The following is a 144,179-nucleotide window of genomic DNA, read 5'->3' as shown; positions in this document are numbered from 1 at the left end:
AGCCAATGCACAAAGTTCTGCAACAACAGTCCTTCAGGAAATCTTACAAATAATGATAGAACAAATTTTAATTCCATACATTTTTTCAGCCTTGGGTATATTGTATCACTTTAATAGATTTCTCTCTCATAAATGTTTTACTTTTTTATGATGAACACCACCATAGATATATGTGAGGTAATGTCCATGTGTAAGGTGAGAGTAGTTATTTTTGCTTCAAGGCTTTTCAGGTGGTCTTAGATGGCTCTTTGCAGCTCACATGAGCTGAATTATTTTAAGACTTTTTCTTGCAGGGGGGCTGTGAGTTGTGGATTCATGCAGCGAATTCAGGGTAGGCCTTAGAAGAGTTATCAGCTCCAAATGGGTTAGTCTGTAACCTCAATGCAGTGCAGATATATTACCAGGACAATTAAGCAGAGCCAGAGGTCAAAGCATCCTCTTTGCTATACCATCATTAACATAATTTAATGAGTGGTTTTTGCACATGGATGGTATTGTGGTGACTCTCAGCTGAGAACATGAGTTAAATGTAGTGAAAAAATACCCTAACACATCAGTCAGCTCCTACGCTTATTGATATGACAGACATGCACTCTCTAACAAGCTAGCCAACACTTGTAAAGAGCATGGTTTTCAACAAGGTACTCTGTGGTGAAACAACCAAGGGTGAGGTTTCAGTTAGCATTCAGATGTATATGTTGCACACCAATGTAACTTTCAAGTAGCCTTTTAAGAAGTAAAGGCCCTTTTAGTAGGGCCTGTAGCAGTAGGACAAGGGGTACTAGTTTTAAGCTAAAAGAAGGTAGATTCAGTCTAGATGCAAGGAAGAAATTTTTTATGATGAGGGTGGTGAAACACTGGAACAGGTTGCCCAGAGAGGCTGTAGATGCCCCATCCCTGGAAGCATTCAAGGTCAGGCTAGACAGGGCTTTGAGCAACCTGATCTGGTGGAAGGTGTCCCTGCTCACTGCAGGGGGGTTGGACTAGATGACCTTTAAAGGTCCCTTCCAATCCAAACCATTCTATGATTCTATGATTCTATGAAAATTTGAAGGAACTTTCTCTGTTACCACATCCAGTCCATTGATAACTGGCAACCACATTATAGAATCTTTTATGAGCTGACTGAAGTCTGCCAAAAAACCCAGTTGAATTCTTGTCCTTGCATTTCCAACTGAAAGTCATCCCAGACCCCACTGTTCTAATTTCCAGACTAAACTTCAGATCAGTTGATATCTGGTTTTGTGCCTGTGTTGTTTTTCACTTTTAAAATGGAGACCTCTTTTTTTGCTAAGCCAACCCCTTCTAAGGTTACCTGCTTACTTAGTGTAGAGGCATACACAATCATTTTAAGTATATTAGCTCACGTACCTCAACTGTGACAGAAAAAAAATCACAGAATAATGCGCTTTTCCTCCTGAGACAGGGAATGCCACATTCCTGTATCTATGGTCCCTGGAAGCTTAACTGTACTGCACCATTGCAGGTGATACTGGACTTGACAAATTACAGCAAGAACAGCAGAGATTGCTTCCATAGCCCAAGGTGCAACTTTTCAAAATAATCTTCCTGTTGAATACAGTTCATTTATCCAGCATTGATTAAGATTCATGGGCCAAAAAAAGGCTGATATTTCTACTTCTGCCAAACACAAGCATAAATGGGGAGAGGAGTGCTGCAGAAAGGGATCTGGGGGTGCTGGTCTGCAGCCGGCTCACTGTGAGTCAGCAGTGTGCCCTGGCAGCCAAGAGGGCAAACCGCACCCTGGGGTGCATCAAACACAGCATAACCAGCCGGTCAAAAGAGGTGGTTATCCCGCTGTGTTCAGCGTTGGTGCAGCCTCACCTTGAATATTGTGTGCAGTTCCGGGCCCCACAATTTAAGAAGGATGTGAAGGTCCTGGAATGCATCCAGAGGAGGGCAACAAAGCTGGTGAAAGGGCTGGAAGGAATGTCCTATGAGGAGCAGCCAAGGACTCTGGGTTTGTCTAGTTTGGAGAAAAGGAGGCTGAGGGGTGACCTCATTGCTCTCTACAGCTTCCTGAGGAGGGGAAGTGGAGAGGAAGGTGCTGAGCTCTTCTCCCTGGTACCCAGTGATAGGACCCATGGGAACGGTTCAAAGCTGCGCCAGGGGAGGTTTAGACTGGACATTAGGAAACATTTCTTTACCAAGAGGGTGGTCAAACACTGCAACAGGCTTCCTAGAGAGGTGGTTGGTGCCCCAAGTCTGTCAGTGTTTAAGAGGCATTTTGACAATGCCCTTAATAACATGGTTTAGCTTTTGGTCAGCCCTGGAGGGGTCAGGCAGTTGAACTGGCTGATTGTTGTAGGTCCCTTCCGACTGAACTAGTCTGTTCTGTTCTGTTCCGTTCTGTTCTATTTTATTCTATTCTACCCAGCTGCACAGCAGAGCAATCCTTCATTTGTATCTACCTAAACGCTCTCTGTCATGTAAGTTTTCCCAGAAAGAGAGTCATGTTACCCTGAAAAAACAGTCTACAGACAACTTCAGAGCGGCCTCAGTTGCTATGCAGAGGAAAATAACAAAAGAGTTGCTCTGCCACTCCTTGTTTCATACACATAAAAGACAGTATTTCATGCTGTCAGACAGTAACAAAACGCCTGTGTTCAGGGCAAGGATCTGGTTTGGCTTTTTTACAGCTCCGCCAATCCCACAGCTCACGGCTCACAGGCGTTCTCATTTCTACAGCTGCAGCTGGCACCTGGAAAGTTAAACAACCTGGCCGCACCGGAAAAGAAAAACCAGGCAAGCAGCAAACAGGAGAGTGGATATAGAGGAAAGAGCTGAACAGAGAAAGATAAGGAGAAAGCAGCTGAGTGAGAGAGAGGAGGTAAAGCAAAAGAAAGGGGGGGGTTATTCCTGGCGGTTATAAGGGACTAAACAGCGTGCATTTGTTTAAGGAGCGTGACAGGAGGCACGGAGAATCAAAAACACAGTTAACACACATGGTAAAAACAATTACTCCGTTCTGAGAGTGCCAACTGTTTACTTACAGTATCAAACCCTGTCGCTAATGTACTTCTCTCCTCAGTCCGTCCATTTCCCACCCGCCCAAGGGCCCTGGTCCTGCAAGCACTTCAGGGCTGGTAACTGTACCTAATGCAACCACTCTGGTCCCAAGAGCTGTCTCCGGGGGTTAGGAACCCTCTCTGTGATATGCATATTTTTTCACTAAATATGCATTAAACATTCTACATTTTGAATAACTAAATGTAATTTTTATATATTCATGTGCAGCCTCGATACACAGCTTTCTACTGGGATCTTTTCCCAAAAAACCAAGTGGCAGCTGGGGCCACGGTGCAGTAAAGAACCTTTAAACGATGCAGAAAAGATTAATGACATCTTTTCAAACAATGTGAAGTATTTGCATAATAGCTTCATATGAATCATAAATGAATTTCAACATTTCATTACTAAGAATATACACTGGATTTGCCATCTTAACACCATTTGCTAAATACTACTCTTGACTCATTTGATTGAATTGCTTGTCTAAAAGACGAAACTCTACTTTTCTAGAAAAAAAAACAAAAAACACAGTAAGGTTACCTTAGCTTTTGCAAGAAGCAGAGGTGGGCTCTGCTGGTCTGACCTAAAGCATGTCCTTATCCTCCATCCCAGGGAAGCCAGCAGTCGCCCAGCACTGCTGTAAAGCATTACTCAGCATGAGGAGGGAGTGGCAGGCAGAGCTGGGGCAAGGCAAGGTTTTGGGGGAGTCACCAAAGGCCCGCCACTGTCCCTTACGCCGAGGCCATTTGGCGCAATTCTAACTCTCTAGAATACTTGTGCTTACAACTATTATCCCTGAAAGCAAGCACTCTCCCTCCCGAGAAAAGTTAGGTTGTTCTAGATGATGATTTATTTGCTGTTAAAAGCTTACCAAGAGAACTTAGACAGATGTTTGTACTTTGTGAAAAGAGCGACCTGGTGCACACCTCACACCTTGGAAAGCCCCTTTCTTCACCAGGCACTGAAGGGCTCAGCTGCTTTTACGGTTTGAAAAGCGAAGATGAACTTCCTCTTTGTTATGCAGTGCCGGTGAACTCTGAACTGCCGCTGTCTCCGGGAGGGAAGACAAAGATCTAATGCATCATGGATCCTCCCATGCAAGCTGATTTTAGGGGCAGAACTGCAGCTTGGTTGTGGGAGGATGAGTGTTTAGCAGCTTCCAGATTAAAGTGGAGGAAAGGGAGAAAGAAATTCAACTTCAGTGGTCGGCAACACAGTTACTAGCTGTGTTAGAAACAAATTGATACTGTTTGACCTTTATTTCATAACATCAAGCAAATTATTTCTGTAAAATATGAATAATAGAAGTTTTCCATACAAGGGAACTAAGTAAAAAAAAAGCCCCACACTTTTTTATGATGACTGAGGGTGTTGTAGGATGTGCAGGACATGTAGCTGACCCATGGGAAGGTTATAAACAACATAAGAACAGACGTCTAAACTCTGGCAAAATAATTTGTCTCTCTGTGGCTATTGAGGTCTGTGAAGAAGAGACAATTCTACTCATTCCTCCCATAAACACATAGGTAACTTCAAAAGGAAATCAGTGCTAAGGATTTTTCAAAGGAAATTAAATTAGCTTTTTACTCTATCATGTCAGCATTAAAAAATTGGCAAATAGTTGTAAATATAAGTATTTACTAACACCTCATTAACAGTGTGTTGGATAGGCAACCAAAACCTTTTTCAGAATTCCAGGAGGCTTAGTTACAGATTAAGAAGCAAGTTGCAAATCAAGGTTCTTCTCTTGCAGCCTTTTGATGTAAAGAAATACTTTCAAGTTATGTTTAACCATCAGGCTAGGAAATGTAATATACAGCTAGAATCAGAATCTACTTCTAAATCACCATATTGAAGACAGTGTAATATGAAGCCTCTCCAAGACATGCTCTGCCTCACTTATCTCAAACAGGAATTACTAAAAGAGAATTTCACACTGCTTTTACTGACAGTAGCTGCATTAGCTACATCGGCTGTTAAAACAGTACCAAAGGACACCCCTGCCCTTGGGACCCTGAAGAAGATCCTCGGGGGATCTCAGGGTGTATTCTTGTGCAAACATTGCTGTTCGAACATTACTGTTCGGTTACAAAGTGATCAGTCCAGCACAGTGACTCAGTGACAGAACCAAGACAGAATATGGAAACCCTTAATACTGTACATTTCGTGTGCATTGGTTTCTTTGTTTCTGCCTTTTTTTTCTTCATTAAATTAAAAAAATTATATTAATGCAAGGGTATCAGCAAACTCCTGAACTTGTGCTATTCTAAGTAAATGATACAAATAGATACACATAACTTCAGAATAAAATATGAGGTAAAACAGTTTCTCTTGTGATCCCCATATAATTATAATTGTTGCAACTAATATCACACGCAATGTGGAATTATTTATTGTACACTGTTACAACAGTAATAAGGGGACATAATGTAATTGGAAAGACTCCTATAAGGCCGGTTCCCTCGCCGAACCCTAATAGTACCACACATAGTATCACAACCAGCCGCTTCAGAAATTATTTACGACAATGGAGTGTGATCTTAGACAGATTAATGAGGTAAGTAAGTGCCTCAGAGAAGACAGGATGTACGAGAAGTATATTTAATTGTTTCGCCATCATGAAAAATCAGCAATGCCTTCGTAAGCACCAATTAATCAGGTGTATCCAGGAAAGATTTCTGCCGGATGAGTGTAGGAAAGATATGGCTCGGAGCGTATTAAAAAGAAGACTACAGGGAAGGTTATGCTAAAACAACTCACATTTTTATTTTCCCACGAGAAGCATTTCCCCCTATCAATTGCTCGTTAGCTTAAGGTTTTGTTGTCACAGTCGCTCTTCATGCCTCCTACACGCTCCAGCTCGCTTTTCTTGGCGGACGGGGGGGAATAAAAATGAAACTTTGAAAGCTCCAGGGGAATGGCGCCCGCCCGCCCGCCCGACGGGCTGCGCCGGCGGCACCGCCGCGCCCCTCAGCAGCCCCCGCGGCCTCCCGCGGGCAGAGCCCGGCGGGGCGGCGCACGGGGCTCCCCGCCGCCGGCCGGACGCCCCGAGGGCGGGCCGGGCCGGGCCGGGCCGGGCGGGGCTGGGGCACGCCGGGCACCGCCTGCCTCTTCCCGGCGCGGCGCGGCTGCCCCCTCGGCACACTCCGCCCACCCGCGGGTACTTGTGCGCCCCTGGAGGGGCCACCCCCATTTGCCTTCGCGGGCGGCCCGAGGCGGTGGCGCTGTCCCGGGCAGAGCGCGGAGGAGACGGCGGCCATGTCGCGGGGCCCCGCCGCGGCGGTGCGGCTGCTGGCGCTGCTGGTGAGTCCGGGCCCCGAGGGGGCGCGCCTGGCTGCGGGGGTCCCCCGGTACCGGGGCGGGGGTAAGGCGCCGCTTTGCCGCGGGCAGGCGGGGGGTGTTACGCGGAGTTGCGCGGAGCCGTGCGGGAGGGAGGCGCGGATGCGCCCCGCGGGCGCTGCGCGGGGAGCGGCGGCGGCGGCACCGCCCGGCCCCGGCGCCGCGGGGGGCTCGTGTGCGGCCGCGGGGAAGAGCCCTCCCGCCGCTGGCTGCCTGTGACTGAGAGCGGCTTTTCTCGCTTTGTTTGGAAAGTGGATAAAAGCAATCGCTGTTTGCTGTCCGAAAGCAGGTGAAGGTAGAAAATCCCGATAAGAACGGTATCTCGAATGGGTGGGGTTTTTTGAGACGCCAGGAGGAACGGGAACACAGTGAAGAGTTCATATTGTTGCCGTCTTCATGTTCAACATGTTATCTGTATTAATAAATGGCATTACCTTTTTGAAGATTAGCACCAGGAGGGAAAATGGATCATAAAGTATGATTTAATGGAAGTTTGTATTGCATTAGGGAAATTATACCAAGTTCTTAACAATCCAAGACACTTCAGGCTTTCTCCTTCCCTGCCCTCACTCTTTTTTAGCCATCAGCCTTTAGACCTTCCATCCTATGAAATACTTTTTCAGGCTAAAAGCAAGGAGTATTTCATAACAAACTGAGACCAAAACTCCTGGTTTATTCAATTTTCATTTGGACCGATGCTTTCTATCTGTTTCTAGATGGTTTACAGGAAGCTCTCCTTCATATCTGCAGCATTTTTCTCTAGCTCTTCACCTTTCCAGGCTGGCAAAATGCCTGCGGAAGTCGGGCCACCGTGGCACCGGCAAAGGTGAGGATGGAGGCTGAGCCATGGGCTGCGCTGGGGAGCTGCCAGGGAGCTGGGCAGGGTTCAGTAGTGGCTTGTTGCATGGTCAGACTGGCAGGTGCCGTAGCTCGGGACCTTGCTCCCTGAGCTTGAGATCCTGCAAAATCAGATTTGTTAGCTGGAGACCTGTTGCTTGATAACTTTAATGTAGACTTGTGGTTGGCCACAAGTCGGCCAGCAACAGTTAACCCGGTTCTTTGCAGCAAGCTGGAAGTTATGGTTTGGCTGGAAAATGTTTTATCTTCATTTTGCCCAAAAGAGCAGGGGGAAACATGCAGAGTTTTCACCGATTCTTTCTGTAATACCTGAAGCCACACTGTCATCTGTTTTGGTAGGCTTGTACTGGCTCAGGATGCTGTTGGTTTTGCCTGAAGAAAAGAGGAAAATTATTTTTCTCGATCCTCATCATCCTCAATCTCAGCTAAAGCTGGGGCGGGGTACAGTATACTAAGAGTGAACTCAGTTTGATGCCTAAATGCCTCACTGTCGGATAGAATATTAGAACAAATAAAGCTGCCTTAGTTGGTTGATCTCAGGAGAGAGAGAGGCACTGCTGGGTTTTGCCTTTTTTGTTTATTTTGGGTTTTGCGGTTTTTTCCCTAATCTGGACAAAGCTATTCATGTGGCCGAAGGTCTAGTTTCTTGTTTGAGAGCATCAGATTACGGTCATTTATGTCTTATGACATGTAAAGATGGCACTGATAACTTCAAAATCTTAAGAAACTACTGAAAACCACAACCAGTCTAAAAGTAGTGTATTCCCAAAGCATCTTCTACCTTAGAACCTTAGAAGCATCGAGAACTCTAAGTTCTTCCTCTCCCTGTTTTTCCTGGAAGTATCTCATGGTCATCTGCACTCCCTCCCTGCCTGCGGGCTTCATCCCTGGATCTTCATCCCTGGGTACCACACAGAGGTCACGGCAGCTTCCTCCATGTCCTTGCCTCTGACCCTTTTCCAGGGATGTCCTGGCACATCGGCCAGTAGTGCACCTGTAGGCTTGGGCTTGACTTGGCATGTGTTCAGGGCACACACCCAGAGACATGGGCCTGCCAGACAGACACAGCTATCGAGGATTATTAGACTGGGAGGTTTCTCGGTCATTTCTGAAGGGTGTGGACATCACATCTCCAAGAGAGGGAATCTTAGAACACTTCTCACATTTCAATAAAGGAAGAGTTGACAGATGTATGAATCTTACTACGCGAGTAGCAAAACTTATTTTTTCTCTGAACGTCTTTTCAGATTGTACTTCCTTGGTATCTGGGATGTTAGACTTAGGCTGGATATGATGAAATTCAGTCCAGAATACATTAGATCACTATTGTAATGTCAGAGCCAGCAGCAATTACTTTTCAAAATTAATAGAAATTAGTTGAATTAAAAAAAAAAAACCCCACAACATGACGCTTAGTTTTAGAAAGAGCAAAGGTGAGACAATTAAAAGCAGCCTAGCTTTTATCGCCAGTAACATGTTGAAACATGGTAAAAACACTTACAAGCATCTGTGCATTGATTCAACAGCTTACTATTGTTCCAAAAAGGGGGGAAAAAACAGCACTATGGTGAGATACGAAAGCAGGTGAGAAATACATGAGATTTAGTATTTTATCCATCCCATTGAACTAAACTGGTGTATTATTTTGGACACCAGACTTCAGAATAAAGTTATTCCACCCAGAAGAGACTAAAGGAAAGCAAAAAATGCAATCTAAATTCAGGAAATCCTGTTTTATGATTCTTGGAGAGAGAGAGTGAGATTAAAGAACTGGGAACTGAGCAAATAAAGTGGATAAGATGCACGGTAAGTTTTCAGATATATGAAGGGTAATTGTGAAGAAAAAGGAATTACACTGTTTGAGAGCATTATCAGCATGGCAAAGAGGGAGATTCAGTTTGAGATTAAGACATCTCAATACAAGTGTTTGAGTTTCTGTTATGGTAAATGGAGATGCAGTGGATGCAGAGTGCATGTATTTGGTTGGATCGAATTGTGCTTTCGAAGCAAATCTCCAGAGTGTGTGAATCTGATCCTTCCTGGGTGAAACCGCGTTGGGTGATACATCCATCTGCTCGTGGGTGTTTGGTCTGTGGGACCAGGCTAATTCTAGTCTGAAGTAACAACCACAAAATGTGGGTTGTGTAGTGTTGGGTTCTGAGCAGCAACTGCTTTGCTCTACAAATCCTCTCATACGGAGTTTACAAAGTAGACATAGCTAAAGTCAGTGGACTCCAGAGAGAAATAGCAGATGTGGGCTGGCTTTGGGGCGAATTGAACTGCTCTCTGATGTCCTTGTCTGTATTGGCTATATTTCTGTGGAGTATAACAGAAGTTTAGGCACTTAGCGTTCATTTAGACATGTAAATTTGTGTGCCTTAATCTGAAACTGAATCTCATCCAAGCAGCAATATGAGCAACTTGCAAAGAGCTAAAAATTAGGATACTGAAATTAGGATAAAAATTAACAGAGACTTTTCCATCTGTAAGGTTAGTTAGGCATTGCCTTAGGTTAGCTAGTGAGGCTGTGGGACCTCCATCACTCTTTTTTAAGAACAGGTTAAACAGTTGTCAGGAAGCACTTGGTGTAGTTTGTCTTGCTCCAGGGCCAGGAGATGGACTAGCAGATAATCTTGGATGGTCTCTTCAGCCTGCTTCTGTGGAAGATCTCCTCTTGCCCATTGTCTTCAACACCAAACTGACTTACAGGAGGTGCGAGATCCAAATCTCCGGACACACGGCATACGTGAAAGACCACATTTCTAGGACTTACTGTTTCATAGTGTAGCAAATACAGACACATACCTACTTGCTTGCTCACTCTGCATCTTTGCATTGTAAAACTAAGCTGTGCATTCAAAATCTGTCCTTTAGTCACTTCCTGACTATACAGGAACACGGATTTGGGCAAGAGCAGCCTTGCACTCCCTATACACAGCAGTCACTCCCTTCTTTCCCCTGCCCTTTCGTCTACTCCTGCTGCTTTCCTGTAGTATTTCATTCCATTTCTATTACTTCAGGCCTCAGGTTTTGCACCTCGTTTTCTGTAACCATCCACTTTTCTTCTGACAATGCCTTCTCAGCTCTGTGTCATCAAGAGATGTCATCAGTAGATGTCTATTTTTTGTCCCAAGACTATGATCCATATCAAATGACAGGCAGGGCTTTCCTACTCTTACTAAGCCATTTAATAGAAGGCAGCTCTAGAATATTTTAAAAAAGGGAAATTCAGAATTCAACACCTGTTGGATATGTGACTTTTCACTTTTGGTTGAAGAAAATGTCACTGAAAAGTGCGTTTCCCCTTTTTAAAATTTTTGGAACCTTTAAAAATTTTCAATAAAAATGAAGGATCTCTTTATATATTTGCTCCACATGTATTTATGCATCTCGTAAATAAAATTGCTATTCTTAAACACCTTTTGTAGATATCTTAGAAGTCCTTTATGAGATTACCTGTGGACTATAGATTGAAAAGTACAAGAGCAAAAGTATTTTTTACTGTCTTAGCAATAAAGCAGAATGTTTTGAGGCTGCTTTGCTACTAAGCAAACAAATTGATTATTACTTTTAGTTATCTTAATGAAAGACTTTCTGTTTATAATGACTAATGGGATTTTCTCCACTTTCTTGGTATGCATCTCAGTGTAAGACCTGCTTATTCTTGAACTTCAGACACTTTTGTTTATACTGTGGTTCTCAGGTTTCCAATACAAGGACATGTCTCACCTTGTGCCTCATCTCCATTCAGTATCGAGACAGAAACACTTTTCTCTTCAATTTACCAGTAAGAACAAACAAGGATGTTCACGATGACATCCTGACAGCTCTTCACCTTCCCAGAGAGTTGCAGCTTCCGTTGGAAAAACTTGACTATAAATCAAAATTCTCCTGTCACTGTTGCTGGTACAATCTCATTAATCGTAAAAACAAATTTTAAAAATCCATATAACTAATAAACAAAAATAAGATTAAGAATATTCATAAAAGCAACTTGGTCTAAGGTGGAAGATCCTGTAGCCCTCACAATGAATATCCGTTAGGGAACTTAGTGCTTGCTGATTTTTTGTCTTCAGAATATATACATTGTGAAAATCACCATTTGAAAACCAGTTTTGTTGTGCAAGTCGAAACAGCAGTCTGCTACATTGCTCAACACCGTCCACTCCTTGCTGCATTGTGTGGGAAAGAGATAACATCTTTTTTAAAAAAAAAAAAGCTGTCATCGATAAGCAATCCAGGCTGAGTCAGAGGGATGAATAGGGAGAGCCCAGTCAACAGTCTAGAAACCAGTCAAAGAGAATATAAAGAAATACTCTCTGACTTATTTCAGTAGGGAATCACCTTTTCTGTGCCTGCTTTGCCTTAGGCATTAGTATTAAAAAAAAAAAAATCACCTAAGATGCAAAATGTAAGTAGATGTAATAGTTCTGAGAACAATAACAGTATTCTCTTCTCTGCCTATACAAAGCTCAAAAACTGTATTTGTTGGTTTCACATGTTGTAATAACCTACTTTCTGTTGTTGTTTCCCAATGCCTACATTTTTGCTCTCTTTGAGGGTTTTTGTTACTGGCAGAGTCTTTGGTGTGTGGAGAGTGGACATAAACGCAGGGTCTCTAGTAATTTGGCCGATGGCTCCAGTTCCTTCTGTCTAGCATGGTGTTTAAAGGCATGCATAGCTGTCCTGGACTATCCTGGTGCATGAAGAGATGGGCAGTCCCAATACTGGATGTTGGCATATAAGGTTTTGTCAGAACAAGCATGATTTGCTTGCTAGCATGCACATGTCTCTGCCTTGTTTAAGTAAGGGGTGTACGCATGCCATTTCTCCTCCCAGCAAGGCACTAAGTAGAGAGCTGCTTCTGTCGTTTACACTCCAGCAGATGTTTTGATTAGTCCTTGCTTTTAAACATTACCTAACCTGTGTTGTTCTCTTGTGTGGTTGGTAACCCACCACAGCCTGTATAATCCATGATTTGCCCGGAAGAGGGAGCTTCTCCAGGGCGCTGCTGGCAACCAATGCTTACTTCAATCAATGGCAAATCCCCATCGTTTTGGAATACTGAAGTATTATTCAGCACTGAAACATGGTTGTTTAAAAACGACAATGAAGTCAGCATTTATTTAAAAAGAAAGATTAATTGCTTCTTATCTGTTTCCTGCTGGGAGAAAAGTGCAAAACTTAATAATTATATAATTATAGTGTATGTTTTTAATGTGAATGGATATGGGTAAATTTTTCAGAAGCTATTATGGATAAATAGTAAATATTAACTGACAGAGGTCAGATGCCCTCTTCCTTATGGATTTGCTGTTCTTATGAGGTAGGTTATGTCAGTTAAGTTTCAGCACTGCTAAAGTGACATAGAATTAATAATGATTATCACAACTTCCATTGCAGGTCTGTTTGAATTATGGAAATGGACTCTATGTGAAGGTAGGAAGTAATGGAAAACTGCTTTTCTTTATCAGTGTCTGAAGAAGGGCTCTCTGAGCAAAGAGCAAGTGTCAAAGGCATGCTTTACTTCAGTTGATAAATATCTTGATTTTTACCATTTTCTGAAACATGAAAGCTGTGTAATGAATAATGAAATGAAAGCCAAAATGTAAGTGAATAGATTCCTACATCCATCAAACTGAGTGGTGTTCAACTTTGAGAAACTTCCTCTAAAATATTAAATTTGTAGTTATCTTTTTTAACTCTCTGTAAATGAAATAAACTTATTTTATGGAAGATGTTAATTGTGGAAACATTTCCAGTTGTTAATCTGGAAGCCAACAGATGCAGTAGGGACTAAGCTGGACAGAAGGATGAAGGGTGTCATGAGGAGTGAGAAGGAGGGGTAGTTGAGTAAGAATAGCAGAGACAGTGGATGGGTTGAATAGTGGCCTGCTGTTTCATGTATTCTGTTTCAGAGAGAAGGTTGAGTACGAAGCAGCATTGGTGGGATGGCTAACAGGGTAAATAAAGCAGAAGTGGTGGTTTAAAACAGTCTTAGTGCCAAACTTCTTCCCACATCTGATGACAAGAACTTAAATCTCCCAGAACAGGTGTATTTTCACCAACTCCTGGTCATAGGAACTTGCTCATGTATTTGAAGCCTGTCTTACCTAATTCTGTCTTGATGAAAAGACTAGTGTAGTTTTCCACTTCAATCAACTTGAGGAACATACAGCTCTTACATTGTGGCTTGGAAGACTAGTGTTGCTCCATGATTTCGAAGTTACTAGGTATTGAAAGAGTAAAAGCTATTCAGAATTCTGGGCTACAGCAGCAATAAAGCATTCATCTGAAATGGCTAAATGTAATGCTGACATTCAACCTTGTTTTTTCACAGGTTTATAATCGAAATGTCAGGAGTGGCGTGTTGTCTCACCCCAACAGCCTAGTCAGACAGAAGCGAGAATGGACAGTCCCTCCGGCTTTCATACGGGAAGAAGAGGACAATTCCTATAAGAATCCAATTGCTAGAGTAAGCCCAGAAAAGAGATAAATACAGAATACACATAAAAACAGATATGAAAATGTAAAATAAGGGTGTGGCTGCCCTAAACACATGCACAAATATTTCTTGAATTTTAAAGGGCTGTTGAGTGTCAGTTGAAGATTGTCACATTTCCTTCTGTTTCCTTCCTTCAGCAGATGAGTTGCTCTTGCAGCCTAATTTGGCTCAGTCTCTCATCTTTTCCCAGCCACCAGTTTTCATAAAACTTTTGGGAATGCAATATTTTTGAGGTTTTTCACTCCACCACCCCTACTCAGCTGTGGTTGAACTTGGCAAGTGGGTCTCCAAACTGCTGGTGGTGATTGGGCAGAAGGGTGTGCATGGAGCATGATGCATGCCTATTTTTTTAGGAAACAGAGCTAAAAATAACCAAGATGTTATCCTTTGTGCAAGAGTGATATGCATTTCGTTGAGCACCAGTGTTGAAACCTGAATTCACCACACCTGTCACTTCAGTATATAAAGTAACTGCAGATGGTAGCAGGCTGTTACCCTCTGCTTAGGCTGCCCCTTGATGGTGATGCTGGCACAATGCACACATGCTTTTCCAGTAGTTTCAGATATTCGCTGACAGCAGAGGAAGGGTATAATCTCTAGTCTATGCAGCCTCTTCTACCTGTTCCTCTTCAGGTCTGACCTTTCTTCCTCCACCCTATCGCTTCCTCAGTCCTGGTCACACTCACTAGCTTAGGTCTAATCTCCCTTAGAAAGCTGTCATATTTTGTTTCCAGGCTTTGTTCAAGTAACTTTAATCTCCCCTGCTCAACTCATTGTTCCAGACTCTTTTTTTTTTTTTCCCTTGGTCTTTCTCCATATTTTATTTGCCCCCATCCGTTTGATCAGCCAATTTCCTTCTTCTTCCCTCACTCCAGCTCTTCACCTTATCATGGTGGTTTTCCAGCCTTTCATTGCAGTTGTGTCCTATCCCACTCTCTTTGTCCAAGCAGTCCCAGTTTTCTTCTCCCACAGACCTCTCCACTCTGCAGTTCCCAACTGTTGCGCTGCCCATCATGTTCCTCATCTCCCTGCACAAGATCCTCAGACAGAACATGTATCTCTTCCTGCATTCATCTCAACATCTCCACACTCAAAGGAGTGCAGGAAAATGTGTTTAATATTTATTTTTGTTTTTTCATTACAAAAGTAGCAAAAATATTTTATTTGCATTTTAAAATGTGCTTTTATTTACCAAACCCTATTTAATCTGTTATATTCCTGCTAGATACATTCTGATCTTGAAGATACAGGGGTGGTGGTGACTTATACTATATCTGGTCAAGGAGTAACAGAACCCCCTTATGGATTATTTGTTATCAATGGAAAGACTGGAGACCTGAACATAACAGGAAGGGTTGACAGAGAAAAGACTCCAATGCTGCTTGTAAGTTGAATAGTAACTTTTTCCTTATAGGTGCCCTTCTATTTATTTATTTATTTTGTTCAAATGTGTTTACTTCAATTAGTTTTAATCCAGGTTCTGGGTATTTGTGTGTGTATGGATGCTTATATTTATAAGCATATTATATATACTTATATATGCTAATATTTTGTTATATATATGTTTCTATATATGTCTATTTTACATATGTATTTATATATATATTACAGTCACTTACTGTATTTGCTTATTGTTTCTGTCTGTATTATTTCAGCTCAGAGGTCATGCACTGGATAAGACTGGAGCAAAACTGGAAGATCCAATAGACCTCCCAATTAAAATAGTGGATATAAATGACAATTTTCCAGTGTTTTCACATGAAGTTTTTGTTGGTTCAATTGAAGAATTAAGTGAAACAGGTAACATTATTTGTAAAAATGTTTCTTTCATTTAGCTTTTCCCAACACATGCAAGGGCACAAGAGAATATACTCTTTGCAGCAGCATATCTGCGGTAACAAGGATGCATTCCCTTGCTTGTGTAGGCCAGGTTATCCACATGTGAATACAAGTTTTTACCCAGGGCTAACCTGTGTGGTGTGATGACAGGAAAGTATCCACATAAAGGCAACAGAGAACAACACTTCCTCTTATGGCATCTTTGGTTTGGTGTCAAAGCTACCACAAATCCAGGGACCAGAGTCCTTCAGCAGGAATTGCAGGGGACATGCAGTCTACCTTCTGGCCTAGCAATCCCAGCCATGCCCATCCACTCTGCCATGCTCATGAAAAGCCCTGCTTTGTCTATGGGCTGGAGTGGTTCTTCACTGTTAAGCGCATGTGGCTGTGACCTAGCCCTCAAAGAACAAGTTAGTGTCAGTTTTCCTACTGATGTCAGTAAACGTAAGAGCAACAGATTATTTCCCAGAAGATAAGAAAAGCTGGAGTAAAACAACCTAATAAATACCTGACATTGTGTCCCCTTCAATGCCACAATAATCTGAAGAAACAAATTACTGACCATCCGTTTGGGTAAGGTATCGAGTTCTCTCAGCTCTTTTCAGGTCAGTAGCAGCCATATGGTAATTGCTGCTTTGCCTGAATTCCAGCTAATGTTCAAACTCAGGCACTGGATGCTGAGGCACACCCTTTCCCAGAGGACAAAATCCTGTGCCATGAGTTACAAGGGGATTGCACCATGGGGACCGCTGTGTATTTTGAGTGAAGCTGTTGGAGGACATCAGTACAGAGCCATTTTTTTAGTAACGTTCAGGTAGAGGAGTTAGTGCTCCCTTTAGAATAATGTGTGAGGGAAATGCAGCTTGGTGTTCAAAATCTTTTTCTTTCTTCTCTGCGTGATATCTACAGCTTTCTGTCAGAATTTTTGAGAGAATTCAACCTGTTCTGTGAATCTAGTGCATTGAATTCTATGAGTTACAGACATGTGGATACAATCTTTTTGCTTGCTAGAGCGTACACTGTTAACATGTAGTATTTGGATTTTAGGAACGCTTCTTCAGCTGTATTCATTAAATAAATAAAGCCAAGAGCATCAGAAAATTGTGCAGTGCATCTGACAACAGTCTCTTAATCTGTGACATTACAGCAAAAATACTTGGCAGTGCATGGCAATGCAAACATACTGTATTTTGTTTGCTTTTTTCCAGGTACATTTGTAATGAGGATAAATGCAACAGATGCAGATGAACCAAATAACCTAAATTCCAAAATCGCTTTCAGGATCATTTCCCAAAGCCCTAGTGCTGCATTCAGTATGAATAAGGATACTGGCGAGGTTCGAGTAGCAAAAATAAACCTTGACAGAGAGGTAAAAAAACCCCTCCCATTTTTTATCTGTTAGCAGTGGTCTTCTGATGCCTGTTGTGTCACCTTCAGCTCCGCCTGCCGGGTTGGAGAGCGGACCTTATTACCTTCCTTCATCTCCCTTAGGATTAAAGGCTTGTCTGGATGATGCAAGTTTTTCAGGAACTGGGAGGGGGGCGGCGTGATGGGATCGCGGTTGTATTCCCCCTGTCACCCCTCTAGCACAGCACCAGCTTGATGGCTGTTGCTTTCTGTCCCTCTCACACAACCAGGCCAGCCATTATATGAAGCAAGGAGTCATTTCTCTGTGCTGGAGAGCATATGGCAAAAACAACCCAGATCACCATCTGCAAAGCTGCTGACTGCATCTAGATTTTTGTAGCCTGCTATGCAAATCACAGTGCAAAGAGTTAGGTTAGGTGCTGCTGTGAAACAACATTGAAAGCCACATATTACCAGCAATTTTACTTGTGCTTGCATGAATTTTCACTGGCCAGCAGATGGTGATCTGGATGTTAGCTCTGCGGCTGAGGGCAACATCTCTGCCTCTAGCCCTGTCCTGATATGCAGGTATCACTGGTCCTGTCCATGTTTATGGCCACTGAAATTTTTTAATTTGCCATATAAGTACAGTCTAATTCTTTGTGGGGGAGATGCTAAAGTCCCAAATCCTTTTCAAAGCCTCAGTTCTACTCCAGCAGAGCCTGTCAATGTAGTTGTGAGATTTACTACTAAAGAGAGAGAAAAGGGGTTATAACTGGCCACAAGAGGCCACAAATGTAATATTACACAAAATGTAATAGAGATAATATAGCAAAGGAAAAATTTTTAGCCTGGTTTAAACACTTCTTTCTTATCGTGGCAGACACAGAATAGCTATTCATTGGTGGTGGAAGCAAAAGACCGTGGTGGTGAATTAGGTGGGAATGCTGCAACATGTTCTTTAGAAATCAAGATTTTGGATGTCAATGACAATCTGCCTGTAGTCGAAAGTCGTACAGTAAGTACATTTATCACAATATTTGGCGTGTTCCTCCACCTGCTGCTATCCCAAGTGCTTAATACGAGGTTGTACAAACTTTCTTGCACTAGTGAAATAAGGTAAATCATGACATCTTTTTAAAGAAGGGTGTTTTTTGATTGCAGTTTGAAGGAAGCATTGAAGAAAACAGAGCAAATGTGGAAATCATGCGAATAAAAGTATTTGACAAAGATGAAGAGTTTTCTGATAACTGGCTGGCGAACTTTTCATTTGTTTCTGGTAATGAAGGTGGCTTTTTTCGTATAGTAACAGATACTCAAACAAATGAAGGAATTTTGACTCTTGTGAAGGTTAGTGTATTCTTTAGAGAGTCTTCTTTAAATATTAGAGTAATTTATTCCCTTTAAGTTGACATACAAATTATTTCTATTCAGTCAGTATGTAAACTGTAAATTTATACGGTAGTCTCCTCCTTTGGCATATCCTTGTTGGTTTATTCAATAATTCTGTGCAAAATAGTAATTTTGTCCAGGTTTACCATTTACATTCTGTGTGATCTCAATTGTATCTAGTGGAGCAGAAGTCCTCAAACATTCCTTGTTGTTGGGCAACAGTGGTAATGCATATGCTGTAAACTGTCCCGTATTCTTGCTCTCCTTGCTGGTCTCAGTTTAACTTTCTTTATTTCCCATGGCCACAGATAACGTTGCAGGCAACACCTACTCCATGAGCCATGGGCTACAGACTTATTTTATGAATTTCCATAAATTAAAATTATGAAAATGTTTTCCATAAATCAAAATTTCTGTTTTATGAATTTCATTCTCCTTTAGTCCACAAGAACTGAAGATACATGGTGCCCTAAGTACCTTTTTTATTTTTTTTTTCTTCTGCTCTGGTTTCCTTATCTGAAAACTGATAATTGTAAAAAATTGGTAAGCATTATGAAGTAAATTAATAGGTTAAAAAAAAAATTGGAAGAGCCAAGTAATATTGAGCACTGATTCGCTGAAAGTAAAGACAGAATATATGGGTAGAACTGATTGCACCTACCTTAAATGAGTTTAAATTCGATAATACAAAGACATACCTACGGTGCCATCAATTAAAAATAAGAAGAGTAGTCTACCTTACGTACTTTTAAAGAGTTGAAGCATTATGTATTGAGTGTAACATGTTAACCAACAGTTCTTCTTTGCACTGTAGCATCCTTATTATTTTAGTAAGGATGCTACTGTATTTTTTAAGTAGTATTATTTAAATATTAAATGAATGAATGTTGTCTAGATACCAGATTCTGTCAAATTCTGAGTGTTTTGTTCGTTTGTCTGTTTTTTTCTCTAGGAACTGGATTATGAAAAAATGAAAAGCCTAAACTTGGGCATTGTTGTTACAAACAAAGCAGAGTTCCACAAGTCAATTAAACACAGTTATAAAGCACAAACAATTCCAATCAAAATTAATGTGATTAATGTGCGGGAAGGCCCTATATTCCCTGGTGGCACAAAAATTATTGAAGCAAGTGAGAAACTGCAGATAAGACAGGTTATTGGACAGTATCAAGCCTATGATGAAGACACCGGAAAAATAGCAGGGCACATTAAGTAAGAATCTTTTTATAACTATCATAACTGAGGATGTCAGAAATCACATCTTACTGTAAAAAGGTGTATATTGAACTGAAATAATTTCAGAGGCAATCATTTTCTACTAATAATTCACACCTAAAACAACATCATCATCTTCAATATTATGCGGAAAATAGCTGTCTTGAAAATCCTACTTCTTTGGTCATATATGGTGAGACATGAGTGTTTGTGCTGAAATTGTCCATGCTTGCATGCTATTTGCCATGCCTGTCTACTTTTGAGAGTAGATTTACTGGTCTGACTTCATAGTCTACAGAAACATTAGGAAGAAATGTACAAAAACATCTAGCAATTGGACAGAAAAGGGTGTAAAGTAGATAAGCCTGCATGTACATGTGTGTTTTGAGATTTTGAATCATAGCTCTTCAGCTAAAATGTTGTTGGTCCACCACCGTGGCTTTTACAAATGGTGCAGACCAGCAGAAGTGTATACCCGATGGTGTACCCCTCTCCCCCACACCTGTAATACAGTCTCTCCCGGGTGGTTGCTGGTCAGCTTTTGTTGGAAGCCTGGATGGAGGGGAAGATGACGATGACCAGCAGCGCAGCTCCCTCTCCTGCTCCAGTCTCGCTCCCTGAGTCTACTTTTTATAATGCCGCCACACCTAAATCCTGGCTCTAGAGGGAAAAGCAGGTTTCAACATTCAGGGTAGGTTTATAGTTTAAACCAATTCCAGTGGCAGGAGCATCAGACCTCAGACCAAAGGATTTGGTGTCTGCTTTAAATGAAGAGTAAACATACTGTGAAGCTGCTTTTTCCGCTGATGGTTGTTCTCCTCATTATAAATGTGTACATCTTTATATGCAATTTTAATCAGATACATGAAAGGAAGAGATACAGCAAACTGGATCACAATAGACTCAGTCACAGGTGAAATACGACTGGCCAAAGAACTCGATTACGAATCGTCTCATGTAGTAAATGGTACCTACACTATCACCATGTTGGGTGTAACTACTGGTAAGTTGAGAGGGTTTTGTTTTCACACTAATTGTTTTGTTTAGGGTTTAGTTTGCCTTTCTACAGCTGTAGTTGGTTTAACCTCCCTGTCTTTAACTGCCTAAAAGTTAGGCACCTAGTGCAGTTTCCCGTAGGCTCTGTATTTGGAGGAGAGACACAGGCAACTCATTGAAATAGGATGAACCTTGGAATGGGTTCCCAAGGTGCCTGTTTCTCTTCTTTGACTAGATGGAGGTAAACTTTTACAAGAAGTTTTGCAAAGACCAAGTCTGATAGGAACATCCCTTGTCGAAGTGGAAATTGGCAGGATGTTAATCGGCAGACTTCAAAGTCCTAAGTTTTCTTGAATTCTAAGCAAGAAAGACTCCCTGAACTTCTTGTGTGTCTAATTAGAATTCTCCTTTTATAATCTGCGTGTTACTGTGTAACCATACACAGGAAATATATTTTTTTTTTAAAGCTAAAATAGTAAAACAGCTTGCATTCAGAAGAACTTTGTCAATATGTTTGTTAATATTAGGAATTAAATACTGCTCCCGTAAGCTCCAGGGAGAGCTCTTTCAACTTATTTCAGCAATGTTTGTGTTTTGGAAAATACTAAGTTTTTTTCTTTTAAGATGAAATTTTTGCACTTTTCAAATCAATTTAATTTTTTATATTTTAAAATCTTAGATTTTCCTAAGAAAACAGTCACCGGCACAGTCATGATTCAAGTTAAAGATGAGAATGATAACTGCCCAGTTATTGTGAACCCTGTGCAGACTGTGTGTTCAGATGCAAAATTAGTTGATGTTACAGCAAATGATTTGGATGGTTACCCAAACAGTGATCCCTTCAGCTTTACTGTCATTGATGAGCCAGAAGGGACAGCAAAAAAATGGATAATTGCATCCACAAATGGTAAGAAAATACATTTTTAATTACTTTCAGTTCTTTGGAGTCCTAGTGTTGTAATTTGTTAATTCCAGTCAAACTCACAGTTTGGCTGATCCAGACCAAAAAAACCCATATATGTGGAGTCAGGCATGAAGGCACATCACTCGCATTCTGCTCCCTTCTCTCTAATGGATGTAAAAGCACAGTCATGTCTTCTGGGGCCTGTCGCCTTCCCTCAGTTGGACTATCTCTGCCTAGCTTGATGACCCATATGTGGTGACCAGGATTTTGTAATGTGGGGATCAAGCCATTTCCATCTGCCCACAAAAAGTATGCAGTGATGGAGGATGCAGTTTGTTAAAACTGAGCTTGGAGATATGGTTGTGTTACTGGCTGCAGTTGCTCTAACTTAGAACTGAATAAATAAATCTGTCTGTACAGTGGGCCTTAAAAAGGGGAAATACAGTGTAACCTGTCTGGGATTGTCCAGCACGGTAGGAACAAAAATAAGTCAGAAATCATAAATAATGAGTATTTTGAAATTAGATGAGCATTTTCTTCTTACATTTCCATTCATGTAAGCCTGGGAAATGCTTGAAGGAAGTGCTTCAGGTAGATTGAAGGCACCAGAAAACACTTTTTTCTTCTCAGACTTGTTATTCTGTCCTCTGTAATCCTATAGCGTAACACTGCAAAGCAATCAGCAGAGTCATCCTAATGGCCAGGTTTAGGACCACAAAGGAATCTTTTTAGCTTTCCTCACCCCACTTGCGGCTAGACTAGCAGTAATTGTAGGGATCACAGCTTTTCCAAATAGGGTGGCATTCCCCAGCTGGGAACATCATCTGGGCATCTCTTGCCTAGTTGTGTCCTTGACGTGACACGGCCACAGGAGCAGGTGGTATGTTGGCTCCCAGGTCTCTGCCTGTGGCCTACAACAGATTAATCCCCTAAAGACTGAAGCTGTTTTTTTGTGAATTCAGCCTTTAGCTGTCCGGATGATGTGAAGGTTAACGCTATATAGGCGGTTGGGCTGCATCTTCCATGATAAGTCTCTGCTGGTGAGAAACCAGTCACAACTATCTGAGACTGCAAGTAAGCATGGCTGCTTTGTTACCAGCATGAATTACTTGATAAAAATAAGAGCACATACACTGTAGCAGCAGCTAATTAAACTTAATTCCATTGCATTGGCTGGCCTTAACTGGAGGGGGCTTGTTGGGAGGCTGTAAAAGTTTTATTTCCCTTAGTTTACAGGAGTCAACCTTCTCTCCACTCATTTCTTGTTTGTCTTGTCTTTTTCTTTAAACCCCCTTCTGCCTTAGGCACCAGCATGCAGCTGGTACCACAAAACCTGAAGCCGGGCAGAACTCAAGTTCCCATCCTAGTAAAGGATTTCCAAGGGTTCAGCTGTGCTCAGGCACAGTCTCTGCAGCTGACTGTTTGTAAGTGTGCGGATGATGGCGTATGCAAAGACAAAGTTACTGGCGCTAAGTTGGTGGGTCTGGGACCAGGAGCGGTTGTGCTGATCATCTTGGCGTTTTTACTTTTGCTGCGTAAGTGATTGTTTTGTATAATCTCAGAAGCACTGCAAATGTGGTCTGCAAGGCATCAGGAAAGAAACAGTCTGGCTCCCAGCTTTTATCATTGTGATATATGCTGTGTAAACTCTTAGTCTATGTGAAGTCATGGCAAATCCCCAACTAATTTTGGTAATACCAACATTTTACCCTCAAAGGATTTCAAGCTGTGCATTTTAAAATTAATGTGTAGAGCTTTAATATTTGTTTATGGTGTTGTAAATAATGGGTGGGGAAGCAGTAAGGAATCCTTTCAGTGTTTCCTACACCTCCCCATGTCAACCCTAACTCTTCCCACTCAAACCACAGTGCTCTCTCCGCTCTCTTCTCCCTCAATGCAGACCCAGCTTTGGTGCCTTGCTCTGAGCAGCACATGATGTTGTTCTTTGGTAAGACAAAATAGAAGCTCAAAAATAAGAGAAGAATGCTTGTAGTCAGGGTGTGGCCACGTGTACCAGTGCTGCATTTAAAATGGCAATAGTTCATTGCTTGTACTAGTAGCAATCTAGCTGTGGCAAAACAAAATTCATGCCATGTGAATACACTCTGCTCCTGAAACTGGATTGTTTTGAGTTCGCCAGGCAACGCTCTAGACCTGCCACAGGAGTGGTGAGGTGGAATTTACATGATGCCATGTCATTATCTAGTAGTAAAAGAACAGGAGTTAGAAATGCTGAGGTTGTACAGTGGTATTTAGGGCTTGGTTTTGGTATATGAGATCTTCGATAGAAGTATAGCTATATATATACGTGGTCATCTGCAGGATTGAGGCCCTGACAGGTTAATTGTCAGTTTACTATCTAGGAAACCATCGTGGCATATGTTTCTAGGAAATACCTTGAATATTTGGGAATGTGTCTTCAGTTTGTATCAGCCCTCATACTGATCACCAGCTCACTAAAGATACGTTTCGGTACGAGAGCTGACCAAACTTCGGTACTGACTGTTAGCGTGCTTTCACCCTAATCACCACATAGTTAATGGCAAACTTCTATTTCTCCGTAGTTATTCCACTGTTACTGCTGCTGTGTCCCTGTGGCTCGGGAGCGAAGGGATTTGCTGCGATACCAGACTACAGTGAAGCGATGTTGCGTCAGTGGAACAGCGAAGGGGCAGCTCCTGAGGAGAAGGCATGTATCCCTAATAGCATTTCTCTTTGATTTCTATCCAAGTGTTCAGTTTGGCACTTGGCGTCTCTTGCCCGTTATGGGCTGATGTTTCAGGGCTGTACAGCAGATTTTAACTGCACATGAACATTAGTTAAAATTAACCGTGTGAGGCTCAGTGAAGGATGCATGGAAGATGAATTCCACCAGCAGCTCTAGAAACACCAGCCATGGTGTTTAAATCCCAAAGTAAATGGAAAGCAATCAAGCAAATGTTGATGGTATCTGAGTAGGAGATAGAAGTGTGGGAAAAGCATTGATGCTGTAAAGAGTGAAGCATTTGCATTTGCAAACCTGGAATGTTCTGTGCCCCTTTGGGAGCATGGTAAAGCAGCGAAAGAATAGGTTATAAAGTTTCAGGTTGCATTTTAAATGACTTCCCTGTGTATTTGCTGCCTTAAACAGTAAATTCTTAAAACAAAAAAAAAAAGAAAAAAGGCAGAAAAAAGTGCAAATCTGCAGAGGGAACAGTGAATGACAAGAGAAGTTTGCCCTTTCTTGTTAGGCTACAAAACCCAGTTTTCAAAAAAAAGGGCATAACACTGGCATGCTTTTGCACCATAACAAAGAAACAGAAGTAAGGTAAAAGACTTTGATTTAGGGCCAATGCTCACACCAAATTCTTGATAAAAGACAATTAACAGGGAAGCCAAACTGCTAGAAGAGAAGAAAGGGCCAGGCAGCAGGCAATGCACACTGCCCCACTTTGTGTCTGGGGAAAGCTGGGCAGAGTCTGTCTTGGAACAGCTGAGCTCCCTGGAGTTTTGCCAGCCTTTTTTGGTGGGGTTTTTTTTTCCCCCCATTTTCACTCCTAACCCTTTGAGTTTCAAGAAAACAATGATCTATAGAAACATTTCCATGATCCTCCTTGGGAACGCAGTTGTGGAAGCTGCACCCTATTTCAGGAGGTCCTTTACTCTTTGCAGCAACATGTGTAAGTGCGAATTCGAACAAGTCGTAAGACAGCACCCTCCCAGGTCCCACCCAGCCCTACTGCTGGTTTGGTGAGTTCCATGTGCTAGACAGTGCAGCTTTCATGTCATATTCTAATTTGTGTTACTTATGTAGCCAGTGCTAAGCCTCATCCCACCCACTGCACTGGGGAACGCCAGAGGAGCAACCAGTGGAGGAGCAACCAGCGGAGCAGCAACAGCAGCGGCAGCAGCAGCAGGAATGAGTGGAGAGGAAACTGCAGCAGGAGGAGGCAGCTCTGCCTCTGGTGTAAGAGAGCATCGCAACACTATTACCAAGGAAAGATGGGAAGAGCAAAGACATCTCCTTTCTGGTACTGAATATGGAGCCATGGCAGCTGGAGCGGCTGAAAGCACTGGAGGTGTAGAAGGCAAGACAGTGGTGACTGCAGGAGGAGTTGTGGTGGGAGCGGCAGGAGCCATGAATGAAGAATTTTTAAGAGACTACTTCAATGATGTAAGCATACGACACGCGAATAGCAGTATTTTGATATTTACACGTAGTGTGGTGAAATGCTGTTCATGTTATTACAAACACAGATGAGTAGGTATGTATATATAAACAGTCCTGATGCAATGGGCAGCATTGTGTGCATGTGGAGTTAGGGGCATTAAGGATTTTTGCATTAGGCTCACATGTGGGACTTGGAGCACGACAATGCTCGGTCTTATAGCACTGGGTGCTTACAAGGTCTCCCACAACGAGACCCTTCCCTTGAGGGAGGTACTTGGGAATGGGATCCAGAATACTCAACAATGACCAAGGAGCCCCTTGCCCAGGAAGAAGCCATGAGAAAGACTATGCAATATAAATCTCAGGGACTTAAGCACATTAAACTGGCCTGTAGGGAGGTACCTATGACTCATTGTGAGTCACAGCTACAAACTTTGTGATGGAGCAGGTTTTTGAAAGATAAGCCATAGATGTCAAATGGTAGAGGGTGGGTCTGCATTTTCAAAATAGCTGACGAAGTAAGTGGTGCTGGACTTGTCTCTTTGCCCAGTAGCCTGGGTAAAGGGCCGTTCATCAGAAGTGTATGAGGCACATGTAGCAATCCCCTTTCTGACTTCTTTTATTGTGACTTAGCCAGTGACCAATAGGCTATTCCTACTCATTGCAGCTATTCCTCTTTGTGTTATGCACATCATTAGTTCTTAGGCTGGTGAGCTCCTTATAGTGGAAGTTTCTCTTCCATATGCTAGGGAGTGTACAGATTGTCCATCATCTGTGCAAATAAAACATCTTCATACCATACAGCTGGCTGATGATGGGGAGTAGGTGTGCAGCTTTGAACACCACCTCAGGCCAGGGAGGGATTTGAGCTTAAGAAGTTTGTATGTCTCCTAAGTGCTCTAGCTACTCATCTTCTGGTTGAAAATTCTGCTTTCCTTCTGCTCTTTGCACTTCCTAATATTAAGACATACTTTAAGCATAGCTGCCTGCTGAAGTCCTGCAGGAGGGCTTTGTAACGGTCATTACTAGAGTAACCTTTACAACTTCTACAACAAAATATCTCAGATTACTGGAAAGAAGAAAAAAAAAAAAAAACCAACCCCAGACAAGTTACCAAACCAGATAGTTTCAGATGTATGCTGATTTTTGTAGAGGCATCTCGGGTAATGTGCCTACTTCCAGGATCACAGAATCACTATGGTTGGAAAAGACCTGTAAGATCATCAAGTCCAACCATCAACCAATACCACCAAACTGTAATCAAATGCTTTTCATGTACAAAAATAAATATACAGATTGGTTTCAAGTGAATTAGGTAATAAATTTTTCCCAGGTTTAGTGAGAGCAAGATCAGAGGAAAGCTTAGATGTGAATTTAAAATGTTTTTACTGAGTGCTGTACTGCTCTACACCAGAAAATCCAGAGATGGCACCGACTGAATAGTGCAGATATTGGTCAGCTGTTAGAAAACTTCCTCAGGATGGGAAAAGTGTTCTGGACTGAAAAACTTCTGGTGCTGAGCTTTAGACTTGTTGCACAACAACAGCAGATAAACATAGAGAGTCACTTCGGGTCTCGATATATACCCCATTACACAGATGCCTGAGCTAATATGCACTCCAGGACTTCAAATGTGGCAGAAAAGTGGTTCTGAGCATAAGCCAGCAACCGTATTAGGTAAAGCTGGTTCAGCAGGCCCAGAGGATTTAGCTGTCTTCACTCCTGGAACTGGAGCTGGTGCAAGCATGTACATGGGTGTTTGTGCTAGCACTGGCAGCAACTCCATTGCAGACGCTGAGCTGGCCCTGGAAGCACTATAATCAGAACCCATGAGGCCTCCTTGTTGCAAAGTGGCCTGCATAGAGCCTAAAAATTTATATGCTGGACTATGTTGCCATACTTACCAAGCCATTTAACTTTGTGATTTGTTTGCTATTGGGCTCCTTGGGTGTGATCCTGCAGGCTATGCTAGTGAAAAGCGCCATGGCAGGTGATGACATGTCAGCAGGTACTCATTAAACATATGTTTAAATGTTAGGATACTCTCAGGCATGGTTTTGGCACTCTCCCATCAACACCTACTTACAGGTGAAGTTCATTCACTGAACCAAAATAAAAGCAATCTGTTCGTGAGGATGGAGCAGTATCACAAATGGCACAATTGCTGGTAGGAATAGTACCAGGTGATGGTAGTACCCAAGGTTTTCAATTTAATTTCAGATTTTTCTTCTCATCAGGTGTACTGTCAAGTTCAGACTAACTTCAAAAAAGCAAAAAGCACTTTTAGGTACTGCCCTTGGTTGGTTGACGGTTTCTGTGGGTTCCGTTAAATTTTCTTATTTTAACCTTTTTGACTAAACATTCCGATTTTCAGATTTATTAAGTTTAGAGCTGACATTAATGAAATTTTTCTTGCTTTTGTTTTCTGTCTGTAGAAAGCTGTCTCTTTTGCGGATGAAGATGAAGCCCAAGCTGCAAACGACTGTCTCCTGGTCTATTCCCAGGGAGAGTCAGGCTCCCCCCACGGCTCCATCGGCTGCTGCAGCTTTATTGAGGGTGATCTTGACGACCACTTTCTTGATGATTTAGGAGACAAATTTAAGACTCTAGCAGAAATATGCATAGGCAGACACATCAACATGAAAGACAGTAGCTCCAGGAATGAATCAGGTTTCGGTCTTAATGACACAAAGCCGCAGTTCTTAGATCAGCAAAATGCTTCCAGCTCCAAACAAGCCTTTGCCTCGGGCAGCTGCTTTCAGCCCGCCCCACCAGTGCAGGTGGGCGGTGGCACAGGAGAAGACAGCATGTCCGAGGGGGTGGTCACCGAAACAACCTTTGCATCCCACTCTGTGCAGCACGATGCCCAGCCCCTTCCCACAGCCCACGCAGAGACCAATTTCACCATGACAGAAACGTCCTACTCTGCAGGGGCTCCTTCCCGCTCATCTGCTGCCTTTCTAGATCCCCAGTTTAAGGAGAATGTAGTGGTGACAGAGAGAGTACTGGCACCTGCATCAAGCTTGCAGGGTATGGTGGAAATCCCCAACTTGCCACATGGAAGTAATGTGGTGGTTACGGAGAGGATGGTGAACTCGGAGGGTGCCAGGCCAGGAGCCCTGATAGTTCAGGATCTCCCTGAGTCCCAGTATGTTGTGGTGAGGGAGCGGGAGAGGGTGCTTGTGCCTGCTGCAGAGCAGGGTTCGCTCAGCTTCCCCGCTTTGGCAGAGGGGCACACTGTGGTGGTGAACGAAAGGGTGGTGACAGCCTCAGGGATGCAGAGCAGAGCTGAACAGGCGGCGGGTGCCGGCTCAGGAAGGCAAGAGCATGTGTTGATCACAGACTCCGTGCTTAACCAGGTGGGCTCCAATTTAGAGGGGCCGCCTCCTGCCAGCGCCACGTTGAGCAAGTCTTCCAGGGTCACCAAATACAGCACAGTGCAGTACACTCGCTCGTAGCCTGTCCCCTTGCAGGGGTGGCAGTGTCCGGCACCCTTGTGTCACCTCGGGCTTTTTCTTGAGACCTGAATTGACTGGAGCTTTCAGAATGACATGGACTCAATTGCGGTAGTTTGTATAAATAAGGGTCATGACCAAGAAGCTAGTAAGGAAATCTGCTGTTGTTGGGCAACATTGGCAGCGATGCTTTTGAAGTGGAAAGGTGGGGGAAATATATTTTTTTCCTTGTTTGCTATTTTTGTAAATGCTTGTTATTACTCAGTTAGTGTAATAATACCACATAACCACAGCTGCGTAATTATGGGAAAGCAGAAAAAAAAATTCTAAAATCTAGTGATCAGTAGCATGCAAAGCGTAAGTTAGGTTTCTGAACTGTTGGTTAGTGTATCTGCTGAAGCCACCCCCTAAGGGGCATCAGTTTCTCATTGCATGTTTGCCATCTATTACCTTGTGGGCCAAAGCAGCTCCTCCTGAGCTGCACCTTGGTGAATGGCAAAGAAATCTCTCCTTCCTGAGAAGCCCAGCCCACCAAAGTCCTCAGGGCAGTGGTGTGTTGATCTCCTGGAGAGATGTCACAACTTTGGGTTATCAGCGTTGGTACCTTAAGCAATCAATACTTGCATATTAGCCCAGGGGTTAAAGAGACCAAGTAGCAAAAAAGCTGAGAACTGCAATTTTTTTTGGTACCTCGATGTAAAAATTCCATTATTTGGTATGGGTCTAGGCTGACATGGACAAGTAAGTATTTGCATTGGATAGATTTTTCACTGGCTCCTAATTGGTCCTTTAATAATGTATGAGAAACAGCCAAACCTTACCTTAGCTTTAGAGCCAGAGATTCAGTCAGTGACTTTGCTAGCAAAGTTTATGGCCCTTAGACATCTCTAGGATCTGATTTACAGGTACAATTAGCTAAGTGATTTTAATTGTCTGTGAACTCACAGATATAAGCACAAAAATGCAGCCTCGTGTGTGTGTGTGTGTGAGGCTCTTCTGGCTCCAGTACCAGAGCTCAGGTGGCCTATGTAATGCCATATAATGGCAGCTTTCCTTAGCTCTGACAAGACAAGAGAAAGGTCCCTGTAATTCTGCAATACTTAAAATTACTTTTCTTTCCATGAAGTTTATGTGGTAAAAGCAGAAGAGAGTACTGCATACTGTTTGGCACTATGTATATATGCACATGTAAATATTTATTTGTATGCAGTTTGAAACATTTTAAAGTGAATTTATAGCCATACACTCCATATGTTTTGTCAGAGTAGGAAGAAGTATTTTAGATTAGGTTTTGGTACTGTGTTTATCTCATAGCTGTAAAATCAGCAAAGCTGGTCATATGGTAACGCAAAGCCTGTGCACCTGCAGAGCTTTCTGGTTGCCTCCATCTTTCCTGGAGTTTTCCTGCAGCTGCAGTGTTACGTTTTCCACTGATATGTTTTGCCTTTGACTAGAAATGCTTTCAGTGTATTTGATTTTACTGGTAAGGATGTAGAAGTTGATTCAAAAAGATAAACATAAAAAGTAGGAACTATGCCTATGCTCAACAGGGTGCATCTTGACAGATGGGCCATTACGTTAAGTGGAAGAGTACTTCCAAGCACATCAAACTACCTGCTTGCTTGGACCTGTTAGTTATTTATCTCTTAAACTTCTTTTTTAAAGTACATATATTTACTTTTAAGCAAGCATGCAGTTTTAAGTGGTCACCACTTTTTCCTGCAGTTAGAGGGAGTGAACTTATTTCTGACTTTTTAATGGAGTATTTCTGTGGGTTTATGCAATCTTAAAATAAAAAAACTCTACTGCATTTTTTTTCCTTTCAGTTTTAAGACAGATACCCTGTGAAAACACTGACATTCCTACTACAAATAAGAAATTTAAAGATAGAGTGAGGATTAGGATTTCCCAAACAGCCTGAAGGAATGTCTGAAAGACACAGATGTAATAAAAGTTCATGTCCTGCTAACTCACAGATTCTGAAAAAAGTGTGAATTCTGCCTGCCGTTTAAGTGCACCAAATTCTGTAAGAACTTGATGCAAGACAACAGCATCCCATCCGTAGATCTACTGGGCTTTGAGTTAAACTCTGCTAATCAGTTTATATTTCCAAACAACATGGCATAAAATACCATTTCAGTTTTATAGTTGTTAAAACATACAGTTGTTAACATCCAGAAGAGAATGTAAGAGTCAGGACTGTGTCACAGAAATCCTGACTTCCCTGTGTATTGTTTATATATAAATTTTTATCACAGATTTGCTAGTGCTGTAAGGAGTATTTGAATAGATTCATTAAGGGTGAATCTCCATTATTTGGCTTAGTCTTGTACCAAGACTTAAGATGCTATCAGCATGTGCTAATGCTGGCAGAACATCCATCAGATTAAATGTCACTTCTAACGGAGCTGTGTTTTGTAAATGACGGAGCTGTGTGGAGCTGTGTTTTGTAAATGACGGTGTCTGGTGGGAGGAATGTACAGACCCAAACTAATGGAAATGCCTGGTTAGCATACGACCATTAGATAACCCTGAGACCGGGACTAGCCCTACACACTTTATCTTTGCGAAAGATGCCTCATTCTGACTTCAAAAGTAAAAATGAAGTCTGTAATTTTCTTATCTAAAAGTAACAGAGCACGGTTATGCTGAAATACCAGCGTGACAGGGACTGTATCCGTGCTGTTCTTCCGTGATTTGTTTTTCCTGCAGATCCTCACTAAGTGTGTCAGACTCCACGAGTATGAACCATCATGCCACAACAAGGGTGCAGCCCTCCCCAGCAGGAGGGCAAGTGAAGCGCCTGTCCTGAGCGCCCATGAGAAAGTATTTCCTGCGTTGGGCCTTGGTATATACTCAGAGCCAGGCTAGACTTCGCAAGACAGAACGATCTCTTCCAGGCTCTGTTCTTTCCTGGGAATTTGACCGTTGTCCACCACCAAAGGCTTAAAGCTTGTCGGGGTTATCAGCAGTAAATCAGTTTTTAAAAAGTTAAATAAATCAGCTGCTCTCCTGAGGAGAGTGACGGTAAGTGTTTATGGCCTTGAGGCATCCCAAAAATGCATCACTCCCTCTGCTTGCGCTGTGGTAGCAGAGCTGCTGGCTCTGGCTGTCTCCTGCACTGGTCACTTCTCCCTCCTGGTGACCCTTGAGCTCAAAAGGCAGTGACAATCCTCTGCTGCTCTTGCCTTGTGGGTAGGAAAGCTGGCCTCTGCCTGGCACCAGCACAGGCTTTTGAACATACTTCTCCAGGTTGACCAACCTGGGTGAAAATTGGGAAGGGGGGGGAAAAAAAAAAAGAAAATCAGTGTCAAACACCTTTTGCATGTGAGGCTGGGCTGAACAGGGCTCAGAGTGCATGTCGGGTGCAGTTTGTGAGCCCATCTTGAAGCACGCAAGCTAGGAAGGTCAGCTCCTAGGTGCCTGAGGTCCTGTAGGTGCCCGGTGCATCATGCAAAATTTGCCAGTGCATGCCGAGCTGCAGGGCAGGCTCCCCACGGGACCTGTTTTGTTGGCACGACAAGAAAGGCTCCTGTTCACCTGGGCCTGTGTAGGCTTTGGCCCAAGGGCTTGCAGCTTGCAGGGCTTGTATCCCAGCCCTGCCTGCACTGACCTGGGCTGGAGCCCAGGGGTGGGGTGGCACAGCCCCGTGGGTCATAGCTGAGGGTGCTGGGGGGCAGAGCATGGCCAAGGACTCAGGATTTTTGGCCTTGCCTTGAGGGATTTGAATCTACTGCTCTCCCAGCCTGGGATGCTCCATGTGGGAATAGGCACATCTCTGCCCCTCAGTCCACACCTGTAGCTGAAGCACATGCTCTGTTACAAAAGCTGCTGTGATTGGCAAAGTTTGCGTGGATTCAAGGCACTAGTGCGTGGAAAAGCAAGCCACTGAGGGTTACTGAATACACAGAAAGGGCTTCCAGCGCTGGAGAAAGCTGAGAGTCCTGGTGGGAAGACCCTCTTTCCTAGGCATTGCCTGGTGGTGACTGCTGATAATGGGATACTGGACGAGAAGGATTCTCGGCATGATCCAGGAGAGTCTTGATGTCAAGGGAGAACAGGACAGCAGTCACCTGAGGCAAATGGACAGTAGATTAGGGAGGTGAGTGGATGAGGAGAAATGAGGCATTTTGCTCTCCCTGCAGAGGGAGCAATCACTGAATAAAAAACTAACCCGGGGCAGGAACCTGATTGCCAGATAAGCCATGCCCAGTGCCCCAACCCTCCAGTGAGAGTCTGCCAAGAAACAACAGCACAAACGTAGCTGTTGTGACCCTTGAACTGCACAAAGAGGTTGCAGTCTCCAGCTCCCAGTTTCTCTGGGTGGCCTCGCCTCAGGAGCTGGTACTGCAGGTGGTTAAGTCTCTCCCCAGCACATCCTATTGCTCAGCACCTTGGCAGCTGAAAATCAAACTCGGGATCTGCTGCCGCCCCCCCCCCCCCCCCCCCCCCCCCCCGCTCAAGAACAGGTTAGATGGCATTACAGTCTATGCAGAACAGATGCTGAAAGCTGCTCCCAAAATGAGCACATTATTAAACTTCAGGTGCTGCCGCAGAGAGCATCGCCACGTCCGCAGCTCTCTGCGGACTGCCTGCCACAAAGGACAACTCCCCCGGCAATACCGAGTGCTGGAGGGTCTCGGATTTTACAGTCCCAGGATACGGACAAAATAAGCTGTACCAGTATTTGCTACCAGTGGCCCATGCCATCCTCCTCACTGTGCAGCATCTTTATTTCCACAGCCGGGAAAAACACCAAAGTAGGCAAGGGTGCAGATGTAATTTTGAGGCCAAGCAGGGCTGGGTACCTGCTCCCCTATTGCATGGCAGGGGAGGTTATCCTCATTTTTACAGCTCAACATTCATGCAGCCACTGAGGTTGTAATGAAAGGGGGCATGAGGGTAGGGGCCACAGCTGAAAATTGTATTTTTGTTTAATACTAAGCAAATTTTCTTGAATTGCCAACTGCTGAGGGAAACTTCCATCATTACTTGTATTAGCTGGGGAAGCCCAGGCAGAGAGGGATTCGCACCGTGCAGCTGTTTCCTCTAGTTACTTCATTATTTTCTTTTAGTGACTGAAATATGTGTACAAAGTGATAGCACTGGTTTTAAAATTGCTTTGAAACTCATTTCCTTGAAATACATAACAGAAAGTGTCTTCAGCCGATTGGTGGGAATGCCTCCAGAAGGGGCTGCGGGTGCACTGGGGGAAAATCTTGCGGCAAACAGTTTGTTCTGCAGGGTGCTGGGGCAGGAGGGTTTATAGCCCTCCTGCCTCAGCTCCAAGCTGGTTTCTGACCTACGATTCAAACATTTCATCAGAATATTTCTCTTAGACCTGTTATCTCTAGCAAATAAAGCTCAGAGATGAGATGTCACCTCCCAGTGATTAAGCAACAAACTGGATTGATTTCCTGGCTAATGATTATCCAAGATCTTTGGAGCGTGGCTAAAGTTTAAACCGTGAGGGAGTGCAGGAGTTTGAGAGGAGTGCTGGTACCAACTGATGGGTCTCCCTCAGGCCTGGAATCCAGCTTCCTGAAGCACCTGACTACCTTTCTCCTGCTGGGGACCAGGTATCTAGGAGCAGCTGTGGAACAGAGGATGGTTGTGGATGCTGAGCCACTGGGATAGCTCAGTGGCAGTGACATGGCACTGGGCAGCAGCAGTGCCCTGGGCTGGCTACCAGGGGCAGGGCTGTGATAGCCTCCCTGGGCGACCTCCAGCCTGGCTGGTTGCCTTCGCCTCCTTCACCTGCCACCCACGCTGGTCAAGCTGGTGCCTTCCTTCCTTCCCTTGATTTCTTCCCCTTGTGAAAAACTCCTCTCTAATTTAAGGCAGAGTTATTATGTTTTTTAGTCTGCAAACATTACCAATTACTCCTTTCATCCTTTCTTGAAAAGAAAACTAAAAGCAGAGCTTCCAAGTAGAAAGAATTATGTACTTACGGCATCAGCTTTTAGATGGAGCCAAATCACATCTCCCAGATGATGCATTGCACCTGATGTAACTCACATCTGACAACACAACTAGTGATGGCAGGGAGAGACTTGCTCTGTGCACAGGGGCACTCACCATTTTGCCATTTATCATCCTGTGATACACCTAACACTTTTGTCCTGTAGCCAGCAAGCCTGACTTTTGCAACAGCAGGAAAGACAAAGCCTCTCATGCTCCTTTTGAATTGGGACCCCAGAGAGGTACTGTCAAAATAACAGATCTGTTAAAGTAAAGCTTTTTTGTCATCCATCCTGCCTTTGTTTTGTTCCTGTAAGCAAGATGTGGGAGAGCTGAAATACAGATCCATACAAATATGCAATTTTCCATAGTCCGGGTAACTTGGAGAGAGACTATTCACAGAATCACAGAATCACAGAATCACTAAGGTTGGAAAAGACCTGTAAGATCACCAAGTCCAACCATCAACCAAAAAAAACCAAAAAAAAAAAAAAACCCACACCACACAGCACCATGCCCATCAAGCCACATCCCACAATGCCACATCCACACACTCCTTGAATACCTCCAGAGAGGGTGACTCCACCACCTCCCTGGGCAGTCTATTCCAGTGTGTCACCACTCTCTCAGTGAAGAAATTTTTCCTAATATCCAGTCTAAATCTGCCCTGGCGCAACTTGAGGCCATTTCCTCTTGTCCTGTCACTCATCACTTGGGAGAAGAGACCAACACCCACCTCTCTGCAACCCCCTTTCAGGTAGTTGTAGAGAGCGATGAGGTCTCCCCTCAGCCTCCTCTTCTCCAGACTGAACAACCCCAGTTCCCTCAGCCGCTCCTCATAAGACTTGTGCTCCAGACCCCTCACCAGCTTTGTCGCCCTTCTCTGGACACACTCCAGCACCTCAATGTCCTTCTTGTAGCGAGGGGCCCAAAACTGAACACAGTATTCGAGGTGCGGCCTCACCAGCACCGAGTACAGGGGCACGATCACCTCCCTACTCCTGCTGGCCACACTATTTCTGATACAGGCCAGGATGCCGTTGGCCTTCTTGGCCACCTGGGCACACTGCTGGCTCATCTTCAGCCGGCTGTCAATCAACACCCCCAGGTCCTTTTCTGCAGGGCAGCTTTCCAGCCACTCGTCCCCAAGCCTGTAGCGTTGCATGGGGTTGTTGTGACCCAAGTGCAGGACCCAGCACTTGGTCTTGTTGAACCTCATACAATTGGCCTGGGCCCATCGATCCAGCCTGTCCAGATCCCTCTGCAGAGCCTTCCTACCCTTGAGCAGACCAACACTCCCTCCCAACTTGGTGTCATCTGCAAACTTGCTGAGGGAGCACTCAATCCCCTCATCCAGATCATCGATAAATATGTTAAACAAGACCGGTCCCAAAACTGAGCCCTGGGGGATTCCGCTTGTGACTGGCCACCAGCTGGATTTGACTCCATTCCTCCTCCCTACACTCTGCCTCACTGGAATAAAATATTTTTCCCCTAACACAAACAAAACATATCTATTCAGAGTTCTGTGTGAGGTTTTTCAGACATCTCTTAAAACAAACAAGCAAATTAGACTTAGTGTCAGATGGGTAAAAGTATGGTTGCCCCCTAAATGCCCCAAATACCCTTTTCCAGGTTAGATACCATCCTAATGGGTGGTGCTAGTGGCATTAGTAGTTGAGCTTACTGCACTTCAGATAAATGGCTGTCAGCGGGGGCAGATGAAGCCCGTACTACAGCAGGTAAACAGCTAGAGCGGATCTCAAGGATGTGTCCTGAACAAGGGGTCGAGGATCATTCTTACACCCCTGTTCTTCAAATTAATGAGCATTTAAATATTTGATACCATGTGAAACAAGTCCAAGCAGAGTGACCTTACAGCATCCTTGAAGCTGTTAGTTAGGATGCTCTTATCAAAGAAAGGGAAGATAGGATGGAACTTAACACAGGTCTTTTCTCACATGAAAATTTCCCTTACAAATTGAACAGAGGCAATCACCATTATAAATTCTGCTAATTTTTCTGGCTCGCTCTACTCATGTTACTTCATAGGATTAGTTCAAAATACTTGTGAGACATTCAGAATCAAATTTTTTTGAAACATACAGTTATAAAAAAAAAATTTTAGCTGCCTTTAAAACCTCACTTCTTCCTGTTGTGTTCTCCTCCTTTCAAATCCAAGAAAATTCCTGCAAACTGGTTTAAAATTAAAAGAAGACATAAGTACCTTGCACCTGTTGAGCATAACACAGTATTAGGAGCTGGGAAAGCAATCACAGTAAAATTGGACTTGTAACTTAATCCAGGTCAGTATAGAAGTATAGTATAGTTAGTTAGCTGTTCAAGGATTAAGGAAGTCTTTTAAAGGAGCAAATGTTCTTAAGCAAACATTCTGCTAAAAAATCCTGAGCATTCAAGGCCCTCACTAACCCACTTATGAGACACTTCAGTGTATAATTTACGAAAGATCTCACCATTTTATTGTGATCCCCTTCCTACAAATCCCACTGGTAATTTCTAGTGAGTCTGACATCCCACTGCACTGGTTTTGGCTGGGATAGAGTTAATTTTCTTCATAGTTGCTCCTATGGTGCTACGTTTTGGATTTGTGACCGAAGCAGTGTTGATAACACAGGGATGCATTAGTTATCGCTGAGCAGTGCTTGCACAGCGTCAAGGCCTTGTCTGCTTCTCACACTGCCCTGCCAGCAAGTAGGCTGGGGGTGGGCAAGAAGTTGGGAGGAGACACAGCCGGGACACTACAGCCACAGTGCAAAATCCAAAAGGAAGGGCAGAACATGGTGCTGTCCCAGCATGTCTTCACTTATTTTTCAGATATCCTGTTCAGGTTTTTCACTGAGGAGTATTCTGCCCTATGACAAAACAAAAAAAAAAAAGAATACTTCTGAAGCACGTGAATGGAACAGAAACGTTCTTGATGTGATCTGGTGTGAGAAGGAAGAAAATAACTTGAGGTAGAAAGCTCCAGAGGAATGAGGTTCTGCTGTAAACATAACTTTAAGCTCCTGAATGCTGATTTATTGTGTCTGCTGAAGTTTGGGATTAGCAGAAAAGGATGATGTGACACAATATGTGATGGAGTGGAAGAAGGAAAGAAGCTGTTATTTTTAAAATTGTTTCTGGAAGAGAATGTGCTGAACATACCGCTTAGTCTGAGCTTACAAAATTATCTGCTGTGTGTTAGAGAGAAATAATCTGTGAGGAAGGTCTGTGGCACTGGAAGGAATTTGTACCACAAATAATTTAGCAGTTAGTACCACCAGGGTTCATTGGAGAGAGAGCCTCCTTTGAAAAGCCCTGCCCCTCAGATAACCCCTTTGTTTCTCTCCCACATCTGCCTTTTCCTGCTGTGCCCTATAGCCAGAGTAAGGGATCAACAGTAATCGAAATACTCCACTGTGCCGCCCACTCGTCCAGCAGACTCGGTGCTTTTTTGTGCAGAGGAGTTGGAGTTTGACAGTGACCGACCTATCTGAGTGCATTAAGTTTGCTTGCGGAGCATTAGGAAAGAAATCCAGGCTTTCAAAGGGAAGGGAAATCTGCCTTCAGCGGGTTCTTTTTCTTTATTTATTTACCTTGGTGACGGAATGATTTTTAGGTCCTTGTATGGCTGGCTCTGTCTGCCACAACAGATGAGCTTCTGAATCACAGTGAGCATTTTTGTCTGGTGTCGCTGAAAAGAGAATTGCTTTGTTATCTTTATTGCCAAAGGATGACCAGCTACTTCCCTAGAGGCTCCGCGGGTGTAACGCATTTCGTGAACCAGAACCATTAAGTCTTTCCCTCTGTATATGGAAGCGTGACGCTCGCTTCCCTGCCTGCCTCCTGCCTGCCTGCCTCCTGCCTGCAGCGGCGCGGCCCGGCCCTGCCGACGCCCCGGCACCTCCCGCCCCACCGCCTCGGGAAAACAGGCGCTGCCCGGAGCCGGATGAAAAAGCCGGGGGGGAGGTGGCGGCCTGCGGGTGCCTGAGGCCGCCAGGGGGCAGCCTGCGGTCGCGCGTGTCCCCTGCCCGCCAGCGCGCAAAAATCCCCAGCGACATTAGGGATGCTGAGAGAGGCTCAGCCAAGCCGGGGGTATGCGCCGGCTCACACGGCGGTAGGCGAAAACGCGGTGTTACCGACGCCTCTGCGAGGGATGGGCAGCAGAGCGGCTGGCAAAAACGCCTTCGCACCCAGCAGCGCCACGCGACAGCCAGGGAGGCTCTTCCAGCGTCGTTGCATCTGGAAGATTTTTGGTTTGGTTCGAAAAAAATCCTTATTGGCATTAAAATGTAACCAGCTGTGCTCAGTAAAGCCCGTGGGAATAAAGAACAAGGTCCTGGATTGCAATACAGCCTCTCTTTTCTAGTGTTTCCTTTTGTGTAGGTACCAAATCCCTTCCAAAGACTAATGATTTTTTCCAGCTTTGACACTGATGTCTTAAATAAGATGTTCTCTGGCAACATACCAACACTTTCCTCTTCTCAAAGGACAAATCCCTTAGGAAGCACTTACGGCATTTTTTCTTTCCGAAGTTTTGACACATTTTGTAATGAAAAGAAAAACAATACTCAACCTGATTAATAGAACTGCAGCTAACAAAAGGGTCCCTGGGGAAGCGGTAAGTTTCCTTATTGGTCTTATCATTGAGTAATGTCAGAGCAAAGTCTCTAGCAGCATCTGTCCATCCCCCTTTCCTTCACTCTTCTTCCTCTCAACTTCACATGATTTTAACCTGAGGCAGCTCTACCAGTGTGCTGGGCTTATACAGGTGATGAGTCAAGCTACGGGGCAGAGGGGGGGGGAAGATATCGCATCATCCCTGTTCACTGTGAGGGGTTTCTGTATGACTGTCATCCTAAGTCAAAAGAAACAACTGATCAGTGACACCTTTAGAAAAGAGTCACAAAATCACGGAATCACTAAGGTTGGAAAAGACCTGTAAGATCACAAAGTCCAACCATCAACCCAACACCACCATGCCCACTAAACCATGTCCCACAATGCCACGTCCACACATTCCTTGAACACCTCCAGTGACGGTGACTCTACCACTTCCCTGGGCAGCCTGTTCCAATGCTTCACCACTCTCTCAGTAAAGAAATTTTTCCTCATATCCAGCCTGAACCTCCCCTGGCGCAACTTGAGGCCATTTCCTCTTGTCCTGTCACTCATCACTTGGGAGAAGAGACCAACACCCACCTCTCTGCAACCCCCTTTCAGGTAATTGTAGAGAGCAATAAGGTCTCCCCTCAGCCTCCTCTTCTCCAGACTGAACAACCCCAGCTCCCGCAGCCGCTCCTCATAAGACTTGTGCTCCAGACCCCTCACCAGCTTCGTTGCCCTTCTCTGGACACACTCCAGCACCTCAATGTCCTTCTTGTAGTGAGGGGCCCAAAACTGAACACAGTATTCGAGTTGCGGCCTCACCAGCGCCGAGTACAGGGGCACGATCACCTCCCTGCTCCTGCTGGCCACACTGTTTCTGATACAGGCCAGGATGCCGTTGGCCTTCTTGGCCACCTGGGCACACTGCTGGCTCATCTTCAGCCGGCTGTCAACCAGCACCCCCAGGCCCTTTTCTGCAGGGCAGCTTTCCAGCCACTCATCCCCAAGCCTGTAGCATTGCATGGGGTTGTTGTGACCCAAGTGCAGGACCCGGCACTTGGCCTTGTTGAACCTCATCCAATTGGCCTGGGCCCATCGATCCAGCCTGTCCAGGTCCCTCTGCAGAGCCTTCCTACCCTTGAGCAGATCAACGCTCCTGCTCAACTTGATGTCCTCTGCAAACTTGCTGAGGGAGCATTCAATCCCCTCATCCAGATCATCGATAAATATATGAAACAAGACCGGTCCCAAAACTGAGCCCTGGGGGACTCCACCTGTGACCGGCCGCCAACTGGATTTCACTGCATTCACCACGACTCTCTGTGCTCGGCCATCCAGCCAGTTTTTTACCCGGCGAAGAGTGTACCTGTCTAACCACGATTCGCCAGCTTCTCCAGGAGAATACTGTGGGAGACAGTGTCAAAGGCTTTACTAAAGTCCAGGTAGACAACATCGACAGCCTTTCCCTCATCCACTAGGCGGGTCACCTGGTCATAGAGGGAGATCAGGCTGGTCAAGAGAGACCTATTATGGATGTATTTTTTTTTAAGAGCAAAAATTAAGAAGGGACCAAGAAAAAAATTTACACAAAACAACAAATTGCACAAAATTACCCTGCCTCAGAAAGCTAACAGTCTTGTTATGTACTATGCAACACAGTACGTTTTTCACCCCTTTTCTCTCTCCTTGCTTCATAGGTTTTCCACAGAAACTTGTTTTTTTTTTCTATCCATGCTTCTTTCTTTCATGGTCTATCCTTTCCATCCCAATATGCTGGAAGAGTCATAAGAGGAGACTAGACTTGACCTAGGGTCAAGACTAGACCCTGTTTGCCATGCAGGCACTATTATGTTTGCGTATCAGGGTTCACTTGGTAGTTTCCTCAGCACCTAGGCAAGGGCACCATGAGAGGGTCCAGCAATTCTTTTTCCTTCTGAGCAGAGCTCAGCCTGGGACGAGAGGCAAGTGTTATTCTAATGGGAGTTGCCGTGTTAATAACAGCAGTCATATAGGGAAACGTATGTAATTACAAGGTCAGGGACAAATTAGTCACCCTGTCATAACTGGGTATTCTGACAAATAGCAAGGCTGCCATAGTCTTAGTAATTTAGTTTTCATGGGTGAAAGGAATTTATTTTTTTATAACCCTGGTCAAAGATGGAGTTTAGACCACAGATCACTAATCACAAAAACAGTAGGATGTCTGTAGGAGTGAAAAGAGAATGCTCTCTTTTTTTGAAGGGTGTTTTTCTTCCTTCCAGAATGACTTCAGATGAAGGGCCCTACCTGATCTTAGGCAAAACCTTTTTTTTCCAAAAGCAGACTCCTCATGGAGGCAACAATCAAAAGCAGAGGCTGTGCGTACCACTGCTCAGAAGTACATGCTGGTCCTGCTGCCTGCTTGTTTCTCTGCTTTCCACCATCTCCACATGGCAAGCTCTCCCAGGCCCTTACTTCTGGAGCGGTCCCTGGGCACTGCCGTGATGAAGTCAATGATACCCGTTTAGACTGAAATCCCAAAAACCTGTGTCTCAGAGCTGAAGATCCGAATGGATTCAGATGGGAAGGAAAGAAAGGGAGCAACCTCCTGTCATCCAGGGTGCTGTGCCAAAACAAAAGAACCACAAGGGCAGCAAACACCTCCTGCAGCTTGCTGCTAAGGATGAAGAGAAATCAAAACCGATTGTCTTGTTCAAGTCTGAAGGAGACCCATAACATACATGGGAAAAAATCTGTTCTGGGGTAGGCACTGCAAAGTACGTTTGCCTTGTGTTTGATCAGCTGAATTAGCACATCCCAGCAAGAAGAGTTCCATTTTTGGACCCACTCTACTAGTCACTAGCTTCCCTGGTGTGGCCACTGAGCTAAAACCAAACTTAGCAAACACAGTGTCCTGTTTGAAAATAGCACAGTTACCTCCGAAGAGAAATTACATGCAAAGCTAAGGCAGAGTGGGATGACAGGAGAATTACACAAGCTCTTCAGAGAAAAGGACAATGCATATTCATTCCTTCTAAAATTTGAAATCAAAAACCCCCAATGTCTCCTTTGCAAGGGGCTCTGTAAAGCAGGATGTCCATCAAACAGAAGGCCTTGTGTAGGCACATGGGCAGTCCATGTTTAATGTCAGTTACAGTTTAAAACACAGAGTCTGCCCCAGAAATTATTATTTCAGCCTTGCTTTTTCTTGAGTTACTGCTTCCCTGGGAGACTCAAACATAAAACACATTGAAAATATCAGTCCCCTGGGAAGATGGTATATTGAACCGCCCACAGAATTGCTCTTCTGTACATTACTACTTTCTGTTTCTGTGTTTTGTTTGCATGATGATCTGTTTCTATCACCTCCTGAAAGTGTATCCTTTTGTTTAAATCTCTCCCTCCACACATCCTTCCCTTCTGTTGTTTTTGCAGCTCTTGTTTCTCACCATTCCTTCATGCCAATCCTACCTTTTGCTTCCATTTTAGCTAGGCAATTGTTCTCCTCACCTTCCCTGCTCTTATTAAATGCTCAGCTCATGTTCCTTCTTCCCCCTCAGTCCCAGGGACCAGTCCCCAAGGAGCTCTGCCCTTCTTTCTGTCTCCTCTTCCTCGCATGGCTGTCCTCAGTGCAGCTTTTCTACTTAAAATAATGTAAACTGCGTTCCTACGTGAGGAGGCCTTTGCTCCTCATGCTTCTGTGAATGCACATACTGTGCATGACCATCCCCTCCTCGCAACTGACAAATTACACCTCCTTCCCAGACTCACTTTCTGTCTGCATCCCCGACACCGGCCAGCTGTGCTGTTTCCTGATTTTTCCGTGCCCTTTTCACTGGTTCCCTCTCAAACCCCACTCTAAGCAATTTCTGCCAGAGGTTCACCCTTAACATTTAATAATTACCTTGGCCACTCGGGCTTGTTTCTTCCTCCACTTTCTGAAGCTGCTTGACCACTTTTGCTTGAGAGAGTGGATTTAGATTGGCTGGGAAAAGAGAAATAGAAACAGGGAATTTCTCGATGAAGGAAGCCAATGGGCGACCTCTGAAAGATCTGAACTCTCTAAACCATTTTATACACTCATTCCGGCTTTCTCCCAAGACAAACCATTCAGAAGGACTAAGGTAGGACTTTAGTTTCTGACACCCTCCAAAGAGCAGGGACCCTCAGGGTACCCTAGTAGGCAGAGCCAGCCTGGGGCGCGGAGGCTGAGTGTGGCAAGGAAGGGCTAGCTGTTCAGGATCCTGACCAGACCCTGAGGATAAAAGATCTATGGAGGGGTGAGGGTGGGGTAGGAGCATGGCAGCTAAAAATCAGTTCTCAAATAAGTAACTGAAATGTATAATTACACAAGAGCACTGAATAGAGCTTTCTGATAATCTATGATCTGATAATCTTCTTTCATTGCCACTTAGCAACAGAACTACAAACTGAGGACGGAAAGCCAGGGTGACTTAAAATTCCTCTCTTTGCTGAGCAGAGAGGAGAAAAGGTCCCTCTCTGGGCAGGCACAGCAGGTTTTCCAGGTACTGGTTGTATTGTGCCTTTCAGCACAAGTTGCCCAAAGTCCAGCTCAGCTGGGCAAATAAAATTGTTTATAAGAATTAGCAAACTTTACTTACAGAAACACAGGAATAATCCAAACAAACACATCCACGGACTGCATTAGGATCGTACATCATAAGCAGGAGGAATATGGAAGAAGGGACCAGTGGGCCAAAGCTGCTGCACTGGAAATTATTCATAACCAGTGGATAAAAACCAACAGTAATCACACCTTTTTGGGGATCCGCAGTGTTACAGAGGTGCTCAGAGAGTGGTGCAGGAGGGTGTTATCCTACTGCAACAATCCCTACCCAGAGCCACTGGCCTTCATCGTCCTGTCTTTGAGAGACACTCTGCACACGACAGAGTGCCAGCCTACCTCAGCCCTCTCCATGAACATCATGAAAAGTGTTAGATTTAGGTGCCTACCGCCATGCTCTTTACATCTCAGCCTCTTTTTTCCATCTCCTTACCTTTTTTTCCTTCTTCTTCTTCTTACCTTTTTTCCTTCTCCTGTGCTTTTTAACTAAAAAGACTGGAGCAGCCAGACAAGCCATCACCTTTTGCAATATTGCTGTGAATCTGGGGGCAGAGAGGCAGTTAAAAGACATGCTATAAGCTGCTTGACAGCCAGGCTCAGCTGCATCTCGGAGCAGCTGGTAAGACTGCACGCCGTGCTTGTCATTCAGCAGATTCTCCCCCACAGTCCAGCTCGGATGCCTTTTTCTTTGCATGTGTCGTGATCCCCAGAGACAAGACTCCAGCGATGACAGCTTCCTCCCACCTTGAGCAATTTGTTCCCCATACTGCAGAAGGGATGGGTACCCATCAGCAGCAGAGGAGAGGGGAGGTATTCCAGCCAAAGGGCAACAGACCCAAGGGTGCTGTTAAAATGAAAGTTCAATTTAATATTTACATTTTAAAAGGATTAACTTTGCTCTGACAGGTTTGTTTGTCTTCAGCCAAGGACATGGCTTTTTTTGATTTTTATAGTGATGTTTTGCTCTGAAACTGAGCAGCCAAGACCTGCCTATGCAAGACCCATGAAACCTGTTTAACAGAGTCACTTTGTATCACGATGTGACTCTGCTCCAGGTTACTGGAGCCGTTTATTCCCGGGCCAAACCAACTGTGGTGGCATGGGTCTGGCCAAGGGGGCTGCAGAGCTCCGCAATCGCTGGGTGCCCTGCCAGGGGCCACGGGGCAGGGTCCCCTCAGGAAGGAGCTGACAAGCTGGTGAACAGGAAGGGCAGAACAGGGCACTCTGCTACCTCTCCTCTCCTTTTTTGGTTGTTGGCTGGAAGGAACAGCTGGAGGACTTCTGGCTTTCAAAAGAGCCCAGGGGGTGGTTTCTCAAAGCAATTACACCTGTGTTGGTGGATGTTACTAGAGTACTTATGGACCTCTGCAGGAAATAAACCCCCCATCCACAAGCCAGTTGCATGTATGTAGCATGCAGTCATGCATGCCACTTCAGGCAGAGGGGGGAAGAAGTCTCATAAGCCATGTATAGCTCAGTGCTTTCATGTACTGAGTTTTTCCCAACTTCTGCATGCCGACCCTGGGTTTAAAAAAAAAAAAGGGCAAATTGCTCAACAGAAAGGAGTGTGACTAGCAACTACATACCTTTGCTGCTATTTACAGCCTTCCTCACATAACGGTATAAAGAAGGAGCAAAATTAGTATGTGTTCCTCTTTTTATGTGACTTTTCATACTTTGCGGAGGAACTTGAATAGACTCATCAAGCTGATACTAACAAAAGATCTACAATTCTGTCTACAGTCAAAGATTCCCCAGATAATAGTCGTGGGCTGGACTTATTTGCTGGTTTTGCCCATCTCAGGCTATGCTTCTTTCATCATTTTTCGAAGACTAAAAGCACCTACTTGCTGAGTATCATCTTTAAAGAAAAAGCTAAAATTTACTTTTTCCCTGTCACCAGGAGCCCAATAGCTAACGCTGTCAAGTTCATGGGAAAACATCAGAACAAAGTAGTAGCCGATAGTGTAGTAGTGTCTAATATTGAGGACAGAAGGAATCTTTTAAATTGCGTGAAGAAAAACAGAATAAAGAAAATCATCCAGAGTCCATAAGTCTGTTGTCCTCTGTTGGGGGAGAATGTTAATTAGCAAAGGTGGAAAAGGATTTTGATCTGACATTTCAAAGCATTTTGAGGGATCCAAGCGATCCTAAGGACTTGTCTATTTGGCCACACTTGAGAGTTAGTTAAGGCAGTATGTGAACATAAAGCGTGGTAACTATTCTGCCCGGTGTGGACAAGATGCTAGCCTTGGTGCCTTCTCGGGCCTACATGAAAGGGGATTAAAATTCCTTTGAAACACACTTAGAGGGGAAAATCACAGAGATGAAGGGAGTTAAATGAGTTTAGTTTACCAGTATGTATTTCCCTAAGCTGGTTTCCAGTGGCTCCAATACTATGGGATGTGATGCAGTTTCAGGAAGACATGGGATGCTGTGCTCTGCATCATGTAGTAGCAATGGGACTGTAGTGCTGCCCTACAAACAGGGAGGGCACTACCGGGCAGATGCCTTTGAGCAGGAGGCCTTGTGCAGCCCCCAGATCAGCCCTGCATGAGCGCTGGGGTGATGAGGAGCCGGAGTGGTCCATGAGCTCTGGTCTGGGAACTGCTGTTAGAAGGGCCAGTATGACAATCACAGTTTATACTACAAGGACTCCAGATTTTCTTGGATTACTTTAGTCAAGCAACATTGAATTCCTCAGAGATTTGAAAAACCCAAACTCAACCTCTGGAGGCAAAAAATGTCCCAAAAGGTAAAACATAACCTAGGCATGTTTTACTGGTACATTCTACAGCATAATCTGCATTATAGAATTTATAGATTTTTATAGCCAAGCAAGGAGAAGCGTTTAGACTCATTGCCTGAATATGAAAGACCTGTAGGCTTATATTGAAGTTAAGTCATTGATATACAGCATTAAGCAGACAAACATCCAGCATCAAGGGATCCTTTGGACAGCTCTGCTACTAGCTTGAATTGCTGTGAGCAAAGAAAATGAGGCTTCATAGAAAGTTGCTTGAGACCTCCACATTCCATGACAGTGAGCAGTGGGAAAAATTCCCCAATAGCTCCATGCTCATCCAGCGCTGTGGGTCACCCCACTTGCATGGTGGTTTTTTACACAATATGTAAAATCACTGTGTGGATTCCAGGTTTGTAAAACAAGCTGTTGGAGTCAGGAACTCAAACTTCCTACCTCTCTGACTTGAGTACAGCCATACAACTTTTTTCCTAACTATAGCAGAGATCTGCCTGGCTGCTGTAAGCCAGCTACTATTTCACCCCCTGGACACTACATGCTGCATGACATATAGAGGGTCTCCTGGATAAGGTGGTTGTTGTTCTGCTTGGGTTTGTCCTAACCACACAGTAGGCCCCTGCTTCAATATTGTTATTGATAAAGCATCCCTGGATGCAGAACAAGTCCTGAACAGTCCTGTGACTGAACAGTTTCTCAGCAATGGTATGTGGTGGGCCCATATACTATACAGACCAAGAAAAAGAAATTATATGCTCCCCAGGAAGAACATACATAGACACAGGGCAGGGATAAAATGCATACCCTGACTGCAAAAAGCAGATTTTATAACAGCTGTGATTGTATATCTAGAACAGTGGCACAACGGCCATACATAGAGCTAAGTTGTAGCCTCAGCTGATATATATTTTATTTTTGTACTACAAGAGGTGTTCTGAACATCGTTCAGAGGCAATGAGCAAAGAAACTGCTATTTTTATCCTCAGCAGGTGTTGCACTGAACTATTCACAAGCTTGTACTCTATAAACCTAAGCATGTACCTGTTACATGATTAGCATTCAGTCTCCTGGACTGGCTGGCAGTAGGTAAAGGGGGTTATAACCACAGAGGCTTAATCAGGGAAGAGTATACACATGTTGCCTTTGTTCATCCATTTAAAGCAGCAATCTGTGTTTGCAATTATGTAAGGCAGACAGCACTTCATACAGAATGCATACTGGAGAGTTTGTGTATTTACATATGAAAATATACACAAGCTAGGTTTTCCCTTGCAATATACCAAGTCATGACTGCCAGTTAATCTCCTGTTGACTCATGTAGCCCACAGCATTTCGAAGTGTACAAATTATTTTTGTCCCACATAGTACAAAACTAGCTCAATTTACTGGCAATGTGGTGAGAAGCACTAGGAATCTCAGAGCTACTCATTTTTTTCATAGTATGCCTTCACCACGTATTTCCTGCCTTGCTCACAGAGTTAGCTTTCACATCTACTACGGGTATAACCAGCCACAGCTTTTGGCACAGATAAGCTAGTCTAAGAGCAGTGACTGGTCTGCAAGACTTATTAACTCTTTTCTTTTGCTTATGCATTGCACTGTTTGCTGCTTCTGCGGTGGAGAAGTGTCTAGCCCTTCTTCAACAGTTTTTCTCCTTAAAATGTTGTAGTATACTTTATTCTTGTTCTTAAAAGTTGAGGAAGAGCAAAAAGACAAAAAAAGGAAATGCAGATCTTATTACTGTATTGTACAAAAGGGTCATAACCTGCCCTGTTCCCTGCCCTTTTGAGATACCTTTTTCTTTCTATCCCTCAAGAGATACAAGGTTGTTTCCTCTCAGATCCATTTTCATGCAGTACATGTTTGTTTTTGCCAGACCAGTGACACTGGAAAATGTACTTGGAAGCTGATACAAAAGTTTAGTGAAGACCATGGTAGATACAGGAACACTGTTTATGAGATAAAATTATTAGTACAGCATTTCCTCAGAGCTTTTGGCAGGAAGCAGGCACCGGTTTAATTAATAAAGAGAAAGGCATAGATTTGTGCCTGGCATAGATTTGTGCCTGTCACTGTAACTTGGTAGCTTCCTGCTCAACAGCATGCCCAGTGGATTTTATACCAGGGCAGATCACAGAATCATAGAATCATTTAGGTTTGGAAAAGACCTTTAAGATCATCAAGTACAACCGTAAACCTAACCCTGCTAAGTCCACCACTAAACCATCTCCCTAAGCGCCTCATCCACACGTCTTTTAAATACCTCCAGGGATGGTGACCCAACCACCTCCCTGTTCCAAAGTCTGACAACCCTTTCAGTGAAGAATTTTTCCCTAATATCCAGTCTAAACCTCCCCTGGCGCAACTTGTGGCCATATCCTCTTGTCCTGTCACTTGTCACTTGGGGAGAAGAGACCAGCACCCACTTCTCTACAACCCCCTTTCAGGTAATTGTAGAGAGCGATAAGGTCTCCCCTCAGCCTGCTCTTCTCCAGACTGAACAACCCCAGTTCCCTCAGCCGCTCCTCATAAGACTTGTGCTCCAGACCCCTCACCAGCTTTGTCGCCCTTCCCTGGACACGCGCCATGATGCTATTGGTCTTCCTGGCCACCTGGGCACACTGCTGGCTCATATTCAGCTAGCTGTCAATCAACACTCCCAGGACCTTTTCCGCCAGGCAGCTTTCCAGCAACTCGTCCCCAAGCCTGTAGCGTTCCATGGCATTGTTGTGACCCAAGTGTAGAGCTCGGCACTTGACCTTGTTGAACCTCATACAATTGGCCTGGGCCCATCGATCCAGCCTGTCCAGATCCCTCTGCAGAGCCTTCCTACCCCTAAGCAGATCAACACACCCACCCAACTTGGTGTCATCTGAAAACTTACTCAGGGTGCTCTCAATCCCCTCGTCCAGATCATTGATAAAGGTATTAAACAAAACTGTCCCCAATACTGAGCCCTGGGGGACTCTGCTTGTGACCGGCCGCCAACTGGATTTGACTCCATTCACCACAACCCTCTGGGCCCGGCCATCCAGCCAGTTTTTTACCCAGCGAAGAGTGCACCCGTCCAAGCCATGAGCAGTCAGTTTCTCCAGGAAAATGCTGTGGGAAATGGTGTCAAAGGCTTTACTAAAGTCTAGGTAGACTGTATCCACAGCCTTTCCCTCGTCCACTAAGCGGGTCGTTTTGTCATAGAAGAAGATCAGGTTAGTCAAGCAGGACCTGCCTTTCACAAACCCGTGCTGACTGGGCCTGATCGCCTGGTTGTCCCGTACATGCCGCATGATGGCACTCAAGATGATCTGCTCTATAATCTTCCCCAGCACCGAGGTCATACTGACAGACCTGTAGTTCCCCAGATCCTCCTTCCGTCCCTTCTTGAAGATGGGCATCACATTTGCAAACCACTGGAGGTCCACTGGGACCTCCCTGGTTAGCCGTGGGGATCTTACTCCAAGGTGGGGCAGATCAGCAGGAGGGATACAGGGGCTGGGCAGCCCAGAACACATGACAGAGTCTAAAGGTACTCACAGAGACTCCAGCAACAGTTCACATCCAAGCTGCATCCAGATGAGTCCATGTGGTGATCTACATATATTGATCTCCACTAAAGAAAGACTTGAGTAATTTAAATGACATTATAGGATGATAAGCCATTAACCAATGGCTAATTTGGCCCTGTGCAAATTTAAAGAAGCTTTTGAAGAGACTACCCAGGTGGCCTTGCATGCTGGAAAAACAGGCATTTCCACACACCTATTTGTATTCAGGTACCAGAATGAAGTGCCTTAGACTCAGCATTTTACAATCTTGAACATCAAGATGCTGAGCAAAGTACATAGCTGCAATAGCTTTAGCAAATATATATATAAGCTAAGAAAAGATTATAATTTAACCCTACAGAATCTTTTTAATGGTGATAATAGCTAGGGGAAGATTTTCATTGTCATGGCTGATCTAATTATTCATTTGACAGCTGCAGTCCACTGAGAATAAATTGAGAATTTATGGAGATTCCCTTAAAAAAATGTCATACACTCCCAAAAGAGCCCAGCCAAGACCCTGTGGAAATAGTGGCCTCTGTTAATGGTTTTTGCTGTATCCGAAACATTTGCATCATGTAGATTTACTGTGTATTTCTAACCGTAAGAAAGGGACAAAAAATAAATTTATAACCTAAACCATCTAATCATTTTGCTAACAAAGAAATTGACGTTTAAAAACATTGATGTCATGGCAAGTTCCAAGCATATTTCAGCAATAGGAAAGGTTAAGGCATCAGGGCTTGCACAAGGTTATTCAGTTAGCTTTGTGTATAAATTGATTCAGGGTTTTTTTGCAATCACTTGTCTAGACTGATGGATTAGTATGTAGGCATGAATACATATTGAAGAACAGAAGTTTGTATTAGAGGTATCACAGGGACTATAGGGGTAGCTAATGAAGTAGTACCTCGGAGTGATCAATGCCCAGTGACTTTGGAGTTTAAACACTTCAGAGCAAAAACATGCTGAGATGAGCAGGTGCTAGATGAATTCACACATTACAAATGCCCCAAAGCAACAATCATCTATTTAGATGTTTCTTTTTTTGCACTTTGGGCCATGTCCCAGGATGCTCCTTGTACATAACCTTGAAATGATCAAAAACTGTGATTCTATACCTGAAGCCCAACACAACGTATCTGTCTTCTAAATTGTTTGTTAACAGTTTACACCTCCTCATTTTCAAATTAACTGGATTTGATACAGGATTCAAGATAAGGATGATTTTCTTAGTTTTCTGTTTAAGATCAGTAGTGTTTCCTTACTTCCCGTTAAAATAGCCAGTGTTAGTCCTATGAACAAAGAAATTTGAGAATGATCATTAAAACTCTAACTACAGACATCATCCTCATAGAAAATCAAAATGGTCAGCAAGCTGAAAAACATGCATACACCACACACACCTGAAATGCCACTATTTTTTAATGCAATTCTTTACAAATTGAAATTCAAGCTCAAACATGAACCTCCCTGAGCACATTTTTTAATTAGGAAAGTATTATCCCTGGCTTTGCAGAGAGGGAAAATGTTACGTAATTAGCAAATATTGAAATCAACAGAAAATCTCTCACTGGCTTCAGCAGTTACTGCATTGAGCACTTGCAGACGTGCCAGAGCTCTGCCACAGCAACTCAGTGGCAGACACCTGGAGTAAAACTCAAAGAGTTCTTGACCCTAGTTCAGAAAATTCAGGCAAACTTCTTTGAGAGGTAAATCTCAGGTCTTTTCCTATAAGTCCCTATGGAATGTTACTCAGAAAAGTGAAAGGTGTCACATTGAGGTCTCTACAGTATAGAAAGGATTTTTTCAGAGCTCAAGAATTTATTAATTCTTTGGAAAGTGCTAGGGATATCTATCCAGATTACTGAATGGTTTAGCATCTATCAGCCCCTTTCACTCCAATGTCACAGGAGAAGCTGACAGGTTTTTATGGTCAAAGTCAGATATTCCAGCCTGTCTGAGCATTTTGTCATGTAGAAGCAGTTGGCTTTCTGAATAAAATCAAATAGAAGGGAATGGAACAGAGAATAAGGAGCTTATCTATGTAAAACAAGAGTAAGTGTGTGAGACTACATGGAAGAGAGAGAAAAATACTGTAGTGCAGTTGGAAAAATCCTTGACATAAACAAGAGTATTAGAGGGACATGTTTGTTCTTGAACTGAACACTGTAATGCTTCCAAGCAGGGAACATGCTTTCATTAAAAATAGGCATTAATTCTAATTCTTCAGAGATGAACTTCAACTGATTTGGAATTCAGATAAGCCTTAAAGCAGTTACATATTTGAGGATTATCTAAATTTTTTCGTAAGGGGGGGCCTCATACTTCTTGGCTTCCATAAGGCTGAAGTTACTGCGCACACCGGGGAGTCTTTGCCATTCTCTTCTCTGGATCCCCAGTCACCCTGTATGCTGGGTGATCATCTCTTCTTCCGGGTTTTGTGTGTCCCCTAGCCCCCAAATAGCGTTATGCTATCTCTGTATCCACACCAGGATTCCTAAATATTTCCTTCTGAGGAGTTTTCAAAGACTGTTTACTCTTTTCTTACAGTAGGGCTTTTATGCTATTGCTCTGTGCTAAGGCTCTGTGTTGCATCGCTTTCCTTGTGGCATGTATCCTGTTAGCAGTCTCAGGGAGCTGCCCTGTTTCCTGCTCTTCATGGCAGCTTCCCTGCTCCTTCAGATGGCCTAGAGTTTCCCAGCCCCACTTACTCCTCAAAGCTCAGCCCCTTGTCATTTCATGTTCCCATATTTTTTTATTCGGGATAAGTTATTCAGTTTATAAGCTTCAGACTTCCATTGCACAGAAAAGGTTTAACATCAATAGACAGACCACAGTCAATCAGTACTTGTTGGATGCTCAGCAGTTACCCATCATCCTCTTTCTCCTTTTCCTTCCCACAATCACATGTTTTGATTCTCCACCAAGGGAGAATCATTCTTCTCAGCCAGCTATTCCAAATTCCTGAGCCCTCCCATACACTTTATGGAAAGCATTAGCATATTGTGCCAATAGATTGAGGCTGACAATGGAAGGAGGAAGATCTACCTAGCATTGGTTTTACTGGGCTATAGTAATTTTAAATTAGGTTCACATGGGATTTTAATAGAATTCTGTATAAATTCTAGACACTCCATGGCCTTCCAGATCAGAGAAATAATAAAGACTTTTTTTTTTAACCTTCTCACTGAGTCCACTTGTATCTTAGAGCTTACAAAAATAATCTAGTTATTTGCAAAATGTCTGAATGAATGGAGATTCACAAAGACACAAAGTCTAATTTCACTTCAGAATGGTGCCCCTGCTAATAGACAAAGGATCCCTATCTAGGCTATGTATGGGATGACAAGAGTTGAAAAAAACAGCAAATGAAGGACAAGAAAAAAAAAAAATCATGTTTGGGGTTAGAATTTTCCACGCTCTTTATTCACTTCAAAAACCAGCTACCAAAAGGTCAATGTTATAAAAGAGGAAAGTAAAATAGATAATATGGACAGTTCAAATGTACTATCCCTGTAGAGTTGATTTTTCAGAAACTGCTACCTTGCAGGAAAACCTAGGAAAAATATTTTTTGAAGTCATTCTCCCATAGGAGAGCAATTTCACATGTCAATATCATTAGCTCCTTGGCATTATTTCCTTGCAGAACAGCAGATAGCAAATGACAGGACAGTCTACTTGCACTAGAATACAGATTGTTTCTCTTCCTAGCATACAAAGCTTTACTGCTTCAGAGAAATATTTACAAACAATGAGAGCAAAACAATGAAGTAAAGTGTCGATGCACAGATCTAAGAGCAGTATTTACCTTTCCAAGGTTTGAATACAACCCACAAGCACTAGATTGCAGCATGATTTGTTACTGCTGGGCTTGCTTGCATTGACTTTTACATGCGTGCAAAGTGAGTGTAGAATGCTACCTACGTATCAGCCTGCTTTGCTGTAAGTACAAAGGGCACTTTGATCCCAGTTCAGGAGATTACTGTAATATAGATTTTTTCAAAAACCAACTTTGCCTGAAGAGAACAACTGCATAAAGCAGCCTGAAGGCATGAAAGCCACTGGAGAATACCATCCATGACTTCTCTCTAAGACCTTCGTCATAATCCTATTCAAGTTAAGAGGCAAAATTGCTTTTTGTTAGAATACTGTGAAATCAGTGAAAACAAAGTGTGCCAGCTCCTGAGAACAGAAGTGTAGACTCAGGGTTTTTCAGGACATGGGGAGAAGGAAATGTCAAACAGGGCCGTTTCTTTGTCTTTCAACTAGCACGGGGTACAGTATGGACAATTTTTATGTCATGCAGCTGGAGAAACCCAGCTACACCATGCCTACTCCCCCAGCTGACATCTTCTCCCAACTTAGGTTGGGGCTGAGCTCACCCCTGAAAAACCTCTTACCTAATTGCACATTTCAGAGCCTAAGAATAACACTTCCAGCATAATAAGAGTTCGGCAACTAGAACGTTAGCTAGATGGTAACATAAGCTACCAGTCTATGCTAGTTGCCTTGGCTCCTTCTGGGGTACATGGAGCAAGAGAGGACTCGTTTCACTTTTCTGAGACCTTTATCTTCCCAAGGGGACAGATCTCTCCAGGTCTTTTCCCAGTGACTAAGAGGAAACCTCAATGTCTACTTGAAGATTAGGCAAGATGAATCCTTAGGAAATTCTGGTGAGAGGCAGAAGTTGTCAGATCCTGTCTAAATTATATTTCAGAAAGAAACATTGCTCCTTTTCAACAAGCAGGGGAACTGCTTGGGAATCTGTCTCCCAGCATGGACCATTAGCACTGCTTGAGCCAGACAATGAACAAACACCATCACTCATATACTGAGTCTGCATCTATATCTGGGAACAGGTCTTCAGAAAGCACTGAATAAATTGAGAAGAAACATGGAACAAGTGCATTGGGGCATTGGGGCATTATCGTGCACAACCTGAAGGCAAGGTAAAGAAGATCTCCTAGAACTGATTGGATTTCTGGGCAAACAAAGGTCATTTGCATTATTTTGTGGAGGGCTTTCTACGAGTCTAATCTCCCGAGGCAAGGGTCATGTTTGTGTCCATTACTTATTCTCTTTGCTCTAGTGATCCTGCAGTCCTTCCATTGACTGCAATGGCAGTGCTATTCATGGACTGCCTCTAGGATTGGACTGTTTACTAAGCAAATAATCAGAATCAGCAGATTTGGAGTCATATGGGCACCCAATAAGCAGCCTGTTTTGTTGTTGGATTGGCTATAAAATCCCAAATCCCCTCAGCTCCTAGCTGCTGGCACCAAGGCTCACTAACAGCAAACAGAATGGCCTTTCACTCTGTGCTCTTTGTTTTCTTAGCTGGACTGGTATTTTTCTCTGAAGCTGCACCACTGGTGAGTCTCTTTTTATTCAAACTCAATCATTACAAGAATGATAATCTAGATTTTCTAAATGACTAGCATCTTCTTCATCCATGAAATTCTGTAACCATTAGGCTTTGCTAGAGTGTTATTTTACTACCATTTTTTAAGTAGCTTCTTCAGAATTCTTAAAACTTTTTTTTTTTGCCATTTACCCATCTGTTTTAGGATATTATGAAAGGGTCAGGGATCTAGGAGGTGTGACCTTTTATTTCTGTCTGTTTCTGTCAGTTCGTGACTCACATCCCGTATCTTCTTCTTCACCAAACAAGTGCTTCGCTAAAGCACTAAAAACATATTTTTGAAGTATGACTAAGGATTTCTTAGAGTATAATGAAGCTTAAGAAACAAATATTCTTTCAGTCCTAGGTATGTCATAAGTATTTCTTTGTTGGTTTCCTAGGGTAACATATTCCGCCTGCACTTTTAATAATTCACTATTTTCTTATTTATGACCTCATTAAAAAGGTATACTTTATGACATTTTCCCAGGGCCATATGCAACACTAAATATTTATCAAGCAATCTGTTTGTGTGTGTGTGTGTATGTAATAAAGTTATCAGTATAAAGTTCTAAGATACTCTGCTTTAAGAAACAGATGTTTGCAAACTAGCTTTGAATACCATTTGGCAAAGAACTTGCTTTTAAGTCAATGTTAATTCTGCAATAAGAATCCATCTTTTCTTTGAAAGAAGGTTTTTGCAGGGCTGGTGAACAGTTCCTATAAACCTCTACTGCTTTCCCCAAGGTCTCCCATGGCTCTGTTGATTCCAAATGCCCTCTCATGGTGAAAGTGCTGGATGCAGTCAGAGGAAGTCCTGCAGCTAATGTAGCTGTTAAAGTCTTTAAAAAGGCTGCAGATGGAAGCTGGCAGGACTTTGCTACTGGGTAAGTTACGTGGTCTTACGGAGCCATTTTCAAGGTGCCCTGGGCAAACAATTGAGAAATAAAGGGAATGGAGCTCTGATCAAAAAAGCAATATGTCTTCTAGCACACATGTCACACTATCACTGTTAACAGCACGTGAATTCTGGTCTAAAATCAATCAGATTCAAGTGGAACTTATCCATGACTGAAATACATGCTCATTGCAAAAATATGTTGAGACGCTCATCTTATCTTAGTAAGGGAATAGGTTTAATAATTAATTTTTCTCCTAGCTTCAGTACTATCTTTTCTTTCTATAAAAAGCAAAAAAAATTAAAAGCCTGTTTACCAGCATTTTGTAGGTAATCCAGACTAACCTACTATCTTCATATGCCATGGATATAGAGCTTTATTTGCAGCAGTCACATACAAAATCCTCTCTGTAAGCTTTGTTTGTACACATGAAAATAGTAAGTGCATTAGTCATCTTCTGTGTAACAAACGTGCTGGTTGGAAGACACTCCTTGGCCAGAAAGTTTTAAAGAGTCCCCTTGTAACACAAGACAGAGGCACAATCTCAGCATTCGTGGTCATTTCTATAGATCTTCATGGCTTTTGCTAGAATGACAGCTTAATACGTACAAAGCATCCTCAGATCTTCACTGAGGGGAAGGAAATATTAATATTATCTTCAGTCTATGGGAAAAGTATGGGCAACAGAGGAATATAGTTTACTAAAATTCAAATAGGTGAGGTATTCAGGCATTTAAGTTTCATTGTAACAACACATTGAAACAGATTTTTAAATAAGTCAAGAGAAATCTCTTATAACAGCAGGATATTCAAGCACAGAATGATAAGCACAAGCATGTAGAGGAGCCACCAGAGCATCCAACTGTCTTTTACTAGGATTTTTATAGCATGATTTACATAAAAGCTGCAGAAAAAAACAGAGGAGAAGACTACAAGGAGAGAGATATCTTTCTCTCCATCTGAAGGGTTTCTTTTTGTAAAACTCAAAACAAAAAATACTTTTCCTCATTGAAAAGGAAAAAGAAAGGTTAGTAGATTGAAGGAGAAACACCTCCACTCCCAAATGCTGAGTGTTAATCTAGGAACAAATGACTCTCAGAATGCATTTATATACTTTAACAAACAGAGAAACCCTGTGAAAAAATGACACGTTGTTTTCAAGGAAAGCGGAACAAGGATAGTGTCTTGTCTTTAATAAGTATTTCTGCCGTTATTAAGGAACCCAGATTATTTCAAATGTTTCATCAAGTGCTCTTGAACATGTAATACAAAAAATAATTTACAGAGGAATAAGGTAAATGCAACATCAGTATTAAATGCCCACACTTTTTGGGCATAACAGTGTTTTCTTGTTCAGTTTGCAATGCTGCTCTCAATAAGCCCAAGGAGACAAATCCAGCAGTTCTTCTTAGCCAACCTCTCTTGACACTTTAGGTCAGTACACCCCTGAGAAAATCAAATCACTTCTTAGATATAAATTGAGAAGATTAACCCCAGGCAAGTGAGAATCATTTTGCTGGGGGAATGCAGTGGATGAACATTAAACCACAATTTTTATTGCATGTAAAGATTTTGATCTTTCCCTTGACTTGCATCTTAACCAAGCTTGCTTTCAGCGATACCATTGAGTTTAGCTGATGACACTTGTTTGAACAGGGTTTTCACACATGATTGCAATTTTTCTCTTTTGGGAGAACCAGAGTTTCTCTGTGTTAAACCAGATGAAAATCTGAATGCAATCAAGGAACACAATCTGTAACTACTCCAGTCAGGTTAATAATATTTTGAAGTTACGGTACCTAGCAGATGCATATGGAAAAGTTACATTTTGTACAAATGTCTATAAAAGTTACTTTTTACCTTTTTGTTTATTTGTTTTTACTTTGCTAATGCATTTTAGGGAATTAAGCAAATGCACCTAGCAACGGGTGAATTTGGAGTAATAGTATTTAAAAGGCAGGGAGGAAGTTAGCATAGCAACAGCTGACTTTATTAAAAGGCTTATTTCAAAATTAGTCTAGCCAAAAATATAATACGATATAACTTGATATATAATATAAAATATAATAAGAGATAACTTGAGCTGAGGCGCACTCTGAGGAATGCTTTAGGGTACAGAGACCTGGGAAGCATGTAATTTGAGTTCTATATGATCTCCTCCCATGACTATCTTTGACCTTCTCACCCCTCACATGTTTTGGGAAATCTAGGTCTTATCACATAGTTCAAGAGTTGCATTCACCAAGCATAGTTCTCATGTGACCTGGGCTGTAAATCATAAAAAAAAAAAAAAGACTGCAGCATATTTGAAGTGGTTCCCCCCACCCTCCTTTTGTTTTTTAAACTCCAAAATAACAATTCATGTTCCCGAGTTATTTTCTCAGCAGTCTGCATCTGAGGGCAGAGTTTATTTCAGTGCAGTATGTGTCCCAAGAGTTCATAAAGATCATTGCACAGACAGCATAGATTTAACCTGGTCACAATAAACAACTAAGGTCCATACAGTGAAAAAGAGCATCAGGATTGCAGTCTAGGCTGAAGCCATAGTAACTTAACCGGTGGTTTGCAAATTTTTTGCTGGGAAAGCACAGCTTTTTTAACTTAACTGTCGATCTTACCGCAGATGCTGGCAGTCCACAACCTATTAAGAAAAAGCAACCATACTATGTTTATTCCCCCACTCAGACAGAAATACAAGTGCTGTTCAGAAGGAATCACTTGTAGCATTTTGCTACCAGGGCCAAATGAATGCAAGGCATCCTCTGCCTTGTGCTAATCCCATCCAAGCTCTGAATCGCACACTGTCCTGTTGGCTGTCAATGCAGCAGTAATGCTGAAGGGTTTGCTTGTGAGACCGCTTGCACTGAATGGCTACCACTTAATAACTAAAATTAAGAAAGTGCCATTAACTCCTGGTAGTGGGCAAGAGTCTTCAAGTGAACTCGTTTCCAGTTTCCCAACTGTTCTGGATGGTTAACATCTGCAACTCTGGGTCAGCACCCATTAGGGAAAGCACCATTCAAGCTGCATCCACACTTTCCTCAAACTAAAACTTATTTGTTTACCTGAACAAAGATTTGAGGCAGATACCATTTTTCCTTTTAATTGGTTTGTGTCTAGACTATCCACCTCATAAGCAGATGTATGTGAATTGCTAACTTGTACTCTGAACACTTCTGCAGGATCTCAACAATTCTGTTTCACGGTTTCAAGGACAATGAATTCTTCATCCTTTTACCTATTGCCTTTTATTAAGGCAATATAGGTTAAGCTAGGAAGTACTAATTAAACCAAAAGAAAACAGATGTGTACACTTCACAAATTGCCTGTGAGCCATGCTTCAAACAGGGCTTGGATTCTCTACAGATTTGGTCTACCCTGAATATAGTTGATTTCACTTGTGCTGGACCAGTGAGACTTTTGTCAGTCTTTGAAGTGCTAAAGTTGAAATATAAGAAAACCTGAAACTAGCATGGGGTTTTCAGTCCTGTTACTTCTTAATTTAAGCAAAAGCTCTGTCATTCAGACTTTTTTCATTCACCACCATTAACCAAAGAGGACAAATAAGATGAAGGAGGAGGCAGCAACTGGGAAAGAAAAGCTGCAATAGCACAACTGATTCTATCTCTGATAAGCAGCATGTCACTGCTTTCTCCCCTCCCTCTCTTCCTCCTCAAGGTTTTCTGTTTTCTGCTTAGACAACCACTCCTTGCCATAAAATGGGCAAGTTCCACTAGTTCTTCAAGTCAAGGCTTTCTTAATTTTTCCTTCAACTACATCATGTGGTTATGAAGTGCTATAAATATCAAATAAATATTTTCAGCAGAAAAAAAAATAAAAACTGGTAAAAAAATCAGAAATAAAGTAAAAGGAGGGAAAAGAGATGAATGGGATTTAGGAGCTAAGTATGTAAATATTTAAACAGCTGTCATACAAAGCTTGCTCCTTTTCAAACAAATAGGGTGCAATGCCAGCTATATTTCCTTCGTGTTTCCGGACTTCGTTCACCCACAGTTTTTTGTTATGAGCTGAGTACATAATCTCTCTGAGCTGGGAATTCCTATTGCTCATTTATATGGCACCCAGTGGAAGAGGCCCCAGCTCTTTGACCAAGGCACTGTAATTCGAATTAATAAAATCTTGTGATGCTAAATTGCTGTTCCAAGACACTACCACTCAGGGTCACATAAAAACTCATCAGTGTATAGGGATAAAACCTATAGCCTCAGTGCTAATAACTAGAGAATAAAATAATTTTCGACTAAAATCTCTCTTCTCTCTTTAATTATAATTTGACATTTGGCATCTTGCCTTTCACCATGACGATCCTTTTCCTAAGCCACTAACATCTGTTTCCAGAGGTTACAAGTTAAACATATTAAAAGAGGGGCCTTAACTATAATCCCTCGTGTAGCAACAGAAATTACAAAAAAAGCCAGCCAGCTTTGACTTGTGATGTATACGGATGAGTTGGTAGCAAGGACAGGCTCTGCAATATGGAAACATACACTACATAGGAGGAGAAAATTATTTCAGACTATTAAAAACCATGCAGTGTAGAATTTCGCTGTGCAGCACCTCTGCTGTTTAATATTCCACATCGACTGTTTCTGTTTAGCATCTAAATGACAGTATAAAATATTTATGTAGATATTTTACCATTACAGGAAAACCACAGAGTATGGGGAGATCCATGAGCTCACAACAGAAGAAAAGTTTGTAGAAGGAATATACAGGGTTGAGTTTGACACCAGCTCTTACTGGAAGGGACTTGGCCTTTCCCCATTCCATGAATATGCTGATGTAAGTATTTGTAAATATACCTAATAACCCATATACTGTGTAGTGGCATCAACTGGAAAGAACAAATACAGTCCTTAAATATTGAATTCAGTGAAACGGTTCACTGCCACATAAGATTGTGTAAATAAAGGCAGTACATAGCCAGCTAAGCCAAAGGAAGTAGCCAACTTCCCTGCAAATACTGACCGACATAGCTCTTCCAAAGTGGAGCTGTGCCCATTCACCCATTCAGACCAGTAGGGACTTTTGTTCAAAAAGAGCTACATTATTCAAAAGCATGCAGCATTTAAAAAACAAACAAGAAAAAAAAAGACTGCTTTTATCATTGCTGAACGAATATAGTGATTTGAAAACCCTCATTTTATAGGAAATTTCCCTCATATCAGTCAGCTGAAAATCCATGAATTGTAGTATGACCTGTAATTACAGGATAAGACGATTCTTTCTGATGTGCCCTTTTTTTTTTTAAATGTTGCTCAGTACTGAAATATGCAATAGAAAAAAAAGGCATAAAAATATAAAGAAATAACTGTAGTGAGAAAGGAAAAGTAGGCTGTTTCATCAACACCTAAATTTCACAAGAAGGCCAGCAATGCAATCATGTCTTGTGCCTTCTTTTGCTCTCAGCCCTACACTGATTTATTGTGTGCTCTATTCTATCACATTTATTTAGCACTTCCAAAAATTTTGTTTAAATTCTTCAGGCTTAATCTGCCATTAAATTTAAATTTCCCCAAATTAAGTAGTCTGGAATGGCTACAGGTTGCATTGTAGAATATTTTAAACCACAAGTTTATGAAGCTCTGTGGAAGACTAAAATAAATGACGGAGGCCCAGGTCCATAAAAGTCTGAGGTGTGGGTTGGGTCATTTAGGTAAAATAAACAATCCTCAAAAATATTCCCTAACCATTTGGATGTCTGCAAGTTTCTGGGGCCTATGGAAGGACTTCACCTCAAAAGGTGCTTAAAAGCACCTGGTTGAGACTGTTCCAGCTAGGCTGTTGAAGAAGCTTTCCTTTGATGTAATAGCCTATAGGTCAACAAATTAGCCTAGGAAGTGGGCAGAGTTCAATGACTGTGTACAAGGTAGCTGAAGCCTAGAGTCCTTATGTCCCAGCAACTTAGACTTTGGCAGGACCGGGATGACACCAAGCTGAGTGGTGAGCTTAACACGCCTGATGGACGGGATGCCACCCAGAGGGACCTAGACAAGCTCAAGAAGTGGGCCTATGTGAACCTCGTGAGGTTCAACAAGGCCAAGTGCAAGGTCCTGCACATGGGTCAGGGCAACCCCTATCAATACAGGCTGGGGGATGAAGGGATTGAGAGCAGCTGTGAGGAGGAGGACTTGGGGATAATGGTGGATGAAAAGCTGGACATGAGCCAGCAATGTGTGCTCACAGCCCAGAAAGCCAACCGTATCCTGGACTACATCAAAAGAAGCATGGCCAGCAGGTTGAGGGAGGTGATTCTGCCCCTCTACTCTGCTCTGGTGAGACCCCACCTGGAGTACTGCGTCCAGCTCTGGAGTCCTCAGCACAGGAAAGACATGGACCTGTTGGAGCGGGTCCAGAGGAGGGCCACAAAAATGAACAGAGGGCTGGAGCATCTCTTCTATGAATAAAGACTGAGAGAGTTGGGGCTGTACAGCCTGGAGAAGAGAAGGCTCCTGGGAGACCTTATTGTGGCCTTTCAATATTAAAGGGGACTTATAAGACAGATGGGGACAAACTTTTTAAAAGGGCCTGTAGCGATAGGACAAGGCGTAATGGTTTTAAACTAAAAGAGGGTAGATTCAGACTAGATATAAGGAAGAAATTTTTTACAATGAGGGTGGTGAAACACTGGAACAGGTTGCCCAGAGAGATGGTAGATGCCCCGTCCCTGGAAACATTCAAGGTTAGACTGGACAGGGCTCTGCACAACCTGATCTAGTTGAAGACGCCCCTGCTCTTTGCAAGGAGGGTTGGACTTGATGACCTTTGAAGCTGCCTTCCAACTCAAACCATTCTATGATTCTTTGTGGACCTATGTCCAAATCTCACAAATTTCTCAGTCTTCAGCGAGCATTACAAAGTAATGGGGAGCATTACCCTTCAGAAGGGTAAAATCATTGATTGAACAGAACTGGCAAAGTAGTGTGCAGAAGAAATGGAGTGTGCTTGCTAATTCTTAATAAGGTAGTTTTGAACATATGTTGTTCATCATGATCACAAGTTTTTTTCTTTTCCAGGTGGTGTTCACTGCTAATGATTCCGGTCACCGCCACTATACCATTGCCGCTCTCCTCAGTCCTTTCTCTTATTCAACCACTGCTGTTGTCAGTGATCCCCAGGAATAAACATGTACTGTCATTACACAAATACTCTCCTCCCCTAGAACTATCATAGGCTTTTAGGAGGAAGGTTTTTCCTATTGCTAATGCATAACTTTTTGCTACATTAGTTTTTTTCCTATTTTGTAATCTGGCAAACTTCAGACAAGTCAATAAAATGTTACTTCTTTAAAACAGTTTTGATTCTATTGGTGAACTTTTATTGCGTTCTAAGGTGTCATGATTTGAGTTCAAGTGTAAAGGACATCTGGAAGCCATGCATGGCATATGGAAGCAAATTAACACTTGATTTGGGTCTGTTATCTTCCTCCACTACCTTAAAAAAGTCTCACCACATGCATTGGCTCAAAATAAGAAAATTATAGAGTTGTGTTACCTTAAAAAAATGGACCAAGCACACTCAAAATAAGAAAATCATCCATGCTACTCATAGTTTACACACAGAAGAGACGGTCCCACCATCAACTAGGTCACAGGGTAAATAGGAGAAATTCTGAATTGTATATATCCAGAGAACTGAAAGAGTTAAAATCTGTGTACCTTAATTTAAAACTTCAGGAAAACCTCAACACTTTGCCATTTCAAGAGGAAAATTTGCGCTCAATCAGTCTAGGAAGTTCTGAAGCAATTTCAACTAGCACCCTTTTTAACAACTTTGATCTTCAACTCAGTTGGTTACTGTATTCAGGTGCATTCCAATTAAATCTCTAATAAGTCAAAACTCTAGCCTTTATTAAAAAAAAGTCCTAAAATAGAAGCATCATCTTAATAATTTCTTCATATTTTTAGAAACAGTAAAAGGTAAGCTGTAGAGTGACTGTGATTCAAATAATGTTGATAAACTGACCAAAGAGTTTGAGGGCTTTAGCAGTGATTTCTGTAGACTGATTGCCTATTGTATTTAAAATATCCTGAAGCAGAGGAATTGTTGTTTAACAGGATTACAGAAACTACAGAGATTGTTACTGAAATCATGCCATTCAGAAACCATCAGCATTCATCTGCCACTGACCTTGCAGTTTATCCCTACACCCAGAGCCTGCTGGGATGACTGCATACCAGGTGAATTCACAGGTTACAAAAGCTTGCCTTTAACATTTCGCTATTTGGTTACTATTTTCCCTGATTTCTGGACACTACCACAGTTACATGACTCTTGTAAGCAGTGCAAATAGTTCCAAAACAGCACCCATCTTAAAGCATGCAGATTTCATGGGCTCTTACTATTCCTAGAGCCTGAAAACCAGTAGGTTTGGTTTGCAGTGAGCTATGCCTAGCCCTCAAAACAGGACATAACTATGTTCATACAGTCATGGTGTAGTCATAAAAAAAACAAGCCAAAAAACTGCCCTGCATGTAGTCATCCACCTGAGGACGGGATAAACCAAGTAAGAGAGCATATGTGCATGCATCTATGCAAAGATCAGAAAGACAAAGTTTAATTTCAAGAAGAAGTAACAGTTCCCTAAAATGAAGCACAGACTTCTGGTGGGGGCTGACTTGCAGTTATATAGGGGAAGTCCTGAACTTGTATTGAATCTAAGGCACAAGTAAAGTGACAGGACTTAAAACACTGTTTAACTGTGCTCCAGAAAGGGGTATGCAGGTATCTAGTTCTCATGCTGGAAACCAAAAGTAACATTTTTCCTCCAGGGGAATGCATAAGATAACTAGATAGCCCACACATTATTCACTTACCTTTTATCAGAGATGGGGGTGAGGCCACCACAGAGAGAAATCTCATAATAGAGAAACATGGGTGAGTCAGTTAAGCCAAGCTATAACCACAGATAAATTCTCACTGAAACTGAAATTGCTGAGTGGACAAGAAATTTGTATTTCGCTCAACTATATGAGATGCATACAGCACTACTCCTCAACAAAAAGAGAAAAATAAACCAGTATAGACATTGTTTCCAAGAAAATAGATCACTGCAGTTGAGCTAGGCAATATCGCTGTATTTCCACAGGCAGTGATAGAAGACACTTATTTTTGCAGACAAGGTTCATGTTTGTATGGGTTACTTATTTTCTCATTGTTTACTAAGTAAATAATATGAATCGGCATGTTGAAAGTCATATGGGTTTTCTGATAAGTAGCCTCAGTTTAGAGGTCTTGATATATAAAATCACAGATCCCACCAGTTTCTACTTGCTGACACTGAGACTTCCTAGTGGTAGGCAAAATGTCCTTTTACTCTGTATTTCCTGTTTTCTTAGCTGGCCTGGCATTTTTCTCTGAAGCTGCACCACCCGTAAGTGTCTCAGGACACTTCATAAGGATGTAGTCCCAGCTTTTTTTTTTTTTTAAATACTTTAATTAGTGTAAGTGAAAAATAGAATACGCCATTTTATTGCAATTATTTTGATTTTATGGTATGTATTGACTGTAGTTCTCTCCTACTGCTGTTTTTCCAGTCTGTTCTTTTCTTTCTCCTTCTCTAGTGATTAGTGAGAGGGCTTTATGGTTAGAGAAGCAGCATTTGTCATTAGACTCAGTGACTACGTGAAAAACAATGTAAGAGAAGAAAGAAAAAAAATATCATCTTCACTACACAAAAGCCTTGAGCCTGTTGAAAAGTAACTAATAGCCCTTATAACATGATGAACAAGCTCCTATCATGAGGGATTTCTTTCCCTGTTGTGAGATCCATGCTGGAGAAATGCCTTCTGTAGTCCTCTCCCTTAAGGTTCTACCCATTACAGTTCTATCCCATGCAAGCAAGAAGGGATCGCAACACTCATTGATGCAAGCAAAGAGCAGAGCCAAAGCCAGGATCCTGCTTACAGAGGGCTCATTTATTCCAGCAAAGCAAGCTAGAGACACAGACACTTCAGCCTGAAATCCTCTGAGAACAGACTTGTCTTTCTCTCTTTCCCCCTACTCATTCTTCCTCTCAAGCTCTGATCTTTGGGAAAATGAATACCTGACCAACCTTTGTGAGGAAGCAGACTTTCACTGAGATCCCAGGGTGTAAAAGCCAGGAAAATAGGTGGTGGCACTAGAGCCCCGTTGCCAATGCCTCAAAAGAAACACCAGCAAGGAGCCTGTGCATTCCAGAAAGGGAGCCTGAGGAGTCAGGGCATACAGGCAGTATAGATACATGCTGATACATTGGTCTGACAGAGGGCAGGGATCCTGGGCAATGGGGTATTCAGTATATCACAGACTGTAAGAGGAGATGTAAGAGAGGGTCCTTAGTTTTTAACATCTACATCATGATTCATTTTGCAATGATTAAATGGAGATCAATGATTGCTATTTTGAGACCACCCCTGGTTAGCACCTTCCACAAAGCTCTATTTTCTCACTTTTCATATACAGAATTAGGTAATGGAAAGTCAAAAGCCCTGATGAAACTCTACCTTTGAACAGGTAGAACATCAGGGCACAAGCACTGCTTGTGATGAACATGTTGGGAGTGAAACTACAGCCATCCTATCTTTGAAGTAAGGTTCTCCTCTCCTAACCCTGCATAGCTGCCAGGGGCTGACAAATATGATCCAACACGGTGTTAGGAGAGAGTCTGTATATGGTGCTTATCAAGTTTACATCAGAATTAAGATAACTCTATGGCAACAGGACATCAGAAGCTCTCAAATCCAGAAACCTGTGCTTGAATTGCCACTCCAAAATACAGAGGAAGAGTTGCCAGATTTTTAAACACCCATACTACCTTTGAAGATTTGATTATTCCTGTTGAGGTCACAATTTATTTACAACTTCATGCTGGAGATGATGTGTAGCTAAGCCATGACGAAGACAAAACAGAAATATGTTCTCACACACAGCTGCAGTGCCTCCTCAGCGCACATGGCTACCCACCCCCCGACAGCTCCTGACATCTTCCTCCCCAGTTCCACCACATCCAGCCCCCAGAAAGCTTCAGGCTACATTTCTGCAGTACACAGTGATCTTGTTGAGGAAAATGTAGCATATTCTGTAGATCTAAAGAATAAGATCCCTTACTGCTTTATTATGCACCATCGTTTATCTTTCTTACAACGTAAAAATTCTCTCTTCCCACCTGAAAGACTCTGCTGACTCCAAGGATCCTCTTTTTATAAAAATTCTAGATTCAGTCCGAGGAAGTCCAGCTCCAAGTGTTCCAGTTAAGTTACATAAAGAAGCTGCAGATGGATCTTGGGAACTGTTACATTCAATGTAAGTCATACCAAAATAATGAGTGAAAGAAGAGAAAGGCAATGGGAAGAGGCCAAATAGCTGAAAAACCAGTTTCACATTCTCTACCATGTCTTTTTTACTCAGAGGAAAGGTAACATGCTATTGAATGAATTTGCTGCAGAGTGCCTTTTAACTGTACTACAGTTTCAACTATCAAAATGGTTTTATAATGCTTTATAATTCCTGTGAGCACAAGAAAGTATTTTAAACTATCCTTTAATTCAATCATCACTTTTTAGTACCCACCAATGAACTCCTGCATTGTTACCAGAAGAATCAGGCAGATTCTTTTGGTTTGTTTGAAACTAAGACTCTGGTTGAGAATCCTACCTTTGTTGGCTATTTTCCTTCTTTCTAAATGGATTTTCATTTCGTACAACACCACAGAAAACACTGAACTGATTTGAATATATACATCATAACTGATAGCCGCCTTTGCTTCAAGAAAAACGAATCAACCAAAAGGAGACAAGTTGGGCTTAAAGCTTTCTCACCTCCTCCCCCACAGAGAAGGGAGTGTTTTGATTGTATAGAGCTCAATGATTGTGACGACAAGGTTGAATGCTTATGGGTAAGGATGAGGGGGAAGGCCAACAAGGCGGATATCCTGCTGGGTGTCTGTTATAGACCACCCAACCAAGACGAAGAAGCCGATGAAGCATTCTACAAGCGACTGGCAGAAGTCTCACAATCGCAAGCCCTTGGGAGACGGTCCTGAAGGGCAAAGAGGTCCAGGAAGGCTGGACCTTCTTCAGGACAGAAATCTTAAAGGCACAGGAGCAGGCAGTCCCCACGTGCCATAAGAAGAGCCGGCGGGGGAAGACGACCGGCCTGGCTGAACAAGGAGATTTTGCTGGGACTCAGGAAAAAAAGGAGAGTTTATCACCTCTGAAAGAAGGGGCAGGCAACTGAAGAAGAGTACAAGGACCTCGTTAGGTCATGCAGAGAGGGAATTAGAAAGGCAAAAGCCCAGCTAGAGCTCAATCTGGCCACGGTCGTGAGGGATAACAAAAAATGTTTCTATAAATACATTAACAACAAAAAGAGAGCCAAGGAGAATCTCCATCCTTTACTGGATGCAGGAGGAAACATCATCACAAAGGATGAGGAAAAGGCTGAGGTACTTAATGCCTTCTTTGCCTCAGTCTTACATAGCCAGACCAGGTATCCTCAGGGATACCCTGAGCTGGAAGACAGGGATGGAGAGCAAAATAAACTCCCCGTGATCCAGGAGGAAGCAGTTAATGACCTGCTATGCCACCTGGACACTCACAAGTCTATGGGGCCTGATGACACCCAACCAAGAGTACTGAGGGAGCTGGCGGAGGAGCTTGCCAAGCCATTCTCCATCATTTATCAACAGTCCTGGTTAACAGGGGAGGTCCCGGACAACTGGAGGCTTGCCAACATGATGCCCATCTACAAGAAGGGCCGGAAGAAGGATGCGGGGAACTACAGGCCTGTCAGCCTGACCTTGGTGCCGGGAGAGATTATGGAGAGGTTCATCTTGAGGGCGCTCACAGGGCACGTGCAGGACAACCAAGGGATCAGGCCCAGCCAGCACGGGTTCATGAAAGGCAGGTCCTGCTTAACCAACCTGATCTTCTATGACCAGGTGACCTGCCTAGTGGGTGAGGGAAAGGCTGTCGATGTTGTCTACCTGGACTTCAGTAAAGCCTTCGACACTGTCCCCCACAGTATTCTCCTGGAGAAGCTGGCAACTGGTGGCTTAGACAGCTGCACTCTTCACTGGGTAAAAATCTGGGTGGATGGCCGAGACCAGAGAGTCGTGGTGAATGCAGTGAAATCCAGTTGGTGGCCGGTCACAGGTGGAGTCCCCCAGGGCTCAGTTTTGGGGCCGGTCTTGTTTCATATATTTATTGATGATCTGGATGAGGGGATTGAATGCTCCCTCAGCAAGTTTGTAGACGACACCAAGTTGGGTGGGTGTGTTGATCTGCTCAAGGGTCGAAAGGCTCTGCAGAGGGACCTGGACGGGCTGGATCGATGTGCCGAGGCCAACTGTATGAGGTTCAACAAGGCCAAGTGCCGGGTCCTGCACTTTGGCCACAACAACCCCATGCAATGCTACAGGTTGGGGGGACGAGTGGCTGGAAAGCTGCCCTGCAGAAAATGACCTGGGGGTGTTGGTCGACAGCCGGCTGAAGATGAGCCAGCAGTGTGCCCAGGTGGCCAAGAAGGCCAACGGCATCCTGGCCTGTATCAGAAATAGTGTGGCCAGCAGGAGCAGGGAGGTGATCGTGCCTCTGTACTCGGCGCTGGTGAGGCCGCACCTCGAATACCGTGTTCAGTTTTGGGCCCCTCACTACAAGAAGGACATTGAGGTGCTGGAGCGTGTCCAGTGTCCAGAGAAGGGCGACAAAGCTGGTGAGGGGTCTGGAGCACAAGTCTTATGAGGAGCAGCTGCGGGAACTGGGGTTGTTCAGTCTGGAGAAGAGGAGGCTGAGGGGAGACCTCATCGCTCTCTACAATTACCTGAAAGGGGGTTGTGGTGAGTTGTCACTTCTCCCAAGTGACTAGCGACAGGTCAAGAGGAAATGGCCTCAAGTTGTGCCAGGGCAGGTTCAGGCTGGATATTAGGAAAAATTTCTTTGCTGAGAAAGTGGTGAAGCATTGGAACAGGCTGCCCAGGGTAGTGGTAGAGTCACCGTCACTGGAGGTGTTCAAGGAATGTGTGGACGTGGCATTGTGGGACATGGTTTAATGGGCATGGTGGTGTTGGGTTGACGGTTGGACCTGATGATCTTACAGGTCTTTTCCAACCTTAGTGATTCTGTGAATTACGTCTGAAGTAAGAAAAAGAATCTCCCAGATATTCAAATGCTGACATGTCTTTTAAAAAATGTAATTGTAGAATTTCAAGTGTAGATGAGTTTTTTTTTAAATTGCCCTCAATTCTAGTATATATTAACACTTTAAAAACTCAAAAGCAATTTTTACTTAAACTATAATCTGAAATGAAATTGAAAAAATTCTTAGGGGGTACACAGAATCAACAGTCTTTCTCTGTTCGATAAGCAATATCCCACTTCCACACTTTTCTCCTCAAGATACCTGCAAAGTCTCACCCTCTTTCCAGGTCTGTTAATGGTCTGTTCTACCGAAAAAAAGTGAGACAGCACTCACAAGGGCTAAAGCAAGCATAGTGCAGGAATTTCAATAGTGGGATCCCAGACTCAGATGCCTTTGCAGGAAGTCCATGAGAAACTGTACGAAAGCAGCCCTTTGGTGTCACAGAGCAGTGGGCTGGCAGAAGCAACAGTGCTTTCATATGTGTCCCTGAAAAGTATAGCTACAGTGAAGGCTACGCATATTTGTACATGAGGGGGCAGGGAAAAAACAATCTATTCATGTTGTCCTACTTAAATTGCCTCCCACCCCTCAAGCGAGACAATAGCTTCACACATGGGAAGACACTGGAAATGCACGCAATTTTCCATTAAGAGGAAGTTTACTTATCTTCAAATCTGAGCTTCGAGGCTTTATATAAAGATACTCAACTGGACAGGTTGATGTTGACTGAAGCATTAAAAACATACTTAACATCTGAAACAAAGAACCAAGTAACATAAACACAAGGTGTGCAAAAGTCATGACAATACTAAATCAACCTCTCCAGCCTTGTTAATTTGTAAATAATTGAATATTAGCAAGAGATTCTGAAATAACTGTTGTCAGTTAAAGATATGCTTGGTTCTAGCTGAGAAAGCTTATTAGAGAAATGAGCAGTTATCTAACAATGATGAATCTATGACAAAAAAAAAATACAGACATTTGAACAGATTAAAAAATCTGGTAACTGACTACAGAGCATCTTGTAAGATACAAATTATGTTCTATGACTTCATAGTTACAAACTATATTAAAGCACAAATCCTAAGTAATGCACTGGACAATGACATAAAAACCATTCAATTCTTCATTTTTCTCTGCATGCAATTTGAATAAAATATGTTCAGAAAAAGATTTGGCAGCTGGAACACAAAACAGTGGTTTGTGACTACTAAAATCAGACACTACTAGCATTGCATTGTTACTTGTGGATAACCTACCCAATCAAAACCCTAGTATTATATAACTTATTTCACAGAAACAGGTTTCAACCAAGAGATGTGTTTGAGAGACAGCATTCAATATTGGTTCTGGAGCCCCAAATTGGTTGGTGTTCAAAGGTCCATAATTTCAAGCCAGTACTATGGCCTTGGATAGCACTGATAGCATCTTCAGATCAAACAAAACCATCTGTTTGTTGAGGGTGGAAAACCAACTGATCAATACAGACAACAGGGAATTCCATAAGGCCATGAAATAGGTTGGCTGACCTAGAGTCATTTCAAAAAGCAGATCTCAAATTTCAGACAGCCAACTGTAAAAAATATTAACACTGATAAAACAACTCAATATATTTAAATAGTAAGAAAACCATGGAAAAATCAAAAAAGTTGACCCTACTTACTTGCACAGCAAGTGCATCATAGAGCTTCCACATTACTTACAGCAGTGGTGAAGTTTTCCCTCTGAGTGGGTTCATTTGATTAACTCCAAGACTCTGCCAAGAGTCTATGAACAATAATGCCAGCTTTTGGCTCACCCCCAAACCATGCAGAGTAGTGACATGGCAGGCAGCCATCTGCTGTCGCGACCATGGAAGTAGCAAATGCCAAGACAAGCTCTGAAGCATCCATAATACAGATGGACGTAAGCCATTCCAGATCAATAGAAGTATTCATCATATTACTTAAGCTACACAACATCACTCAAGTTCAGTTGCCAAGAACTGCATTTTTTCTCAGGCTTTTAACCAAAATATAAAAGCGCATTCTTCTGCCATGACAGACAAACCAATCACAACAGAGAGCTCCCAACTAAAGAACATTTTGTAACAGGGATATACAAGATTGAGCGTGACACAGCCTCTTATTGGAAGAGACTGGGCTTGAATCCCTTCCATCACCATGCTGATGTGAGTATTCATTCTCTCCTGTACTTTAGTTGCAAAGAATAAAGATACTTTGTATGTCTAGGTTTCAATTACTAATTGCACATGTTGAACTTTCTTTTCACTTTAAAATATTTTTGCGTTAACACTTTAAATCCGGTCTCAAAGCTTTGTAACAACATACTCATGAGAGAATCTAGTTACTAGCTTCCCCATAACTCTCAACAAGATCTTAGATGCATTACTTATAAAGAGGTTTTCTGTCCTTCTACTTAAGCCTGTGATTCTTTCTGTGACTATTTCTAGACAACTGAGGGAGAAGAGGTGGAGTACTCTGTTAAGTCTCCTGGGAGAAGGAATTTTCTGCCTTTCAGATCCAGTATTTGTACAGCTGCAGACAAAGTTTATGATTCAGATTTTTAAAGATAATGGAAGTATGAACTGTGTTCTGGATGCTTGGACCCTCAGCTTAGCACGCAAAAAAGTGTAACAGGCCTTTTGAGTTTGCATGGGACAGATAAACTGGTTAGATGAAGGTGGTCCAAACCTGGTACCAGCTGAGGCCAGCTCCAGGGTTTGGGACTTCTTGGGGGCTGTCCCCTTCCCCTCCGCAGCATCAGCCCTTTCACATGACCTTTCAGTAGCAGTGGCAGTCCTGCATTAGTTGTTTGCTGGACTGTGACAGATCAGTGAGCACCACCAGCTGTACAGTCTGCAACTGCTGCTCAAACACCCATTCATCTCCTTGGAAAAAAGGTGGCAAACACCTGGGTTAAATTTTTTTTCTGCTTCCCTGAAATGGATGAGACACAACATTCTTATTCTAGGCAGTAATGAAGGTTCATGCTGGATAGTCTTGCCTTCTGTGATAACTGAAATAAAAGTGGTAAGATGAAAGATTCACAGCATGCAAGTAAATTGATTATACATCAAGATAACGTTTAAGTCTATATTCCAGACTAGAAATTACTTTAATTCAGAGTGCAAGAACCTCCTTTCTTATACATAAGCCTCAGCAGGAATGTTTTGCTCAGTTCACTAGTGGTTTCATATGCATTTTTTTTATTAACGTTGAAAGGAGCACAAGCTATGCATCACAGAATATTATTAAACTGTGTCTATTTTAAAAGTTGACAACCATCACCTCACAACACAAAATAAACTACTATGTAGAGGGAGAAATGAAAAGACAGGACATGAGCTGATGAGGGATATGTTAAAAGGGCTGTTGTAAATGATTCATACATAAGGTCATTATCATGCTGTGGCCAAAGGACTAATGCAGTCCTTCTCTATCTACTAGATATGTAAGTAGGATTAAAGAAAATTCATTGTTTCATATTTTGGCCTGATCATAGTTACTGTAGCACTATGTTTAATTCTTTTCCTCAAAGTTCAGGACTTCGTAAGAGCAACAAAAATATTCAAATACTTTAAAGAATGCCTTTTTTTTTTAAATAAAGACCATCAATAGGGTTCAATGTAGATCTTCAGTAAGGAAAAAAAAATTTTGTTGTCATTTATGAGTACCAACAAGGAGCCCCCAATTCGGATAATAAATATATTTGATAAAATTTTAAGTGATATGTATGCTTTTAACAAAGGATATTTAACCAGGGGAAAAACTGTGTGTGACAGGCAGTCACAGATCACACTGATCAAATCACCACAAGCGAAGGTATTTCCAAAGTTTTGTGGGAGGTTAGATAAAATGATCACAATGGTTCCATCTAGGCTCGTATCTAGATCGCTTCTCATTTGTCTTGTACTTTTTTCTTTTTCCAGGTGGTGTTCACAGCAAATGATGCTGGTTATTGACATCACTCCATTGCTGTTGTCCTCAATCCCTGTTCTTACTCAACTACAGCAGTAGTTAGTGATCCAGTGGAATAGAAGCTGACATTAAGCATGAAAATTTCAAGGTGTAAATTGAAATTTCCATAGATGATAAGAACTTTGTTTCTGACTGTATCAACAGCTTTAGATTTCATAGTAAATCATTAACAGTCAAGTTGTTTGTTGACTTTGTTAGCTTTAGGAAGAATAGGTATTGACTTTGTTTTCAAATACTCTTCTGAATAAAAGTATTCCTTATTACTGTATTCTCTAAGTATCACTCTTCTGAATAAAAGTTTAGGGTTTGAAAAAAACACATTAAGCTTAGAAAAAAATGCACTGAAACTCCATTAATGGGATTCTGAGAACAAACCAAAATCTTCCACGAAGTTAATAAACAACATTCCATCTTGCAAAGGAAACGAACCAAACACATCTGAAAGGTATCTTATGAAAAGTAAGCACACAGGAAATACAGTCCACCACCTACCATCATCTATACTTTATTACTGAAGCCCACAATAGATGAAGTCACATGGGACTACTACCCAGAGCCCCACATAATCATCAGATAAACTCACCTCCCAATTCTGATTTTTAAGATACAGAAGCAAAAGCAGCTTAGAAGTGACAGCAAGATAGAATAACATTTAAGGATGCTACACATACTTAAAAAGCCTTCTTTCCTGCTTTCCAATCAATATATTGTAACTGGTGACACTTTCAAGGAGAGTCCATATCCAGCGTTGCAGAAAAGTATATCCATCAAACATACCTGAAGAAGTTTATTCGTGTATTTTCATAAAATTCTGCAACTACCTTTGTCCCCAGTTGAAGTACTCCCCAAAAATACTCGTATACCTCTAACCATCAGACACTTTTGTAATAGCTGTAAGATACAAAGAAAAGTAAGAAGGATAACGGATGATTCCTGAGAAAATCAGCTCCCTATTTAATGCCAGGAGAAATATGGATGAATCCTTCTTTTTCTCATTCTTGAAATCCATCTATAAAGACGACTACTGCTAAAGAGAAATAAGCTTAGAGAAAAGCCATTAGGAAATTCAACAGAATAGCAATCCTTTCTTGGAAAAGTACACAAAAATGCTGAGTCATTTAGCCTAATAAAACCAAAAGCTGAAAGCATATGAATACCAATAGAGGGAAAACTATTTGTTAGCCTAACTCTTGATCACATCACAGCCTAACCTCACATATTTGCTGGCCAGGTTTCCCTTCCTTTTGTTGTTACTTCGAGGTACTAAGCACTACAAAAATGAGCACTTTGTCTATAAACAAAACACAAAGAAGATATGTTCTCCACAGAACCTCAGAATAAACAAACCAACGCAATCTTTAGAACATTATATTTCATAAAAGACAATGATAAAAAAGTACAAACATTTTCATGAACAACAAAAAAACAAAACTATGACAGTACACAGGAAATTCCCAGCATTTATTTCAGTGCATTTTTCATTAAGCCTATCTTACGTACATCTACAAATAAAATAATCTTAAGTACACTTCTTGCTGATACGCAATGGATCCTTTTAATACTTCTAAATAACTGGCTCATTAGTAACCCACTACAACATAGTCATTAGTAAACATAATGCTAGGAAAAGATTGGCAAGATCCAAGAAAAAGGACATTTTGCACTTGTTTTTCAATATACTGTGTCTTGCAAAATGGATTTTAGATTTTATATTCTCCTACTTAAATTTAAAATACAGAAAATGGGCCTAAGAGTATCTTAGCTTATCAGCCAGATTCCACTGTTAATATTTCTGTAATGTTTTTAATTGTAAATTTGCAAGACCTTCAGAATCTTGTAAAATATTCCCTCTTTCTTCTCCCTCCATGTTCACTCCTTGAAGAGAAGATGTCCTTAATTTGCCTTGGCAGCAATGCAAAAGCCAATGTGACTGACTTCTCTCTACATTTTACAAGAATCATGAAAATATCAAAAGGAATGTGCACAACTCTTAGTTCTGCATCACATTTATTTTGTTTGAAGGCACTGTCTATGTTAAAATTCACTACAGAATAGTACTGAGTTAAAGCAGGTAGTATACAAACACTATTTTTGATGTCATTTAAGATGGCAACTTTTAAAACTTCCCAACAAAGTGACAAAAGGTATTTAGAGAAGAGTGTTGGTTAACAATTCATAATTTAACATCCATCACTTTGGGGCACCAAAATGTAAACTTTTTAAGAACTCAGCTATATGTCATAATAACATACTGGTTTAAATCACTTTTTTCTAAGACCATACATGATTAATCGCTTAGAGCTGTAAAGTTCTATTAGTTCAGCCACAGCATATCTGTAATATAGTATGTATATATGTATATATACATATATATGCATTAGAATTTTTTAAAATTGCACATTAATTTCACGGAATGCCTAACAAACAGGCACAAAAGCATGCTTCAGAAACCAGTACAGACCTACAGTACCAAAGGATGTTTCATAATCACAGGTGTTAAATTGTAGGTGAACTTGTACTGAAAACCAGAAATAACTTCAAAATTACATCAGTGATTTAAAAATTTATTCAACGGTTCTTAAAGAATTGTATTAGTCTGTTATGAAATAAGACTAATTTTATTTTGAAGATATAATTGTTCATACAGTGTATTAATTGTCTCCCCTTTATCCATACGCTTCAGAATATTCTATACACTCAGTTATAGAAAAATATATCAGGAGGTAATCAAACCACTTAAGCATGCTTTTGAAGGATGTTTTGTTAACTTTATGCTCACTTCTTGTTTTCATTGCATTACATCATTCCTAAAGCATATTAGGTTAACTGGTAGATTTTAAGGTAATTCCAGTACGGTTGAAAATATCCCTTACAATTGTTCTCAACTACTTAAATTATTATATTTCTACTAAATATTTGGGATGCCTACAACTAAGCTCATAACTTTACTGAAGAATGGCTACGGGCAAAAATTGCTGCTGGGATGTCTAAGAAATAAAATGTGTTTATGGCAAACAAACTCAAAATATACAAAGCACTACACCATCTGTGGCAGCAATTCAGGAAACCAACACATAGTAATGAGTTAAAGTTAGTATTCTTTGTCAACACTCTTACAGAACACTCTATGGATAAACAATCCTTATTATATACAGCTTTCCATTCTTCATGGTAGCAGAAGTCAGTCTTTGGTTCCTAAAGAGTTGAGTAACTGTTACAGACAAAATGGTTTAGTAGATCTTCATCAGTATCTTTGCTTTAACATAGAAAATAAATGATCTGGTCCTTTTCCTTAGTATTAACAAGGGATGTAAAAAAATATTGGGAAAAATAATGCTTAGCAGTCGAATACTTTTAGGTAGCATAACATTACAAGCAAACAGAAAATAAGAAGATATGGTTTTTGTTACAAGCCAAGGAAAGAGGCTAGTTACTCATACATATAACACCACAAAAATAGAGAAACAGACAGGACCAATTCTTAGTGGGACCGTGCAACCTCAATCTCATTGAAAGTCATCGACTTGAGGATACTTAGTGCATCATAGAAGCACTCAGCACTCTACTAGAATAGGCCCTTAAATAACTATATTGATTAATATATTATGGGTGGAATTTTAAAAAGCACTTGGGATTGGCCTGCTTTCAGTTCCACTTATCGCCATCATCATCACTGGAACAGTTTGACCAACACCGTGGTTCTGAAAATCCCACACTGCAAGCATTAGCACTATCAGAACTATGTTTTATTGTTTTCTTAAAAATCTAACTTTAATATTCTTCCAATGAAGACACATTTTTGGCTCTTCTGATTTTGGAGGAATGAAAGTGCTGTTTACTAGGATTTTAAAAAAAAAAAAAAAGAACAATACCAAAATACTGTACACACCCAGACACATTGTTTTAGGCATTAAAATCCCTGACATTGACACTAGTGGCACACTTGGAAACAGAGTTCCTGTAGATCATAATACGCAACAACCTCAAGATTTTCCATAATACACATGCAATATGCATATAAATAGGATTTTGATGGCAGGCAGGGTATCATACAATTTTGCTGGCAATAAATAAAATTAAAAGCTTTCTTTCTAGCAAGTTCATATACGAAATTGATTTTTCTATATAGATATGCAGAAGGCCTAGAGCTCAAAACTAGTATAACAGTTTACAGTCATAGCTGGCCAACAATTAATATTTCCTTCATTTCACATAAGGTATAACCTTTTTTTTAAGCATACATACATTTTACACTTGTTCTTTCATGCTAATAAAAACATTCCTATAGAATTCAAACGAGAACACACTCAAATACATACTGAAGCATAAAATATTGAGCAATTTAAAAGCAATGTACACAGATTAATTTATATCACATATTTACAAAACACATTTTAAAAAGAAACAAAAGCATTCATTTAAATAGGAGGAGGGGGCGGTTTAGTATAAAAAAATTCCTGGAAGAGGCGGCCTCTGTCCCTACTTCCAGAGAAGCTAGAAGTCTATTTTCTGCAGTTTACTTAGTTGAGCAGTTAAGATCAAGAACACGAAGAATGAAGGCTTGAACAGTAGTCTCATGCTGTAAACATCTGAGTGGTAGCTGCTGGCTTTTCTTTCAGAACAAAATGCATGGTACATACAATCACTTCTCATCCCAAATATGCATCATCAAATGGTCAAAAATCTCTAATTGTAAGCTGCTGTTTGTTGGTTTTGTTTTATTTTGTTTTACAGTGTCTATTAGGAGCTTCCAGTGTTAAAAGTTTATTCTGGCAGGGTAGCTTGTCATTCCACTTCCATCAATAGTCTCTAACAGGAGCAAGTTCTGGTATGAGATTAACAGTTATATTTTTATACAATCTACTGATAAGTATTTTAGGAGTATATATTAAATTGTTCAACCCGTCAACATACTGACGTTCTCTGGAATACCTTAGAAGTTTGTATCTGCAGAGGGAGTTGGAAGAAGAAAATATGAGAAAGATTTGCAAATTGATGTTAGACATGATACTGTACAGTCATTTCATTTTGAAATACACTTTAAATTCTGAAACTACCTCTCAGTCCTTTGAAATTACCAAATTACCTACCTAAGGTTTAAAAGCAAGCCACTTTCTGTTTTTTAATACACTTACATTTTATGTTCATATATACAAGTTAACATTAAATCTAAATAACAAAGAAGGCATTTAATATGGATACTTTTTATGGTCCCAGACGAAACTGATTTTTAAAGAACATTCAATTTCTTCATGTTCTTCTGCTATAAAACTCAACTATGGAGCTCAGAGATTTAGGAACCTTCATTGTTCATCATTATACATTTAAAGGACTGAATTGTTTTTAATTTCATTCTTGAGACTCCTGCATTTGCAAACATCTAAATTTGAGGTGATTAAAAAAAACAGTTCCGCTCCCCCAGATTACTGATATATACATTTTAGTTTCATATCACTCATGTCTACTGTATGTGTCTCCTTAAAAGTTACGAATGAAGGAGAAAATAAAGATGTGCCCAGAAAGAGAGACACCCTTTGATAACAGAATTGAGCAGTATTTCTAATTATCTGAAAACACATACCATAAACCCTTTATTTTGTGTTTCACATTCTAATTTTTAGGTGTAGCTCATCTGCTGCATTCTGGTTGCTATTCCTATCTAGGGCAGCCATAACCTACTGGCCAGTTTTGCATCTTTGTAGCAAAAGAAAGGAACCCCGAAAGAAAAAGTTCATGTCAATGTAAGCAAGAAATGAGAAAACCTGTATCTCAGAAAGCAATGAAATATGGTAGAAGAAACCAATCCTCAAGGAGTTTTAAAGTCTGTTTTCACACAGGAGTCATTTCCCCTAGCTGTACTGCTTCATTTTGCAGAATATCCAAATTAACCAACTAATGGAGCCCTGCCAGCACTAATGCCCAAACTATTAAGTAACAATAACATTCTACACCAAAAATTATGATGACAATATCTTCTGACACACAAACTTAGACTCTCTCATGCCTAAGTAAGAAATATCTGAACACCAAACAGAATATGTTTAAGAAAATACAAAATTTAGCACTAAAGACGAAATAACACTGATAAGCACTGACTGCTTATTTGTATGTGTGGAAGATTACATGTAAGAAAAAATTTTACATCTTTAGCTCCAGTATTTGAACAGTTATCTGTTTTTCTTACCGTCCTAAAAACTGGACTTCACCTCTGTGATGATGAGGGATGGATTTGTACTTCCCTAAATCTCCCTCTGGTCTTGTTACGTTGTATCCGGCATAGTGAACCCTACAGTGTAATACAGAAACGTGTATTAAGAGTATTAAAAAGATGTTTTTACAAGTTACAGCAAAAGTGAAATCTTTTAAAGCTAAGTCTTTGTGTTCAATGACATTCTCTCCCTAAAAACCCAAAACACTCCTAACCCAACAACTAAAAAAGCTGGCAAAACCAATAAAGTGTGCAATAATAATAATTTCATATTTAGTATTTCCTGCTTTGTTCTTAAAGCACAATAGCATAAAACTATGAAAATAGTAAGGGAAAAGAATAAAAAAATACGAACTCTTTCTTCAAAATATCTCTCTTTGTATATAAACTCAGGCAGACACAGTTTCAACAGCTCAACTGGAACATTTTACAGTTGTTTACTGTGAGCAGTTAGTAATACAGTGAGTATTGTTGTACATTGTCCAATTTGTGACTATCAATACAGTCACAAATTAACCTCTCAAACACTGCTCCTAAGATATGAAAGACACTTAAACTCATGCTTACTCTACATGTCTGTGGGATGGCATTCCATAATGCTAGCAGCAAGAGAGATGTAAATTAAAAATGAAAAGTAACTCACAGAAGACCAGAAGGAATGAGACTATATATGCTTAATACTGTTATCTGTTGTTATATCCATTATTTGTTACAAGATCTAGCTCTTAAAAGCCTTTTAACTGTACCCAGGCCAAGAAAAAAGAACATACTTATCTCTTCAAATGGTGTGTTCTAATATTTCTAAAGTGAACTCTTTAGAAATGTTAGAATTTGTTCATTTAAAACAAATAAAAAACAACTGAAAGAAAAAACCTAATTGCTCTCAAGGGTTTGATACCACAGAACAATGAGAAAGACGTAAGCACTGAACACTCACCTGTTCCAAAGATCATCATCTTCTCCACCCCATCCCCAAAAGGCATTTGGAAACCCATTGATCTTCTTGAATTGTTCCACTGTCAGTCCACTTACACCACCAAAGAACTCATTGTATGGAAGACTGAGAACAAATGACAAATTCTGTATTATTAGCTAAACTTAGATAGGTAGTCCTCTCTTTGAACAACACCTTTTAAAAAAACAAGAAACACCCCAAACTAAGGACATGAACAGATGCTGAATGTATTCACTAAGGGAGACTGGTTCACAGATCGTTGACATTAGATAACATATATGGAAGTTGAATAAAATGTTTGCAGTAGTATCTAATTTGTATAAAAGGTTCTCTTAGACTGTACCTCAAATTAGTACCACCACATAAAACAAAAGTCTATCACATATTTCAGATGGCTGATTTAGACCCAGAGCTGGAGTATAAGCCCTGAAACTACTGTATTTTGACAGCATTCAACTGGAAAAAAAAGTCTTTTTAAAATCAACTGAAAAAATTACAAATCAGTAATAGATCAAGTCCGCAATTTTAGTTCACGACTATATTCTACAGCACTGTTAAAACTTGAGAGGAACAGTTTAACAGTACATATTCAATCACAGTGAAATACAAACCTATTTAAAAAAACAATTTTCCAGTTTTTACAAGCTAAACTTTTGAATCAAAAGGTTCACAGAATCATTAAGGTTGGAAAAGACCTGTAAGATTATCAAGTCCAACCGTCAACCCAACACCACCATGCCCACTAAACCATGTCTCGCAATGCCACATCTACATGTTCCTTGAACACCTCCAGTGAGGGTGACTCCACCACCTGCCTGGGTAGCTTATTCCAGTGCTTCACCACTCTCTCAGTAAAGAAATTTTTTCCTAATATCCAGCCTGAACCTCCCCTGGCACAACTTGAGGCCATTTCCTCTTGTCCTGTCACTAGTCACTTGGGAGAAGAGACCAACACCCACCTCTCTGCAACTCCCTTTCAGGTAACTGTAGGGAGCGATAAGGTCTCCCCTCAGCCTCCTCTTCTCCAGACTGAAAAACCCCAGATTTACCATTGCGTAGGACCCAGCTGCCACACTGAAGGACAACTAACTCCAGAATACAAAGGGAAAGAAAAAGAAACACAGTTGTGTAATTTCTGATCTCTGTGGAAACACAGGATTCAACCAAATCTTAATAGCTATTGGGGAAGGTTGTTACTATATATCCTTTTCAACATTTAACTGAAATAACAGGTGTTCTAAAAACCCCCCAAAAAACCAAACAGCCCCTCCCCCAAAAAAACCAATCAACAAAACAACAACAGCCCAAAACCAACCCACCAACCAAAAATAAAAACAACTGGGGTATGACAGTTTATGGAACTGTTTGAGGTTTTTATTCATATGTATGTGTGTGTGGTGCATGTGCACTTTTTTGTATATAGACATAAATAACTTTTTTTATTTTATAAATATGTATGTATATATACATTTGTCTATTTCATAAACATGTATTTTGTAAATATGTATCTGTATTTAGACATTTTATAAATTTTACGAAATGTGTATATATATTTTATAAATAAATGCAAAGATAGATGAAATATCTTATACAATTATATGTGTTTATGTATTTTTAAATACATACAAAATCTTTAAAGGTTTGACCGCTAATTGGCGGACAACCTGAAGCCCAAACAGATAGTCATGTTTTCAATGCACTGCTTTTGACAAACTGGTTAACCTGACAGATCAAGTTGATCAACTTCACAAATAAAATTTCAGGATGGCAAATACATACATATAGCAAGCAATAAGCTACAGCTTTATGTGAAGTGATTAGGAGTGTCATGAGATAGCATTGTTAAAAAGCAAGTGAAACATCATTAATCATAGAATCACAGAATCGTTTAGACTGGAAAAGACCTTTAAGATCATCAAGTACAACCGTAAACCCAACCATGCTAAGTCCATGTCCCTAAGCGCCTCATCCACACATCTTTTAAATACCTCCAGGGATGGTGACTCAACCACCTCCCTGGGCAGCCTGTTCCAATGCCTGACCACTCTCTCAGTGAAGAAGTTTTCTCTAATATCCAGCCTGAACCTCCCCTGGCACAACTTGGGGCCACTTCCTCTTGTCCTGTCGCTAGTCACTTGGGAGAAGAGACCAACACCCACCTCTCTGCAACCTCCTTTCAGGTAATTGTAGAGAGCGATAAGGTCTCCCCTCAGCCTCCTCTTCTCCAGACTGAACAACCCCAGCTCCCTCAGCCGCTCCTCATAAGACTTGTGCTCCCGACCCCTCACCAGCTTCGTCGCCCTTCTCTGGACACGCTCCAGCACCTCAGTGTCCTTCTTGTAGTGAGGGGCCCAAAACTGAACACAGTATTCGAGGTGCGGCCTCACCAGCGCCAAGTACAGGGGCACGATCACCTCCCTGCTCCTGCTGGCCACACTATTTCTGATACAAGCCAGGATGCCGTTGGCCTTCTTGGCCACCTGGGCACACTGCTGGCTCATATTCAGCCGGCTGTCAACCAGCACCCCCAGGTCCTTTTCTGCAGGGCAGCTTTCCAGCCACTCGTCCCCAAGCCTGTAGCGTTGCATGGGGTTGTTGTGACCCAAGTGCAGGACCCGGCACTTGGCCTTGTTGAACCTCATACAATTGGCCTCGGCACATCGATCCAGCCTGTCCAGATCTCTCTGCAGAGCCTTCCTACCCTCGAGCAGATCAACACACCCACCCAACTTGGTGTCATCTGAAAACTTACTGATGGAGCACTCAATCCCCTCATCCAGATCATTGATAAAGTTATTACCAATACTGAGCCCTGGGGAACACCACTTGTGACCCGCTGTTAACTGGATTTAACTCCATTCACCACAACCTTCTGGGCCCAGCCATCCACCCACCCAGATTTTTACCCAGCGAAGAGTGCACCCGTCCAAGCCATGAGCAGTCAGTTTCTCCAGGAAAATGCTGTGGGAAATGGTGTCAAAGGCTTTACTAAAGTCTAGGTAGACTATATCCACAGCCTTTCCCTCGTCCACTAAGCGGGTCGTTTTGTCATAGAAGGAGAACAGGTTAGTCAGGCAGGACCTGCCTTTCATAAACCCGTGCTGACTGGGCCTGATCACCTGGTTGTCCTGTACATGCCACGTGATGGCACTCAAGATGTTCTGCTCCGTAATCTTCCCCGGCACCAAGGTCAGGCTGACAGACCTGTAGTTCCCCAGATCTTCCTTCCGGCCCTTCTTGAAGATGGGCATCCCATTTGCTAACCTCCAGTCCACTGGGACCTCCCCAGTTAGCCAGGACTGCTGGTAGATGATGGAAAGTGGCTTGGTGAGCACTTCCGCCAGCTCCCGCAATCCCCTTGGGTGGATCCCATCCGGTCCCATAGACTTGTGGGTGTCTAAGTGGTGTAGCAGGTTGCTAACCATTTCCCCTTGGATTGTGGGGACTTCATTCTGCTCCCTGTCCCTACCTTCCAAGTCAGGGGGCTGGGCACCCAGAGAACAACTGGTCTTACTGTTAAAGACTGAGGCAAAGAAGGCATTAAGTACCTCAGCCTTCTCCTCATCCTTTGTCACTATGTTTCCCCCAGCATCCAGTAAAGGATGAAGATTCTCCTTAGCCCTCCTTTTGTTGCTGATGTATTTATAGAAACATTTTTTGTGGTCTTTTACGGCAGTCGCCAGGTTAAGTTCTAGTTGGGCTTTGGCCCTTCTGATTTTGTCCCTGCAAAACCTCACAGCATCCTTGTAGTCCTCCTGAGTTGCCTGCTCCTTTTTCCAAAGGTCATAAACTCTCTTTTTTTTTCCCCCTGAGTTCCATCCAAAGCTCTCTGTTCAGCCAGGCCAGTCTTCTTCCCCACTGGCTGGTCTTCCAGCACATGGGGATGGCCTGCTCCTGTGCCTTTAATATTTCCTTCTTGAAGAATGTCCAGCCTTCCTGGACTCCTTTGCTTTTCAAGGACTACCTCCCAAGGGACTCTGTCCACCAGGCTCCTGAACAGGCCAAAGTCAGCCCTCTGGAAGTCCAAGGTAGCCATTCTGCTGACCCTGCTTCCTTACTTCTCTGAGAGTCAAAAACTCTATCATTTCATGATCACTACGCCCAACACGGCCTCCCACCGTTGCATTCCCCACAAATCCTTCTCTGCTCACAAACAACAGGTCCAGTGGGGCGCCTTCCCTAGTTGGCTCAGTCGCCATCTGTGTCAGGAAGTTATCTTCCACACAGCCTAGGAATCTCCGAGATTATTTCCTCTCTGCCGTATCGTATTTCCAGCAAACACCTGGTAAGTTGAAGTCCCCCATGAGAACAAGGGCTAGCGATTGTGAGACTTCTCCCAGATGCTTATAGAATATTTCATCTGTCTCCTCATCCTGGTTGGGTGGTCTATAACAGACTGCCACCATGATATCTGCCTTGTTGACCTTCCCCCTGATTCTTACCCACACCTATCTATCCTCACCGTTGTTAACCTCTAGACAATCAAAACACTCCTTGACATATAGGGCTACCCCACCGCCTCTCCTTCCTAATGTAAAATGGCAGAAAGAAAGGAGGTAACAGAACAGCAGGACCCACTACATTCATCAAATTTCAATAAAGACTGAATACAAGATACAAAATGGTCTAGCAGTAAGAAAATCTTCTGTTCAAAAAGCAGTACAAAACAGAAATTGTACATTTATAAGAACATTAAGTAAGCTTTTTTCTTCTTCTATTTTGCTGTAGATTATCTGCTTATCTTTGTTAACAGCCACCACATCTGTTCTATGTAGCCAGAAATTATTTCTAATAAGCAAGGTAAGTTTTTCCGCCTTGACACACATAGCCATCTTTTTTTTTAAAAATCAACCTCACTGCAACAAGTTCAACACTGAAGATTATAAATAATATCTTCAAATTAGCAACACATCAAATGTAGACACTAAACTTAAAAATTCCTTTTAATAACTAGATATTAATTTATGTAAATAGCATGGTAGGAGGCTGTTTTATTGGTTTCACCTACTGTATATACTGTCACAAAATTCATACACACTTTAAAAATGTTTCTGGGTCTTTAAGAAACAAAGTGAATAAAGCTAATTACTTACATGTACATGTATTTGTCCAGCTTTGCTGCAAAATGGCGTGGCATTTCTCCACATCCATAATAATTTCGGTCATTTTCAGGTAAGTGATCCACATCATGAAATATTATGCAGTCCCAGACAGCATCCTTCATAGCCTCTTTGAAGCCAACATTAAAGAGCATTGCACGATTAAAAGGTTGCACACCTGTCTTCAAACAGAAAACAAAGGAGACATTGTAAGAATCGAGAAGAAAGACACAAAATTTCAATACTATACCACATAAAAAAAAAATTGACAAAGATGGCTGTTATTCCTCTATCTAAGCAGAGCATTAGCTCTGGTTAGCACCAACTACATTAACTGCATTTTGTGATTTAAGAAGTCTAGATGTTCTCCCCTCTGACACAAAACTTAACAGCACTAGCAACTTATAGCACTAGTAACTCTCAAGTATCAAAATATGGGTTGTTAAGATTAATACAGCATGACATTATGAGTTAAGGAAATACTGATACAAACAAAGAAAGAAACATTAAATTTTGTTTCTTGTTAAAACAGTCAACTACTGAAAAACTTCCAATGCTGTGAAAATGCCTATAACTTGGTTACATATTTATAATTAATCTTGTATTAGAACTTACTTCCATTTTCTCAGAAACTTTAATAAAGTCAGATTCAAATAATTTTTATTTCCAGTACAATTTAAATCTCATTTCCATTTTGAACAAACAAGACAACATAAGACCTTTTGATATAGCAAATGCATCCTACATGCCTTTTTTTTAATGACAATTTAAAGTATCTTTTTGTTTTCTGCAAATTTTTTACTTTGTCACCTGAAAATATTGCATTAGATAAACCACAAAAAATAAGTCCTGTAAATTCTTTAGGGATCTAGCTATCTACTACAGCCAACAATGATGCAAATTCCTTAAGCTACCCATCTGAACTACAACTACTTTATTCCTTGGTTGTGGCTTGCAGAAACTATTTTTTTTTTTACAAGTGTTTTTTTCCTCCATATCCATTCCTTTCTGTTTCCAAAGAGACCCCTAGCCAAGGTACTAGCTGGTAATTTTATATCATTAATGCCTCCATTATATTTCACATATATTAACTAGACAGTATACACTTTAATACTATTGTCTTCAACTGGGTTTCAGTGAGCATGTGCTGTAAATTGGCCTCCTGTAAATGACCATTTCCAATTCTTACACTTAAAACCTTTTTTTTTTCGTTCCCTTGAAAACTTACAAGGACAATAGATTCAAAGTGGCCATGTTATCACCTATAAAATATCAGCCTGTATTGAAGAAAAGCAACATGTATCTGGCCACCACTTAAACTGGGCAATGGAGCTGAACTTTCCCTTTTCATTCAAAGGATTAGCAGTAACAATTTTTAAATTCTGGATTCATCCAGATCTTGGTAAGAATATCAAATCCCCTTTAGTAAGGAATCTTGAAGAATCGCTTTTCAAGTAAATGTTGTTACCTGTTCAACAACATAGAAGGCAAATTCCAGCCGCTGCTTCTGCAACATAGGTATCAGATGACGGAAAAAAATTGGAAGATGCTCATGGCGATTCCGAAAAGGAATAAGGATCGCCACCTTGAAAAAATTATATATATTAAGCTATTATATTAGCATTTTTAAATTTCAATGTTTCAATACAGATCAAGTCTCCCATGGCTTACATAGGCTTTTCAACTTTTACATGTAATTTGGCTTGATGTTTTACACTTTTGTTCCCACTAGTAAAGTGTGTTGGAATTTTGCTCAAACAATTAAAGAAAAAAATTCTGAGTAAAATATAAATAAGATTTTCCTTTTATGTTCACTTGCTTATTATTATACTTTCAGCAACATACACATAGGACAAGTTTGCATCTATATGATGACATGTTTAGTAACAACAGTTAATGGACCTTTAGAAGTTCTTGGCAATCCATTTCAAGTTTTTCTTCAAGCTTTAGTCTCTTCTTGAGCACAGATAGCATAATATATATACTATAACATACTACCTATTAGATAAAATATATAGCATTAAAAGACTGAGTGCTTCCAATGGTAAACTATTCTTAAACACCAAGAGAAAAAAAAAAAAAAAAAACAAAACAAAACAGAAAAGCAGCATCTCACCTTCCATCGTGGCTTACAGTCTTTTGGTTTCCAGTGTCCTCCTGGTTTAATGTCTAAATCTTTTGAAAAGAGTTGCTGAATTTCATCAAAACTAATTTCACTCATATTAACATCGATAAGGCCTCCTAAATAGTGGAAAAAAAAAATATTTATTAATTTCAATTAAGACAACAGATCTAACGCTACAATGTATATCATAGACAACTAGCATCAGAACTTTGTATTTACATTAACTACAGATAAAAAAGAAACAATTTATACTATCCTCTTAATATTCAGTTTTTACAGAATAAATTTCAGTATTTCCCAATATAAACATTCCTTCAATAAATCCTACAAGCAAATTACTTATTTCAGAGGACACAGAACAAGCAAAGTAATTTGAATTCTGTATCTATTCCAGAAAATTGGAGTCACCTTTCAAGTACCACTGTTAACAATTCCACATCAACTGCACTACTGAACTGATACTCCAATTCTGTGTGTCTTCCTACCAGCACTTCCACAAAACCAGAAAATGCATCATCAACAAACATCAAATCATCAAATACACTCAACAAACTTCCTCAATTTAAATTCTAGATAGTTATGCACATTTAATGTACAGCCTTCATCCATTAATTCATGACTATATTCATCAAACCAATTTATAGCAACTGGCTGGACTTGAAAATTACTGCTGATAGAACTAATTAGCCCAATGGGAAAAGCATTCGCAAATTGCTACTGATGAGACTGGAATGCAGTAAGATATTGAATAAAGACCACAATATAGTAGCAAAAAAATCAGGTTAGTAATTACTATGAGAAAATAATTACACTTAGTTCATAGCTAAAAGTTGTCTGTCATTAGCTTATGCATGTGTATCAATTTCAAAACTGGAAATAACGATACATAGTAAATATTCTACCCTCAAAAGCAGAAGTAGAAGGAATCAAGAAAATCTGGGGAGAAGCATAGTGTAACCCTCATTAACCAGAAGCTCAAGTTGTTCTTCAGCAACTACTATACTAGCTCATCAAAGAAAAATCTTGCAATAACTGATAGACACCATAAAATATTCTACCTTTTTTTGTCTAAAAATTTCAGTCTTTCAGAAAGGGTTGGAATTTTAAAGTCAATTAAAGAAATCACTCCCATTTTCTCCCCTGTGCCCATACCCAAAAGATCCTATTTGTGTCCAAAAGATTGCTTCATGTTGTAACACTGAATTGACTACCTATCTAAATCTTTTGGAAAGACTGAAATTTTTGGAGCATACTAGGAACAACTGTTGTTTTCAGAAGAAGGCAGAAGATACTGCAAGAGCTATTTTAGTTTTGAATATGATTAAATGTAGAACTACTTGTAAATGTAGAAGGTAACTTTGAAAAAAAAGAAAATGATAGGAAAAAAAGGATCAGAACAGCACAATAAGGAGAATATCTTTTAAGGACAGATTTAAACAAACTCACATTTATTTATTTTTTTAAGAAGAAAAAAGAAACCTGGCAGTTGCTGAAAGAAGACTGTATAAATATACACCAGAACAAGCTAATCCTACAAAGCTTTAAAACAAATAAACAAAACCAAGAAAACACACACACCCCTCCCCACAAAAAAAAAAAAAAGAAAGAGAAGCTTAGATGATTATTATGGTTCTATCTGAAACTCTTCAATAACCAATAACCTGAAAAAGAAATCTTACAAAAAGTAGAAACAAGGGCACTCAACAAAAGGACCAATAGAGAAAGTATAATTATGTAGAAATTAAATTTAAAAAAATGAATAAATCACTATATCAATTTCAACTACCAAGAGACACAGAAGCAACAAGAACCTTTTGGTTTATTTATAGGATCTATTAGGAAAATAAAGATAAATAAAGGTCAATTACTACACCAGAAAAGGAAGCAAACAACACAAGATGCAAAGGACTCAGGTGCCTTAGTCTTCTGAGAAAAGTTTAGATGTGATCAGATGCTTAGGGAGTTTAAATAAAAAAATTTTAAAAAGAAAAAGGAGGAATGGTAAAACAGTATTTATATAAGGCAGGTGGTTCTAACTTGATGGGACATGATGAAATTCCATCCAGACTGTTTAAAAAGTAGCTATAGTAAACCCTGAAATATTGGTACCATCAGAAGTACACAGGAGACGGGCAAATAGAAATCAGCAGTATTTCCCTGTCATTGGTGGGGGGGCAGGAGAAGGCATCTCAGTAAACATCTGGGCATAGTATCCACTACTTCCATTATTGTCTAGCATGCTGTAATAAAACATTTATACAATCTGCAAAAAAAGAAAGCTGAGGAAGCAGAAAGCATTTTGAAGAACAGAATCAGAAAACAAAATAATTTCAAGAAATCAGATACATACTGAAATCAATAAAAAAAGTATGCATTGTTACTGGAGGAGAAATGAAGCATACACACACAAACCAGGAAATACTTCGCTATGCTGCAGTATGCAGAAAGATATTTTGATGGTTTATAATGGATTGCTTATTAATATGAGACAATAAACTGTAATGCAATTGCACAAAAATGTCAAATCTCATTCTGGAATATGTTAACCACTGTTATATGGTTAAGAGAAGGTGATTACTAGTTTGTTTTGCAACCATGGTTTTAGCCTGTTAGGATGCTTCAAAAGGAAATCAAACTAGAAAAAGTCTACAGTACAAAAATGAAGAATGACAAGAGCTTTAGAAACTATGTAGTCTAGAAAGGCTGAAAGTACTGGTTTATCTACAACGGACTGACGAAAATGTAACTCTTTTCCAAGACAGACTAATGTGGTACATAGAGGGTAACCAACTTTTTGATAAGCATCAAGAACGGCAAGGAGAAATCTGACTAACTTGCAGGAAGGGAAAAAAAAAAAAGAAAAAAGTAAATGCAGGTTGAGTATCTGGTTGAGTATCAGGGAAAGCTTAACTATTCAGTTGATGGAATACTAGAATATACTACTTCTGGAGACATTAGAACTTTCTCCACTGCTGACTTTTTTTTTTAAAATACAAAATAGATTTTTCTAGTATCTATTTAAAATGGTTTAGGTATATTCAACCCTAATGTACTGTAGTGGTCAAACGAGAAGATCTGGATATTTCTTATAGCTCATTAAGAGACAGGTTTTAGACTAACCATGAGGTGACTTGGGTAGACTGCTTAAAAATTCTTAACACGAGGGTTTTATTTCATATAACTGAAAAAACTGATCTGCTTTCCATTTACCTCTCAAATCAGTATTAAAATTACGCTGATTAAATACTCTTTTGTACTGCTTCTATCTTGAAGTAGAGGTGTCTTGCTTATGAATTAGCATAGCAGTACTCAACCAGTGGCTTATAACCTGAAAGACTGAATCACACACAAAAGGCACTATTTGGTCCTATTTTAAGAGCATATGCATTTGGGACAAAACATGATTTTATCATACTCCTTCCACGATACAAATTTGGCAAGTTGATGTAAAGAGTAGTTGACTTCTATAAACCTTAGATTTAGCAGGTCAAAATACAGGTGATTCAAGAAGCTTTCTTTCCTGGCTATCTCAGAACCAGCTACAACATTTCATTGCATTACATAATCTTCAGAGTTTTATTTAGATTATAATTAAATACACAGATGGTGATTAAAAAGATATACATGAAAACCAAAGGGTGAGACATACATCTCTTTGCTGAACAGTAACTTATCCAGTGAATTATTTTCTATTAAAATTATGATTTCTCTATTAAATTCAGCAGGACAGAGTAAGTACAAAGTTATTACTAACAAAAAAAGATGGAAAAGAGAGCAGCAATAAGGAGACCTATAGGCAAATTCTGGTAGAATTACATATAGCCAATGAGGTTGACAGCAAGGATGGCAGAGTAGAATGCATCCCTACTCTGGCAATTCTAAATACCTGTCAGTGCAAACAAATCTGCATCAAGGATTTGACATAATATGCTGTAAGTAGGCTGACCTACTAGGGTACCTTAGTACCTTCGTACCTTCTAACTTGCCTCATTCCTCCACTCCTAGACAGCAGACTAATACACAAGTAAAACAGGTAGCAGAAGCCAAGACAGTTTTGAAATAACTCATCTGGCAGAATTCAACTGCGATATCCCGTGAAAGTTTCATTAAAAATACCAATTTATATGCATTTTTCAATCATCATAATCATCATTCTTGTTTCTCTGGTTATCCAGAGTTGACATTTTTTGAACCTTTTATTTGTTTCCCAAAGTAGCTAAAATATTTACTATTGGAATAATTTAGTTTTATTTGTTTATGTGTGCAGAAAAGAACATCCATATGATTTTGAAAGTCAAACCCTTTTTCTGGAGGGAAGACATTGAAATAAGGATGTAATCCCACCGTGGCTAATTGCTACTTGGCTTAAAAAAGTTTTCTACGTGATTTAAGTTCATAAGCAACAGCAACTGATTTGTATTTTTGGCTATATGTCTGTATCTTTACAATGTAAGAGACAAAGTTTAGAATTCAGAGTCACTGAAAAGAAACACAGATAACAAGCACTGTTACTGTACTCTTCACTGGATAAATTTCTCTGTTGAGATTAAAAAGGCAGTTACAATGGAATCTAGATTAGCCTAATAAAATCCACTATTTTTTTTAAAGAAAAAAATTACCAGCAATTCAGTTTGGCTGTCAACAACATTTTTTGGTATGATATGGATCTGAACTGCTGTATTAAATACTTAATTACTTGCTCATGCTGAATGACAGCCCACAGCTTAAGTCAGGTGTTAGCCTAAAAGACAAGAGGTTAGAATTCTGGAATGTGTCACAAATACCTTCAGAAACTGTTTCAAATTTTCTGTCTTACAAATCAGTAGTTTACTTGTTTGATTTTAAATATAGCAAGTAAAATAAACACGTTAGCATAACAGATACTGACAGCTACTAATGAACAGTCACTTCTAGTAACATACTTACACTTATTTACAGAGAGTTGTTGATTCTTCTTCTCTAGTTGGTACATTCTGACACCAAATGAGACATTTCAATTTAACTAATAAGTTTTGAGATCTATACTAATGCTACTTATTAGTTCTTCACTCAAAAATATTGACTGTCTACAAAACATTTACTAGAACTAAAGTAATTACATGGATTACTGACTCAAGTTATGATTTCTTCCAAATGCAGAGCACAAAAAACCATTTATACTTAATTATCACTTGCTTCCTACAGTAACTCTGATAATGTAACAAGTCCTAACATAGAGAAAAAAGCTGAAAACTCAATAGCGGTTTCTAAGAAGGAACTCCGTTTTAGCCAAGGCACTGCAATTTTATAAAGGTTAAATATAAGAACTATCTCTAATAGCAAACAATCAGTGGTGAAGGTCAAGGTAAAGCAGTCACCTCCAAGAGTGGTTTGCCTCTTTCTTTTTATGTTCAAAACTGGTCTCCTACCTAACACTTCTTGGTGTTTAAGGATTGCTTTCTCTACAAGCCGGAGGAGAGCAAACAATGCCCAGAATTTAGTCTGAATCTGAAAAATGACAAGTTTGCAGGAAAGGGGAATTCACATGAAAATTTACAGTTCTTAACAAGAATTTTTAAGAATATTCCCAAACAAAGCTATACTTTGTTTACAGAAAGAAGATTAAGAAGTCATGCCAACAGCCTTTCAGCCACATTATTAAGTCAGGTTAAGGATGCTGAATTACATCAAGGAACTCTTCCAATCTCAGTTTGTGTAACTGCTTTAATCGTGCAATACCTACTTATAAGATCTTCTACATACACTGGGATACTCTACTTAGGACAGCTGTGGTATTACAGGTTTTATAAAAACCCAGCAAACCAAAACAGTAATGGTGCCAAAGTACTCAACTCAGTTTCTTTTTTCTGCATGACACTCCTCTGCAACTAAACACTTTCAAAGAAAATAATTAGAAGTTTAGATTCTAGATTTAAAGACAAATAAACTTAGGGTTACCTAATCAAGTTCTATTTAATAGCTTGGGATCTTAAACAGCTAGGTTTGAAAGCTTAATTTTAAAATTTCCTGAGGATCACAACTTTTCACTTGTTATGTAAGTACTGGTTCCTCATTATGACAGGGCTTTAGCACTTTCTTACCTCCATCAATTCTTACTTCACTACACCATGTTGTTCAGCTTCCTATACATTGAGGTAACTGTGATTAGCTGATGAAGATATGAGAACTAGTTTCTGACTCATGAATCTTTGTATTAGGAATACCATTTCCAAAAAGGAAATTTTTAACTACTCCTCAAAATATGCAACTCTGAATGGGTACTTTTCATAAAGTTAGAGTATTCCCATATATTAATAAAAACATTTAGTATATAATTTGTAGAAAGTAAAATTATTTGTAAATAAAATTTAAAACACATTAGGTGATTAGTAAAGAGGCCAAAAGTTTTTGTAACACAACAGTTACAGGCAAAATTCTGCTAAGCATTATTGTCCATTCTCAGATGTATTTTATTCATTATTTTCTGCTATATATTTGGACTCCTTACAATTATATTTTATATTTAAATAATTGTATTTTGTTTTAAGTACAATCCAATTTACTAGATAAACATTAAAGTCTGTTTAAAACTTACTCATGTAAGGCAGCTTCTCTGGACAAGCCTGGTAAGGAGAGTAAGTGAAGTTTTCTGGAAGATACATTGTTGTTTGAGCAACACAGTCACTAGAATTGTTTCCTTCAGGATAATCTTAAAAAGAGGAATTGATTTTTGTAAAAACCTACGTTATCCACTGAATTTGTAACATATCATCATGCAAGTGAGAGCATTAATTAACTTTGTCAATAACAAATTCCTATTAGCATGATTTAAAAAAACAAACATTTTACTGCACTAAAGGAACAATAATTAAATTAAGATATCTTTGTTACAGCTGTGACAAATATTTCCTACTAAAGTAAACTGATAAACAATAACTATTTGGCCTTCAGTCCAGTTACAGAGAAGTAGGACTTGGGTCTAGGTTTTCATAATCAAGCTATGTCATTAAGGTTTGGCATCCTCGGTTTTTTTGGTTGTTTTTTTATAAAGCTTTTTTAAAAATTAAATTAAATAAGAAATATTCTTACCTGTGCCATTCAGTGTAGTATTTTTGTTAGTGTACAATCTGATCATGTGTCCTATTGTTTTTACATTTTCTCTCAACATTATACCACGAGCTTGCACCATAAAGAGATACGTGTTTGCTGATAAAACAAAAAGCAATTTTGAATTTGAGTTAAAATAAGGTATTTCCAAATTACTCTAACATCCATTTATAATGTGTTCAATATTTGTTACTATGTCTGAATCCATGGGTAGTGAACATTAATCCTTCGAGATGAAGATCCACAAAGAGTGAAACCTAACAGCAACAAAACAAAAGAACGAAATGGATTATATAAAAACCCAAAATTATAAAACGTCAATACATACTTTATAAGACACTTTCATTTCTCTTTAACTTACAAAAAGCATCTGACAGTGCCAAGAAACAATTGAATTTACCAATAAAAAGGTTTTCATATGTAGATACATCCCTCCTATATGCATTTATATACACATCATAGAAATATAGGACAAAAAAATGTCTAGAAAATCTTTTAGTCCCATAGAAAGTCCCCCTTTTTACTCAATAGTTAACACAACTTTCAGTCAAAATGTACTGCTATTCATTCACCCCCAACAACTGTTTTGTTATGCAACTGCTACAAATCACTTCCAGTCTCAAAGTATTCATGTTTGATAATTATATGTGAAATATTTATTACAACCATCAAGGGTGAGTAAATCAACACTGAGTAATAAAGCAACTCAATAATAACAGCATGAAATATCCCTCTGTCTCAGTCTTGCACTCAAAGCCCCAAATCCAATCTCAAGACAATTCTTTGTCCTAAAGAGAAGAGAGTAAGTAAGTTGGAAAAGAAGCCGCATTTATGTCTGAGTAAGCAAATATCTATCCAGGACTCAGAGAGCTCAAAAAATAATGTAAGAGGAAGGAAAAATTCCCTTTGCAAAACAGTTTTTATTCTGGGTAGCAAAGAAGATCAAAGGGATCACCTGTCACTTCACCTGTGTTAAGTACCCGTTTCTCTGGCAGATATTTGGCTCGCTGTAGCTAGTAACCACCCTAACCAAAAAATGCTCTGAGACTTTGGAGGAAAGAACTGAACATACTAGAAAAACAACAGAATAATCTTAATCTGGCCTAAAGAGATTAAAGAAAGTTAGAAAATTATCTCAGGAACTCCACTTCATCAGATGACCCAGCACCAGTGGCACGACATGAATAACTCCATATCAGTTGCTATCTTCTTAAAGCCCAAGACAAAGAGACTATAGCTACAGAGAATTGTTTATAAAGGACTGGGGCATTTCCAGAGGAAAATACAGTGACTAATTCCACCACATTAGCAAACAATACTACCGACACCCACAGAGATACAAATACCAACATAATCTTTTAAGGAACATTATTTGCAAACCCTACAATAATGGTTTTGGTTTTAAAAGATTGACTAGGAGGGCCCCCTGGCTTTCAAAGAGCTCCTTATTAAAACAAGAAATATTATCCCTTAAAAGACAGGCTCTGAACATATCAGGTGCTATGCATGGCATGTAATTCTCAACCCCTTGGCCTGCATCACTAGCTGTTTTGGTTAACAAGAGTTCGCATGTGCGTAAAAGTTACTTAGCTGCTAGGATCCTGAAGTTGTCTCAACACCCCCTGGCCACTAAAACAGAAACAAAACAAAAAAACTACAACCGTGGCCTGATGACAGAGGTAGGAAATCCAACAAGAATGATTCCTACTGGGATCCAGAACAACTGGATCCAAGACAACAGATAACATTCAGATTTCCTTATAGAAAACTCGCACAGAAACTTCTCAAAATTTTAACCCAATTCACTCTGAAGTAGCACTTTGGGGTTCCAATTATTTTCTTACATAGTTTTTTCCATTTAAATTCCGTTTTTTTAGGGTGTCTATATTAAACATTTCAGGGAATCTGTACAATTCTTGAGTTCATATATGATGTCACCTACTCAAGAAACCTTCTCCTTTAGGAATCAACATAAAAGCACTTTGATCTGTTCCTCCAAGAACAATTATTTACCTTCAAACAAACAATTTCAAAATTCAAGGCTTCCCTGAAAGTAAAACTAAATGTATTTTTGCCTTTCAAATAGGACAAAATTTTCCTAATCAACAAAGAATTACTTTCTTCAAACTTTAACATATTTGAAATTGGTATTCTCCCTTCTCTTTTCCTCACATATTACTGTACAGCTCTTCTCTTCAGTATCTACCTATTCCAACACTAAAATAAAGTTCTTTTTTAATATAAATCAGTTAGTAAATAGTGATTTCAGAGATAAACTCTGGAAGATTGTGTGCTTTATTATCCTTTTTAATGTGATACCAAAAGCCAAAGCCACTTGAGTTTTTAACACCAGAGAACAGCATGTTAATAGAAACATAACCTTAATTCACATGTATCTGGTGGGTTGACCCGGCTGGCAGGTAAGCCCCCATCCAGTTGCTTGCTCACTCCCTGCAGTAGGATGGGGGAAAGAATCAGAAGGGCAAAAGTGATGAAAAACAAAAAAAACCTCCAACAAAACTCACCACCAGGAGACAGATGCCCTGCCAGTCCCCAAGCAATGGCTGCTCTGGGGGGAAAAAAACTCACTAGTTGTATTGCTGAGCATGACATTACTTGGTATGGAATATCTGTTTGGTCACTATGGGTCAGCTGTGCCAGCTGCATCCCCTCCCCAACCTCTTGCTCACCCCCGGCCTACTCACTGTGGGGGACAGAGTGGAAAACAGCAAAGCCTTGACGCTGTGCAAGCACTGTTCAGCAACAGCTAAAACACTGTGTTTATCAACAACCTATGCTTAGACCTCTTTCTGACAGCCCATAAATCATTTCATTAGCTGCTTCTTGTTCCTTTTTCATCATCAACACTACAAGCCCGTCTTCAAACTTCCTAAGAATGATACCACCTTTCTTAATGAGAAAGATCAGTGCTTTTTCTTCTACTTACATGTTCAGCCTTAGGAATTTCTTTCTGGCTGCTACCAAATCACATTGATTGTAAACACTTCAGCTGTTAGACAGACAGATGTCACTTAGTACACACAGTGACAGAAATTATGGACACTGTGCAGCCAGCGAGCATACTCTCCAGCACTGCTCCTGATATGGTTGACTGGAGGGATACAGGCTGTTTAGGGAAGATGAGGAAGGAGAGTCGGCCTTTATGTGAGAAAGCAGCTGGAGTGCATGGAGCTCTGCCTGGGGATGGAAGAGGAGCCAGCTGGGAGCTTATGGGTTATGATCAAAGGTGACATAATAGTGGGTGTCTGCTATAGGCCACCTGATCAGGAAGAACAAGGGGATCATGCCCTCTACAGACACATATGAAAACAGCCTCACATTCACAGGCCCTGGTCCTCATGGGGGACTTCAACCACACTGATGCTGGAGAGACAACAGAGCCAGCTAAAAGCAGTCCAGGAGGTTCCTGGAGTGCACTGATGATAAATTCCTGACACAAGTGACAGAGGAGCCAACTGGGGGAGGTGCTCTGCTGGACTTCGTATCACCAAGGAGAGGCTCACTGGATATGTGAAGATCAAAAGCAGCTTTGGCTGCAGTGACGATGAGATGGTGGAGTTCAGGATCCTGGGGGCAGGAAGAAGGAAAAGCAAGCTCACAACTCTGGACTTCAAGAAAGCAGACTTTGGCCTCTTCAAAGATCTTCTCGGAAAAGTCCCACGGGATAAGGCCCTCAAAGGAAGAGTGGGGCAAGAAAGCTGGATAATATTCAAGGATCACCTCCTCCAAGCTCAAGAGAGCTCCATCCCTATGAAGTCAGGCAAAAATGCCAGGAGGCCTGCATGGATGAACAAGGAGCTCCTAGCCAAACTCAAACACAAAAAGGAAGCATACAGAAGGTGAAAGCAAGAACAGGTAATGGAGGAGGAATACAGAAACAATGTCCAAGCATCCAGGGATGCAGTTAGGAAAGCTAAAGCCCAAATGGAAATTCATCTGGCCAGGGATGTCAAAGACAACAAGAAGAGTTTCTTAAGTACACAGATCACAAAAGACAGACTAAAGAAAATGTGGACCCATTACTCAACGAGATGGGGGATCCAGTTACACAGGACATTGAAAAGGATACAGTTTTGCCTCAGTCTTTACTAGCAAAACTGGCCTTCAGGAATCCCAGGTCCCAGAGACCAGGAGGAAATGCTGGAGCAAGGAAGATGTACCCTTGGCACATCTTGCTACAGGTCAGGGAATACTTAAGCAAACTGGGAATATGTAAGTCCATGGGCCCTGATGCGATGCACAACAAGCGCTGAGGGAGCTGGCAGATGTCATTGCAAGGGCGCTCTTGATAATCTTTGATCAATCATGGTGACTGGGAGAAATGCCTGAGGACTGGAGGAAAGCAAATATCACTCTTATCTTCAAGAAGGGCAAGAAGGAGGACCCAGGGAACTACAGGCTGGTCAGCCTCACCTCAATCCCTGGGAAGGTGATGGAGCAGCTAATCCTGGAAACCATTTTTCAGGTACATGAACAACAAGAAAATCATCAGGAATAGTCAGCATGGCTTCACCAAGGGGCTTCAGCAAGGGGAAGCCATACTTGACCAACCTGATAAACTTCTATGATGAAATGACCAGCCTGGTAGATAAGGAGAGAGCAGTGGACATTGTCTACCTGGACTTCAGTAAGGCCTTTGACACTGTATCCCATAAGATCATCACAGACAAGCTGCTGATATACAGGCTGGATGAGCAAACAGGTGGATCAAAAACTCACTGACTAACCAGGCCCAGAGGGCGAGGATCAGTGGCACGAAGTCTAGTTGGAGGCCAGTAACTAACAGTATACCCCAGAGGTCAATACCAGGTCCAGTCCTGTTTAACATTTCATTAGTGATCTGGATGATGGGGCACAGTGTACCCTCAGAAAGTTTGCTTATGACAAAACTGAGTAAGTAGCTCATATGCCAGTGGGCTGTGCTGCCATCCAGAGGGACCTCAACAGGCTGGAGAAATAGGCTGACAGGAACCTCATGAAGTTCAACAAGGAGGAATGCAAAGTCCTGCACCTCGGGAAGACCATGCACCAATATATGCTGGTAGCCATCCAGCTGGAAAGCAGCTTGGCAGAAAAGAAGATCCTCGTGGACACAAAGTTGAATATGAGCCAGCAACATGCCCCTGCGGCAAAGAAGGCCAATGGCATCCTGGGCTGCATGAGGAGGAGTGTTGCCAGCAGGATGAGGTGATCCTTTTCCTCTACTCAGCACTGGTGAGGCCACACCTGGAGTACTGTGTCCAGTTCTGGGCTCCACAGTAGGAGAGAGACATGGACATACTGGAGAGAGTCCAACAAAGGGCCATGAAGACGACAAAGGGACTGGAACATCTCTCCTATGAGGAACAGATGAGAGAGCTAGGACTGTTCAGCCTGGAGAAGAGAAGGCTCAGGGGATCACATTAATGTATATAAAGGGTGGGTGTATATGTATATAATGTAGATGAAGGGAGGGTGACAAGAGGACAGAGCCAGGCTCTTTTTAGTGGTGCCCAGTGACAGGACAAGAGGCAATGGCCACAAACTGAAACACAGGAGGTTCTACCTGAACGTCAGGAAACACTTCTTTACTGCAAGGGTGAACAAGCACTGGCACAGGTTGTCCACGGAGGTTATGGAGTCTCTATACTCAAAAGTCATCCGGACACAGTACTGGGCAACTGGCTCCAGGTGGCCCTGCTTGAGCAGGGGGGTTGGACCAGATGACCTCGAGGTCCCATCCAATCTCAACTATTCTGTGATTTTCTTCCACTACTGTCTTTCTGCGTTTGTACCAACCATCACTCCTGTCACAGTACAAGGCAATGCACAACCCAGGAAGGCAAAATTTCACATTTAACCAAAGAAAACATCTAAATATGTAACCACCTAGAACTAGTTTTATTCAATATTCTCCTTATTTCATTGTACATGGTCCACAGCAAGTAAGAAAGAGCACTTCTGATTCAAGAAACATATAGAATCCAGACTGTCACTCAGTGTACAAGGTCAGCAAATGAGAAGTGCAGTGCAGGATATAAGACAACACACCCATATAGGACACCTTGGAATAACTACCATACTAACTGTTCCACCTAAAACAACTGCGGTGTGAGCATGAGCTCATACCTAACTCAGATGAAATTTTCACTAGCAGTCGGTCCAGATCTGTATCAGCAATCATGGACACACAGCTACAAGCCAGTCATCAAAAGTCCTAGTTTCAGGGCATTATTTAAAACTCATTCTGATAAAGCACATCAGAGCATTAAAGGGATCATCCTGTATTTCAGAGGACATGTTAAAAATATCAGATGGATGACTTTTTGTCTCCAGTTTTTATAGCTCACTAGTTATTAATAGTTTTATGTGTTAGACTGAAAACAAGACCACAGCAGGGGCGGGAAGCATTAATTCTTAAAATATAAAAATACCTGTAAAAATGGCTCAATGTTTAACCTCACCTAGCTTCCTGTTATTTAAATATTCACCCAAGGACTATTTACACCTTTTTTAAAGGAGAAAGTCCCATTCACAGATCACTCTCCATTAGGGAATCAAGCTCCTTCCAAGCAGTACACCAAAAATTAAAACACTTCTCACAACACTGCATTAATTTATCATCCCTTAGCTTCACAGAAAAAGCACAAAACGCAATTTTACATAGGAATTTAGTAATTTATCATGCTGTACACATATACCAAAGGAAAACCAAAACTATGTGCCATGCACTTAGAAGCAATGAATATAGTAAAATATACAACAGAACAACTGAATTTAAAACTGGATCAATGACTAACATTCTGAAGAACAGTAGGCAGTTAGAACTGTGATTATTTTAACAAGATAGCCAGAAAAGCATTAATGAGATTACAAACTATGATTTCTTAAATGCCAAAGAAGAAAAAATGAACAGACTTGGAGATCACAAATTTAATTTAAAAATGCAGCTTTTACCATACCAAAAAAAACCCAAAACCAAAAACACACAAGAAAAAAGCCTTACATCAAGAACTCTTTCAAAGCAGTTAGCAAAAAAAAGTTAACACCCCCATACTTAAAAAGTGAGAAGATCATCATCAGAGCAGCTCTAGCAACAAACATTACACACTGATCTTCTGGGGAAAAAAAAATACTGGAAAGCTCAGATAGGATTACTTCATAGACAATCTACAGACACTGCAAAATTCACAAGCAATAAACACAGCTTTACAGAAAATAGGTCTTGCCAAATGACCACTGGCCCTAAAGTTACTCATCTGCTAGTGTACACCTGTTTCACAGGACTTCTGAAAAGCACATCCAACACATTGCATAAAAATTGACAGGGATTCAAATGGGTTAACAGAAAGTTCTCCACTAGTAATTGTACATGGGGAATCACCTCATGGGGACATTTCTAGTACAAGTCCTACATGGATCTCTTCTCAAGGTTGTATGATATTATTCTCAGCAACATGAGAGTTATAAATACACTATTGGCAGAGTTCATGCATGGCTAATTAACACAAAAGTGTTAAAGATTAAATTCTACAAACTAATCTAAATCTACAGGAAGTAGAGCTCAGCTGATGATTGCTTCTAAAACATCACAGTCATGATTTTAGGAGCTAAGAATATTTTCCACAACTACAGGATAGGGACTTTAGTCTGTAAAACAGATTCATTAAGCAATTTTGCAGTGAAGGACGATACCCGAAGCAATGTAAGACTACTATAAACTGGTTCCTAGTCACAAATTGAAATCTACAGAGAACACATAAATCCTACAGTAAGTGTTCAGCTTCCATAGGATTTATGGTTACACATCTGTGGTTAATCAGAACTTGTTTCTAAAACACAAGCAACAACCAGAAAAAAAGCAAAAAATTGTATGCCTTGAAATATAGGTTTTTACTTGATTTGTTGTTGAATATTTAATACCAGTTTTGCACTCTTTGTAATTTAACAATAAATCCAAACTTATTTCATGGGTATGGTGAGACTGCATTTAAGTCTGCATATGTATACCTCCTTGAATGGAAAATATATTAGAAAGATAATCACCTCAATCTACTGAAAATACCACCAACTACAGATATTTCTGGAGGGATCATTCACATGGTGCAGATGGATGAATCTGCATCAGCTACAACAGAGAGTCTTCAAAATTGTTTTTAGCAGTGGTGTTTTTCAATACTCCAGACAATGTATACTCACTGCCACAAAGGACATGTCAAATGCGTAAGTCCTCTGACTACAAATCTGAGGGTTTCAATAAATGTCAGTTCACTGTTTATTGGAGCCAGTACAAGCGGAAATCTCATTGGTCAAGTCTTCATTTATTGGTGAAGAAAAAAAAAAAATTTTAAAAAAAATTAAAATTTCTTTCTCTAGCAGTACTTTTAAGCATGATACATGACACAATGTTCAATACAACTTCTAACACATTTGATACTAATCTATCCTCCAATCTCAAGCTATTAGTTGATTAGTTAATTCATTAGCTAATTCTGAAATAGTATCCTACAGAAATTTAAAAATCAGCATTGCTGTAACCACTAAAAATGAGGCTTATATATTTACTTGACTTGTTTTTTTTTTTCCTCTACTCAAGGCAGACTCAATCAGGAAAGTAAATATTTTTACTTAAATATTTTTCTTTGAATTTCTACTATTTTAGCAAAATGTCAATTCCAACTTTAAAATACTTAATTAAGTTTCATTAAGACATTTGTTCAGCAAAGACTGTTCTAGACAGGATGACTTTGGTCACCAACAATTAAATGGTTTTATAGTGACATTTTAAGCCCGAGCCTTGCCAATTTTATTTTAATGAGTTCAGTTATTGGGAAAAATAGAAAACTGTAGTACCTGTAAATCAAATATTCCAAGTATCATCATAAATTAAATAAATAAAAAAAGAATACACCCACAATAACATGACAGTAAAGAAGGACAACTGCAAATTTAAGAAAGTGAACTGAACATTGGGGATACCTTGCAAAAAAGCATCTTTTGTATCTGAAAGCCCTGAAACCAATCTCTGCACTGTATTCACAGAAATCTAGCACTAGATCCCACATGATGCACAACCATTGCATGCTGCTCCCCATAACCTCATTGCATTATTTGAAAACAAATGATTACCCAAAACAGACTAAGAGCTGTAGAAAAACAAGCAGAGACAGTCACTTGTAGAAACAGCCTTAGTAATGAAAAGCCAGTACATAAGCTATCTTTCACCACAGACAGATGTAGAAATGGTTAAAGATTGGGCCACAACAGCGAAGCACCATAGTTCAAATAAATGTTTCCAGGGCATAGTTTCTCCTCCTCAATGGATGAGAAGAACACATTCAAATAACTGGCTGGCTTAAGTAAAAACTCATTTCACATGAGGTCTTGTAATTACTTTGTCCTTGTGAAGCTGTCTGCACACCATAAGTGCCTGTATTTTTTTCCCTTTTCTGACTAAGACCACAAAATGAGTACTCCATGAAATCTTATGCAGGCAAGTTCCCTGACTAATAACTAAGTATACCTAAGGGCTTTAGGAAAACTATCAGATAAACATGCAAAACAACTGATACAGAAAGAAATATGCATGTTTAGTCAAAGCTTAGCTGTTGGTAAAAGTGAAAGACAGTCATGAATGACTGAACTGCAATAATTTATTCAGCATCAGGTGCTAGGAATGACTGTGCTGGGCCAACATCATGGAAAAATCTTTGCACCTCCCAGAACAGGCAGAAAACTTACTCCTGAAACTGCCTGAGCTCATAACGAGCTCAAGCCATTAGTCAGAATGCCAAGGAACTTTTGATCGCTGGAAATCAGTGATCCAGCAGAAGAATGTGTAAGCTTCATACTGCTCTTTGCACAAGAAAAAGAGGGAAGACCCTATTCATCAGAAAGTTGACTAAAATGTTTCTGTTAAAGGGTTTGGTTGTAATTTGTGGAACAGAAGTGAAAAGCTGCACTGCAAGCAAGAAAAAGACCACTGCAGCGAACAAAATTACTGCTGCCTCCAAATGAAGCCTTCAATAACAGGTGAACCTTAATAAAGGAATATAGTTGAAAATAGCTCCCAAACAACAACCAGGTCTGTAGTACAGACATTTCCCTGCAGAAATCATGAAACAAAGGGACAAAACAGTTTCATGCACTGAAGAAACTTCTAAGAGAACAATTCCCTAGAAAGGAGTAAAAGAAGACAACAGTAGCAAAAAACCCCATTAATATCTACCACACCCTGCAAAACCCATCAGTCTTTTATCAGATGGTATTTCCACACAGCATCGAAGTAGGAAAGTAACAAAGGATTTTTTTTCATTTTAAACAGGCTAGCTGTATTATTCCTATTTCAGTGCAGCCCTTGAGCTGCATTAAACCTATTGCCTTGAAGACAGGCTCTATTACAAAACCCTCAGACAAGGTATTATCATCCGTGTATCACTGTAGCAAACACAGTCAACAGTATGCTGCCCTGTATTAGCAACAGCATAACCAACATGTCAATAGGAGCAACTATACTCCTCTAAACAGCAACTTGTGAAACCATATTTAGGGTACTGTGTCTAGTTTGGGGATCCCAGTAAGAGACAGACATTAACATACCAGAGGAAGCCCATAGGAAAGCTTCCAACACGGAGCGTAAGATGTAAGAGTAGAAACTGAAAGAAATGGATTTGTTCAGTCTTAAGTAGAAACTGCTAAAGGGAGGATGGATTTTTTTGCTGTCTTCAACTATGTAGTAGAAGTATATAGAGAAGATGAAATCGAACACTTGGAGGTACACAGAGAAAAAGACACAAGGCAATGAACACTAGGTGGAAGACGGGAAATTACGATTACCTATTACAATTTTCTCACACAGTTGCCAAACACTGGAACAGGTTTCCCAGAGAGACTGCAGAATCTCCATCCCTGGAGTTACTCAAAACTCAATTGGACATGGCCCTGAGCAATCCGATCTAGTAGGATCTGTTTTCAGCAGGAGGTTGGATCGAATGACTTCCAGAGGTCCCTGCCAATCTAAATTGTTCTATGACCCAAACAGCAAGTCTTTCGAAATACCACAACTGCCACATATGCCAGGAACAAAGAATATCAGCACAAAGGCTGTGCCCGTATCTATAGGCTCAGCACCTGGAACCACTGACAACCATTTATCTTGCTGACAGCATTTTCAGCTCTTTCCTCCATTTCTGCACAAGTTCAAAAAGGAGTGATATTACCCTTTCCTATTAGGAAAATTACTTCCTAATAACAGAATAGGACATAGATTGATATCAAATTATGAGCTAAAACCAGTGGAAATATTTCCAAGTTCCACCTAGTCTGCACAGCTGCCCTTTGGTTAGGATTGCCAGAGAAGTAGTAAAGTTTTAGTAAGAGAAGCAGAAGACGAGAAGAGAGAAAACAGTAGCTGTTTTTTTCTCCTCAATCTCATGTTCAGGATTTCTAGTTACTGATGTCAAAGACAGACTGCATCTTCCCTGATGACTGCACTGTTCCATAACCAGTTCTTGTGAGAACTACAAAGGTCATCACGTCCAAGCTGGCCAAGTTAGACCGCAATTGACTACAATATTGAGAGCTCTAAGGTACTATTCCACACAATCTGGTAAAGGTTCTCTACTGGAGTCAGACAGAAAGGAATAAGCCAGAGATGAGCAAGAGATCATTTTCTGAGATCAGTTATGTTGTCCAATGTGATTTTAGTTATGATGCTGACAGAAAATGGGAAAATCAAAGAAAAAATTCTCTGGCAATACTTGGATTGGCTTGGCAGTGAAATAAGATCAGCAAATGCTCCCTCTTGGACACTGCTGCCTTGCTACTTTGTCTTATTTTCCTCATCTTTGGATCCTTTCCATGACGTAAACTTGAACCTAAGTATGTGTTCTGAATAGCTGTCAGCACCAGACATCAACTATTCAAGTCCCTTTTATCAGTACTGTTATCTACAACACTGAAGAACATCATACTGGTGCCAAAGATTCCCGCTTTCAGCTAGCTTCTTCAGTCTCTAACTGGATATTTGTAATACATGTATATTTGTAACTTCCAGTGAAGTTTCAGAATCACAGGCCATCTTCATTGACTAATTAAATAACAGCAACTTCAGTTTGCATCTTTTCATTTCAGGTACCAGAGGAGCACTAGATGAAGTACTGTCAGAAAAGTGGTCTTTCTGGAGAAGTAGCACCTGTTATCTGCTTCCACTTGAGACTATCACATAGAAGTATAATTTAAACATTTAAATAAGATTTTTAAATTTTAAACATTTAAAATGTTTTCTGCTATTTTACCTTGCCATCCTATCCCTCTAATTTTGCTTCAAAACATCCACTCTATTAAACAGGGAAAATGAAAACCAGAAAAATAGTTGTCTTCTCTAATCAGCAGTTAGAAATCAATCTGCTTCCATGTTTGAGCTCTTCTGACTATCCAGAGACCACCGGGGTGCTGAGGTAGAGTTGCAGCCATCTCTACCCCACCCCATCTTCTGGTCTTACAGAAGAGAGGAAAGGAGGCACATGAACAACCCCAATATAGTGTATGATTTCTTCTTGTCCGTATAAACCCTGTATTTTTATATTATGTGGAATATTACATGTCTTAGTGTCAAAACACAGAACAGTGTCTGAAAACCTGAGATATAAATGCTTTTCCTCTCCTCATATTCTGAAATACATGGGATGATGAAAGTTTCTATTTCCCAATGAACTAACATTCTGTGAGGCCTCTACAAAAAAAAAAGTCATATACAGGTAATTATTGTGCAAATAAAATCATTTAAATATTAGACAGAAATAATGAAAGACCTTAAAATAAGTAATTAAGATTTTTCCCTCTAAACAAATTGTCAGTATTCCAAATTGCATTTGCCACAAAATCTGCAATTTTGCTAAAAAGTGCAGTAACTCTATTTTCTAATTAGCATGAAGGACAGAGGGAATGTGATAATGACCTCTTTGAGAATTCTCCCAGTGCTAAGGGCTTACTTGTGCAGACATCTCCTCCCTTTGATAAACCATAAACTGCTTGCTAGGAGGGAATTCCACTCTATTAGACCCTAAGAACTCAAATTTTCACTCAGCTTTGACATCTCAGGAAGCCATGCTGCTACATCTTCCCCCTCCCACCTTCGACTACACTGCTGCTCCATAAAACATTTGGGAGTCCAACTTCTCCCTCTTTTGAATTCCTCTGACCATCAAGATAAACCAGTCAGGGAGTAGCTCCAGTTCCCTACAACGCAATTAGGACTTTCCTCCTCTCTGCCACTGTTCCTTGTAGCTTGTTGAGGAAGAAAGCATTCTGATGAACCAAGTATCTTCACTAAAACATGTCTATACACATAAATTATGACAGATCCCAACCATTTATGACTTAATTGCAGAATATATTTCATGAAAAGCTGCTAACAGATAAGGTGGCTGAACTTCCATAAGCAATCTTAAGCCCTCCTCCTCTCCACACACAATCAGCTTTTAGATACACCTATTCCACCACACACAACGGAAAGGAGCAAGCACATATTGCAATATGCAAATGGCATAAACATACAGCAAAGGATTATTAGATGAATCATCTGCCTATAAACTTGGGGGGTGGGGTGTTATTGGGTTTTTTGCAAATCTTCCATTCTTACAACTTACATTTGCCCCAAGAATAGTGCCAGGATGCTTATGGGTTTTAAGATAATATTTGACCTTCTTTCTCTCCATTCGACACAGCAACATTTCCAGAAGCAAATTCCTGGAAATCAGCAAGCTGACAGGCTTAGGTCACCACTTAGATCATCCTATTGCCCTTTCCATTACCATTTTCTATATTCCCTCCCCCAGTAAGACAAGCACAGCATGGTAGCATTTCAAACTGGATCCAAGAAGTGCCATAGACAAAGAATAAGCCCAATATTGCAGGGTTTTGATTTATTTAAGCTGGATGAGTTCACAACACAACTGCATACAAAGTTAGGGCAGCACACCATTGAACAGTAGCCGGAAAGAGCTGTAATCTCACAAACTCATGTAACTGAAGATTTTTTTATCGTTAAACTACAGCTTAAAAGGACTAAGTGCAGTATATATGTCTAAGATAGCAAGAGAGACCAGTTTGAGTATTATTTTTTTCCTTAAGGTTGATCAGACCTAAATAACCTACCCCAAGAATTCTTTTGGTGCATACTGTTGATTTCATTTCACTCCTGGTACAAAGGAAACCTAACATATCTAAACCCCAGTAGCTGAGGAGCAAGATGAAGTCAGGAAAGAAAAGTGTCATCACTAGAAGCTCTGATTCTGAACAAAGTACTGCATAAGCCTTGTTTAGGAAGAATAGGATGTACTTCTTAGAAGATACCCGTTGAAGAAGAAACATTTAAATAATGAAGTAGAACTGCAGCTGCATATATTATGTAAGATGTTAATAGTTTCACTTACTCATAAAGATGTGGAAACCGCACTTCGCTTTCTAAATCATACATCAACTACTTGAAGCCCACTCTGATATTGCACTAGTGTCTCACAGAACTAAGATTTCTAAATGGATCCAAGAAGCATCATTCTCTCACTTTACAAGGCTAAATTACACCCCTTTCAGCAGGGAAACACTGACAGACAAGAAACTCAGGAATTCCAACCCATGATATATTCCCTCATGTTTTTTTTTTTACATTTACTTGAACTGTAATAATAACTGACAGTCATGTCAATACTGTATGAAGTGCTGTAAGTATGGGAGAAGTAACTGCACCTTGAAAAGGTTTACAAGCTAAACAGAAGATTGTGAACAAGAGGAAGCCAAACAGCATACAGACACCAGTCAATGGGAAACAATTCCTGCAGAGTCAGTGGCCAAATCAATGTGGACATTTTGTAGTAATGACTGCAGCAAGGACTTTTAAGCACTGAGGACAAAGAGCGAGATGGTTTTACAGGTATTTAGGTAGCACCTGATAAGCAAGGAGAAGTGCAGGAGAAAGTGTCAATGTTCCCTGGCAAAAAAAGAAAACATTGCCTAGCCAACAGATACCCAATACAGTGAAACGCCACCGAGCACCATACAGGATACTGTATGCCTTAGCTCGGGGTAAGGCTAACCAGTTCTGAAAGGATCATCCAGGGAGAAAAAGCCTGATGGTCTCCCAGAAACAGCAGAAGAGCGAACTACGGAAAACAGCGCTTTGTTTTTTTTGTCCAACCCAGACGTGCACAGTTATTTTACGTAGCTTTTCTTGAAGAAACTGTTTGTCTCCTGTCTGAAGTGGTTCTTTCAGAAATGGAAGTTAACAAACTGTAAAACCTGTGAAGAGATCCCACTGACAGAAGTAAACGACAAATATTCAAATTGGTTCTTAATTTCTGTTGACACGTTTTATTATTAAAGCAGTTACTAATGACTTAAAAGATGAATGCATTCAAGTGACACCAGCAGGCAGCTTTGCAGTTCTTTCCTCGTTTCTGCCGTTAATTTATAACATGATGAAACGGAGAGCTGCTTTTTTGCCTCACTTTTCCGGCCTGGGAAGCAAGGAGAGCATTCACCTACCTCGCGATGGCTGATGAATCTTCTAGAGCATTTGAAATCAACAGAACAAAGATGCGAGACTAACACACGTTACCGCCGCCCCGACCCGCCCTCGGCAGGGGGGCTCGCGGCTCGACACCCGAGACGCCCCTCGCCCGACGCCGCCCGTGCCCTCCTCGCCGCGGTGCCCGGCGTGACAGGCCGGGGGAGGCGGGCGCGCACCGCCGAGGCCGCCCCGCAGCGCCCGCCGCTCCCCGCCTGTTGGGCCGCGGCGTCCACCCCCGAGGGGGCGGCTCCCGACTCACCGATCCCGGGGGCCACATAGATGAAGTAGAGGCAGGAGGAGGAGAAGGAGAAAAAGAAGATGAAGGCGAGCATGGAGCGATTGGAGACCCGCAGCACCTTCCGCAGCAGTGGCATCCTCCCTCCGCGCCGGCGGCCGGCCGCTCCGCTCAGTCCCGGCGAGCCGCGGCGGCACTTCCCAGAGGGAGGCGGCCGGCTCCTCCCATGGATCGGGCAGCGAGAAGGTGACGAGGGGGCTCCGCTCGCCCCCTCCCTCCCGCCGCCTCCCCGGGAGCGGGCGGGCCGGCGGGGGCCGGCAGGGGCAGCGCCGCAGCTCGAGGAGGAGGGAGGGCGGGCGGCGGCAGCGCTTTTTGGCCGGCCCGGCTGCCCCCCTCGCGGCCGGCCGGAGGGGGCCTGCCTTCGCGCTGCGCCTCCGGGCGGGCTGAACCCGCCGCCGCGGCTTACAGGTGGCGGCCGGAGCCGGGAGGGGCCCCTAGCGCTGCCGCGGGGCTCGGGGAATGTTCCCGCCGCTGCTCATGCCGCCGGACGCCGCGGCAGCCCGCTCTCCCGCCAGCTGCCCCCTCACAAGCGGCGGCGGCGGCGGCAGCAGCATCCCCGCTGCCGGCGGGCAGTCACCTCCGCGCCCAGCCCAGCCCAGCCCCGCCGCTCCCACCTCCTCCCACACCGGCGGGGAGCGCGCTGCAGCCGCGCGGCGCAGCCCGGCCCCGCCCCGCCGAGCCCCGGCTACTGCGGTGGTTGGAGCGTGCGCGAGCCCCGGCGCAGCGGCGGCGGACTGCAGAACTGCGGCGGGCGGGCGCGCGCTCGCCCCGCGCTCCGGCGGAGGGGGCCGGGGGGGGGGGGGGACGCGGGCAGTGCCGCCGCTATACTGCGGCGGCGGCGCGCGCGCGCCGCCCTGTGCTGCGGCCCAATGGGAGACCAGGGAGAAGCGAGCCCGCTCTCCCGATTGGCTGGTGCGTGGACGAGCGATCGTATCACCGGGGCGGGGGAGGGGTGCGCGGAGGCCTGGCTCGGCGGGGCCGGGGTCCGCCAGGGTCTCCGCGGCCGCCACGTGAGGGCGGGGCGGGAGGAGCTGTTGGGGAGAAGCAGGCGGGGAGGGGACAGGGGGGCCCTCTCTCCAGGCGCTCCGGTTGCGCCCGGCCGTCAGGCGGGGGGTACCTCTTCCGCGCCACGCCACCTCGGCCTTTTGCGGGACACGGCAGGGAAGGGCCGGGTCCCGCGGGCGGCGGCACCGCCGGGCCTTTCGGGAACTCGGCCTACTCCGCCTGTGCCCGCTTTTCAGCGGTGGTGCTGTCCTCCGCCTCTCTTCCCCTACACAGTCGGTACTGCCCCTCTGCCAAGCGCAGCCACAGGCGTATCTCTTACTGCAGCTGCTTTTAGTCCAGAACAGCTGGAAACGGGAGTCAGGGCTAGCGGACCCAACAGTTCTGCACAGCGCAGATTAGAAAACATTTCCTGGAGACTGGCTACACTCGCACTTTCAAATTCGCTGAATTCATATGTGATAATCTACATACTCCATTAGCAGTTTGCTTTCAAGCCCATTGCATGAAAAAGGTATTTTAAAAGTCAGTAATACAAGCTTCACGTGAGGTAGCTGTTCTTTCTTGCTTTAGCAACTAGCCTTGGCTACCACAAGTTGCTACATGATCCGGTCAAGTCAGTGATCTCTCCATTCCTCCGCAGAATGCTGTCACTGATGGGAAGATGTGTGCCAAGGGGTTGGCAGCTGAGCAGGACGTGTCTAAGTGCACCTGAGACGGCAGCAGGATCCGGTTGCGTAAGAATCCAGGTCTCTCTGTTAACGTCTGTGTTGAGGGTAAAAATAATGGAGATAGAGAATTGCTCCCCCCCTTCCCCAAATACAATTCATCTCAGTCCCTATACTTGCACTATGTTTTTTATGCAATAGGCATTATTGATAGCTTCTTTTTGTTTCAGTAATAATTGAGACAAATTATTTTGTTCATCCAGCACAGCTCATGGTCAAGTAGAGCTTATCCTTTAGGCTGAGAGGATGACCTTATCACTTCTTTCACTTAAGTCACAGGCAAACAGCTTCCAAACACTCTGCAGGCTTCCATATGAGTATTTTTGTATCATAAATGTAAAAAGTCTTAATTCATTTGACATGTAAACGTTAGAGCTAGAAATACAAAATTATTGGTTAATCAGTGAAATAGTAATACAAATAAGTGATAGTAGTAACAAGACCGCAGGTTTACTTAAAAGACCTTTTACTTAAACAGTCAAAAAGACGTTATTCTATCCTCCAGTCTTCCTAGATGTTGAACAGGAACATTTCTATGTAGAGTAGAATACAGTACCCACAATAACGATCTATAGCCGTATCATGGAATTTCCTGATTGTCACTTTGATGCAGAGCATAGACATAAGAATTTCCTGGTAAGGGTTTCCATAGGAGAGAGAGAAATTCTGCTCCTTCAGCTCTGAAACAAGGATTTGGCAGTAATATTTTGATGGATGTTATTGCAATGGGTATCAGATAGATGGATAGACTGAGTGATGCATTTTGTCACAAAATTGCTTCTGAATTGCTAGTAGCGGCTGTGTAACTTGATGTATGTCATCTATTTTATTGAGCACAGTGTAAAATTAGCTGTAAAAATACAACATTGAACTACTATATACATATATGGCTTAAATTCAAAGCTTCAGCTGGCTGTAATATAGAGGGTCCCTATGGACATGAACTTGGGTTTATGAAGCAAAAATGTACAGTATCTTTATGTCTTGTTACTATCTCACATTAAAGTAAAATTTATTTTATATGTGATGCAGTGTTATTACTGCTTTATTGATTTACTGTATTAACTGTAGTAACTGAGTATTAATTGACAAATGCTTGTCCGGTATTACACTTTTATTAGTGTTTTTTATATTCTTTTAAAAGATTTTTTTCTATGCTGTAAACACAGAGGAGGACATTAGAAGATCAATACAATGACAACTTGCAGCATCTTGTCAGAGACAAGAGTGAGATCCATGATACAAGAAATCTTAAGACCAGCCCTAACTTTTGTGTGGAGGGATATTAAGTGGTGCCGTACACATCACTGTCTCTGCATAACTAAAAGCAAATGCCATGTCTTCAGCTCAACAGTATTAATTTTGTTTTAATTGCTTAGACTGTTAGATGGACTTTTGTAAGACTTTAAATGTTTCTGTGATGAGCATGAGAAAACCTGCAGAATAATATCTTAACATAAATATATAGGGACATTCATGGAAGAGTATCAAAATGGAATTTCAGAAGATAGATGCGTCATGTTTAATTGAATCTCCAGCAGCAGGATGCCGCAGGAGCAGCAGCATGACTCACACACAGTTGTGGTAGACGACTAGGGCCAGGTATCTGCTCTGAAAAGAATACTTGAAACATTCTCCATCTTCTTTAAATATTACTTTCTTCAGTAAAAAGATTACTGCACAAGAAGTAGATCACTTAGTTTAATAAGTCACAATATTGCAATTTACTTATTATTGTAGGAAAAGGAAATTCCATTGAGTATACTATGCTCTCTGCTGTATTTCATCCTGCAATGGAATTTATGCAGAAAAGTTCTTAAACAATTGTAGCTTACTCTGGAAGAAGATGATCGTTCAGAAAAACTCCCTCCTCATTCCTATTTTCAATCTAACCATCCAAAACTGAATCAGCAAACAGAAAATCAAACAAGATCTCACCAGACCAACAACTGCAAAACCATCAACGTCTCCAGAGCTATAATAATCAACACATCGGTCAGTCATTCCAAAAGGTCATATATTTCATCAAGTCCAACAAGTGCTGCCATAGGAAGTACATGCATGAAACTAAACTAATATGCTTCCAATGTTGCATTGGCACAATTGTATATGACGATGTTTTGTTAACAAAATCAGGGCACTGATCTTTCTGTTGGAGAAAAGTAACAGCACTTTTTTGGGTAGGGGAAGAGGGAGGGGTTTGATGGTTTTTCATCTGGGTCACTTCTGGAATCCATCTGAAAGAGTGACACCCCAAACCATTGTGGCTTTATAATTGTGGACATAGAGTGCTGTGAGACAATGGCAGGAAGGAATGCCAGAAGACTTCAAGGGAAGCAAAAGTATCTTAAACTACTGTACTCACCGAGCGTAGAACCTGAGCCTGACACAAGCATAACTGAAGCTGTGTCAGAAGATCCGCTATCCAAGGAGGCAGAAGGTGGGATTCTGCTTAAATCATTTGTTAGAGCTGGGAGTTAAAACAACACATGTATGAATGTGCTGTCCATATAACATCCACTTTTACAGCCTGCAATTTGTGGTGAATGGAGTCAAATCCAGTTGGCAGCCGGTCACAAGCGGAGTCCCCCAAGCTCAGTTTTGGGGCCGGTCCTGTTTAATATATTTATCGATGATCTGGATGAGGGGATTGAGTGCACCCTCAGCAAGTTTGCAGATGGCACTAAGTTGGGTGGGTGTGTTGACCTGCTCGAGGGTAGGAAGGCTCTGCAGAGGGATCTGGACAGGCTGGATCAATGGGCTGAGGCCAATTGGATGAGGTTCAACAAGGCCAAGTGCCGGGTCCTGCACTTGGGTCACAACAACCCCATGCAGCGCTACAGGCTGGGGGACAAGTGGCTGGAAAGCTGCCCTGCAGAAAAGGTGCTGGTCGACAGCTGGCTGAATATGAGCCAGCAGTGTGCCCAGGTGGCCAAGAAGGCCAACGGCATCCTGGCCTGTATCAGAAATAGTGTGGCCAGCAGGAGTAGGGAGGTGATCGTGCCCCTGTACTCGGTGCTGGTGAGGCCGCACCTCAAATACTGTGTTCAGTTTTGGGCCCCTCACTACCAGAAGGACATTGAGGTGCTGGAGCGTGTCCAGAAAAGGGCAACGAAGCTGGTGAGGGGTCTGGAGCACAAGTCTTATGAGGAGCGGCTGAGGGAACTGGGGTTGTTCAGTCTGGAGAAGAGGAGGCTGAGGGGAGACCTTATTGCTCTCTACAATTACCTGAAAGGGGGTTGCAGAGAGGTGGGTGTTCATCTCTTCTCCCAAGTGACTAGCGACAGAACAAGCGGAAATAGCCTCAAGTTGCGCCAGGGGAGGTTCAAGCTGGATATTAGGAAAAACGTCTTTACTGAGAGAGTGGTGAAACACTGGAATAAGCTGCCCAGGCAGGTGGTGGAGTCACAGTCACTGAAGGTGTTCAAGGAACATGGGGACATGGCATTGTGGGACATGGTTTAGTGGGCATGGTGGTGTTGGGTTGACGGTTCGACTTGATGATCTTACAGGTCTTTTCCAACCTTTGTGATTCTGTGATTAATGCTAATTTAAAATCTCACAATTTGTTTTCCAGGTCATTTACTCCTGCATGTTTATGTTATTTCTTATTGCTCATACCCAGTCTTTGAATCAGGTGTAGTAAACTATTGTTTAACTAGCTGTTTTTTCTCTTTCACGTCATGATCTATCATGAGTCCATCTTTCTTCCAATTAATACTCCTATGCACATTGCCAAGTTGTACCTGGCTGCCTCTATATTCTGTATTGTTCAGGCAGAAAGATTGCGTGACTCTGTCACAACTTTTCTTGTCATTTGTCTGTTTGAAACACTTCTTATCAACAATAAAGTACCACATAACTCTTTCAATTTTTGCATTGTCTTCTTTGTTTCTGCAAGTTTAATCACTAACACCAATATCATTGTGTCTTCCCTACACCCTACCTTTAAATTCCAATACAGTCATGTTTATTTGCTTTCTGGTTGCTGGCTGTCACTTTGTCTTCACTTTCAGCTAAGCCAGTCCAACTGCCTTATTTAGGCTGTAGTTAATAGCCCATCAAGCAGAACAATCCTTTCACACTCTTTTTGCAAGAACTCTCTCCCATGCACAACACCTCTTCCCCAAACAAGCCCGGTGAATGTGAACTCCAGCCAAGCCACAGACCTCCCTTGGTTCCAAGCAACCCTCTGAGCCACAGGCAAAAGTACATGATCAGCTTTCTCCTTACCACAGGGGATTCCATGAAATCTTCCCATGGCTTAGCTTCTTAAATGTTTTGCCAGCACTGCTTTAGTTTTCTTCCTTGCCTTTTCTGTTTTCCTAAATGGTAGTAAAAAAAATCAATAAATGAGCGTAACATGGTTTCATTATTAATCCTACATGAAGCAGTTACTTTGTTGGTATTGTTGATAAGTACCTTTGTTTTTTCATATACTTGGATTTAGCAGCTTGATTTTTATTAATAACACTTTGTTATATAGGGCAGCAGCATTTCGGGATCCTGTGCAATAATTGATACGTAATCCTTCTTGCAAGGTCAACAAGGAGTTCAAATGTCTTGAGTTAAAAAGCTCAGGGTAAGAAGCACAAGAACAGGGCTGACAATTCCAAGAAAACGCACAGCCTATGTAAGATTTTTAAAGATTAAGATTTTTAAACATTAAGATAAAGATTAATTACGATTAAAGATGAAATCAAGTTGTCTCAGGGTGGTCTAGACTGTAATTTAGTAAGGAAAGTTGGTGTCCTTCAGTGTGGCACACAAACACATAAAACTCACACCAATAAATACTAACAACTAGAGTAATGTACTTAAGTTTTAGGTCATGTGACCTAACCTCATTACATCAGTTATAATCCCATTACTAAATCAAATGTCAAATTGGAAGTGTTTTGAGAATGTTTTGGATTTTTCTGGCAGTACAACTTTGGACATGAAACTTATTTTTAGTAACTGCAGTCTCAGAGTTCTACATTCAAAAATAAGTTTGTAAGTGTATTGTAGTTGCTACCATACAAGAGTGTTACCCAACAAGAAGGGTTGTGAATCTATTTTCTTTCACAGGTGGAATGAAAAAAATGAAACATTAGGCAAGGCCTTGTATTCTTTGCTTCCAGCATTCCTCCCATATGTTTCCTAGGCTGTGACATTTTGCAAAATCATACTTTTATCTTCAATTAAGTTAATAGATAACAATCAGGTTCACATTTCACTCATATTTAACTTTTCTAGCTGATACTGCTTTTTTTGGTTTGAAGTAGATACAGATGCCATTTCTTACAAAAAACCTCAATTACTACTTTAGGAAATATTACCTCCATGGAAAGGCAATTTTTTTGAATGCTGATCTTGAATTTATAGTGTCCGTTCCAGAGCTAACACATGCAACACACAGAAAAAGAGGAACATAACTGTAGGAGGAAGCTGTTAGTTTTCATGAAAAGGCTCACCCTAGGATCTCATGTTGTTTTAACACTGCAGATAACCCAAAATAAAGTCATTTCTCGCAGTAACAGTTAAAACAAAAATCAGAAAAAATATTTTGGAGGGGAGGGTTGCTTGTGAAATTTTAATGTTAAACATTAGAAAGGTACTTCCATTCAAATAATTTACTAGCCATTACATATCCATCTACCAATAACTATAAAAGATGCAAAACTCCTCAGCCAAGTTTTTAACACCCAGTTTTATAAAGTCAAGAGACTGGGAACATACAATAAACTATTACATGCCATACTAATATTTTTTGAAAGAAAATAGAGCATGTAGTTGGGGGGGGTAAGTTTTAAAGTCAACAAATGAAGTTAAAATATTCCTATTTAAGAATTTGTCAAGAATTTTTTCCAGCAGAAACCAAAATATTGGAACATATCAGCTTAGGTGAAACTTGTCTTGGAAAATGTGTCTGAAGTTCATAATGCCATTTCAGAGGATTTCAATCCTTATATCCCTAATTTCAGGTGAGTATCAAAGATACTAGGCAACAATTTAGCAATTGCAGAATTTCAGGAACAGGCATACATCTGGCTGTGTGTGTGTGTGCATCCGTTCTACTACAGAACAAGAACGTTTGCAGACCCTTGCTTCAGCATGGTTGGAGTTTGGTGCCCTGTAACTTTTTTCATTTTCATACTTTGATGAAATCTATCATGATCAGGTAGTCTTAACTGTCCTATCTTTCCAATGATAGAGCACTTGTGTTCAACCAGTTTCTCAGAGTCAGTTCAGAGCAGTTAGTAGTTTTTATCACTAACAAACTTCTCTAGTACTGAAAGGGACAAATAAAGGGAGACAGAGTAAATAAAAGAATTAATTGTCACCTTTGAATTTACAGATGAGTCTTTTACCAAAATCAGTAGGAGGAAGGGATTGACATTTCAGAGTATTATATGATCAAATAAACCATTATCATATCATTACACATCAGCAGACTCTGTGGCTGAGTATGCCTTTCACCTTTTCTTCCCTAGCACACACAGATCAGAGCCACAGAACACATGTTCTTCTGCAGTCCTTTACTGATATTAAAGAGAGTAAAGAGAGACCTGTGCAATTAGATAGAGGGGATAGTCCTGTCACGTAACTTTAGGCTTTCTCACATAATCAACCAAGAGAAAGAAGCCCCTCATCTACATTTTACAGACTCTACTGTTGGCATAAGGAGCCCCAGTTAACTAGGCTGTCTGATTATTCTCCATGTTATCAGAGATACATGAGATATCCAGAATCACAAATAATCAATCATCACTGCGGGAAAACACTCATTGTCTTAACAAGTGCTGTCATGTAACCTAAAATGAATGAATTTAATAAGGATTATCATCTTGAGATTAGGCAATTTATAGAATTTTCTGTGTCACGGATGTAACTATTTGCTATGCCATAACATTGTAAGCATCTCCTGTGGAAAAGACAGTATCTTGCAGTAGATCATGTACATATTCCTTTAAAAAGGTGCATGCATAGTTGTTTGAAATCTACATAGCAAGGATAATGTACCAGTAAAAAATATTTTTATTGCTGTAGAAGTGCAGTACGAAAAGAGATTGATTGGTTTACTATTTGGGTAGCATGGGAGTTATTTCACTGTAACTTGTACAGGTGAAAAATAAATGCAAAAGGAGACATAATCACCACTTGCTAACATCAAATACTATTTTTACAGAAATCAGAATTTAAATGGCCTGCAATTATGGACATCAGAATTAGTCTGAAATCTCTGTTTGCTACATTTGAGATAATAGCTGTTTCTTAAAACGTTTCTGAAAAAGGAGTGTGACTAAGAAATCCTAAGAGCAGACTGCAGGCTAAGCTTACACTCTTGGACGGCTTCCCTAACCTCACTTTTAAAGATGTCATTCAAGTCTTAAAAATCAGAGTACCAAACTAAATCATGCAGTTTGGCTGTTAATTGCTTCAGTGGTGAAATAAATTAATAGAAGTTTTTGTGGAAGGCTTGAAGACTTTTGCTTTGCTTTGCTTTTCATGGCTAAAATCTTATCCTCAGAGATGCAATTCCTTTGCATATATAAATAGAAACAATCTGGTCCCACTCTTCCTACTGCAATTAGGAAAAAAGCAGTCAGAATTTGCTAAACAGACTTCAGAAAGAGTAGAGTCTTACGTCTTAGAAGACAGATGTTTTCTGACTAAGCTTTCTATCATGGTCTCATTTAGAAATTGCACAAGTCACAGATAACTTTAGCAAATGTTACAGTTAGTGCAATTCCACTGCTTTGTTCAGTTCTCAGTACCAGCTTTATTTAGTTTGTGAGATAGTGTTTAAATAGTTTGAACCTTCTTAAAAGCTGAAGCAATGCTACTGTCCTCAGAAAAACTCTTTGGTGTACTGCAAACCTAAATAATAGAGTCTAAAGTTTTCCTAAAGTGTCATCTTGCTACTTCTCTGATTATGCTATGAAAAAAGGAAGTGCTAAAAATGAATACATGTATTTTCACGAATACAATCTCATTTACGCAGAGGGTCATGTGCTGACAGTTTTGTAGAGATGGTGACGCTGGCCATAATTGTTGTTGCTTATACTTCCCACTAAAAAATCTCCGTTTATTTGATTATAATTTAAGTAACCATTGATTTGTTAAGGTAAAAAAAATCCATGTAAAGTGTCTTTCCTAGGTTGAACTTTTCACAAACCTGGGAAAAATGCTCTATGTAGAAAAAACAGAAAGCAAAAATCCGCCAAACCCTTCACCTCTCTTGCTCCCCAAGAGAAAAACAGCAAGAGCATTTGGACATAATTTAAATTATCTGTATTTCGAAAGAGAAATAGTGGCCTTTTACACCATCTGTTTGCTCAGTCATGGGCATGAACATCTTCCCAAATGTTGCCAAATAGTAAGCATTTGAAAAAATGTAGTTGATATCTTAGAACAAGTGAAATTCTAAAGATTCTGCCCCCACCGAGCATATGCCAACCCCTCAGAGTTTCAAGAACTGACAATAAAAGTATGGCTGGCAAAAAGATTGAAGATTCTAACAGTATTGCAGTTACTCCTTGGGGAAGTGAGATATTCTGGGAGGAAAGGATACTATATATCTTATACCTGATACAAACACCCAGTCTTTGAAACTGTAGAAATAGTTACAAATTCCAGTAAATGTTCCAGACACCATGAGAAGAATACCAAACTGAAAAGGGTTTTTTAAAAATCATATTTAAGTCTACATTTAAAATAGATTTTTAATCACAATTCTAGCTTACCTTTGTTACAGTTAGCTAAAACTCCTTCTGTGGGTAACCTTCCTTGCAGTACATTTCTAAATATCTCTGACAGCTTATAGATAAGTGGTGATCTGCTGTGTCATGCCATGAGACCTCCTTTCCAGTGTCCAGGCCGTCAGTCACAAGAAATAAGGCTAAAAAAGGCTAAAATAGTGTTTGGCATAACCTACAGCAACCTGAGACCTGATTTAGGACTGTATTACTGCCTGAGAGTCTCCAAGCCTCACTACAGGTTTTTTTTTTCTGCTAGTGGTACGGTTCCTATCCCAAAGAAAACAAATAACAAGTATCCTATACAACTCTGAGGCGGTCTTAGGATAGCCACCTATTCCCATTATCTGTTATTGGTATTGCAATGGTGCCTAAAAGTCCCAGCCACAGAAGAAAACCCTAGGCTTGTCCTACAGTCTGTATAAATGAAAAGTGAAAATAAACCCCACATCAGGTATTTATGTCTGTCCTACCTTCAGCATCTGGTGCTTCCAAGATAGGTATTTATACACACACACACACATAAATGTCTACAACTTGCAAAAATATAAGTCTTTCCATCTACTTCTCAAAGACAGTACTTTATCTTGATCTGAAACACAATGACAAAAATGAAGTTCATGGAGCTCCATATGCTTAATAAGAACAACCAAAAACTGCTGTGGAAATCAGTGTGCCAAAAACTGATCAGATGCTATAATTGCTTATTGTTGCTCAGAGAGTTTTTCACAAAAGAAAACTTGGTAAGATTAGTTTTTCCAAGTTCCCATGGTAAAAGCAGTAAGAAATATTAAATTCTTATGAGCTGTGGTTATGAAATTATTTTTTGCATTCTCAAATATAACCAACAACAGTCAGGTCTTGAATATATGTAAATTTATTTAGGAATAAAGATTAAAAAAAAACTAAAGCAAGAACAACATCTTAGAGAAATTCTTGAATCTGAACATTCTCTGAGCAAATGTCTACTTCGTCCCCCACAATCTTTTGGTAGAATGACATTGCAAGCATTTAAATACAAACTGGGAAGAAGAGAAAATGAAAGGCCACAAGGGAAAGAGGTTCTGCATTTCAGAACACTTTTGGAGAGAATCAAACAGACCAAAGAATGGGTATGAAATTATATTTAAATTGAGGATTAGTGACATGGCACCAAATGCACATGAAATCAGATACAGGCAATCTGGGAAATATCTTTTGTGATAGGGACAGAGGACTTTTCATTCATAATACCTTCCACATAGGAATGTAAACATTCTCTCTATCTTACTTATCATCTAGTTTCCATGGCTGACACACCTCTCTGACGAGAATTCTGAGTTTTAGTGATAATAGAGAATAGGAATTGACAGCATAGGAAAGCAGAAGTTACCTAATTAAGTTACCGTGTACTATTTTGGAAGACTAATACCCTTCTGTTCTGCTTTTTTTCTATTATACTTATGATAATATGGGCATTTAATTTACTTTGGAGTTAGCACTTTCTTTCTGTTTGTCATGAGGTTTTCTTCAGCTACCCTTTTCCTATCACTGGGTACCCTCCCCGTAGTTTCCAGCTGATCGCCTAAATAAAAGGTTCCAATTCAATTCTCCCAAGGGAAAAAAAAAATGCAAATTAACTTTTGTGGAAAGCAAACAAAAAGTCACAGGAAAAACTTTGTATTGGAGAAACTATGCACAGAGCAACCAACTAATACTGACACAGTTACCCAACATCTATGTATGTGGTCTGTTAGTTCAAGTTTCTAGTTATTATTTTTGCTTTTTCTTTTGTCCTAGTTTTGTTACATGGGTGTTTTTCAGTGCACTTGCTGTGATAGTTGAGCTTTCTCTGATTGTTTTTAATTGCCTTACTTTCTTCCATAATCTCTTTTTGTTTTCTTCATTTCCTGTTTCTTTCTCCTGTATTGTCATTTTAGTAAATACAGAAGTTTGCAAATAAATATGTGAACAAAAGCATTTGAAAATAAATAGTCCTGTTACACAAAATAAAATCACCAATTTATAATATTTGTGGTTCAACAGAAAATACTTTCTATCTTTAATTTCCTGAAAATCATATGTTTATTTTAGTTATTCCTGTATGCAGTGTGGCTTAGTTCAAAATCCTTAGCTGATGATTTTAGAGCTGCTTACATTCAGCTAAGTCTAGAAAGAGTATAAATGACCCAAATGCTTTAAGAGGCGACACTAAACTATCAAATTTCCAGGGCTGTTCTCATTATCCTAGATGCATAGGGGATTTGCAGAAAGGTGGAGATGAAAATATCCAGAAAACAGGCTGTTGCAGTCCTGCAGGGAACTTCGTGATGTTTGTGTCCACACAGGTTTCATTGATGGATCAGGAATTAAGTAGGGAATGTATTTTTTTAAGTGTTGTATAAAAAAACTTCTCTTTTTCAATGGATGAATTCATGGTTGCACTTCTGATCATTGCACCTCCAAAAATATAATTTAAAAGGATACAAGGAAAAGTGAAAAAAAGATAGGCAGAGCTGTGGGTGGCTTTCGTACAAAGGAAACTAAATGGGTCAGGACACTTCAGTTTCGAATCAGACAGCTAGAACAAGATAATTAGGGAATGATTATTCTTTTTTTTTTCTCCAAACACAGAAACTGGGAATCCTCCAACTAAATGATCAGATTGCAAGTTTAAAGCATACAAAAAGAAATATATTTTCATTCAGTGCAAAATTAAATTTTAGAGCTCACTGCCACAGGGACTTATAGGGGGCAAATGTCAATGTGGTTTGAGAAAGATTGGTCAAACTCAAAAGAGATACATTTAATAATTACTGAAGGACTCAATGGTTCTGTCTGAATTTCTGGTTCCAGTAACCCCCAACCTGCTGACCACAAAGCTGAGGAGTTTCTGTGTCATGGAGAAACAAATGTATCCACCCTCTTTCTTGACATACTCCTTCTGTGTGGGACAGCACAGTGAGCTAAATGAATCCCAACCATTATGGATATTTAAACATTTGCTGTATAAACAATCACAGCAGGTTAAACAAGCAAATAAACACTCTGTTAATGGAACACAGTAAAATAACATTCTAGCTTTGAACCTAAATTTGTGAACTATTTACTGCTTTTAGCATAATAGAGAAGTTCTTTCATACGTACAGGAGCCACATTACGAAGCTGTTGTGCCACAGATCTGGAATATGGAGAGCCAAAGTTTCAGTGGAAGTTACCAGACAACCTGCCCCTGTAGCAGAACAGTAAGGATGAAGTCTTACATTTTGAAGCAGGACTAAATAACTTGCAAATTTATTACCCAGCATTATTTATGCTCTTGGAATCCATGAGCCATACTATGACTTCTGTGATTAGATCAGTTCCATGTTCATTTTTAAATACTTTTATTTGAAAGGATCAGTAACTAAGAATCTGTATTACCCAAAGCTATAATTATTGTAACTTTACTGAATATAATGGAGATTAAAGATTACAGTTCAGCTCAAACCATTATGTTCAGCACACACACAAAACAATACAAAAGGTGGAAACTTCAACCAATGAGGTTGGTTGTAAAAGAACAGCTTAAAAAGAGGAGCTATATCTAAGGCTCAGACTTATAATCCACACGGATGATTTTGTAACTGGTTGGACATTAGGAGCACTTACAGTAACTGAATACACATGCATACTTAACCCCAGCAAATGCAAAGCACTAAGTAGGAGTGCATAGCAAGTCTATGCCAAGACACACAATTGCTGTTGCCTGGTCCTGCTCTATGCTCTGTGCAGCTGAGAAAAAACAGCAAGGTTAGTGCATTTTATTGTTCAGAAATCGTTTTGGGTGCCAAAGCTCAGATTCATGACCTCCCCTTTAGTCCTGGGTCACCTGTGAGTCCAGAGACTGCTCTATCTTCCAAGTCTGTTGGTATATGTGACTATGCATGTTGAAGTCAGGACGATGCAGAGGAGACAGGAAGGTGGCATCTCCTTTTCCTGAAGAATGGGGATCAGGAGAAGAAAACCTTCCAAGTTCCTGTCACAGAAGAGTTTGTCCCTCTCCACTTCCAATTCTCTCCTTTAGTCTCCTGTGAAAAAAAGATGTTTAGGCCTGCCTCATCAAACCGCTTATGGCAGTTCGACCACGCACTAGCTCTTCTTTCCTCTAGGCTTGGAGGTCTGCCCCATCACCTTGCTGAAGGCCACACAAAGAAATAGAATGCAAGTATCGGTAGCATCTAGGCATCCATTCTGTTCCACCCTTACTTAGCTAAGCTGCTGAGGTTACAATCATCTGTTGGCTTAGGCTGAGGAAGTGCAATAACTTTTCACACATAATTGCGGTTGGTTTTCTAAACTTTCATAAAATATCATAGGAACTGCCCATACTCAAATACAGAAATGCTAGCTACACAATATAGATTAATAGCTTTTAAATGCCTACTCTTTATATCAGGAGGATCTACCGACTTGTTTGATAGTATATTTTTGTTTGTGCTGAGGATCTATGGTTAGAATAGTGTGCTGTAAGGTGGTATGCCATACCAGCATCACAAACAAACTGATCATCTCTCACCAGAGACAAGAAAGGGCCACTGGCATATTAGCACCTTCCTCCCCTTTACCTCTTCTCTCCCACTCCTGCTTGGTGATTAGTCATGACCATAACTTCCAAACCTTTATTCAGGTATCTATTGCTGTAAAAACTGCTATGTACTGCTATATCACAGAATCACAGAATCACTAAGGCTGGAAAAGACCTGTAAGATCATCATGTCCAACCATCAACTAACACCACCATGCCCATTAAACCATGTCCCACAATGCCTCATCCACACGTTCCTTGAACACCTCCAGTGACGGTGACTCCACCACCTCCCTGGGCAGCTTATTCCAGTGTGTCACCACTCTCTCAGTAAAGAAATTTTTCCTAATATCCAGTCTGAACCTCCCCTGGCGCAACTTGAGGCCATTTCCTCTTGTCCTGTCGCTAGTCACTTGGGAGAAGTCACCAACACCCACCTCTCTGCAACCTCCTTTCAGGTAATTGTAGAGAGCAATAAGGTCTCCCCTCAGCCTCCTCTTCTCCAGACTGAACAACCCCAGTTCCCGCAGCCGCTCCTCATAAGACTTGTGCTCCAGACTCCTCACCAGCTTTGTTGTCCTTCTCTGGACACACTCCAGCACCTCAATGTCCTTCTGGTAGTGAGGGGCCCAAAACTGAACACAGTATTCGAGGTGCGGCCTCACCAGCGCCGAGTACAGGGGCACGATCACCTCCCTGCTCCTGCTGGCCACACTATTTCTGATACCGGCCAGGATGCCGTTGGCCTTCTTGGCCACCTGGGCACACTGCTGGCTCATCTTCAGCCGGCTGTCGACCAACACCCCCAGGTCATTTTCTGCAGGGCAGCTTTCCAGCCACTCGTCCCCAAGCCTGTAACGTTGCATGGGGTTGTTGTGACCCAAGTGCAGGACCCGGCACTTGGCCTTGTTGAACCTCAAACAATTGGCCTGGGCCCATCGATCCAGCCTGTCCAGATCCCTCTGCAGAGCCTTCCTACCCTCGAGCAGATCAACACACCCACCCAACTTGGTGTCATCTGCAAACTTGCTGAGGGAGCACTCTATCCCCTCATCCAGATCATTGATAAATATGTTAAACAAGACCGGTCCCAAAACTGAGCCCTGGGGGAATCCGCTTGTGACCGGCTGCCAACTGGATTTGACTCCATTCACCACAACTCTTGTGCTCCAGACCCCTCACCAGCTTTGTTGCCCTTCTCTGGACACGCTCCAGCACCTCAATATCTTTCTTGTAGTGAGGGGCCCAAAACCGATCGTATCTATAAAAACAGCCCTACACTACACTAATGGGCAAATGAAAAGTAGAGATGTTTGTCACTGAAATAAAGCAACAATAAAGGCTTTTTTATCATTTTTGGAACTGTCAGCTCTCGAGTTTCACTTGTAATGCATTCAGATTTTCTTATCAGGGTACAAACTGAGCATGTCAGCGTTGCTGATGATTCAAGTCTCATTTATTCTGTTCCAGATGGCCTGTCCAGGCAAGAGAAGGACTGATAGCTTCAGACATTTCGATGGTAGGAACTAGCAAGGGAGATTTTCTCCTGCATGTGCTTTGCTTTTCTAATTTGTCTTTTTCCTGGAAGCAACCTTTGTTGCTACAAGACCACTTAGGTGACAGTGAGTATGCATTTAGTCCATTGCCCTTATAATGGACAGACTTGAGGTCTCAGATAATGGTTGAAATGTCTATGACAATCGCAGTCTCTCAGATTGGGGTTTTTTTGTTCTCTGGTAAGATTATATTCCAGTCATTAAAAAGGCACACGTGAGAGAGGAAGAAACAAAAACATTGACCTCCGATTTTTTTTTCTTTTTAAATCCTACTAACCAATCAACTCGTTCCTGCCAGGAATGCAGTCTTATCTGTGGCAGAGAACTCAGCAAGGTTAGCACTTCTAAAAGTTAATCCAGAATTCTTGTTCATTAAAAAATTGCAGAACTAATAAGAGGTTAAGGATTTCCCTTTAATGATTTCACTACCATTCTGTTATTTTATTACAATAAATTCCAGCCATAACTCAACAGTGCTTTTTTTTCCAGAAAAAAAATGAACTCTGGACTTGTGTTCATCATAAGCAAGCGTGAAGTGGTGTGAAAGTGCACATCAAACTCTGGGTTACAACTGTCACATCTTCATAATCCAACAAAGCTTTAAATCTGTTCCTCAGACAGTAAGTGTAGGGTAATCAGTTAATCCTTGGGTGGATAATTCAGCTTTCATTGGTTCCTTTTGCAGGTCACTAGCTTCTGGCCTGCAAAATGGACATCATGGCATTGCTATAATGCACATGGAGATCTTCAGATGGAAAGGCATGGTATTAACTTACATTTCTAAATGTTTTATCAGATGATGTTTAGCTGTCATTTCCTAAATTATATAGTAAGTGTTGAATTATTTTCTGCAAACATTGCATTTTGGGACATTTCCTAGTTGTACGGCATTAGCTTTTCTGCCAGGAAACCAGAAATCAGACTCGAGACTCTCTCAGCTGCTGTAAAGTGTCACAGTTCCAGTAAGCCAAATATCTAACTTAGAATGAGATATCTCTCTCTGTCTTTCTACTCAGCTCTTTAAAATGAACCAGAAAGCTGGTGTACTTAGTAACAAGCCAACCTAAAAATTAACTATAAACTCCAATAACAGACAACTGATGTGAAAATTTGGAGCATCTACTTTAGTTGTATGTCAAATATCCTTCCATTGTCTGTTCTTATTATGCTAATTTTTTCCATGAAAACAAAAGTCCCTGAATGAAAATTATTAACAGATAATGGATACATCATGATTAAAACTTGCAGGACTTAAAAAAAAATTCAATAAGACATATGCCTGATTTTTTCTTTAAAAATCTCAGATACATGGTTTGGAAAATTAGAGTCCTTTGAAATACTGTAACGTATTAAGACAGTAGAGGAGGCGGCCATTTCCATTGAATTACAAAGGAATTATGTAGATTGCCTTGTAAGCTGACCAAAAAATTATCTTTTATCAACATTTATTAGAATCATGTTGCTAATCCTAACTCCATGGATCTTTATGAGAGTTTTGGAACACTTAGTTTATTTGTGATTTAGATATCATTGCATTAAAATACGCTTATACATCCACCCACATGTATATTTGGTTTTAGTAAAGATCAAGCAAGTAGCTGGAGATACTGTGTACTATGAGAAGTGAGCAAGCGGTTAAATTCACTAGGTTAGCCCCAAATCTACAAGTCCATTTTTTTCTATTTCATAGTGTTAAGGAGGTAAAAGACAGATTTCTCAAGCTTATCATATTTATTACATTATTATCAAACAGAAATTGAAATCTCATTGTAATAGTCATTTTCATAAGCAATACAGGAAACAGAATTTGCATTGAGGATTTTTTTGTTTAATAGGAAGGACCTTATTTTTGCCTTCAAATGTAAAAAGAAAGTTAATCAAATCTCAAATATTCTAGACTTCCCTTTTCCTTTAAAAAAAAAAAAGATAAAATACTGTACTGTGTTTTCTCATGTCTGTTTTTTAATTTTTTAAAAACTTCTTTCTGCACCATTCAGAGGGAGGAAAATTTCCCAATTTTTTTTCAGCAAAGTCATGTCATGAAGAAAACACAATTGTCAACAGCTGAAAACCAGTATATGCAAATACTCTAAAAATAGACCAACCATAAGTTCATTCTTCTTTTTTGAAGTTTTAAAAAAGTGCTATCTGCTGACAAAGTAGATTGTTCTCAATGCTTATGTACAACCCTTTTTTTCAAATAAATGGGTTTTGCTCCCCCCCTCCCCCAATAAATTGGAGGAAATTCCCAAAATACAGATAATTTTGTTATCCGTTAATTTATTTCTGGATTTGATTATTCCATGTTGTGTCCGAGTTATTTAAATGTAAAATCAGTACTATCACAAATTATTCCCCTACTTTTCACATATTTGTTATATTTCTCTGAAAAATGAGACCATTTTTTCTGGAAAAGTTGCTGTGTTGCTTGTGTTTGACTAGGATGAGTTTATTTCAGCTGCGAAGAGGACACAGGTAATCTGTTAATTTAAAAGTGGATAAACTGTATGGTCAAATGTGGAAAGCTTGGCTAAAAGCTCTGGACACGTTCACTGGTAGGTGAATTCCAGGAAAATATTCGAAGTGTGGCATTGGGACTAGAGATGGAGCAAAGCACTGGTTCAAGCAGCTACAGCATTTTTTGCAGACTTTTGTTGTTAATGAAATTAATGAAAGGTAGTTAGGGTGCAATGCTTAACCTAAGCCCCAGCACTTCTGGAAAGTATAACCAAATGGGTATAATAGAGAAGACTGCAAACTGGCACATAAACTTTGATGGCCAAGTTAATGAACAGTACAAACACTGGTTATTATATGAAAGTGGAAGATGCAATTAATGTTCCAGTGGCACAGAACAATTCTAGTAATTAAGAAAATCCTTCTGTGATTTTAAGGCATAGTGCCAAGTGTACTAATATCTTTCTCGTCTAGAAAGTTAATTTGGGATGTTGCTTGTGTGTTGTCCATAACTTGGCTACTGGGCACTGAAAAGCTTCTGATTTAGACTACCTGGGTTCCCCAGCTTTATAGTTTTGAGTGTCACTTGTTCTGAAGGTGGAGAGTTTGTGTGGAGCCAACAGTCCTCAAAAACAATCCAGTACACTCCTTCAGGTTCACACACCCCAATATTGCCCCAAACAAGAGGTGAGTAAATTTGTGAATAGTTCAGAAAAGCACTGACATAGTAAACCTGTTTCTCACTCAGTTAAACCAATTATCCAGATTAACTCTGTAATGAAAACAACACACTAGCACTTCTAGCATTTCCCAAATATGAAAAGGGTCAGATAACTTTTCTCTAACCATCCGTGAGAACTCTAAGAAGATCAGCAATACTGTTCCTCCATCACATGTCTTTAGTTTGGTTACCCTTTCTGTAAATTCAGGCAGAACAAAAAATCATTCTGCCTGCTCAGAAGATTAAACATTAATGATAGAGGACCTTATCAGCTAGGACTTCAAAACATTTTACAAAGTTATTGCACATAATAAAAAGATGCTGCACTGGTTACACAACTGGGATATTAGGAAAATTAGGTTCTGTTTAATATGCTTGCTTGAGCGTATTTTCAAAACTGCTGAAATAAGCATAAAATTAGGTACTGTAAAAAAATATATTCCTACTCTTTTCTCATTTCCAAGTGTAAATCAGCAAGAGGAACTACAGAGAAGTAATAAAAACTCTCCCCAAGTGAAGTGGATATATTTAACCTCTGCAGCAAAGTCCCTTTCAGCTGACTTTGGAAGGGGAACCAGGTTCTGTTACCTTGCTTGCACAATACTGCACCTTGCTTTGGCTGGTAACCAGTGAGCAATTAGGCCACGGACACAACAAAGTGGAAGTATTGAACGAGTTGATTGCTATATGAAGAAGCATATGCTCATGTATTATGAAGAAGAAAAAACAATTCACGTGAAAGACTAATCAACTGTAGCCTTGAAATAAAACAGGAAATAATTAAAGTTTTTTGTCTTGCAAAGGATATATCACATATTTTAAGACAGTCACACAGTGCATGCTCTTAAAGGTAATTATATATGCACATCTGTTTATAGGGAACTTAAAACTTTGGTGTCTCCTGAGCATACCATTCCCATGAACAGTTAGTCAGCTCATTTCAGAGGAACAGTATATACTATAGGAATCAACCCACAATGGTAGTGCACAGGACAAAAGATGAACTTCCACTACAAACACCCAACTGGAACATGAGCCATTCCTCAGTTTTTTCTTTTAGAGGATAGCAGCAGTTCACTGCAGAGAAAATTTTCAATAAAAATCAATTCCAGCTAAAGAAGCTTTCTGATTTTCTGTATTTTTCTGCATCTTTCTAGGTTTATATGACTTCTCTTACCATCTCAACACTGATCCACCAATTAAATCAGCACAGGGCACTTATTTTAGTGCAGACAAGAAAGACAGGCAAGAACAAACCATTTCCTAGAAAAAGTGGGTTTTTTTGCAAATGCCCCTTTTCTCCAGTCAGCTACTTTTTTGTTCACAACAGCCTTATCCTTTTCAACTTTTTCTATTTTTTGTTGAGGAGGAAGGGGGTGGCTGGGGCTATTTTTAGAAGCACTGATTCACAGTCTTTTATGCTTCCCTCTTCCCATCAGGCTGAGATGAGTGCCGGTTATTAGTGGAGTACAATATCTGGCAATCACCACAACAATACAATTACAGCATCACCTAAAATTACCTTAGGAATTTGCCAAAACAAAAAGACCCACGCATTTTAATTAAAATGTTGTGGTTTCTTTTTAATGAGTTAGAGTCATAATTCAGAGTTTATTTAAAATAAAGTATTTAGTACATTCTTTCCTTCCACGTTCAGGGTTATTATAATTTATATCTGAAGGGGTTCTCTTAATCACTTGCATGAAGAACGAGATCATATCAGTTAGCTTTGCAAATAACCGCAACCAGCGTGAAACTAGCAGAAGAAGGAAAGACAGCAAGAGGCACTGAAGCAGAAGTTATTTCTTAGTCTGCACTATTCATTAATATTTTGATTCATTTTTGTTCTCAGCCAGTCGAGTAGAATACATTTTATTTTTATATAGCTTCTTACTGCAAATATGTCTCTCTCTCTGAATTTCACTTACACTTAATTTATAACCTCTGGGCCAGGCTCTTCTTTCTCATCCATCTTGTGCTGGGGAGCTCCATTAATTTCTGTGAAATTACTCCCAATTTCAAGTGAAAGCAGAATGCATCTTCCCTTCATTCCCTCTCCATTAGAGCAGAGAGTGAGCGGCAGCTGTGCTCCTGCTTATGCTCTGCAGGGAAACATCTTCTAATTCGGTCTCACATAGCAAGGTAGATAGGAGATACCAGCAATAGTGTTACGCAGTTTAAATAGGAATTGCAGAACTACTGAAAACAGGCAACTGTGCAAGGTGTTGTTTGTTTCAATAATTGTACATTCCTCTTTGCCAGGGAGAGCAGGAACATCACATTCAGAACAGTTCATCCCACTCAGCAAAGCAGAGGGATCTAGCTTTATCTCTGTTACATCCATAGTACACAAGAGAATCAATACTTCTCAGCTGAAGTTTTCTCATTTGGTCCCCATCACCAGTCAAAGGCAGTACAAGAGATAATTCCATTATCAGATTTAAGGGAAGCCCACCAGCTCCCATGATTGTCTTCAAGTGGTAGGCTCACTGATCTTGATTACACCTAAATGCTGCAATCGTGCGCAAGGATTGCTCTTAGTCATTGTATTGGAATGAACCTTGTTCACTTCCCACTCACTTTGGACTCTACTATTTTTCAATAAAACCAATCTAACTTAAAAATCAGCTATGGAGAGAGGAACGCTATTCATGGAGAGTGATATGTTCTCCATCAGTTAAGAAATGCCACAGCATTATATCTGGGCAGATTGAAGGAGAAAAAAGAGGACAGAAATTAAACTTCCTCTTATGCATTTATTGTGCACCCAGGTATAAACACACTGAGAAACCCTGAATTACAGTTGCAGAAAACGTGTCCAAAACTGCATTTGGGCATGGCTCAAAGGCTGAGAACAAGATGAAGCTCGGGGAGCAACTCAATGTAGGGTCTGATCAGGGTATACCTATAGTTAATTGACAAATCTGCATATGCTAGCTGAATGTAATAAAGACAGATGTTTCTGAAGAAGATTCAATTATGGTATTTTTTACTTGACATGGGAACTAGAAAGTCACATATTAATTGCTTCAAACTATTTGAGATGCTGAACATCCTGAACATCCTTAGCATGTGATGCTTATTACAGGATTTGCTATTGCTAACTTCTGTGAAAGTTTTCAAATGGCTCCCACCTGAGTTAAGAAAATGGAAAGTCATGATTTAAGACAACTGCAGCTAGGCAGCTTGCCTGCCTGTCAAGCAGAATAGCTTTGCAGTACTGTGGTGGTATGGAACTGATCTTGTTCTCACTTTAAAAAGATGAAAAATATGTAAATGTCTTCAATATCTATGATAAGCCGAGGGTATTAGCAATCTTTTATTTTTGTGTAATGTTCTTGCAATAAACGTTTTCCACAGTCAGTGAATAAAAACGGTTCAGGCCGTTAATTTCCTTTCAGCTTTTAAAAAAGATAATCTAGCAATGCAAGAAGATCAAAATATACAATTAAAAAAATGCTTGACCTGAACTGCCCAAAAGTTTTCAGATTAGATATTAGATTTACCCTAGATTCTGGATAAAGCAAATAAATGCTCACCATGAACTATCTGGAGATAACGCAAACCCACTCACTCATTTGCTCTTTGTGGCAGTCAAAAACCCTAATTTTAGCTTTATACACCCACATAGAGTCTAGCCGATTTCAGCGGGGCACTGCAGAGAGCAGAGCCCCACCCATCATGCCAGCACTAGACTGTCAACTTAGTATTTATTAACATGAACCTTCTGGATATGTTCTGTTTTCTGCAGATCTCAGTAACTCAGTGATTTGTGTCTGTCTGAGGAAAACAAACAAATATACATGAAAACAAAACTGGTAAATTTAGAATAGTTCAGGGAAATAGCCTGTGAGATGCTCTCTTCTTATATGAGTCACATTTCCACATGTGCTAGGAACTAGTATCAGAATCTTTTTTTTAAACATGTACTACTTCCTAAAGAAGGCATTACTACTGAAATAGAGTCAGTTCCCTCTGGCTGCCAAAGACTCGTCAGGCTTCACAAGCTTAAAGAGAGATTCACTGGTCTGTCTATCTTTTTACGTTTTTCCACCACCACCTCTGCACCTTACTGCTTTGCACTGTGGCACGGCGCAGGGTTGCAGCCTGTCTGCTGCTCTCACGGAGCACGATGCAGCAGACCCCGGTGGCCTCCCTGAACCACCGTGCCTTTTAGAGGAAAGAGGTCATTGCTCTGTCATAAGTGGAGGATATACGCAGCCGACATACTGCAGGAAAGCTTCGCACTCAAAGGGGCCTTGGCACAGTCCCTAGTGCGACCTGTGTCACAGGTGTTCCCTTATCTCATTTTGAAGACCTCATCACATGATTCACATCAGGTAAAAAAACATGGTTTACCAACATGAGCCAGCATGATGAGGCTTACATTTTGGGAGACAAATATGTTAAGAAATCTGGAAGTATCAGGTGGCTTGGAAGTAAGGTTTGCACGTTTATGAGAGCTTCTTTATATTCTTTTGTTTATACTTAAGAAAAGGGTTAGGTAAAGAACCAGAAAACCTTGTGGAATTGTTCCAGAAACAGTAACAACACAGGACATTTTTTTGTCACTGCAGTTACTGTAGGTGGTGATTGGCCAGGGATTAATTCCTCAGAAGACATTATACCAATTGTGTATATATACATGATTATATATATATTTCCAAATTTAACTTTTATTTAAAACATTTCGTACTGTAAAATGGAGTGTGATACAATGGCAGGTTGGTTATCAGTGCAGTGCTGAGCACTGCAGTGAGTGGAAGGGCCAGCCTACCCGGCAGTTAGGTAGGTAAATGAGCAAAATGGCATCCTCGGCTTCAGCTTGGTGTCGTTTTGCCTCTGTTTTCATAGAGTTGCTCTATGCCTTTTCTTTGTGCTCTATTATCCAAATGAAACCCCTACAGAAGCTGGACAGTGCATGCAAATATCCAGCTGAACACGTATTTTAGAATTTGTGTAGACAAATTGGGCTTTGGTAGAAAATAATTTTTGGTAATCAGTGTGTAGTAAGCACTAAAAAGAGCTTTAAGAAAACTCTTGATTACCTGTCAGTATCTGTGTCATCAGGTTTTAATATGCTGTAGGAAACAGTTTCCATATCTGCTCCAATGAAGTTCAGCCTTAGGTCTGCAGAACATAAACTTACCCTAGGACGTTTTTACTGAAAATTTAAGGGGTTTTCTGCCCTCACCCGTAACATAGAACACTGGTTTTTTCTCTGAAAGCCTGTCAGATCAGACCCATGCTATCTGACACTGACATTTTCTGACCTTTTCTGTGACTGGTTCTCTTGTAAGCAATGCCCACACAGAGTGAATCAAATCAAACATTGAAATACAGACAATCCCAATATATTCCTTCCAGGCTTCCAGTTCACATCTCATTTTCTCTGTTCCTGCCTATTGATTTGTAAATCTTTGTCTCTCTTACATTGCAGTGTTCATTGCTGTCACTTAGGAAATGAATAAGGGTGAAAAAAAGTTGTGTGTGCACTGACTATGCAGAATGCCTTCTGTCTGAAGCACATACTGGCTTTCCAGCCTTGCTGTATTGAATATTGCTGTATTGATATTGAATATATTTATCCTCAATATCCCTGCATTTTACAACTCCCTCTGCCCTGCAGCTGGGGATTTGAGGTATAGAAAGAGTAAGGGTTATATCCGCCAAAGGAACTGTGCTGGTTTTGGCTGGGACAGAGTTAATTTTCTTCACAGTAGCTAGTATGGGGCCATGTTTTGGATTTGTGCTGGAAACAGTGTTGATACACAGGGATGTTTTAGTTACTGCTGAGCAGTGCTTACACAGAGTCAAGGCCTTTTCTGCTTCTCACACCGCCCCACCAGCGAGTAGGCTGGGGGTGCACAAGAAGTTGGGAGGGGACACAGCCGGGACAGCTGACCCCAACTGACCAAAGGGATATTCCATACCATATGAAGTCATGCTCAGTATATAAACTAGGGGGAAAGCTGGCCGGGGGACCACTGCTTGGGGACAGGCTGGGCATCGGTCGGAGGGTGGTGAGCAATTATTTTCATTTGCATCACTTGCCTTTCTTGTTGTTTGTTGTTGTTGTTATTTTCCCATTATTATTTTATTTTATGTCATTCATTAAACTGTTCTCATCTCAACCCACGAGCTTTCTCACTTTTACTTTTCCGATTTTCTCCCCCATCCCACTGGGGCAGGGGAGGAGTGAGCGAGTGGCTGTGTGGTGCTTAGTTGCCAGCTGGGCTTAAACCATGACAGGAACTTAATATCAAATTGTTTTAGCAGCCATATCAGGGTGTAAACCCTCATTTAGAGTCTCAACTCATGTGTTGCCTAACCCTTGAAACTTGTGAAGTCTGTAGATAACTAAGTTTGCACCATGAAGGTCACTAGATAGTTAACTGAGTTTTTCTGAGGATGCCCTAAATCATCCAAGACTTTCCAGTGTTAAGTAGGTAGGATCTTGAGACAAAATAGGATTCAGAAGCTGAATGCTTCTCCAAGGATTTTATACAGCTGGGTTTCACAAAGTGTTCCTAGATAAATCTAATCAGAAAGCCCTGAGCAGACAAGACAGCGATGGTAGTCTTGATCACTGAGCCACGCCAGACCCCAAACCACAGCAATGCCAATATCAGTGCCACTGTAGTGATTGGTAATATCTCAACATGTTAAATAAGTAACAAGAGATTAAGTGAGATTTATCATAGGACAAGGTAATGATACATTATCAAAAGGCTTGGGAGATCCAGAGCAGAAAACATATTTTACCTACTAAGAGAGATCCCAGGTAAAATCTAGATGCCACAGAGATGACCAATTTCAGGGCAAAGTACTAAATCTAAAATTTTCATAACGCCATCAGATCACTTACGTTTCAGTCTTAGCACCTGTGAAATAATCCGGTGTAGCTGTATACTTGAGTGCTTCAAAGTTTGAGGGATAGTACAACATTGGCTGAAATTATGAGAAACTGTCTGGGGAATACAAAACCAATCCTCACAGTCTGGTAACTTCAGCATATTTTCTATGCCTTGTAGATTTATCCCTAAGACATTTTCACTATGGTACAAGTACTCCATGCATAGGTATCGGAAAATGCCACCTCCCTCACATATTCTTTTCCCCATACTTTAATGAGCACTAAAATACTTAACAGTGATCTTTAGAGTATCATGACTGACATTTGTATCTCACCGCTATTGTTTCAGTTCTCTACAGATTCAGGCAGATGTACGTGTAACAATTACATGTTCGTTGTATTCTCACAGTTTGCTTCTAAACTCTCCAATTAGAGAGTCAGCTTTTCTTTTGAAATGAAGCTGAGCGGCAGGAGAATAATCTTTGGCTCTGTGCAGGTGTCCTGTCCTGTAAAGGAAGCATTCTCCTTATTTAAGAACACTAGTCTGGTGTTCAGAGGAAGAAACGTGATTGGAAAAAATCTTTAATGTACCAAATGTACTTGCAGTTTTCAGTGAGAAAAGCGCAGTTCAATCTTTTTCAGCCACATATGAAATTATACCCTTAATGAAAATAATTTGAATCTTCAATAGGATTAAAAATTATTTTTTGTCTCTACTTTTAGAGATAGAAATTACTTTTTATCTATCTACCATCCCATTTATTTCTCAAATTTCCGTTCTCAAGAGCTTGTAGCTCTGTCTCCAGTATTAGACATGGAAAAAAATGTTTGTACCTTGTTAGGATTGACCAAATACAGACTTTCTCCTGTTAATGTTAAACATGCATGGGATACCTTATGAACTCTTCCCCTGTTACACCCTGCTCTGTAAGTCAGTAGAATGATTATGTTGAATGGAAGAGGACTGCTGATTATCATTCAAAAGAGAGGCTTTGGGCCTCTGTCAAACGGTTTTCACAATGTAGGTGAATTTCCATTCCTAATCAGGAATCTATTTTAAAGAACTTTTAACAAAATTTTCCCTGAGTACATTTCATATAAAAAAAGGAAATGATAGATTATTTCCTGAACAATAAGTTCGTATTGAAGAGTGGGATGCAATCCTAATTTTGAATTTCCAGAGTCTCAGAAATATGAAGTGTTTTATTGCTTTTTCCCCTTACACTAATGCACTGTTTGCCTTTAACCCTAATTTAACTTGATTTTCTTTCAAGTTTTATTGTCTCTGGATATGGTTTGCAGTTCTTTATATTTATGTCTTTCATTAGAGGGCAGCAAAGAAAGAATCAGAAGATTAAAGTATTTTTTTTTGTTTCTATTTTTATAACTCAGCATTAGAACCTGAACTAGTCACTAGATGTCATTCTAACACACCAAATAATTTCTTTGAAATTAGGCATTTTTCTACCATAAATGCTACCTACCTGTCTTTTGAATTTCCATTTAAAGCTAAATACTTACTCTACTGCAATCTCTATTCATTGCAGCTGCAGCTGATTCAGTGTTCCAGTGTTCTGACAAAATAAAAAGATTCTATAGAATTGTTGGAGCTGAGTGATTAATAGCAAAAAGCAATTCATACATTACATTGAGTTGCCTGCTGAGTCTCATTAAATAATCAGCCACTGTGAGTTCTCAAAATTTCAAAGATTTCATAAATTCTAGCATGTTTGAACATTGTCTGTAAATTCATACTGAAAATGTAATGTTTCATTATATCAGCCATCCCAGGTAAGCACAAGAGCAATATTATGCAACTTAGGTGACCATTATGCTACTTTAGTGAGTAGTCACAAGAAACAACCCTCTTAGAGAATTTTTTTTGTAGAAATAATAATTGAATCTCTTTTCAAATTATGCATGTCAGAGGAATCAAACATCATTACATAGTGCCATCATTCTGCAGTGGAGGAGGATTGGGCACTCTCAGGAGCATAATAACAGGGAATTCTGGAGTTTTAACTCACTGGAGGAAGATTGTCTTCTTGCTGCCTCCTTTTGCCCTTTCATCCCTAGGGTTCTTCTTCTGCTTGTTGCTATTTTGATGTCAATGTGGTGGCCTAAAACATGCACCTGACATTAGTAGGTCAGCACGTACCCAGATTCAAGCTTGAAGAGGATGAAGACAGGGACATTGTCGGCCCATTGCTTTCATCTTTTCCCTTTATTTTTTTCTGTTTCTTCCTCTTACTTTCAATTCTCATGCATTTCCCTTTGAAGTCCCTGTGGTATAAGATGGCTATTTTCCAGCTAGATCTGTTCAATATTGTAGTCATTAAATTCCTCAAGTTTTCCTCCTGCTGAAACATTACCTTAAGCTCCTGCATGTGACTGGATACTCTCTTTACAGATCAGAAGCTGATGTATTTGCTGAAGAAACTCCCATCCTTGTTTGTTCAGGGCTCTTTACTGTAAATTATCCCTTAGTCCCCATTCAGTAGAAGAAAATGTGTGAATCCCCAATCTATTATGATCAAAATCAGCTACTTGAAATTGACTAATCAATAAAAGAAATCTCAGTAAACCCAGCTAGTTTTGAGTGAGGTAACCTAGGGAGGGCTTCTAGAAGCTTTTCATTAGAGAAGTGGGGAGTAGCATGGGAAAGCAAAGAACAGCTGAGGGCAGTCAAGGGTCCATCTGACATGGATCAAGAAGGGAACAGCTGCCCACAGAAGATGTGGAGAAAAAAAGACTTTTAAAGAAAACTTTAATCTAAAAAATGTTTCTAAAATGAAATTTCAGCTAGAGAAAACGAAGCTTGTTACATGCACCAAAAGTGAACTGAACTAAGCACAGTGGGAAATCCACACATTGAGAGCTTGCTTCTCTGTTCATATTTTGTTCCTGGCCAATCTTATGACAGATTAAATCTTCCTCCTGGTAATCCATGGACTACTGTAGCAGGAAAGAGTGGCAGAAATGTTAAACTATGGGTAGAGTCTCATAAACAATTGTGCCCATGCAATCAGTGCAATTTTTAAATTGATAATTTGGGTAGATCTCTCTATATATACACACAAACATGTTTTTATAAAACATTGCAAACCTACAGTGTGACATCTGATTATTTAAATCTACCTAGAAGGTCCATGAAGTTAGTTTCCTCCAGAACAATTTCTACACTGAAAGTTACTTATAATTTTTTTAATGGAGGACATGGCAGCAAACCAAAAGCTTTGCATTTCTATCCAGTTCTTAATTTGGGCAACCACTCCTTTCCCATGAGAATTATATTGTTCACAGGATGTTGTTGACACATGATAAAGGAGGGGAAGGGGCAAATATTACTGCAGTAAGGGAAGGTGAACTTCTAGCCTATTGATATTTTATGTAGAAACTCAAAACTTATACTTTAATTATTATTTTTGCAATAGAAATTAGCACAAATTTACTGTTGACAGTAGCTCACTGGTAGATATCACTAGTGGATTTGTCTCAAACCAGGGAGACACAAAGACCTTATTCATGCATGCAGCTAATTCTTCATTTCAGGAATTTCTGTTTCCAAATACCCAGAGTTCTCCTAGACTACCTGCACGGTGTTAGAGGTTGCTTCTAGTGATTGAAAATGGAGTATGAGGTTTCCTCTCATCTTTGCTTCCATGGATTTCCTCTGGTGGATGTGGGGTAGGTGCTGCATTTCCTAGAACAGCATGGCAGTAGTGTATGATACTGCTGCATATCTGAAAGGTGTATTCTGAATTTTGCCTGCTTGATGTGGGACCTAGCCTTTCTGGAAGGAAGCATCTCCATACCAACTGGAACAGTCCTTTGTGTGGGTCACAGGAGGAGCAGGGATTGATCTTAAAACTCTCATTATGATTTTTGTTGTGTATGCCGGAAAACAGACTGGCCAGGAATCGCCTATGCCCAGTTCTGCATGAAATTGTCTTAGTTGAACCACTGAAATATTTCAGGGTTGTAACTGTAAGAGTTACAGAAATGAAATTCCATTACATAAAAATGTTTCTCATGCTGTTTGCAAAGGCGACAAAGCAACAGAAAGCCTGAATGCAAGAACTACAAAGAAGTTGTAGTTCAGATACAGTGAAATATTTTTGTCTCCCAACCTTTCAATGAAACCATACAGAGACATTGTCCTAACCTGAATGACTTGCACTAATGCAGTTTGAAATGAGCGACGTTAACTGTCTTCCATTATTCTTTCTTAAGTCATAGCTTCTCTTTGATACAACATTCATAATCTTATTGAAAAATTCTTGGGGTTAAATTATCCTCCTAACAGCAGTTATCAGAAGCTAAACAAGAATCAAAAAGATGAATTACATAATTTTCCAATGAAATATAGTAGAATTGTTGCATATTTTTACATTTTTATTTGTCTCCCTCTGTCAATTTAATGTTGGCAGCAAAATCATTATACCCTGGACACTTCAATCTCAACAATTTATAGAAAGTATCTCAGAAATATTGCATGTTGAATTTAGAAAATCCATCAGTGTGGAGCTATTTAAAAAGACAATCATAATTTCAAACAATAATCATGACCGATTTTCAGACAAAAGCTTTATTCTTTTGTGGAAGAGAAACTCTCTGTTAGTGTAATTCAGGGCTTTATCTAGCAATTGTAGAAGCCTACAAAATATTTTTTTATTTCCACCTACAGATAATTAAAGCTAACTAAGGGCTTAAATGAAATTCTGACATACACACGGGGTTCTTCAACATGGTCAGATTTCTCTGCTTTGAGCCATTTTTACATCCCTGTTACAGAGATGATGCTTCTGGTGTAGCTGTACCAACATAGTTGTGTTGAGGAGATGCAATATTTGCAGAAAAAAAGATTTTTCACCCATTTAGCTCTTCTACCTCTCCAAGATCTACAAGTAGCTAAGCCTTGCTATAAACACAGTGGGCAATGGCATTGTTTTGCTGGCCAACATCACCCAGTATGAGTGCTGTAGAAAGAAGTGATATTTCTCCCCACTCCTGGCAGACATAGACATGTCTCTAGAATCCTCATACTGAGAACAGAAATTCAGGCCTTTATTATAGGCAAGAATTTCCCATGTTGTCAATGCTAGTCAGATGAAGTGAAGTTTATTTGTGCAAAGTGGTTTAAAGACTTGGGCCAGGGCTTGAGGGAGACTTTAGAGTATAAATCAGTTTTCACGGGTTTGTTTTACATAAAGTGTATGTGAATGCCTGTGTGTGAAATCTTTAGGACTTTTGATCTTCCTCCTGTGCATCTGAGACCCAGTCAGTCTCTTGGGCTACCTGTATAATTGTGAAAATTATTGTTACTTGTAATTAATGAGCACATG

General features: G+C 40.8%; 4 protein-coding genes across 5 annotated transcripts; 3 read left to right on the top strand and 1 right to left on the bottom strand.

Annotated features, from left to right (window-relative positions):
- Positions 1 to 6,291: 6,291 nt before the first annotated feature.
- On the top strand, positions 6,292 to 29,036 carry LOC104263269 (desmoglein-2-like). Its single transcript, XM_059815508.1, has 15 exons — positions 6,292 to 6,336; positions 12,634 to 12,669; positions 13,571 to 13,705; positions 14,961 to 15,119; positions 15,391 to 15,535; positions 16,783 to 16,943; positions 17,805 to 17,939; positions 18,086 to 18,271; positions 19,266 to 19,525; positions 20,389 to 20,531; positions 21,204 to 21,431; positions 22,733 to 22,963; positions 23,993 to 24,117; positions 25,222 to 25,581; positions 28,014 to 29,036. The coding sequence occupies exons 1-15, from the start codon at positions 6,292 to 6,294 to the stop codon at positions 29,034 to 29,036; spliced, it is 3,372 nt and encodes a 1,123-aa protein (XP_059671491.1).
- A 26,739-nt stretch (positions 29,037 to 55,775) lies between these two features.
- On the top strand, positions 55,776 to 64,087 carry LOC104259117 (transthyretin). Its single transcript, XM_009814434.2, has 4 exons — positions 55,776 to 55,844; positions 56,621 to 56,760; positions 61,440 to 61,575; positions 63,810 to 64,087. The coding sequence occupies exons 1-4, from the start codon at positions 55,776 to 55,778 to the stop codon at positions 63,915 to 63,917; spliced, it is 453 nt and encodes a 150-aa protein (XP_009812736.2). The 3' UTR covers positions 63,918 to 64,087.
- A 2,010-nt stretch (positions 64,088 to 66,097) lies between these two features.
- Positions 66,098 to 74,875, top strand: LOC132316749 (transthyretin-like). Its single transcript, XM_059815529.1, has 4 exons — positions 66,098 to 66,170; positions 67,947 to 68,076; positions 72,955 to 73,081; positions 74,843 to 74,875. Exons 1-4 carry the CDS (start codon positions 66,098 to 66,100, stop codon positions 74,873 to 74,875), a joined length of 363 nt encoding a protein of 120 aa, XP_059671512.1.
- Positions 74,876 to 79,690: 4,815 nt separating this feature from the next.
- On the bottom strand, positions 79,691 to 112,306 carry B4GALT6 (beta-1,4-galactosyltransferase 6). Of its 2 annotated transcripts, none has more exons than XM_059815469.1 (8): positions 112,192 to 112,306; positions 95,853 to 95,966; positions 89,270 to 89,394; positions 88,622 to 88,738; positions 87,148 to 87,335; positions 82,037 to 82,159; positions 81,076 to 81,177; positions 79,691 to 79,838 (listed from the first exon to the last, which is right to left on the bottom strand). In XM_059815469.1, the coding sequence occupies exons 1-8, from the start codon at positions 112,304 to 112,306 to the stop codon at positions 79,691 to 79,693; spliced, it is 1,032 nt and encodes a 343-aa protein (XP_059671452.1). The 2 variants fall into 2 exon arrangements, with proteins under 2 accessions (XP_059671452.1, XP_059671451.1); XM_059815468.1 differs by lacking the exon at positions 112,192 to 112,306 and adding an exon at positions 96,347 to 96,461.
- Between the last annotated feature and the right edge of the window lie 31,873 nt (positions 112,307 to 144,179).

This window comes from Gavia stellata, chromosome 3 (genome assembly GCF_030936135.1).
Source record: "Gavia stellata isolate bGavSte3 chromosome 3, bGavSte3.hap2, whole genome shotgun sequence".
Lineage (NCBI taxonomy): Eukaryota > Metazoa > Chordata > Aves > Gaviiformes > Gaviidae > Gavia > Gavia stellata.
This window is presented reverse-complemented; position numbering and strand designations above follow the sequence as displayed.

Bases quoted from the DNA above. Each gene is read 5' to 3' on its own strand.
- LOC104263269 (XM_059815508.1), top strand. From the start codon at position 6,292: ATGTCGCGGGGCCCCGCCGCGGCGGTGCGGCTGCTGGCGCTGCTG. The intron at 15,120-15,390 runs GTAAGTTGAATA...GTATTATTTCAG, and splicing joins AAAAGACTCCAATGCTGCTT to CTCAGAGGTCATGCACTGGA. The intron at 24,118-25,221 runs GCATGTATCCCT...TTACTTATGTAG, and splicing joins GGGCAGCTCCTGAGGAGAAG to CCAGTGCTAAGCCTCATCCC.
- LOC104259117 (XM_009814434.2), top strand. From the start codon at position 55,776: ATGGCCTTTCACTCTGTGCTCTTTGTTTTCTTAGCTGGACTGGTATTT. The intron at 56,761-61,439 runs GTAAGTTACGTG...TTACCATTACAG, and splicing joins TGGCAGGACTTTGCTACTGG to GAAAACCACAGAGTATGGGG. The intron at 61,576-63,809 runs GTAAGTATTTGT...TTTCTTTTCCAG, and splicing joins CATTCCATGAATATGCTGAT to GTGGTGTTCACTGCTAATGA.
- LOC132316749 (XM_059815529.1), top strand. From the start codon at position 66,098: ATGTCCTTTTACTCTGTATTTCCTGTTTTCTTAGCTGGCCTGGCATTT. The intron at 68,077-72,954 runs GTAAGTCATACC...CTGCCATGACAG, and splicing joins TGGGAACTGTTACATTCAAT to ACAAACCAATCACAACAGAG. The intron at 73,082-74,842 runs GTGAGTATTCAT...TTCTTTTTCCAG, and splicing joins CCTTCCATCACCATGCTGAT to GTGGTGTTCACAGCAAATGA.
- B4GALT6 (XM_059815469.1), bottom strand. From the start codon at position 112,306: ATGCCACTGCTGCGGAAGGTGCTGCGGGTCTCCAATCGCTCCATGCTC. The intron at 95,967-112,191 runs GTGAGTCGGGAG...CCTCTTTTTAAG, and splicing joins CTATGTGGCCCCCGGGATCG to ATTATCCTGAAGGAAACAAT. The intron at 81,178-82,036 runs GTGAGTGTTCAG...ATTACACTGTAG, and splicing joins GATGATGATCTTTGGAACAG to GGTTCACTATGCCGGATACA.